General features: G+C 41.3%; 1 protein-coding gene across 1 annotated transcript; it reads left to right on the forward strand.

Annotated features, from left to right (window-relative positions):
* Window positions 1-41,574: 41,574 nt before the first annotated feature.
* On the forward strand, window positions 41,575-104,039 carry LOC124144027 (aminopeptidase NAALADL1-like). Its single transcript, XM_046513238.2, has 12 exons — window positions 41,575-42,035; window positions 84,021-84,330; window positions 89,516-89,638; window positions 93,944-94,061; window positions 94,412-94,549; window positions 96,526-96,618; window positions 97,217-97,419; window positions 98,269-98,400; window positions 99,614-99,793; window positions 100,510-100,726; window positions 102,151-102,313; window positions 102,945-104,039. The coding sequence occupies exons 1-12, from the start codon at window positions 41,680-41,682 to the stop codon at window positions 103,120-103,122; spliced, it is 2,211 nt and encodes a 736-aa protein (XP_046369194.2). The 5' UTR covers window positions 41,575-41,679; the 3' UTR covers window positions 103,123-104,039.
* Window positions 104,040-116,230: the final 12,191 nt, after the last annotated feature.

Consider the following 116,230-nt stretch of genomic DNA (forward strand, 5'->3'; position numbering starts at 1 on the left):
ATGTACGGTGTATGATGTACGGTGTACGGTGTATGATGTACGGTGTATGATGTACGGTGTACGGTGTATGATGTATGATTTACGGTGTATGATGTACGGTGTATGATGTATGATGTACGGTGTATGATGTACGGTGTATGATGTACGGTGTATGATGTACGATGTATGATGTACGGTGTATGATGTACGGTGTATGTTGACGGTGTATGATGTACGGTGTATGATGTACAGTGTATGATGTACGGTGTATGATGTACGGTGTATGATGTACGGTGTATGATGTACGGTGTATGATGTACGGTGTATGATGTACGGTGTACGGTGTATGATGTACGGTGTATGATGTACGGTGTATGATGTACGGTGTATGATGTACGGTGTATGATGTACGGTGTACGATGTACGGTGTACGATGTACGGTGTACGGTGTATGATGTACGGTGTATGATGTACGGTGTATGATGTACGGTGTATGATGTACGGTGTATGATGTACGGTGTACGATGTACGGTGTACGGTGTATGATGTACGGTGTATGATGTACGGTGTATGATGTACGGTGTATGATGTACGGTGTACGGTGTAGGATGTACGGTGTACGGTGTATGATGTACGGTGTATGATGTATGATGTACGGTGTATGATGTACGGTCTACGGTGTATGATGTACGGTGTATGATGTATGATGTACGGTGTATGATGTACGGTGTATGATGTACGGTGTACGGTGTATGATGTACAATGTACGGTGTATGATGTACGGTGTATGATGTACGGTGTATGATGTACGATGTATGATGTACGGTGTATGATGTACGGTGTATGATGTACGGTGTATGATGTACGGTGTACGGTGTATGATGTACGGTGTATGATGTATGATGTACGGTGTATGATGTATGATGTACGGTGTATGATGTACGGTGTACGGTGTATGATGTACGGTGTATGATGTACGATGTATGATGTACGGTGTATGATGTACGGTGTATGATGTACGGTGTATGATGTACGATGTATGATGTACGGTGTATGATGTACGGTGTATGATGTACGGTGTACGGTGTATGATGTACGGTGTATGATGTACGATGTATGATGTACGGTGTATGATGTACGGTGTATGATGTACGGTGTATGATGTACGATGTATGATGTACGGTGTATGATGTACGGTGTATGATGTACGGTGTATGATGTACGGTGTACGGTGTACGGTGTACGATGTACGGTGTATGATGTACGGTGTATGATGTACGGTGTATGATGTACGGTGTATGATGTACGGTGTACGGTGTATGATGTACGATGTATGATGTACGGTGTATGATGTACGGTGTACGGTGTATGATGTACGGTGTATGATGTACGATGTATGATGTACGGTGTATGATGTACGGTGTACGGTGTATGATGTACGGTGTATGATGTACGGTGTATGATGTACGGTGTATGATGTACGGTGTATGATGTATGATGTACGGTGTATGATGTACGGTGTATGATGTACGGTGTACGGTGTATGATGTACGGTGTATGATGTACGGTGTATGATGTACGGTGTACGGTGTATGATGTACGGTGTATGATGTACGATGTATGATTACGGTGTATGATGTACGGTGTACGGTGTATGATGTACGGTGTACGGTGTATGATGTACGGTGTATGATGTACGGTGTATGATGTACGGTGTATGATGTACGGTGTATGATGTACGGTGTATGATGTACGGTGTACGGTGTATGATGTACGGTGTATGATGTACGGTGTATGATGTACGGTGTAGGTGTACGGTGTATGATGTACGGTGTATGATGTACGGTGTATGATGTACGGTGTATGATGTACGGTGTATGATGTACGGTGTATGATGTACGGTGTATGATGTACGGTGTATGATGTACGGTGTACGGTGTACGGTGTACGGTGTATGATGTACGGTGTATGATGTACGGTGTATGATGTACGGTGTATGATGTACGGTGTATGATGTACGGTGTATGATGTACGGTGTATGATGTACGATGTATGATGTACGGTGTATGATGTACGGTGTACGGTGTATGATGTACGGTGTATGATGTACGATGTATGATGTACGGTGTATGATGTACGGTGTATGATGTACGGTGTATGATGTACGGTGTACGGTGTATGATGTACGGTGTATGATGTACGGTGTACGGTGTATGATGTACGGTGTATGATGTATGATGTACGGTGTATGATGTACGGTGTATGATGTACGGTGTACGGTGTATGATGTACGATGTATGATGTACGGTGTATGGTGTACGGTGTACGGTGTATGATGTACGGTGTATGATGTACGGTGTACGGTGTATGATGTACGGTGTATGATGTACGGTGTATGATGTACGGTGTACGGTGTAGGATGTACGGTGTATGATGTACGGTGTACGGTGTATGATGTACGGTGTATGATGTATGATGTACGGTGTATGATGTACGGTGTATGATGTACGGTGTATGATGTACGGTGTATGATGTACGGTGTATGATGTACGGTGTACGGTGTATGATGTACGGTGTATGATGTACGGTGTACGGTGTATGATGTACGGTGTATGATGTACGGTGTACGGTGTATGATGTACGATGTATGATGTACGGTGTACGATGTATGATGTACGGTGTATGATGTACGGTGTATGATGTACGGTGTATGATGTACGGTGTACGATGTACGATGTATGATGTACGGTGTATGATGTACGGTGTACGGTGTATGATGTACGATGTATGATGTACGGTGTACGGTGTATGATGTACGGTGTATGATGTACGGTGTATGATGTACGGTGTATGATGTACGCTGTATGATGTACGGTGTATGATGTACGGTGTATGATGTACGGTGTACGGTGTATGATGTACGGTGTACGGTGTATGATGTACGGTGTATGATGTACGGTGTACGGTGTATGATGTACGGTGTACGGTGTATGATGTACGGTGTATGATGTATGATGTACGGTGTATGATGTATGATGTACGGTGTACGATGTATGATGTACGGTGTATGATGTATGATGTACGGTGTATGATGTATGATGTACGGTGTACGGTGTATGATGTATGATGTACGGTGTATGATGTACGGTGTACAGTGTATGATGTACGGTGTATGATGTACGGTGTATGATGTATGATGTACGGTGTATGATGTACGGTGTATGATGTATGATGTACGGTGTATGATGTACGGTGTACGGTGTATGATGTACGGTGTACGGTGTATGATGTACGGTGTATGATGTACGGTGTACGGTGTATGATGTACGGTGTACGGTGTATGATGTACGGTGTATGATGTACGGTGTATGATGTATGATGTACGGTGTACGGTGTATGATGTACGGTGTATGATGTACGGTGTACGGTGTATGATGTACGGTGTACGGTGTACGGTGTATGATGTATGATGTACGGTGTATGATGTACGGTGTATGATGTACGGTGTACGGTGTATGATGTACGGTGTATGATGTACGATGTATGATTACGGTGTATGATGTACGGTGTACGGTGTATGATGTACGGTGTACGGTGTATGATGTACGATGTATGATGTACGGTGTATGATGTACGGTGTATGATGTACGGTGTATGATGTACGGTGTATGATGTACGGTGTACGGTGTATGATGTACGGTGTATGATGTACGGTGTATGATGTACGGTGTATGATGTACGGTGTATGATGTACTGTGTATGATGTACGGTGTACGGTGTATGATGTATGATGTACGGTGTATGATGTACGGTGTATGATGTACGGTGTACGGTGTACGGTGTATGATGTACGGTGTATGATGTATGATGTACGGTGTATGATGTACGATGTATGATGTACGGTGTATGATGTACGGTGTACGGTGTATGATGTACGATGTATGATGTACGGTGTATGATGAACGGTGTACGGTGTATGATGTACGATGTATGATGTACGGTGTATGATGTACGGTGTACGGTGTATGATGTACGGTGTATGATGTACGATGTATGATGTACGGTGTATGATGTACGGTGTATGATGTACGGTGTATGATGTACGGTGTACGGTGTATGATGTACGGTGTATGATGTACGGTGTACGGTGTATGATGTACGGTGTATGATGTATGATGTACGGTGTATGATGTACGGTGTATGATGTACGGTGTACGGTGTATGATGTACGATGTATGATGTACGGTGTATGATGTACGGTGTATGATGTACGGTGTATGATGTACGGTGTACGGTGTATGATGTATGATGTACGGTGTATGATGTACGGTGTATGATGTACGGTGTATGATGTATGATGTACGGTGTATGATTTACGATGTATGATGTACGGTGTATGATGTACGATGTATGATGTACGGTGTATGATGTACGGTGTACGGTGTATGATGTACGGTGTATGATGTACGGTGTACGGTGTATGATGTACGATGTACGGTGTATGATGTACGATGTATGATGTACGGTGTATGATGTACGGTGTATGATGTACGGTGTACGGTGTATGATGTACGGTGTATGATGTACGATGTATGATGTACGGTGTATGATGTACGGTGTATGATGTACGGTGTACGGTGTATGATGTACGGTGTACGGTGTATGATGTACGGTGTATGATGTACGGTGTACGGTGTATGATGTACGGTGTACGGTGTATGATGTACGGTGTATGATGTACGGTGTATGATGTATGATGTACGGTGTACGGTGTATGATGTACGGTGTATGATGTACGGTGTACGGTGTATGATGTACGGTGTACGGTGTACGGTGTATGATGTATGATGTACGGTGTATGATGTACGGTGTATGATGTACGGTGTACGGTGTATGATGTACGGTGTATGATGTACGATGTATGATTACGGTGTATGATGTACGGTGTACGGTGTATGATGTACGGTGTACGGTGTATGATGTACGATGTATGATGTACGGTGTATGATGTACGGTGTATGATGTACGGTGTATGATGTACGGTGTATGATGTACGGTGTACGGTGTATGATGTACGGTGTATGATGTACGGTGTATGATGTACGGTGTATGATGTACGGTGTATGATGTACTGTGTATGATGTACGGTGTACGGTGTATGATGTATGATGTACGGTGTATGATGTACGGTGTATGATGTACGGTGTACGGTGTACGGTGTATGATGTACGGTGTATGATGTATGATGTACGGTGTATGATGTACGATGTATGATGTACGGTGTATGATGTACGGTGTACGGTGTATGATGTACGATGTATGATGTACGGTGTATGATGAACGGTGTACGGTGTATGATGTACGATGTATGATGTACGGTGTATGATGTACGGTGTACGGTGTATGATGTACGGTGTATGATGTACGATGTATGATGTACGGTGTATGATGTACGGTGTATGATGTACGGTGTATGATGTACGGTGTACGGTGTATGATGTACGGTGTATGATGTACGGTGTACGGTGTATGATGTACGGTGTATGATGTATGATGTACGGTGTATGATGTACGGTGTATGATGTACGGTGTACGGTGTATGATGTACGATGTATGATGTACGGTGTATGATGTACGGTGTATGATGTACGGTGTATGATGTACGGTGTACGGTGTATGATGTATGATGTACGGTGTATGATGTACGGTGTATGATGTACGGTGTATGATGTATGATGTACGGTGTATGATTTACGATGTATGATGTACGGTGTATGATGTACGATGTATGATGTACGGTGTATGATGTACGGTGTACGGTGTATGATGTACGGTGTATGATGTACGGTGTACGGTGTATGATGTACGATGTACGGTGTATGATGTACGATGTATGATGTACGGTGTATGATGTACGGTGTATGATGTACGGTGTACGGTGTATGATGTACGGTGTATGATGTACGATGTATGATGTACGGTGTATGATGTACGGTGTATGATGTACGGTGTATGATGTACGGTGTACGGTGTATGATGTACGGTGTATGATGTACGGTGTATGATGTACGGTGTACGGTGTATGATGTACGGTGTATGATGTACGGTGTATGATGTACGGTGTACGGTGTACGATGTACGGTGTATGATGTACGGTGTACGGTGTATGATGTACGGTGTATGATGTATGATGTACGGTGTATGATGTACGGTGTATGATGTACGGTGTATGATGTACGGTGTATGATGTACGGTGTATGATGTACGGTGTATGATGTACGGTGTATGATGTACGGTGTACGGTGTATGATGTACGGTGTATGATGTACGGTGTACGGTGTATGATGTACGGTGTATGATGTACGGTGTACGGAGTATGATGTACGATGTATGATGTACGGTGTACGGTGTATGATGTACGGTGTATGATGTACGGTGTATGATGTACGGTGTATGATGTACGGTGTATGATGTACGGTGTACGGTGTACGGTGTATGATGTACGGTGTATGGTGTATGATGTACGATGTATGATGTACGGTGTACGGTGTATGATGTACGGTGTATGATGTACGGTGTATGATGTACGGTGTATGATGTACGGTGTATGATGTACGGTGTATGATGTACGGTGTACGGTGTACGATGTACGGTGTATGATGTACGGTGTATGATGTACGGTGTATGATGTACGGTGTACGGTGTATGATGTACGGTGTATGATGTACGGTGTATGATGTACGGTGTATGATGTACGATGTATGATGTACGGTGTATGATGTACGGTGTATGATGTACGGTGTATGATGTACGGTGTATGATGTACGGTGTACGGTGTATGATGTACGGTGTATGATGTACGGTGTATGATGTACGGTGTATGATGTACGGTGTATGATGTACGGTGTACGGTGTACGATGTACGGTGTACGATGTACGGTGTACGATGTACGGTGTATGATGTACGGTGTATGATGTACGGTGTATGATATACGGTGTATGATGTACGGTGTATGATGTACGGTGTACGGTGTATGATGTATGATGTACGGTGTATGATGTACGGTGTATGATGTATGATGTACGGTGTACGGTGTACGGTGTATGATGTATGATGTACGGTGTATGATGTACGGTGTACGGTGTATGATGTACGGTGTACGGTGTATGATGTATGATGTACGGTGTATGATGTACGGTGTATGATGTACGGTGTATGATGTACGGTGTATGATGTACGGTGTATGATGTACGGTGTATGATGTACGGTGTACGGTGTACGATGTATGATGTACGGTGTATGATGTACGGTGTATGATGTACGGTGTATGATGTACGGTGTATGATGTACGGTGTATGATGTACGATGTATGATGTACGGTGTATGATGTACGGTGTACGGAGTATGATGTACGGTGTACGGTGTATGATGTACGGTGTATGATGTACGGTGTATGATGTACGGTGTATGATGTACGGTGTATGATGTACGGTGTAGGTGTACGGTGTATGATGTACGGTGTATGATGTACGGTGTATGATGTACGGTGTATGATGTACGGTGTATGATGTACGGTGTATGATGTACGGTGTATGATGTACGGTGTATGATGTACGGTGTACGGTGTACGATGTACGGTGTACGGTGTACGATGTACGGTGTATGATGTACGGTGTATGATGTACGGTGTAGGTGTACGGTGTATGATGTACGGTGTATGATGTACGGTGTATGATGTACGGTGTATGATGTACGGTGTATGATGTACGGTGTATGATGTACGGTGTATGATGTACGGTGTACGGTGTACGATGTACGGTGTACGGTGTACGATGTACGGTGTATGATGTACGGTGTATGATGTACGGTGTAGGTGTACGGTGTATGATGTACGGTGTATGATGTACGGTGTATGATGTACGGTGTATGATGTACGGTGTATGATGTACGGTGTATGATGTACGGTGTATGATGTACGGTGTATGATGTACGGTGTACGGTGTACGGTGTACGGTGTATGATGTACGGTGTATGATGTACGGTGTATGATGTACGGTGTATGATGTACGGTGTATGATGTACGGTGTATGATGTACGGTGTATGATGTACGGTGTATGATGTACGGTGTATGATGTACGGTGTATGATGTACGGTGTACGGTGTACGGTGTACGGTGTATGATGTACGGTGTATGATGTACGGTGTATGATGTACGGTGTATGATGTACGGTGTATGATGTACGGTGTATGATGTACGGTGTATGATGTACGGTGTACGGTGTACGGTGTACGGTGTATGATGTACGGTGTATGATGTACGGTGTATGATGTACGGTGTATGATGTACGGTGTATGATGTACGGTGTATGATGTACGGTGTATGATGTACGGTGTATGATGTACGGTGTATGATGTACGGTGTACGGTGTACGGTGTACGGTGTATGATGTACGGTGTATGATGTACGGTGTATGATGTACGGTGTATGATGTACGGTGTATGATGTACGGTGTACGGTGTACGATGTATGATGTACGGTGTATGATGTACGGTGTATGATGTACGGTGTATGATGTACGGTGTATGATGTACGGTGTATGATGTACGATGTATGATGTACGGTGTATGATGTACGGTGTACGGAGTATGATGTACGGTGTACGGTGTATGATGTACGGTGTATGATGTACGGTGTATGATGTACGGTGTATGATGTACGGTGTATGATGTACGGTGTAGGTGTACGGTGTATGATGTACGGTGTATGATGTACGGTGTACGGTGTACGGTGTATGATGTACGGTGTATGATGTACGGTGTATGATGTACGGTGTATGATGTACGGTGTATGATGTACGGTGTACGGTGTACGATGTACGGTGTACGGTGTACGATGTACGGTGTATGATGTACGGTGTATGATGTACGGTGTAGGTGTACGGTGTATGATGTACGGTGTAGGTGTACGGTGTATGATGTACGGTGTATGATGTACGGTGTATGATGTACGGTGTATGATGTACGGTGTATGATGTACGGTGTATGATGTACGGTGTATGATGTACGGTGTACGGTGTACGATGTACGGTGTACGGTGTATGATGTACGGTGTATGATGTACGGTGTATGATGTACGGTGTAGGTGTACGGTGTATGATGTACGGTGTATGATGTACGGTGTATGATGTACGGTGTATGATGTACGGTGTATGATGTACGGTGTATGATGTACGGTGTACGGTGTACGGTGTACGGTGTATGATGTACGGTGTATGATGTACGGTGTATGATGTACGGTGTATGATGTACGGTGTATGATGTACGGTGTATGATGTACGGTGTATGATGTACGGTGTACGGTGTATGATGTACGGTGTACGATGTACGGTGTACGATGTACGGTGTATGATGTACGGTGTATGATGTACGGTGTATGATATACGGTGTATGATGTACGGTGTATGATGTACGGTGTACGGTGTATGATGTATGATGTACGGTGTATGATGTACGGTGTATGATGTATGATGTACGGTGTACGGTGTACGGTGTATGATGTATGATGTACGGTGTATGATGTACGGTGTATGATGTACGGTGTATGATGTACGGTGTATGATGTACGATGTATGATGTACGGTGTATGATGTACGATGTATGATGTACGGTGTACGGTGTACGGTGTATGATGTATGATGTACGGTGTATGATGTACGGTGTACGGTGTATGATGTACGGTGTACGGTGTATGATGTATGATGTACGGTGTATGATGTACGGTGTATGATGTACGGTGTATGATGTACGATGTATGATGTACGGTGTATGATGTACGATGTATGATGTACGGTGTATGATGTACGGTGTACGGTGTATGATGTACGGTGTATGATGTACGGTGTACGGTGTATGATGTACGGTGTATGATGTACGATGTATGATGTACGGTGTATGATGTACGGTGTATGATGTACGGTGTATGATGTACGGTGTACGGTGTATGATGTACGGTGTATGATGTACGGTGTATGATGTACGGTGTATGATGTACGGTGTACGGTGTATGATGTACGGTGTATGATGTACGGTGTACGGTGTATGATGTACGGTGTATGATGTATGATGTACGGTGTATGATGTACGGTGTATGATGTACGGTGTATGATGTACGGTGTATGATGTACGGTGTATGATGTACGGTGTATGATGTACGGTGTATGATGTACGGTGCACGGTGTATGATGTACGGTGTATGATGTACGGTGTACGGTGTATGATGTACAGTGTATGATGTACGGTGTACGGTGTATGATGTACGATGTATGATGTACGGTGTACGGTGTATGATGTACGGTGTATGATGTACGGTGTATGATGCACGGTGTATGATGTACGGTGTATGATGTACGGTGTATGATGTACGGTGTATGATGTACGGTGTACGGTGTATGATGTACGATGTATGATGTACGGTGTACGGTGTATGATGTACGGTGTATGATGTACGGTGTACGGTGTATGATGTACGGTGTACGGTGTATGATGTACGGTGTATGATGTATGATGTACGGTGTATGATGTATGATGTACGGTGTACGATGTATGATGTACGGTGTATGATGTATGATGTACGGTGTATGATGTATGATGTACGGTGTACGGTGTATGATGTATGATGTACGGTGTATGATGTATGATGTACGGTGTACGGTGTATGATGTACGGTGTACGGTGTACGGTGTATGATGTACGATGTATGATGTACGGTGTATGATGTACGGTGTATGATGTACGGTGTATGATGTATGATGTACGGTGTACGGTGTATGATGTACGGTGTATGATGTACGGTGTAAGGTGTATGATGTACGGTGTACGGTGTACGGTGTACGGTGTATGATGTACGGTGTACGGTGTATGATGTACGGTGTATGATGTACGGTGTACGGTGTATGATGTACGGTGTACGGTGTATGATGTACGGTGTATGATGTACGGTGTATGATGTACGGTGTATGATGTACGGTGTACGGTGTATGATGTACGGTGTATGATGTACGGTGTATGATGTACGGTGTATGATGTACGGTGTACGGTGTATGATGTACGGTGTATGATGTACGGTGTATGATGTACGGTGTATGATGTACGATGTATGATGTACGGTGTATGATGTACGGTGTATGATGTACGGTGTATGATGTACGGTGTATGATGTACGGTGTACGGTGTATGATGTACGGTGTATGATGTACGGTGTATGATGTACGGTGTACGGTGTATGATGTACGGTGTACGGTGTATGATGTACGGTGTATGATGTACGGTGTACGGTGTATGATGTACGGTGTATGATGTACGGTGTATGATGTACGGTGTATGATGTACGGTGTACGGTGTATGATGTACGGTGTATGATGTACGGTGTATGATGTACGGTGTATGATGTACGGTGTATGATGTACGGTGTATGATGTACGGTGTATGATGTACGGTGTATGGTGTATGATGTACGGTGTATGATGTACGGTGTATGATGTACGGTGTATGATGTACGGTGTACGGTGTATGATGTACGGTGTATGATGTACGGTGTATGATGTACGGTGTATGATGTACGATGTATGATGTACGGTGTATGATGTACGGTGTAAGATGTACGGTGTATGATGTACGGTGTATGATGTATGATGTACGGTGTATGATGTACGGTGTATGATGTACGGTGTACGGTGTATGATGTACGGTGTATGATGTATGATGTACGGTGTATGATGTACGGTGTACGGTGTATGATGTACGGTGTATGATGTACGGTGTATGATGTACGGTGTATGATGTACGGTGTACGATGTACGGTGTACGGTGTACGGTGTACGATGTACGGTGTACGATGTACGGTGTACGATGTACGGTGTATGATGTACGGTGTATGATGTACGGTGTATGATGTACGGTGTACGATGTACGGTGTACGATGTACGGTGTATGATGTACGGTGTATGATGTACGGTGTATGATGTACGGTGTATGATGTACGGTGTATGATGTACGGTGTATGCTATACGGTGTATGATGTACGGTGTATGATGTACGGTGTACGGTGTATGATGTATGATGTACGGTGTATGATGTACGGTGTATGATGTATGATGTACGGTGTACGGTGTACGGTGTATGATGTATGATGTACGGTGTATGATGTACGGTGTACGGTGTATGATGTACGGTGTACGGTGTATGATGTATGATGTACGGTGTATGATGTACGGTGTATGATGTACGGTGTATGATGTACGGTGTATGATGTACGGTGTACGATGAACGGTGTACGGTGTACGATGTACGGTGTACGATGTACGGTGTACGATGTACGGTGTATGATGTACGGTGTATGATGTACGGTGTATGATGTACGGTGTATGATGTACGGTGTATGATGTACGGTGTATGATGTACGGTGTATGATGTATGATGTACGGTGTATGATGTACTTTGTATGATGTATGATGTACGGTGTACGGTGTACGGTGTATGATGTATGATGTACGGTGTATGATGTACGGTGTACGGTGTATGATGTACGGTGTACGGTGTATGATGTATGATGTACGGTGTATGATGTACGGTGTATGATGTACGGTGTATGATGTACGGTGTATGATGTACGGTGTATGATGTACGGTGTATGATGTACGGTGTATGATGTACGGTGTATGATGTACGGTGTACGGTGTACGATGTATGATGTACGGTGTATGATGTACGGTGTATGATGTACGGTGTATGATGTACGGTGTATGATGTACGGTGTATGATGTACGGTGTATGATGTACGGTGTATGATGTACGGTGTATGCTATACGGTGTATGATGTACGGTGTATGATGTACGGTGTACGGTGTATGATGTATGATGTACGGTGTATGATGTACGGTGTATGATGTATGATGTACGGTGTACGGTGTACGGTGTATGATGTATGATGTACGGTGTATGATGTACGGTGTACGGTGTATGATGTACGGTGTACGGTGTATGATGTATGATGTACGGTGTATGATGTACGGTGTATGATGTACGGTGTATGATGTACGGTGTATGATGTACGGTGTACGATGAACGGTGTACGGTGTACGATGTACGGTGTACGATGTACGGTGTACGATGTACGGTGTATGATGTACGGTGTATGATGTACGGTGTATGATGTACGGTGTATGATGTACGGTGTATGATGTACGGTGTATGATGTATGATGTACGGTGTATGATGTACTTTGTATGATGTATGATGTACGGTGTACGGTGTACGGTGTATGATGTATGATGTACGGTGTATGATGTACGGTGTACGGTGTATGATGTACGGTGTACGGTGTATGATGTATGATGTACGGTGTATGATGTACGGTGTATGATGTACGGTGTATGATGTACGGTGTATGATGTACGGTGTATGATGTACGGTGTATGATGTACGGTGTATGATGTACGGTGTACGGTGTACGATGTATGATGTACGGTGTATGATGTACGGTGTATGATGTACGGTGTATGATGTACGGTGTATGATGTACGGTGTATGATGTACGGTGTATGATGTACGATGTATGATGTACGGTGTATGATGTACGGTGTACGGTGTATGATGTACGGTGTACGGTGTATGATGTACGGTGTATGATGTACGGTGTATGATGTACGGTGTATGATGTACGGTGTATGATGTACGGTGTACGGTGTATGATGTACGGTGTATGATGTACGGTGTATGATGTACGGTGTATGATGTACGGTGTATGATGTACGGTGTACGGTGTATGATGTATGATGTACGGTGTATGATGTACGGTGTATGATGTACGGTGTATGATGTATGATGTACGGTGTATGATGTACGATGTATGATGTACGGTGTATGATGTACGATGTATGATGTACGGTGTATGATGTACGGTGTACGGTGTATGATGTACGGTGTATGATGTACGGTGTACGGTGTATGATGTACGATGTACGGTGTATGATGTACGATGTATGATGTACGGTGTATGATGTACGGTGTATGATGTACGGTGTATGATGTACGGTGTACGGTGTATGATGTACGGTGTATGATGTACGATGTATGATGTACGGTGTATGATGTACGGTGTATGATGTACGGTGTATGATGTACGGTGTACGGTGTATGATGTACGGTGTATGATGTACGGTGTATGATGTACGGTGTACGGTGTATGATGTACGGTGTATGATGTACGGTGTACGGTGTATGATGTACGGTGTATGATGTATGATGTACGGTGTATGATGTACGGTGTATGATGTACGGTGTATGATGTACGGTGTATGATGTACGGTGTATGATGTACGGTGTATGATGTACGGTGTACGGTGTATGATGTACGGTGTATGATGTACGGTGTACGGTGTATGATGTACAGTGTATGATGTACGGTGTACGGTGTATGATGTACGATGTATGATGTACGGTGTACGGTGTATGATGTACGGTGTATGATGTACGGTGTATGATGTACGGTGTATGATGTACGGTGTATGATGTACGGTGTATGATGTACGGTGTATGATGTACGGTGTACGGTGTATGATGTACGATGTATGATGTACGGTGTACGGTGTATGATGTACGGTGTATGATGTACGGTGTACGGTGTATGATGTACGGTGTACGGTGTATGATGTACGGTGTATGATGTATGATGTACGGTGTATGATGTATGATGTACGGTGTACGATGTATGATGTACGGTGTATGATGTATGATGTACGGTGTATGATGTATGATGTACGGTGTACGGTGTATGATGTATGATGTACGGTGTATGATGTATGATGTACGGTGTATGATGTACGGTGTACGGTGTATGATGTACGGTGTATGATGTACGGTGTATGATGTATGATGTACGGTGTATGATGTACGGTGTATGATGTATGATGTACGGTGTATGATGTACGGTGTACGGTGTATGATGTATGATGTACGGTGTATGATGTACGGTGTACGGTGTATGATGTACGGTGTACGGTGTATGATGTACGGTGTATGATGTACGGTGTACGGTGTATGATGTACGGTGTACGGTGTATGATGTACGGTGTACGGTGTACGGTGTATGATGTACGATGTATGATGTACGGTGTATGATGTACGGTGTATGATGTACGGTGTATGATGTATGATGTACGGTGTACGGTGTATGATGTACGGTGTATGATGTACGGTGTACGGTGTATGATGTACGGTGTACGGTGTACGGTGTACGGTGTATGATGTACGGTGTACGGTGTATGATGTACGGTGTATGATGTACGGTGTACGGTGTATGATGTACGGTGTACGGTGTATGATGTACGGTGTATGATGTACGGTGTATGATGTACGGTGTATGATGTACAGTGTACGGTGTATGATGTACGGTGTATGATGTACGGTGTATGATGTACGATGTATGATGTACGGTGTATGGTGTATGATGTACGGTGTATGATGTACGGTGTATGATGTACGGTGTATGATGTACGATGTATGATGTACGGTGTATGATGTACGGTGTATGATGTACGGTGTATGATGTACGGTGTATGATGTACGGTGTACGGTGTATGATGTATGGTGTACGGTGTATGATGTATGATGTACGGTGTATGATGTATGATGTACGGTGTACGGTGTACGGTGTATGATGTACGGTGTATGATGTGTGATGTACGGTGTATGATGTACGGTGTATGATGTACGGTGTACGGTGTATGATGTATGATGTACGGTGTATGATGTACGGTGTATGATGTACGGTGTACGGTGTATGATGTATGATGTACGATGTATGATGTACGGTGTATGATGTACGGTGTATGATGTATGATGTACGGTGTACGGTGTACGGTGTATGATGTACGGTGTACGGTGTATGATGTATGATGTACGGTGTACGGTGTACGGTGTATGATGTACGGTGTATGATGTACGGTGTACGGTGTATGATGTACGGTGTATGGTGTATGATGTACGGTGTACGGTGTATGATGTACGGTGTATGATGTACGGTGTATGATGTATGATGTACGGTGTATGATGTACGGTGTATGATGTACGGTGTACGGTGTATGATGTACGGTGTATGATGTGTGATGTACGGTGTATGATGTACGGTGTATGATGTACGGTGTACGGTGTATGATGTACGGTGTACGGTGTATGATGTACGGTGTATGATGTACGGTGTACGGTGTATGATGTACGGTGTATGATGTACGGTGTACGGTGTATGATGTACGGTGTATGATGTATGATGTATGATGTACGGTGTATGATGTACGGTGTGCGGTGTATGATGTACGGTGTATGATGTACGGTGTACGGTGTATGATGTACGGTGTATGATGTACGGTGTACGGTGTATGATGTATGATGTACGGTGTATGATGTACGGTGTACGGTGTATGATGCACGGTGTATGGTGTATGATGTACGGTGTACGGTGTATGATGTACGGTGTATGATGTACGGTGTATGATGTATGATGTACGGTGTATGATGTACGGTGTATGATGTACGGTGTATGGTGTATGATGTACGGTGTACGGTGTATGATGTACGGTGTATGATGTACGGTGTATGATGTATGATGTACGGTGTACGGTGTACGGTGTATGATGTGTGATGTACGGTGTATGATGTACGGTGTATGATGTACGGTGTACGGTGTATGATGTACGGTGTACGGTGTATGATGTACGGTGTATGATGTACGGTGTACGGTGTATGATGTACGGTGTATGATGTACGGTGTACGGTGTATGATGTACGGTGTATGATGTACGGTGTATGATGTACGGTGTATGATGTACGGTGTATGATGTACGGTGTACGGTGTATGATGTACGGTGTATGATGTACGGTGTACGGTGTATGATGTACGGTGTATGATGTACGGTGTACGGTGTATGATGTATGATGTACGGTGTATGATGTACGGTGTACGGTGTATGATGTACGGTGTATGGTGTATGATGTACGGTGTACGGTGTATGATGTACGGTGTATGATGTACGGTGTATGATGTATGATGTATGATGTACGATGTATGATGTACGGTGTACGGTGTATGATGTACGGTGTATGATGTACGGTGTACGGTGTATGATGTACGGTGTATGATGTACGGTGTACGGTGTATGATGTATGATGTACGGTGTATGATGTACGGTGTACGGTGTATGATGTACGGTGTATGGTGTATGATGTACGGTGTACGGTGTATGATGTACGGTGTATGATGTACGGTGTATGATGTATGATGTACGGTGTATGATGTACGGTGTATGATGTACGGTGTATGATGTATGATGTACGGTGTATGATGTACGGTGTATGATGTACGGTGTACGGTGTATGATGTACGGTGTATGATGTACGGTGTACGGTGTATGATGTATGATGTACGGTGTATGATGTACGGTGTACGGTGTATGATGTACGGTGTATGGTGTATGATGTACGGTGTACGGTGTATGATGTACGGTGTATGATGTACGGTGTATGATGTACGGTGTATGATGTATGATGTACGGTGTATGATGTACGGTGTATGATGTACGGTGTATGATGTACGGTGTACGGTGTATGATGTACGGTGTATGATGTACGGTGTACGGTGTACGGTGTATGATGTACGGTGTATGATGTACGGTGTACGGTGTATGATGTACGGTGTATGGTGTATGATGTACGGTGTACGGTGTATGATGTACGGTGTATGATGTACGGTGTATGATGTATGATGTACGGTGTATGATGTACGGTGTACGGTGTATGATGTATGGTGTATGATGTATGATGTATGATGTACGGTGTATGATGTACGGTGTACGGTGTATGATGTACGGTGTATGATGTACGGTGTACGGTGTATGATGTACGGTGTATGATGTACGGTGTACGGTGTATGATGTACGGTGTATGATGTATGATGTACGGTGTATGATGTACGGTGTATGATGTATGATGTACGGTGTACGGTGTACGGTGTATGATGTATGATGTACGGTGTATGATGTACGGTGTACGGTGTATGATGTACGGTGTATGATGTATGATGTACGGTGTATGATGTACGGTGTATGATGTATGATGTACGGTGTATGATGTACGGTGTATGATGTACGGTGTACGGTGTATGATGTACGGTGTATGATATACGGTGTATGATGTACGGTGTATGATGTACGGTGTATGATGTACGATGTATGATGTACGGTGTATGATGTACGGTGTATGATGTACGGTGTACGGTGTATGATGTACGGTGTATGATGTACGGTGTATGATGTACGGTGTATGATGTATGATATACGGTGTATGATGTACGGTGTATGATGTACGGTGTATGATGTACGGTGTATGATGTACGGTGTATGATATACGGTGTATAATGTACGGTGTATGATGTACGGTGTATGATGTATGATATACGGTGTATGATGTACGGTGTATGATGTACGGTGTATGATGTACGGTGTATGATGTATGATATACGGTGTATGATGTACGGTGTATGATGTACGGTGTACGATGTACGATGTATGATATACGGTGTATGATGTACGGTGTATGATGTACGATGTATGATGTACGGTGTACGATGTACGGTGTACGGTGTATGATGTACGGTGTATGATGTACGGTGTGTGATGTATGATGTACGGTGTATGATGTACGGTGTATGATGTATGATGTACGGTGTATGATGTACGGTGTATGATGTACGGTGTACGGTGTATGATGTACGGTGTATGATGTACGGTGTATGATGTATGATGTATGATATACGGTGTATGATGTACGGTGTATGATGTACGGTGTATGATGTACGGTGTATGATGTACGGTGTACGATGTACGATGTACGATATACGGTGTATGATGTACGGTGTATGATGTATGATGTATGATATACGGTGTATGATGTACGGTGTACGATGTATGATGTACGGTGTATGATGTACGGTGTACGGTGTATGATGTACGATGTATGATGTACGGTGTATGATGTACGGTGTACGGTGTATGATATACGGTGTATGATATACGGTGTATGATGTACGGTGTATGATGTACGGTGTATGATGTACGGTGTATGATGTACGGTGTATGATGTACGGTGTATGATGTACGGTGTATGATGTACGGTGTATGATGTATGATGTACGGTGTATGATGTATGATGTACGGTGTATGATGTACGGTCTATGATGTACGGTGTATGATGTACGGTGTACGGTGTATGATATACGGTGTATGATGTACGGTGTATGATGTACGGTGTATGATGTACGGTGTATGATGTACGGTGTATGATGTACGGTGTATGATGTACGGTGTACGATGTATGATGTATGATGTATGATGTACGGTGTACGATGTACGGTGTACGGTGTATGATGTACGATGTACGGTGTATGATGTATGATGTATGATGTATGATATACGGTGTATGATGTATGATGTACGGTGTACGATGTACGATGTACGGTGTATGATGTACGGTGTATGATGTATGATGTACGGTGTATGATGTATGATGTACGGTGTATGATGTATGATGTACGGTGTATGATGTACGGTGTATGATGTATGATGTACGGTGTATGATGTACGGTGTATGATGTATGATGTACGGTGTATGATGTACGGTGTATGATGTACGGTGTATGATGTACGGTGTATGATGTACGATGTATGATGTACGATGTACGGTGTATGATGTACGGTGTATGATGTACGATGTATGATGTACGATGTACGGTGTATGATGTATGATGTATGATGTACGATGTATGATGTACGATGTATGATGTACGGTGTATGATGTACGGTGTATGATGTATGATTTACGGTGTATGATGTACGGTGTATGATGTACGGTGTATGATGTACGGTGTATGATGTACGATGTACGATGTACGATGTACGGTGTATGATGTACGGTGTATGATGTACGGTGTATGATGTACGGTGTATGATGTACGGTGTATGATGTACGATGTATGATGTACGATGTACGGTGTATGATGTACGGTGTATGATGTACGATGTATGATGTACGATGTACGGTGTATGATGTATGATGTATGATGTACGGTGTATGATGTATGATATACGGTGTATGATGTACGGTGTATGATGTACGGTGTATGATGTACGGTGTATGATGTATGATATACGGTGTATGATGTACGGTGTATGATGTACGGTGTACGATGTACGATGTATGATATACGGTGTATGATATACGGTGTATGATGTACGGTGTATGATGTACGGTGTATGATGTACGGTGTATGATGTACGGTGTATGATGTACGGTGTATGATGTACGGTGTATGATGTACGGTGTATGATGTACGGTGTATGATGTACGGTGTACGATGTATGATGTATGATGTATGATGTACGGTGTACGATGTACGGTGTACGGTGTATGATGTACGATGTACGGTGTATGATGTATGATGTATGATGTATGATATACGGTGTATGATGTATGATGTACGGTGTACGATGTACGATGTACGGTGTATGATGTACGGTGTATGATGTATGATGTACGGTGTATGATGTATGATGTACGGTGTATGATGTATGATGTACGGTGTATGATGTACGGTGTATGATGTATGATGTACGGTGTATGATGTACGGTGTATGATGTATGATGTACGGTGTATGATGTACGGTGTATGATGTACGGTGTATGATGTACGGTGTATGATGTACGATGTATGATGTACGATGTACGGTGTATGATGTACGGTGTATGATGTACGATGTATGATGTACGGTGTATGATGTATGATGTATGATGTACGATGTATGATGTACGATGTATGATGTACGGTGTATGATGTACGGTGTATGATGTATGATTTACGGTGTATGATGTACGGTGTATGATGTACGGTGTATGATGTACGGTGTATGATGTACGATGTACGATGTACGATGTACGGTGTATGATGTACGGTGTATGATGTACGGTGTATGATGTACGGTGTATGATGTACGATGTATGATGTACGATGTACGGTGTATGATGTACGGTGTATGATGTACGATGTATGATGTACGATGTACGGTGTATGATGTATGATGTATGATGTACGGTGTATGATGTATGATATACGGTGTATGATGTACGGTGTATGATGTACGGTGTATGATGTACGGTGTATGATGTATGATATACGGTGTATGATGTACGGTGTATGATGTACGGTGTACGATGTACGATGTATGATATACGGTGTATGATATACGGTGTATGATGTACGGTGTATGATGTACGGTGTATGATGTACGGTGTATGATGTACGGTGTATGATGTACGGTGTATGATGTATGATGTATGATGTATGATATACGGTGTATGATGTACGGTGTATGATGTACGGTGTATGATGTACGGTGTATGATGTACGGTGTACGATGTATGATGTATGATGTATGATGTACGGTGTACGATGTACGGTGTACGGTGTATGATGTACGATGTACGGTGTATGATGTATGATGTATGATGTATGATATACGGTGTATGATGTATGATGTACGGTGTACGATGTACGATGTACGGTGTATGATGTACGGTGTATGATGTATGATGTACGGTGTATGATGTATGATGTACGGTGTATGATGTATGATGTACGGTGTATGATGTACGGTGTATGATGTATGATGTACGGTGTATGATGTACGGTGTATGATGTACGGTGTATGATGTACGGTGTATGATGTACGATGTATGATGTACGATGTACGGTGTATGATGTACGGTGTATGATGTACGATGTATGATGTACGATGTACGGTGTATGATGTATGATGTATGATGTACGATGTATGATGTACGATGTATGATGTACGGTGTATGATGTACGGTGTATGATGTATGATTTACGGTGTATGATGTACGGTGTATGATGTACGGTGTATGATGTACGGTGTATGATGTACGATGTATGATGTACGATGTACGGTGTATGATGTACGGTGTATGATGTACGGTGTATGATGTACGGTGTATGATGTACGATGTATGATGTACGATGTACGGTGTATGATGTACGGTGTATGATGTACGATGTATGATGTACGATGTACGGTGTATGATGTATGATGTATGATGTACGATGTATGATGTACGATGTATGATGTACGGTGTATGATGTATGATATACGGTGTATGATGTACGGTGTATGATGTACGGTGTATGATGTACGGTGTATGATGTATGATATACGGTGTATGATGTACGGTGTATGATGTACGGTGTACGATGTACGATGTATGATATACGGTGTATGATGTACGGTGTATGATGTACGATGTATGATGTACGGTGTACGATGTACGGTGTACGGTGTATGATGTACGGTGTATGATGTACGGTGTGTGATGTATGATGTACGGTGTATGATGTACGGTGTATGATGTACGGTGTATGATGTACGGTGTACGGTGTATGATGTACGGTGTATGATGTACGGTGTATGATGTATGATGTATGATATACGGTGTATGATGTACGGTGTATGATGTACGGTGTATGATGTACGGTGTATGATGTACGGTGTACGATGTACGATGTATGATATACGGTGTATGATGTACGGTGTATGATGTATGATGTATGATATACGGTGTATGATGTACGGTGTACGATGTATGATGTACGGTGTATGATGTACGGTGTATGATGTACGGTGTACGGTGTATGATGTACGATGTATGATGTACGGTGTATGATGTACGGTGTACGGTGTATGATATACGGTGTATGATGTACGGTGTATGATGTACGGTGTATGATGTACGGTGTATGATGTACGGTGTATGATGTACGGTGTATGATGTATGATGTACGGTGTATGATGTATGATGTACGGTGTATGATGTACGGTGTATGATGTACGGTGTATGATGTACGGTGTACGGTGTATGATATACGGTGTATGATGTACGGTGTATGATGTACGGTGTATGATGTACGGTGTATGATGTACGGTGTATGATGTACGGTGTATGATGTACGGTGTATGATGTACGGTGTATGATGTATGATGTATGATATACGGTGTATGATGTACGGTGTATGATGTACGGTGTATGATGTACGGTGTATGATGTACGGTGTACGATGTATGATGTATGATGTACGGTGTACGATGTACGGTGTACGGTGTATGATGTACGATGTACGGTGTATGATGTATGATGTATGATGTATGATATACGGTGTATGATGTATGATGTACGGTGTACGATGTACGATGTACGGTGTATGATGTACGGTGTATGATGTATGATGTACGGTGTATGATGTATGATGTACGGTGTATGATGTATGATGTACGGTGTATGATGTACGGTGTATGATGTATGATGTACGGTGTATGATGTACGGTGTATGATGTATGATGTACGGTGTATGATGTACGGTGTATGATGTACGGTGTATGATGTACGATGTATGATGTACGATGTACGGTGTATGATGTACGGTGTATGATGTACGATGTATGATGTACGATGTACGGTGTATGATGTATGATGTACGATGTATGATGTACGATGTATGATGTACGGTGTATGATGTACGGTGTACGGTGTATGATGTACGATGTATGATGTACCGTGTATGATGTACGGTGTATGATGTACGGTGTACGATGTATGATGTACGATGTATGATGTACGGTGTACGATGTATGATGTATGATGTATGATGTATGATGTATGATGTATGATGTACGGTGTACGATGTATGATGTACGGTGTATGATGTACGGTGTATGATGTACGGTGTACGATGTATGATGTACGATGTATGATGTACGGTGTATGATGTACGGTGTACGGTGTATGATGTACGATGTACGGTGTACGGTGTACGGTGTATGATGTACGGTGTACGATGTATGATGTACGATGTATGATGTATGGTGTATGATGTACGGTGTACGGTGTATGATGTACGATGTATGATGTACGGTGTATGATGTATGATGTACGATGTATGATGTACGGTGTATGATGTACGGTGTACGGTGTATGATGTACGATGTATGATGTACGGTGCATAATCTTTATTTCCTCCATTAGTATCGGAGAGTTCAAACATGGAAATAAATTAATCAGTAAGTACATGCATGATAACAGATATGTATATAGTCAGGTCGAAGATAGAGAATAGACGTCAGCTGCCATGAGCTTATTTCTTTGCTGACTATGCTTATGAATTGAGCCCATGTATAGAGTCCAGGTAGACGTTGTTGTGGCGTCCGTGTAGACGTTGTTGTTGCGTTCATGTACGTGTGGTTGAGACGTCAATGTAGACGTTGTTGTTGCGTTCATGTACATGTGATTGAGACGTCCATGTAGACGTTGTTGTTGCGTTCATGTACATGTGATTTAGGCGTCTATGTAGACGTTGTTGTTGCGTTCATGTACATGTGGTTGAGACGTCCATGTAGACGTGGTTATGGTGTTCATGTACATGTGATTAAGGCGTCTATGTAGACGTTGTTGTTGCGTTCATGTACATGTGATTGAGGCGTCTATGTACACGTTGTTGTTGCGTTCATGTACATGTGATTGAGGCGTCTATGTAGACGTTGTTGTTGCGTTCATGTACATGTGATTGAGACGTCCATGTAGACGTGGTTGTTGCGTTCATGTACATGTGATTGAGACGTCCATGTAGACGTGGTTGTTGCGTTCATGTACATGTGATTGAGGCGTCTATGTAGACGTTGTTGTTGCGTTCATGTACATGTGATTGAGACGTCCATGTAGACGTGGTTGTTGCGTTCATGTACATGTGATTGAGGCGTCTATGTAGACGTTGTTGTTGCGTTCATGTACATGTGATTGAGACGTCCATGTAGACGTGGTTGTTGCGTTCATGTACATGTGATTGAGGCGTCTATGTAGACGTTGTTGTTGCGTTCATGTACATATGATTGAGGCGTCTATGTAGACGTTGTTGTTGCGTTCATGTACATGTGATTGAGACGTCCATGTAGACGTGGTTGTTGCGTTCATGTACATGTGATTGAGACGTCCATGTAGACGTGGTTGTTGCGTTCATGTACATGTGATTGAGACGTCCATGTAGACGTGGTTGTTGCGTTCATGTACATGTGATTTAGGCGTCCATGTAGACGTGGTTGTTGCGTTCATGTACATGTGATTGAGGCGTCTATGTCGACGTTGTTGTTGCGTTCATGTACATGTGATTGAGACGTCCATGTAGACGTGGTTGTTGCGTTCATGTACATGTGATTGAGGCGTCTATGTAGACGTTGTTGTTGCGTTCATGTACATGTGATTGAGACGTCCATGTAGACGTGGTTGTTGCGTTCATGTACATGTGATTGAGGCGTCTATGTAGACGTTGTTGTTGCGTTCATGTACATGTGATTGAGACGTCCATGTAGACGTGGTTGTTGCGTTCATGTACATGTGATTGAGACGTCCATGTAGACGTGGTTGTTGCGTTCATGTACATGTGATTGAGACGTCCATGTAGACGTGGTTGTTGCGTTCATGTACATGTGATTGAGGCGTCTATGTAGACGTTGTTGTTGCGTTCATGTACATGTGATTGAGACGTCCATGTAGACGTGGTTGTTGCGTTCATGTACATGTGATTGAGGCGTCCATGTAGACGTGGTTGTTGCGTTCATGTACATGTGATTGAGGCGTCTATGTCGACGTTGTTGTTGCGTTCATGTACATGTGATTGAGGCGTCTATGTAGACGTTGTTGTTGCGTTCATGTACATGTGATTGAGACGTCCATGTAGACGTGGTTGTTGCGTTCATGTACATGTGATTGAGGCGTCCATGTAGACGTGGTTGTTGCGTTCATGTACATGTGATTGAGGCGTCTATGTAGACGTTGTTGTTGCGTTCATGTACATGTGATTGAGGCGTCTATGTAGACGTTGTTGTTGCGTTCATGTACATGTGGTTGAGACGTCCATGTAGACGTTGTTGCGTTCATGTACATGTGATTGAGGCGTCTATGTAGACGTTGTTGTTGCGTTCATGTACATGTGATTGAGACGTCCATGTAGACGTGGTTGTTGCGTTCATGTACATGTGATTGAGACGTCCATGTAGACGTGGTTGTTGCGTTCATGTACATGTGATTGAGACGTCCATGTAGACGTGGTTGTTGCGTTCATGTACATGTGATTGAGGCTTCTATGTAGACGTTGTTGTTGCGTTCATGTACATGTGATTGAGACGTCCATGTAGACGTGGTTGTTGCGTTCATGTACATGTGATTGAGACGTCCATGTAGACGTGGTTGTTGCGTTCATGTACATGTGATTGAGACGTCCATGTAGACGTGGTTGTTGCGTTCATGTACATGTGATTGAGGCGTCTATGTAGACGTTGTTGTTGCGTTCATGTACATGTGATTGAGACGTCCATGTAGACGTGGTTGTTGCGTTCATGTACATGTGATTGAGGCGTCCATGTAGACGTGGTTGTTGCGTTCATGTACATGTGATTGAGGCGTCTATGTCGACGTTGTTGTTGCGTTCATGTACATGTGATTGAGGCGTCTATGTAGACGTTGTTGTTGCGTTCATGTACATGTGATTGAGACGTCCATGTAGACGTGGTTGTTGCGTTCATGTACATGTGATTGAGGCGTCCATGTAGACGTGGTTGTTGCGTTCATGTACATGTGATTGAGGCGTCTATGTAGACGTTGTTGTTGCGTTCATGTACATGTGATTGAGGCGTCTATGTAGACGTTGTTGTTGCGTTCATGTACATGTGGTTGAGACGTCCATGTAGACGTTGTTGCGTTCATGTACATGTGATTGAGGCGTCTATGTAGACGTTGTTGTTGCGTTCATGTACATGTGATTGAGACGTCCATGTAGACGTGGTTGTTGCGTTTATGTACATGTGATTGAGACGTCCATGTAGACGTGGTTGTTGCGTTTATGTACATGTGATTGAGGCGTCTATGTAGACGTTGTTGTTGCGTTCATGTACATGTGATTGAGACGGCCATGTAGACGTTGTTGTTGCGTTCATGTACATGTGATTGAGGCGTCTATGTAGACGTTGTTGTTGCGTTCATGTACATGTGATTGAGGCGCCTATGTAGACGTTGTTGTTGCGTTCATGTACATGTGATTGAGGCGTCTATGTAGACGTGGTTATGGTGTTCATGTACATGTGATTGAGGCGCCTATGTAGACGTTGTTGTTGCGTTCATGTACATGTGATTGAGGCGTCTATGGAGACGTCGTTGTTGCGTTCATGTACTTGTGATTGAGGCGTCTATGTAGACGTGGTTATGGCGTTCATGTACATGTGATTGAGGCGTCTATGTAGACGTTGTTGATGCGTTCATGTACATGTGATTGAGGCGTCTATGTAGACGTTGTTGTTGCGTTCATGTACATGTGATTGAGGCGTCTATGTAGACGTGGTTGTTGCGTTCATGTACATGTGGTTGAGACGTCCATGTAGACGTGGTTGTTGCGTTCATGTACATGTAGTTGAGACGTCCATGTAGACGTGGTTATGGCGGTCATGTACATGTGATTGAGACGTCCATGTAGACGTGGTTATGGCGTTCATGTACATGTGGTTGTGACGTCCATGTAGACGTGGTTATGGCGTTCATGTACATGTGGTTGTGACGTCCATGTAGACGTGGTTATGGCGTTCATGTACATGTGATTGAGACGTCCATGTAGACGTGGTTATGGCGTTCATGTACATGTGGTTGAGGCGTCTATGTAGACGTGGTTATGGCGTTCATGTACATGTGATTGAGACGTCCATGTAGACGTGGTTATGGCGTTCATGTACATGTGGTTGAGGCGTCTATGTAGACGTGGTTATGGCGTTCATGTACATGTGATTGAGGCGTCTATGTAGACGTTGTTGATGCGTTCATGTACATGTGATTGAGGCGTCTATGTAGACGTTGTTGTTGCGTTCATGTACATGTGATTGAGGCGTCTATGTAGACGTGGTTGTTGCGTTCATGTACATGTGGTTAAGACGTCCATGTAGACGTGGTTGTTGCGTTCATGTACATGTGGTTGAGACGTCCATGTAGACGTGGTTGTTGCGTTCATGTACATGTGATTGAGGCGTCTATGTAGACGTTGTTGTTGCGTTCATGTACATGTGATTGAGACGTCCATGTAGACGTGGTTGTTGCGTTTATGTACATGTTATTGAGACGTCCATGTAGACGTGGTTGTTGCGTTTATGTACATGTGATTGAGGCGTCTATGTAGACGTTGTTGTTGCGTTCATGTACATATGATTGAGACGGCCATGTAGACGTTGTTGTTGCGTTCATGTACATGTGATTGAGGCGTCTATGTAGACGTTGTTGTTGCGTTCATGTACATGTGGTTGAGACGTCCATGTAGACGGTGTTGTTGCGTTCATGTACATGTGATTGAGGCGTCTATGTAGACGTTGTTGCGTTCATGTACATGTGATTGAGGCGCCTATGTAGACGTTGTTGTTGCGTTCATGTACATGTGATTGAGGCGTCTATGGAGACGTCGTTGTTGCGTTCATGTACATGTGATTGAGGCGTCTATGTAGACGTGGTTATGGCGTTCATGTACATGTGATTGAGGCGTCTATGTAGACGTTGTTGTTGCGTTCATGTAAATGTGATTGAGGCGTCTATGTAGACGTGGTTGTTGCGTTCATGTACATGTGGTTGAGACGTCCATGTAGACGTGGTTGTTGCGTTCATGTACATGTAGTTGAGACGTCCATGTAGACGTGGTTATGGCGTTCATGTACATGTGATTGAGACGTCCATGTAGACGTGGTTATGGCGTTCATGTACATGTGGTTGAGGCGTCTATGTAGACGTGGTTATGGCGTTCATGTACATGTGATTGAGGCGTCTATGTAGACGTTGTTGCGTTCATGTACATGTGATTGAGGCGTCTATGTAGACGTTGTTGTTGCGTCTATGTAGACGTTGTTGTTGCGTTCATGTACATGTGGTTAAGACGTCCATGTAGACGTGGTTGTTGCGTTCATGTACATGTGGTTGAGACGTCCATGTAGACGTGGTTGTTGCGTTCATGTACATGTGGTTGAGACGTCCATGTAGACGTGGTTATGGCGTTCATGTACATGTGATTGAGACGTCCATGTAGACGTTGTTGATGCGTTCATGTACATGTGATTGAGGCGTCTATGTAGACGTTGTTGTTGCGTTCATGTACATGTGATTGAGGCGTCTATGTAGACGTGGTTGTTGCGTTCATGTACATGTGGTTGAGACGTCCATGTAGACGTGGTTGTTGCGTTCATGTACATGTAGTTGAGACGTCCATGTAGACGTGGTTATGGCGTTCATGTACATGTGATTGAGACGTCCATGTAGACGTGGTTATGGCGTTCATGTACATGTGGTTGAGGCGTCTATGTAGACGTGGTTATGGCGTTCATGTACATGTGATTGAGGCGTCTATGTAGACGTTGTTGCGTTCATGTACATGTGATTGAGGCGTCTATGTAGACGTTGTTGTTGCGTCTATGTAGACGTTGTTGTTGCGTTCATGTACATGTGGTTAAGACGTCCATGTAGACGTGGTTGTTGCGTTCATGTACATGTGGTTGAGACGTCCATGTAGACGTGGTTGTTGCGTTCATGTACATGTGGTTGAGACGTCCATGTAGACGTGGTTATGGCGTTCATGTACATGTGATTGAGACGTCCATGTAGACGTGGTTATGGCGTTCATGTACATGTGATTGAGACGTCCATGTAGACGTGGTTATGGCGTTCATGTACATGTGGTTGTGACGTCCGTGTAGACGTGGTTATGGCGTTCATGTACATGTGGTTGAGACGTCCATGTAGACGTGGTTATGGCGTTCATGTACATGTGATTGAGACGTCTATGTAGACGTGGTTGTTGCGTTCATGTACATGTGATTGAGACGTCCATGTAGACGTGGTTATGGCGTTCATGTACATGTGGTTGTGACGTCCATGTAGACGTGGTTGTTGCGTTCATGTACATGTGATTGAGACGTCCATGTAGACGTGGTTATGGCGTTCATGTACATGTGATTGAGACGTTCATGTAGACGTGGTTATGGCGTTCATGTACATGTGGTTGTGACGTCCATGTAGACGTGGTTATGGCGTTCATGTACATGTGATTGAGACGTCCATGTAGACGTGGTTATGGCGTTCATGTACATGTGGTTGAGGCGTCTATGTAGACGTGGTTATTGCGTTCATGTACATGTGATTGAGACGTCCATGTAGACGTGGTTATGGCGTTCATGTACATGTGGTTGAGGCGTCTATGTAGACGTGGTTATGGCGGTCATGTACATGTGATTGAGGCGTCCATGTAGACGTGGTTATGGCGTTCGTGTACATGTGGTTGAGACGTCCATGTAGACGTGGTTATGGCGTTCATGTACATGTGGTTGAGACGTCCATGTAGACGTGGTTATGGCGTTCATGTACATGTGGTTGTGACGTCCATGTAGACGTGGTTGTTGCGTTCATGTACATGTGGTTAAGACGTCCATGTAGACGTGGTTATGGCGGTCATGTACATGTGGTTAAGACGTCCATGTAGACGTGGTTGTTGCGTTCATGTACATGTGGTTGAAACGTCCATGTAGACGTGGTTATGGCGGTCATGTACATGTGGTTGAGACGTCCATGTAGACGTGGTTATGGCGTTCGTGTACATGTGGTTGAGACGTCCATGTAGACGTGGTTGTTGCGTCCATGTACATGTGGCCTCCATGTAGACTTTGTTTCGCCCCAATTATGTTTCTAGGTTTGTCAGCACCATACCCGTGCTCGTGGGTTTCACCAAAGTGGTAAACGTCTGAGACCTGCATCACTTCGGGCTTTCCTCCCACATTAAGCTGCCACGCCGTGATATAACTGGAATACTGTTAAAAGCGGCGTTAAACCCAACTCACTCACTCACACACTGGACCTGCTCAGAGGCTGATATTCGGCCCCAAGTCTACAGCAAATGTCAATAACAATTCCCCTGTTTCAGTTTACGTATAGGATAAAACACGACCGAGGGTTAATATGATATTTAAAAGCCGCATCCCGAGGGATAACAGCCCGAGGGGAAGTGTTTTATCTTACTTATAAACCGAGAAAAGAAACTTTAAACAACATTTATTGACATTTTTATGTTTCGAACATACTTTCCATGAACATTAGGAAACGGGCGTAAAATATCTGTTGCTGGCGTACGGATCTTTAAAAGGACATTCTAAAAAGCAGTGCGACTTATCAACGCCTCTCTAACCTAGTGATTCACTCACTGGGCTACAGATACGAAGGCTGCGTGTTCGATCCGCGGGAATATAAAGAAAACATTTGTCATTTGATTTTACATTTCATTACATGTTACAGTCTGAACGGAAGTTATATTAATAAAATACCCAGGACATTATATAAAATCCCTGGGATATTATAACATTATAGCAAATATAACTTGAATATCCTATCAGGTGACGTCATGAATTGGCTGTCGCATGTAGACTGGTTCCCGGTCGTTCCTGGAAAGCGGAGCAAGAGCAGCGACACCAAGCGGAGGACCCGGGAACCAGTCTATGTCGCATGTAACTCCGGTCAATCCGGTCAATAAATCGTACTCAAACGAACCCTAGTCTTAGTGTCAACGTAACGCAACACGGTGCCAGAGGTGTCTAACAGCGTTCTTGACACGGAACTTTGTGAGTGTGACGAGCGGGCGTCCAAATAGGTTGGACTTTTCCTGTGAATTCTAAACATTATTTCAAATTCAACCACCTGAGCAGTTTGACTTTCGTGGTGGTTTGGTGGTGGTTGGTTGTTTAACGCCGCACCCAGCAATATTCCAGCTATATGACGGCGGTCTGTAAAATTTATAATCGAGTCTGGACCAGACAACCCTATAGTAGGGACAGAGTTTTCTCCCTTACATCTTCACATCGCTTAAATAATGCCAGTTGTTGCCGGTTTCTATGGTAACTGAATTAACTTTCCCTTCTGGGTTATGATTTTTAAAGTTGTTTCTCGTGGCCTCCTGTTGTTTGTTTACAGTTTCTGACTGGCGAGCCTGTGTGATTGCTAAATCCAGGGCGAGTGTGGAATCTTAACTGCAGCTTGGTTGAAAGTTTAGTATCACGTAGTCCTACAACCATCCTGTCTCTGATCATCTCTTCTTTCAAATTCTAGTAATTGCAATGTTCAGCAAGTCCATAAAGTGCAGTGATAAAAGAATCAACTGATTCCCCTCATCTTGTTTGCGACTGATAAATTTGTCTCTTTCAAATATAACGTTCTGTTTCACAATGAAGAATCGATCAAACTTGCCCCAAACCGCATCATCATTTGACAAACGAAATTACGTAAGTATTTCCTCTGCTTCAGATCCCATCGTATACACAAGTGTATTAATCTGCAGTTTTTCATCATCTGCGCTTAGTTTTGAAGAAATACTGAATCTTTCAAACCGTTTTCTCCACTGTTCCCACTTTTCTGGGTTACGAAAGACCCGTGAAGATCCGGGGTAGAATAGGTCTTCAGCAACCCATGCTTGCCATAAAAGGAGACTATGCTTGTCGTAAGAGGCGACTAACGGGATCGGATGGTCAGGCTCTCTGACTTGGTTGATGCATGTCATCGTATCCCAATTGCGTGAACCGATGCTCATGATATCAGTCACTGGATTGCCTGGTCCAGACTCGATTATTTACTGACCGCTGTCATATAGCTGGAATATTGCTGAGTGCTGCGTTAAACAACAAAAAACAAACACTCACCCATTACTTAAATACAACAAAAACCTGTAATAAAACAATAAGTTATGTTCTTGCCGTGTCACCTCCTTATAAAATATGACTTACCATTGCCCAAAATCAAGCCACATTCGTGACCCATTCGTGACCAACTCGTGTTATTCCGGGACAAGCCGAATAGCAGGTTACGGAAAGGTGCGAGTGGTGACGAATTACTCGAGTCAGTTCATGGTGCACACGGGCTGAGTTTTAGGAATTTTACGCGCGCTTCATTGGATAAATCGTGCAAAAGGGAATTCCATTTATTCGAATAATTATTTAGGTTCTGATTTTGGAATGTTGTCAACTTTTGATGAAAGTTCTGAGATATTACTGAGGTACAATCGAGCATACTCTTTCTAAGAAGATTCCAAAGAGCGTCATGTTTGAAAATCAAATGGTTGCCCCCTAATCAGCGGAGGGAGTGTGTGTTTGCGTGCGTGCATTGGTTGGTACTGTTGTATATCCATACGCAGTCCACAGGAGTGGAGACACGAGTCTGCAGACGTTGGCTAATGAACTAACAAAAACTTGATTATCTACACAGCGAAGTTGTTAAATTGTGTGACGTATGAGACAAGAAAAGAGATTACAATTTTACGCTTGTTGCAAACGCTCAAAGGGAGGGAACTTTTGAAGGACTATGATATCCAATTTAGGCTCGGGATCTTATTTTTTGAGTGAGTGAGTTGGGTTAAACGCCGCTTTTAACAGTATTCCAGTTATATCACGGCGTGTCAGCTTAATGTGGGAGGAAAGCCCGAAGTGATGCAGGTCCCAGACGTTTACCACTTCGGTGAAACACACGAGAACGGGTATGGTGCTGACAAACCTAGAAACATAATCGGTCTTATTTTTTAAAATATATTTATTTATTCTTTTTTGTCCTTTAACGCGACCTCCTTTTAGAGTATACCATACGTTTATACATGTTGATATTTTTATAGGAATCGGGTATACTTGGTGAAACGTGCTACATCACGTTAAGTACTTATTGTAGATGTGTTTTGAACAACAATAATACGAGATACGTATGTCACGAGCGGGGTGGACGGGATTGTACGTGCTGAATGGACAGACCGATGGTCGACGAGTATACACGAACGTTCCGCTCGTACAACACCGAGGCTTATTTTCGGTGAAATATGTGTGTGACAATATCAGCTCTACTTTAGGACCTTCACTGGTGTCGGTCTGGTACAGGCGGCTTCACTAGGGCTCAATATGCGTCCAAACAGCTTGGGACTGGTCGGTTTTCCAACGTGTGTTACAATATGATACAGATATATGTGGATTGTGTTTTCGCTGCTTAGTTCCTTTTCACTTCTCTCTTGTGATATCTGATTGGTTCCAAGATTGACCCGTGAAGATCCGGGGTAGAATTGGTCTTCAGCAACCCATGCTTGCCGTAAAAGGCGCAATGCTTGTCGTAAAAGGCGACTAACGGGAGCGGGTGGTCAGGCTTGCTGACTTGGTTGAAACATGTCATAGATCCTAATTGCGTGGATCGATGCTCATGATATCAATCACTGGATTGTCTGGTCTAGACTCGATTATTTACAGACCGCCGTCATATAGCTGGAATATTGCTGAGTGCGGCATTAAACAACAAACAAACAAACGAACAGTTTGTAGACTGTAATAAGCAGTGTCTTAAGTGTAAAACGTACTGCTAACAGCTTCAGTAGAAGAGCCATTAGTGACGTCATTTGGTTATCACGTCATAGTAACAATGACAATAAACGTTTGCCATCAATAACAACTTCTGTAATATTATTACTTATGGTATCTTTAGTTGCCGTATACGAATATGAATTCTATTCTATAAGTCATCATTGTGCTCTATGACGTTGCTATGTATAAATAATTGACCTTCGTTGTGAGATGTTTTCTCTGTAACTTTTATTAATAAAGTCACGAACCTGGTTTCTGTAAAAATTAAAATCTTTGCACATTGAAATGAATGATATGCTCAACACATAAACTAAACATAAATCGTCGTATGAAGCCACCATTATAACTCAAAATGAGAATTATTACGTGACAATCAGATGACGTCATGAAAACATAAAACTCTATGACGTCATGTCCGTACAGACCGACCGATCCATTCGTGACCAACTCGTGTCATTCCGAGGTTACGGAAAGGGGCGAGTGGTGACGAATGCGACCCATCGACTTGAATGGTTACGGAAAGGGGCGAGTGGTGACGAATGCTTTTTGACGGTAAACGGCAACTGGACATTCAGCTACCTGGATTATATTACAAGAATTGCTGACACGACAATTTCTTGTGAAATTTAAAACATCAACGCTAGAAGAGAACTGGTCACGATTAAATGCCGAAACAGATTCCATTGGATGAGTGAGTAAGTTTGGTTTAACGCCGCTTTTAACAGTATTCCAGTTATATCACGGCGTGTCAGCTTAATGTGGGAGGAAAGCCCGAAGTGATGCAGGCCTCAGACGTTTACCACTTCGGTAAAACCCACGAGCACGGGTATGGTGCTGACAAACCTACAAACATTATCGGGGCGAACCGGGATTCGAACCCACAATCATAGGTTTCTGGCGTGTCCAAGGGACGCAACTTTGCACAGCGAATCGCGGCGCCTTAAGCGACTGGGCCACCCATGCCACCATTGGGTGGGAAAGGCAAAATAGCGGTAAAAAATATATGAATGGATCACTGAATATCAGTGATGACGGATATATACAATACTAAACGAGCTCCCGTGTAATATCAGAACTATTCACGAGTTCCATAAAATTGTTATTAGCCTACACGGGAGCTTAGTATTTTGTTTATTACTTGCCATTGATAACTGTTTTAGAATTTCACTCCGTGTGTAAATAGGCAGACACCTACATGACCCACAACATAATCCAATTGAGTTTAACAGAATAATACTTCAAACACGTCAAAAGCTGACACGTATTAATTAAATACCATACAAGGGCCTCCCCTAAGAATTCAGGCGTCCGTTTGACAAAGTTATCGTGGCGCTAAGGTAATCGCAACTCACATACTTTAACAGAAACTTACGACTGTCGTTGCGCTACAGTACGATCGCCAGAAACTTACGACTGCCGTTGCGCTACAGTACGATCGCCTTGTGGAACGGGGCCCTGAACCATACAATTTACAATCACGTCACAATACCCTATGACGTAATTTGAGGAATTTTGTTGCAAGTTCCACCGGCGAAACAATGCCATGGGACGTCAGCCTAGCAACATGGTTGCTGGGGTCATCGAGTGTGCATAAACTCCTCTCAGTGATCTATCATCTCCAAACGCACTGTCGTTGAATAAGCAAGGTGATGGAGAGGTTTCAATATTTGTTCGTGAAACTTGTTCCCGCAGTACACACAATGTGTAATACAGCTGTATGTTTATTAAACGGGTGATGTCTTCACGGCAAGTAATAAAAGCGTCTACGTCCTGGCGTGTGTGTTGCCTAACGTCTCACAGCAGTACTCCTGCCTTACGACGGCGGCATGTTGTTCTATGCCCAATCTCATTAAAATCAGATCTCAGTTCTCGCTGCCGCTAAACAAAGATCTGAGGACATCCCATTACGACGCGCGGGTCATGTCAGACCGACCTTTCGCAAACTCTGACCGACCAATGGAATGACTGACAAGAAGTCGACATTAGCCAATCAGGAGGCAGCTTTCTTGTGCTTTACGGCACTAATTTCAAATTGGCGACAACGCTTCGAAACATATTTTGACAAATTCTCGCTTAAAAATTTGAAACTGAACAAAAGAAAGTTCTAGAATGGCTAATATATGGTCTAAATTGTATAGATTCAGTCGTTAAGCCCGTAACTATCGTTCGGAATACCCCGTTTTAACGTTTTCGAGGCTGCATGATTAGAAATCACATTCCGACTGTCACTTTCATGATCTGGTAACCGACGCTCTGATTGGTCGGATGAAAGGCCGTTCAGACGTGACCCCTAATGGGATGTCCTGAGATCTTTGTTAAGCGGTAGCGAGAACTAAGATCTGATTTTAATTAGATTGTTTTACGACGCTATATGACGGCGGTCTGTAAATAATCGAGTCTGGACCAGACAGTCCAGTGATTAATATCATGAGCCGGATGTGACGTCAAATTGGGATCGATGACATGCTTCAACCAAGTCAGCGAGCCTGACCACCCGACCCCGTTAGCCGCCTCTTACAACAAGCATACTCGCCTTTTACGGCAAGCATGGGTTGTTGAAGATCTATTCTACCCCGGGTCTTCACGGGTAGATCCCTTAGCTCAGGTCTGTTGGTGACGAAGAAGGGAGGTAAGTTGACCTGGTGCTTATCCTCTCGTATCGGGGGCACGGGTGGCCCACTCGTCTAAGGCGCCGCGAATCGCTGTGCAGAGTTGCGTCCCTTGGTCACGCCAGAAACCTATGATTGTGGGTTCGAATCCCGGTTCGCCCCGATTATGTTTCTAGGTTTGTCAGCACCATACCCGTGCTCGTGGGTTTCACCGAAGTGGTAAACGTCTGAGACCTGCATCACTTCAGGCATTCCTCCCACATTAAGCTGACACGCCGTGATATAACTGGAATACTGTTAAAAGCGGCGTTAAACCCAACTCACTCACTCACTCACTCTATCCTCTCGTATCATTAACACACATGTGATGTATCTAGGTAAGTGACTTTATTCGAAATATGCCTCTCTTCGCCCAGCAGTGAAAGGGTACCCGTTAGGATGAGATGACTGTTAACCTTCTTGCGCCTCACAGACAGCCTCGGGAGTATACTCCCCATGGAGATGAGAATGAAATAGGATCACACTGATCCATGGGGTAATCACTTAGCGCTTTGAGCATGTTTCAGGCTATAGGGTTCGTAAGGGTAGCCTTGTGCTGCCTATCCTACCCTGGATCTTCACGGCAGCATGACCTGACAATCCTGTGATGAGCCAGATAAACCAGTGATACGACAGTGCATTTGCTGATTATGTTGAAGCTAAAAACAATGTTAATTCTGAATTACGTCTTCTGCGTACAGAAATTCTGCTTCTACATGTAAAGAGAAACATTTAAGAAATATGTTTGTTTAGTAAACACAGTTGCGTTGGCTCGTCAGCTAAGTTCCCGGTTTTGATTCGTGACGTGTATACATTGTGTGACCCCCCACCACCATGCTGTGGATGCATGGTGGTGTAAGGCGCCATTATTCAACGTGCAGAGTTTTGTCCCTCAAGTGTGCCAGGATCCGCGGACATGCATGGCTTCACTGAGGTGGGAAACGTGCGCACCTGTGCCATTCCTACAACGCTGAGTTCACACGCCGTGTTGTTCTTGTTACTGAGTGAGTGAGTGAGTGAGTTGGGTTTAACGCCGCTTTTAACAGTTCCAGTTATATCGCGGCGTGTCAGCTTAATGTGGGAGGAAAGCCCGAGTTGATGCAGGTCTCAGACGTTTACTACTTCGGTGAAACCCACGAGCACGGGTATGGTGCTGACAAACCTAGAAACATAATCGGGGCGAACCGGGATTCGAACCCACAATCATAGGTTTCTGGCGTGACCAAGGGACGCAACTCTGCAAAGCGAATGGCGGTGCTTAAGACGACTGGGCCACCCGTGCCCCCTCTTGTTACTGAGACACCGTTATAGTGTGTTAAAACCAACGCATTCACTCCCCTCTGCAGTCGACGGTTGATTAATTACCTGAACGACGAACCGCAAATGTAACAAAAGTTTTTTGGGTTGAGTCCCAGCGTCATCACTGTCCTCACTGCCAGAGTGAGGCACCTAATCGCCAGCACACAAAGTCTGCGATCTAACCCACTCAGTCACCGAGGCTTCCGCAAAATAGAAGTCCGACATCTAGTAGTCTAGATCACGTAGTTTGCATGCAAACAAACTATCACCTTATTCAATAAGGTATGAGACCCGTGATGATCCGGGGTAGAATATAGGCCTTCAGCAACCCATGCTTGTCGTATAAAAGGCGACTTACGGGATCGGGTGGTCAGGCTCGCTACTTGGTTGATGCATGTCATCGTATCCTAGTTGCGTGGATCGATGCTCATGATGTCAATCACTGGATTGTCTGGTCCAGACTCGATTATTTACAGACCGCAGTCATATAGCTGGAATATTGCTAAGTGTTGCGTTAAACAACAAACAAACAAACTTGGGTATATGAGCAGTAGTTTTGTTTGAAATTATCGATTGACCGTTGATTGATATATTCGGAAACATTGAGACTCCTGTGACAGAATCTGTATGTAGTATTTAGAAGAGAGCTACGTCAGGTCGCAAGGCTAGAATTACGTCAGGTCGCAAGGCTAGAATTACGTCAGGTCGCAAGGCTATATCGACTTTAAATACCTGACCGGATTTCATTTGCTTGCAATGTATGATTAATAAAAAGGTATTTTTGTTGAACACACCACTGCGACATTAAATAACTATGTCATCGTATCCCAATTGCGTGGATCGATGCTCATGATGTCAATCACTGGTTTATCTGGTCCAGACTCGATTATTTACAGACCGCCTTCAAATAGCTGTAATATTGCTGAGTACGGCGTTAAACAACAAACAAACAAACATTAAATCACTGCAACGAGAGAAAAAATAAAATCGGGGTGATCCGGGTAGAACATACCCGGTCAAGATATGTTGAGCCATACTGGATACCGTATTTCCTCTAAAAGACGATAATGTTTGCCAGGACCCTACCTATATCGTGAGCTTCCCCCGTGGTGATTACGCGTATAGTTGTTTGTTGTTTAATGCCGCAATATTCCAGCTATATGACGGCGGTCTGTAAATAATCGAGTCTGGACCACACAATCTAGTAATTGGCATCATGAGCATCGATCTACGCAATTGGGATACAATGACATGCATCAACCAAGTCAGCGAGCCTGACCACCCGATCCTGTTAGTCGCTTTTACGACAAGCATGGGTTGCTGAAGACCTATTCAAACCCGGATCTTCACGAGTGGAGTGAGTTAGTGAGTGTTGTACACCGCTGAATAAACAAAACTATAAATGCCACGTTAGTTAAAGTAAAGTTGTCTGCATGACCAACGACCAATGCATTCGGGACACGATGACATGCTCAGGCCATACATTGTAGTGTGAGTAAGTGAGGTTTAACGCCGCTTCAAACAGTATTCCAGTTACAGTTATATCTCGGCGTGTAAGTTTAATGTGGGAGGAAACCCCGAAGTGATGCAGGTCTCCAAGGCCGTAGTTAACTCTTTTTGACAGCGGGGGGGGGGGGGGGGGGGGGGGGCAAATATTTGTACATGTATCACTTGTTCCCAACTTGATTCAAATAAAACTGTTTTCTATATAAAAACAAATCTAGGGGGGCAACTGCCCTCCCTGCCCCCCGGCTGGCTACGGCACTGGTCTCAGACGTTTACCACTTTGTTGAAACCCACAAGGCGAACCGGGATTCGAACCCACAATCATAGGTTTCTGGCGTGCCCAAGGGACGCAACTCTGCAAAGCGACATGCGGCACTTATGATGACTGGGCCGTCCCATGGGGTGCCGGGGACCCATTATGTTTCTGAATCCCCCGGGGAGACAAGCATGGGGTGCAGGGGACTCATTATGTCCCTGAATCCCCCGGGGTGACAACCATGGGGTGCAGGGGGCCCATTCTGTCCCTGAATCCCCCGGGGTGACAAGCATGGGGTGCAGGGGGCCCATTCTGTCCCTGAATCCCCCGGGGTGACAAGCATGGGGTGCTGGGGGCCCATTATGTCCCTGAATCCCCCGGGGAGACAACCATTGGGTGCAGGGGACCCATTCTGTCCCTGAATCCCCCGGGGAGACAAGCATGGGGTGCTGGGGACCCATTCTGTCCCTGAATCCCCCGGGGAGACAACCATTGGGTGCAGGGGACCCATTCTGTCCCTGAATCCCCCGGGGAGACAAGCATCGGGGGCTGGGGACCCATTATGTCCCTGAATCCCCCGGGGAGACAAGCATGGGGTGCTGGGGACCCATTATGTCCCTGAATCCCCCGGGGAGACAAGCATGGGGTGCTGGGGACCCATTATGTCCCTGAATCCCCCGGGGTGACAAGCATGGGGTGCTGGGGACCCATTATGTCCCTGAATCCCCCGGGGAGACAAGCATGGGGTGCTGGGGACCCATTATGTCCCCTGAATCCCCGGGGAGACAAGCATGGGGTGCTGGGGGCCCATTCTGCCCCCGAATCGGAGATTAGGATAGGGTAGTCGGTAGACCTTAGCTCCAAAATCACAGACAACAATTTTAACGGTCTACTGCAGTTTTTAGTTAATTGCGATATCTATCTGCAGTGGTTGTCATATAAATTCCACTGAAACACGACACGGGGAAACGGTGACATCTCTATAACTTAATTTGAGTGACAATGTTCAATTTTTATACAGGTATACGACGGCCATTCGCTTGTCCATTTCCTCAACACAGTAATTCGCGTGGTATGAAATCACGATCACAGCACGTCCAATGTAAACTCGGCCAATAGCAAATTACCGGTAATCAGCTACAAATATGTACCACTTGTCGAGCAATATCATAGGACTTCATGACATAATATCCCCGTGAACTACTAGCTTAGCAACTTATGTCACTCAGTGAGTGAGCGCAAGCGCCTGGTGACAGACGACGGAAGTCAGTTGAATGACACCTGAACGCTCAGCTATCAGCGGCAGGTGGCTTTTATTAGCCGGGCATAACGCGCCCAAGGAAGAGTCCGCTCACAATACAGGTAGTAGGTGAACGCTCAACATGGCGACTCCCGATCGGTCTTACAGGCGATATCGCTCTTGGAACGCCGATATTGACGAGACGGGAAGCGATGCCTTATTAGATTACCCTTCGACAGAAAGTATTCCCTCCAAACGACCACGATGTGTCAGTCTTTGGACGTGTGTGTTGGCAGTTGTTACCGTCGTCATATTGTTTCTGTTGGGATTTTGCCTCGGCTATTATATCCGAGAGAGCCTCAGCGCTACACAGATTCAAACTTTCGATTGCGCTTCGTACCGCAAAGATAAGTTCAACGATTCAAAATTGGAGAGTGTTCATGAAAAGATTATGTATTTTATTGCCGAGGATCCAGGGCGAATAAGACAGTTCGTAAGGTAAGCATTTGATTTAATTTGGAAGATCACGCTAACAAAAGAAATTGTCATGATTTTGACAACGCTAAACGATCATTTTTGCATTGTGTCATAATTTTGCCTTACTTGCTTTTACATTGCAACACTTAGTTGAACTTCGTCTCATTGAAGTTGCTGATATTTCTAGAACTGCATTGTAGCGTGCTCCTGTCAACAATGTGCGTCCTCTTATCTCTGCGACATTCCGAATGATTCATCGTCGTATTATTCAAAAGGTTATTACATTGAACATTAGTTGTCAAAGCAATGGCATAGAAGATACGTGAAGATTTATAACTGCAAGATTGACATATTAAATTATTGTTGCAAGTTTCATAACAAGTTAATGTCTGTACATGTTTGAGAACATCATGTGACACTTCACCACCTAGTTGGTAAATTTAGCAAGTAAATTTAGCAATTCCTTTCTACTTCTGCGCAAAATGACAGTAGAAAACATGACCTAACCGGTAATGATTGTAACATCTTGATTCGCTTTGTCATATTTAGGTATTATTTCTCCGGTTACACAGACAGGGTTAGTTTCCCGTTTGAGCGTGCTCTTCCATGCATGTCTAAGTCTGTTTAATAGTTTAAACATAAATAAATAATTCAGTACCGATGTTGAAACTGCATGTACTATCCAGACAAATACCTCAGATAACTTGTAGAGCAGATGGCGATACTCGCATGTATGACTCATACAACTATAAAGGCTTTTAATTGAATCTTCCACGTTTCGATTCACTGAACCTTTTAACCCTGCTTTAAAATGAAGATTTTAAGATGACTGCCTACTTGATGAAAGTTCTGAATATGAAAGTGCTTTTATGTTTTGAAGGACAATTCATCCTTTATTGACAGGGAATGTTATTTTCCAAGGAAGATCTATAATGGCATAGACATGCATTCAATGGTTGCTTGAATTGGCAAATTACACATACATTGTTTGTCTCGTCTAGATATCGGAAAGGTTTTGTAAGAAAAAAATATATTCTGGAAGACTCAAGAAAATTTCTACTTTATATACACTCGGTTATCATTATACTTAAACACTTATCCATGACATAAGCTTAATGGCCCAAAAAAAGGTATGTCATATACAGTTTTTTATTTATTTTCTTTTGAGCATCGGTCCAGTCGTCTAAGGCTCTGCAATTCACAATTTGCTGTGGGTTTGAATCCCGGTTCGCCAGACAATATTTCTAGGTTTGTCATCACCATACCGTGCTTGTGGGTTTCACCGAAGTGGTAAACGTCTGAGACCTACATCACTTCGGGCTTTCCTCCCACATTAAGCTGACACGCCGTGATATAACTGGAATACTGTTAAAAGCGGCGTTAAACCCAACTCACTAAGTCACTTGTCCATATTTCAAATGAGTTTGGCTAAGTACCTGAAACAAATGTAGGTATTGTAGCCTGACAGTGACAGAATGTCCTACAGTGATGTATATTTGCAGAATTAAGCCGAGCTTAGCCTATGAAGACATCAATCATAGTTTGATGAAGTTGACCTGTCATGTCTGCGTGACGATCATTTCATACCAGATGATGTATTATCAGAATGTCGTCTGACAAAAAAAACCAGAAAAGAATTGTCTGCAAGACTGATGTCGTGTAGTTTCATAAATGACTAATTTGTCCCAAGGAAACGGTTTCATGTAGTCAGTGAGTTATTGGAAGATTTAGAGATATTTAACATTGCATTCAAAGCAATGATAGATGTGTGAAACTAAGCATTAAGTGTCTTCTTCCTTGTTGCCATCTTGATGAAGCAGTTTGTTCTAACTGTATAAACATGAATTGGAAAGTTCGGCTGACATTTGCTGCAGATTTGGGGCCAAATATTGCTTTTTGATCAGCCTAGATAAATCTCGGGAACACTCTCTTAGAAAAAAGTTTTATTTTTATTTTAGTGTCTTCCATCATTGTACACATACTCACCCACTTTTTACACTTGTGAAGTAAAAAAATGAAAATCTACCTTCCCAGTTTTTAGATGGTTAAAATAAGAAACAAATTTGTTTGCATTTCGATACTTGTAGGGCTTCACAAAGTGAATTTAGGGCTAAGACTGTTGTAAGTCTATATTGAACTTTACGTAGAAGAGTTAAAATTCAAACACTGTGTTTCCTTGTGACAAGAGCCCTCAGTGTAGAAGCAATATTTCAACATAGACCTGTGTGAGAGGTGGTTAATCCCGATTAGGTTCATATCCCATAGATCCAAGGATAATATGTGTCTTGCTTACGTAATCTGCTACAAGACCTATTTATTTTCTTTACCATGTGATCTGTCGTCATGTGAAGTATAAGCTAGTTGTGTTAGCATTATGTTAAACCCTATACTCTGTTCTGTAAGAAGCCTATTGTGGGATTACCAGCTGGCGCAGTCTCCAATATATAACATTTGTTTGTTGTTTAAAGCCGCACTCAGCAATATTCCAGCTATATGACGTCGGTCTGTACATAATCGATCCCGTGAGTCGCGTCTTAAGACTAACATAGTCGCCTTTTACGCCGAAATGGGTTGCTGAAGACCTGTTCTAACCCGGATCTTCACTGGTCCCAATATATAACAATTAATAACAATAATTATATAAATAATATAATAAGGATATAGTTTATTATAATGTCATGTATATATATAAATAAACATACATGTTGGACTTATTTTTCACACAGAGCCTTGCAGGGCCTTAAAGACATTCATTTGCAAAACTACTTTCAGTAACAAGATAAAGGTATATAAATACATTTGTATTTACATATATAACATTACATACCTATATACGTATATACCTTCGTACATAATGCAGTAACCCACATTACCATCTGTAATGATGAATAAGTAATATTTTAAAAAAGAAATTTCCAAAAGTTAATCAGATATTTCCAAAGGTTCATAATGCATTTGGAACACACCAGTGATGAGGAAAAATAAGCCTAAGATTTTATAAATTCTTTTTTAAATATTTTTTGGAAATAGACTAATGTAGGTTAGTCCCTGTTTTGTAAGGCGGGTGTTTTCTGGCGATGAAGGAAAAAACAGTATAAAAGTAAAAACTTTATCTTGGTCAGATGTGCTCAAGCTCAATTTGTATCTAAAGTGTAAAAGAAAATCTGCCTTTTTCATTTACTGAAGCCATACTTATCATGCTTATATATATGAGATCATGTCAGAGAGCCAAAAAGGTAATGCAAGATGTCAGCCATTTGAACATGTCTGATCATTTTCGTGCCAATATTTTGTAGGTTTCCAAAACATTAAAATCAACATTTTCAGTGGGCTGAAATTCTTCTTTGACCAAGAACGGCTTGTAATTCTATCTCATTTAAGATGTTATAATAGCTTGGTCATCTTTTAAAGTAAAAAATGACCATGATATATTTAAAAAAAATATATATAAAATGTATTGTCTCCACAATTTTGAAACATGTTGCCAATGGTTTAAGAATAAACCTATTTGGAATGAATATACTTGTCCTATAATTAATGCCCTGAAATTAGCTCCTGCTTCAATTGAACTGGGTGTCACTTCCTGGAAAGCGTGTAAAGTGTTTGTTCAGCAGTAATTGGATGATGACAAATGTCTATAGGTTATTCAGTCCATTGTTTGTTCAGGTTGTAATTAATAGCCAGCCATTGATCACATCATTAAAGTCTGCAGGACAATGACATCCGCTGAAAGCCTTTTAGTCAAGTGAAGGTAAATTAGTCCCGTTTGTTTTGCCTCGTTACTCTGATATGTGAATAAACAGTGATTAAGAGAAAAGATATAGAGGACAACTAATTTTCAAGTTGATGAGGGAAATGTTTTTGACGATGTATATTTCTTACCTTTTTTATTGGGATTTGGAGATAGTTTGATCTGTGACAAAGCTCTGAGAAAAACATTATGGAAATAGTTTTGGCGATGTTTTATGTTGAAACTGATATCGAATACTATTAGTACGACAACATCTCCCAACAAATGCCACGGTTAGTCCCCACCTGGGTGCTCCAAAATATTCTTATCAAATGCTAAGTAGCCTATTTACTTTTAGCTGTAGTAATTCTGGCAATTACATGTCCCTGAATAGCTGCAAGTCTGAAGATAGGCGTTAATCAATAATAACTCACTCATTCTATTACTATCTTTGTTAAAAGATTGGACAATATCGATCATATTCACACTGCTGCAGTTGTTATCAAAAAGGTTTTGCTTTGCACTTATTTTGTAAGTCTATCAATTCCTGTTTATCAGTCATCTTGTACCAAGTGGAAATAGATTTTGTTTTAAAAAAGAACAAAAAGAAACAGTGTTGTATGTTTTGCTCTTTAAACAAGGGTAGACTGCACTGAATCTTTTGCGCCAAGTCTCATGATGCAAATTATTTACATACCGTATTGGACATAAGAAGTACCCAGGGCGCTCTCAAAATTAGAAATAGGGGGCTCTTATTAGAATATTATTTTGATGAAAAACAGAATTGAAAAATTGTAAATTTCGTGGTTTATATGCTGACAGCCTGAAATGTTTATATATGACAGATATATTTTTCCAGAATTTAATTTCCCATGATTAAGGATGCATATAACACACATATTATACGAGAATAAATAAGTCTTGTGTACATTGATCAATTGGAAGGGGTGCTAATTGGGATTGTTCACTAGCCAATATATTAGCAAATATCGCCGAGGGTGCTTATTAGAGCGGGGCGCTTATTACGTCAAATAAGGTAACTGTCAGGGCAGAGAAATAACAAAGAGTCTTTAAATAACCGCTGCGTGTCTTTAACATGTGTATGTGAAGTGTATATTGACAAGATCTAGCATTGTTTTACATGTACTATGTATTGACAACTGCTTGACAAACTGTGCCATCAAAATATTTAACATTCTTGTGCAAAGTTCAGAGATAGTTTCCATACATACCACATAGCAACATATCTGAAATGCCCATTCCTTGACGATATATCCATAGACATGCTCTCACTAAGTTCATTTGTTTTACTTTTTTTAGAATCGGTAATACTGCTTTCTTTACAACTATTTTGATGTTTGACTAGGTAAGCTTCAGCTATCTGTTCCAAGGATGGTGTTGTCGAACAGAAATGCTTTGAACAAATTCAAATATGTTGTTGCAATTCTAGAATTAATCGGGGCGGTCGGGTAGCCTAGTGGTTAAAGCGTTTCGCTCATCACGCCGAAGACCCGGGTTCGATTCCCGACATGGGTACAATGTGTGAAGCCCATTTCTGGTGTCCCCCGCCGTGATATTGCTGGAATATTGCTAAAAGCGGCGTAAAACCATACTCACTCACTCACTCTAGAATTAATCCCATCTAAACTGTGTACAGTTATAAAATTATTATTCCATGGACTCTTTGAAACATGGGTGTCTAAGAGTGAAGGTAATTAACCCATGAACTTTTTTTATATAATATGATATACTGTATTCGACGAAATAAGCGCCCCGCTCTAATAAGCGCCCACAGCAATATTTGCTAATATATTGGCTAGTGAACAATCCCAATTAGCACCCCTTCCGATTGATCAATGTACACAAGACTTATTTGTTCGTGTATAATACGCACTCGTGTGTTATATGCACCTTAATTATTGGCAATTAAAATCTGGAAAATATATCTGTCGTGTAGGATACGCATATACTTTTCTTTTGTATCATTTCAGGCTGTCAGCATAAACTACGAAATGTATTATCTTTCAACTCTGTTTTTTTTTCTCACCAAAATTATATTCTAATAAGAGCCCCCTATTTCTAATTTTGAGAGCGCCCTGGGCGCTTATTACGTCGAAAACGGTACATGATATTTTTTAAGACAATGATAAGTTTTTAGGAAGATAGTTTCATAACTCTGATCGTGCTGCTTGTAAGTGTTTTCATTATGGAGTGTTCTCAAACTGACCTTCACCACAAGACAACCCTCGTGTTAGCATAAGCCACTCTCCTTGAGACAACTTCAAGTCGTCAAATATTTTCTAATTACAACAGTAAACATCAAGGCTTCCGTGGATGCTAAAGGCTTAATACTCGAGACCTCATTTTCCGAGCAAACTGTGCAAATTGTTTCATCTATCAGCTAAGGTATGATATTTGCCTCAACATACCAGATATGCCCCTTGCTCATCCGAAACCTGTACGAGATATCCGGTTATACCATCAGGTTTACACATCCTCGGGGTAGACAAATCGCGTTTTATTCTCTTTACCCCAGATCAAACAAAATTAGTCTGTGAGGCGGGATAGTGTTTATCCAAGCACAGACAACACACTTCAACCCCTTATCTTGATGGGTGAGTGTTTTGGCACAATAGACACGCAGAATTCCGTGGATTCGATGATGGCTTCATATTGTATTCACGGCAACAAATAAACTATGCTGGGTTTGATATTGTCTGTGTAAATTTGGTTTGAATGCCGATGAGCGAGGGCCTCTTCTCCAGCTGTTTGTTTCCTGGGGAGGGTAATTCTTCTATTTAAGAACTTCTTATTCCACAGACGAGAACTTGGAAAGAGAAAATCAGAAAGAATTTCAAATTTGAATTCATGTGGGTTCCTGCTAAGCCTGCTTAAAAGAAGGGTTTAACATAGCTACTTTTTTGTATTTTAAAGCCATATTTTTCTCTTACATGGATTTATCTAGACTGGCTCAGAGGCTGATATTCAGCCCTAAGACCGCAACAAATGTCATTAAAAATTATTCCCAAAATGGAATTAAAAGCTTTCCAATTAATGCTATGGTTTTATGGAAATAACCTGTATTTCACTTATAACAGGACGAATAAATAGGAAAAGTTTGTCATGCTTAGTTACCTATTCATTACAGTTACATACAATGTCATGTACATGATGTAGGCCTACCTCTGAAGTTAAGAAAATATAAACTTTAATAAAATCCTATTTTTTGATCAAAATAAAGATTTTTTTCCCCCCAATTTGTGTCAGGGTCTCCTAATTGAGAATCGTTTATAAATCCCTGACTTATAAAAGAAAATATTTGATATGACTATTCAATATCTTTAATTCAATGTAAAACAAAACATTGAATAATTACAAAAAGACCAGCAGACTGTATAGCTTGATACCGAGTGAGCGTAGAATATATCAATCTATTTAAATTTATTACATATTTCTGAATGATTTACAGTAAATTCTAAATAATCAGCCTCTCTGAAATGAAAAAATCCTGAAAAGTCTACAAATTCAAACTGTCATGGTGTTCCTGTTTCTAAACCACATAACCGTATTTAAGGATCGTTGTTATTGACACTCGAGACCCAAGTCAAAGTTAATTCTCGCTAGAGTAAGTCTTGCCCTAGTGTATATACTGAACAATATGGTTTGCTAAGTGTCTGAATACACAGATAAATAGCTTCATGTGGAGGTGACTGGCTTTCCTGGTGCTTTTGTTGTGTCTGACACGCGACATACGGGAACTACACTATGTCACAGTGTGCAGCAGGTAGCTTTTATCTTCCCGAGGCAAGAGAGTAAACTGACTTTAAAAGTCCAGTTTCCACCCTTGCCGAACTAGGCTGGAATTCCTGGGCTGGATCGTAGTGCCACCTGTGGCTATTACGAGTTATGACCCTTCTATGCCTCTCCTATGGACCAATCAAATTCCATCTCTCGAATCACTTGCGTTTGCTTCAAACAAAATGGTGGCACCCAGTCATAACGATCTGATCGATAATAAGGATCTATTTTATATCTATATAAAACAAGTCTTACATCGCGAAGTGCATCAAATCATGCGAGCACCTTGATTAAGAACATGAAAAGATTTAGTTAATATCTGTTGACAACGACTCAGCGTTGCACATGCTTTGCAAATCCTGCAATTGACTGAAATCTGCATGTCAGTTTACGAAACGGATTTCGATTTCGATGCAAGATTTTGATGGGACTATGCATAGACTCGTTAGTCCAGCCAAAATGTAACTCCATAATACCAGCCTAGTTTGGCAAGGTAGGAAACTGGACTTTTATAGTCAGTTAACTTCCTTGCCTCGGGAAGATAGGTAGCTATGTACATGGTTTATATGTATGGCTCAATAAAAAGACAACGTTTCTTTCGAGAAACGAGCCTGATCTGGCAAAATAGCTTCAACTGACTGTTTTATATACATTATTTATTAAATGTTTTCCAGGGCTTGATTTAGCTATATAAACTTGCACAAATGCAACCTATACCTACACACAACTTCAATCTTTGAACACTCTGTCCCTCTTAGCTTAATGTTCCATACAACACCACCAATCCTAGTGTTTTGTGTAATTTGTCATGCTTTTGACTGTAACTGTGTAGGTCACCAATTGAGCACTCAGAGTGGACCACCTCCGTGGTCTTGTGGTAGAGCGTCCGCCCAGGTTCGATCCCCGGTCATACAAAAGGACGTTAAAAGAAGGTACTTGTTGTTACCCTGTCTGGCGCTCGGCATTAAGGGGCTAAAACAAGGACTGGTTGGCTCGGAGTTTGTACACTGTGTCTGAGTGGGGTATTCATGTTAAACTGCGGCATGGTATCTCAGTGAGCTAGCACTATAAATCGGCATCAGTCCGGACTAGTACAAGCAGCCACACACACACATACACATGCATGCACGTCGCTGTATAAGTGCAATAATCTTTGACGTGACGTTAAACCCAATTTCACCTCACCTTACTCAGAGTGAGTGAGTCCTTACTATTCAGCTATTTCACAACAGCCCTGGTAAGACAAGACGTGACAGTCGATATGTGCAGAATTACTGCAGGTTTACAAACAACAGATTCAGAATTCAATATGCCCCAAGCGTTGAGAAATGTGACCAGTTGTGCCATTCCATGGTTTAATCAGCTGTACAACTACAGATCAGGGTTTAATCAGCTGTTCAATTACAGATCAGGGTTTAATCAGCTGTAAAATACCTGTCATGGTTTAATCAGCTGTAAAATACCTGTCATGGTTTAATCAGTTGTATAATACCAGGCATAGTTTAATCAGCTGTAAAATACCTGTCATGGTTTAATCAGCTGTAAAATACCTGTCATGGTTTAATCAGCTATACAATTATAGCTCAGGGTTTAATCAGCTGTAAAATACTGTTCATGGTTTAATCAGCTGTAAAATACTGTTCATGGTTTAATCAGCTGTAAAATACCAGTCATGGTTTAAACATTTATACAATACCTGTCATGGTTTAATCAACTGTACAATACCAGAAGTGGTTTAATCTGTTAACATGGCTACGGGTTAGACACAATTATATAATAATGACCCAAGTTTGAATGTGCGATAAATAAGTCAAAATGGTGCACATTAATTAAATCACAGCATATGGAGGACATGTTACCATGGCAACATCTGTAGTGTCATAGCATGATTTGAATTTTTATCTCTGCAAAGGTCAGCCACATGTCTTTGTTTGTTGAAATCGACTGAACCCAAGCTGTCAGCTGTCAATCACATCCATCAGTTTAAAAGTGTGTGAATTTCAACAGGGAAGGAAATGGTTCCAACAGCTGATGGTCAAAAGTGTCAAAAGTTCAGGTGTCACTTTCAAATAACAACATGTTTATTGTCCAAGGCAGAAGACCACCCATGTGTGTAAAAAAAACAATAAAATTTGGGATTTTTAAAGAGGACGGTGTCAACAGGTGCTAAAATCCACATTGATTCTCTTTTAGCATATTTATTTGTTTCGGATGTACTCGTACAGTGAATTTGGTGCATGTATAGCGTATTGATTTACACCAGTTTGTGGCATATATATTAGTTCACAATATATATTGCTTTAAATGACCTGTAAGCATGGTAAGCACTGAAAACATGTTTTCATTAAATTTGTACAAGGCCGCTTCAGTTTATTGATTTGCTAGGCCAACTTTTCAAGATACATCAGACAAATCCGACAAGACAGCTTTTATGATATTTAAAGTACATTATTATTAAAAGTTGTTGTTATAATGTTTCTCTGAAAAGAGTAGTATCACTTCCATAAAATGAAATATAGAACTAGAAATATTGTGTCAGTTTCATAAACTTCATTGTTCCTTTTGGTTCTGTGAGATTAATGCCGTGGTTCTGTGAGATTAATGCAGTGGTTCTGTGAGATTAATGCAGTGGTTCTGTGAGATTAATGCAGTAGTTGTGTGAGACTAATGCAGTGGTTCTGTGAGATTAATGCAGTGGTTCTTTGACTTTAATGCTGTGGTTCTATGACATTAATGCTGTGGTTCTATGACTTTAATGCAGTGGTTCTATGACTTTAATGCAGTGGTTCTATGACATTAATGCAGTGGTTCTATGACATTAATGCAGTGGTTCTTTGACTTTAATGCAGTGGTTCTATGACATTAATGCTGTGGTTCTATGACTTTAATGCAGTGGTCCTATGACTTTAATGCAGTGGTTCTATGACATTAATGCAGTGGTTCTATGACATTAATGCAGTGGTTCTATGACTTTAATGCAGTGGTTCTTTGACTTTAATGCAGTGGTTCTATGACTTTAATGCAGTGGTTCTATGACTTTAATGCAGTGGTTCTATGACTTTAATGCAGTTGTTCTTTGACTTTAATGCAGTGGTTCTATGACTTTAATGCAATGTTCTTTGACTTTAATGCAGTGGTTCTTTGACTTTAATGCAGTGGTTCGATGACTTAAATGCAGTGGTTCTATGACTTTAATGCAATGTTCTTTGACTTTAATGCAGTAGTTCTTTGACTTTAATGTAGTTGTTCTTTGACTTTAATGCAATGTTCTATGACTTTAATGCAGTAGTTCTTTGACTTTAATGCAGTGGTTCTATGACTTTAATGCAATGTTCTTTGACTTTAATGCAGTGGTTCTTGGACTTTAATGTAGTTGTTCTTTGAACATGTGGGGTATACAGTATAACAAAACTTCCTTTTTAATCAGTAACCAAAGTTTTTAAAACTTTTAAAACAATATGGCATTATTTTCCCACTTTACTGGCCATGGGCACTTAGTTTCATATCTTCGATAAATACTGGGCCAGTTTCTTGTCAAATTATGTTCAGCCCAATCAGTGTCAAGGTCAAGGTTACAGGGCCAGAGCTCCAGATAACTTTTTTAGCAATTGAGTTTTTACTCGAAGGTTTCTATTTTGATTGGGTTATTACATTTTTCATTGGGTAACCAATATTTTTCCACTCATCTTTTCATCACTTTATTGGGTTTTCCTAAAATGAATAAGCATTTTGAGATTTGAAAAAAATGAAAGAATGTTTTAGATGTATATAACGGCTCTAAATATAGGCTTGACTCGGAAAGTAAATTAGCTCGTAATTGTGTTTCGGAAATTAGCTCCGTTGTACACCTGCTGGAAAAGTTTCACTGGCTTTTTCGTGTGCTGTTTTTAAAACAATTAAGTTTTTCATTTAATGCATGCGTTTCTGTACGCAAGTTAATTGAAAGAAATTGGGTTTTGAATAGTTTTTTTGGGTATTTTACGCAAAGACGCAGCTTATCTGTAGCTCTGAAGGGCCAAGAAGTAGCTCTGAAATTCTTCTTGACTTTCAATAGTACTTGCTTTATTTTCGCATCCTACCTAGTTTATGAGTTGTCTAACACGAGGAACCAGCAGGGACCTGTCGCAGAATGGGAAAGGAGAGGCCATAAACAACTTCAAATATCACGTCATGGCCATTAAAACACCTGCACCCACTTAGCACTGGTCTGACATCTTCATAATGTGAAGGTCATCTCGGCCTGGAGGTCACTCCGTAGTATGCTGGTGAGCACGTCATAGTTTCCTTGTAGTTGATGTTCCGTGATTGTTTTCCATGTTGAGCCAGATTGTAGAGATTGGAGTCATATTTGTGTTTGCACAGAGACGTATTGGTTTCTGGGTATCATTTGGTTGTGTGGATTGGGTAACTTGCATGTTTGGTTGGACTTTGTATCAGGCCTCAAAGTAAACTTTTTTCACAAGACGCCACCTGGCTCCTTTTCATTTTTTTAAGGAGCCAAATAGAATTTCAAGGAGCCAAGGCTTAATACAGGGAGCCAAAAGTTACATTTGCCTTTGAATGAATTAATGAAATTGCTGCTTTGTTCTCTTTACCTTAGTGAAGATTAAAAAAAACACCCCAAAAGTTTGGTTCCGATTTATTTGCCGCCATTTTTCTGAAGGACGACCAACACACATACGACAGGCGACTAACTGCAACTAATGGATGAAGAACAAACTTGTAGGTCACAACATCACAGAATTATGATACCGAAATGATACCAAAATATAATTGATTGGTTTTTTTGCCAGAATAAACATCTTAAAATGTATTATTCACCATTTCTTATGCACAGTGGTAACAAAATATCATTTTTTTTCATTTCACCTGATTGTAAAACAGCCTGCATAAACATTTTTTGTCTGTCATTTTTCTTTTAATTTCAGGTCTTTTTTTGTCAGTCTCATAAACCAAGTAAATATATATATATAAGGCAAAACGAAGAAGGGAATACAGTCAGTGATACTCTTGATGTATTGACAATAAAACAATGTGAGGCAGTGTGTCGATGATGAAATCAAGCAATTTGTTCATTATAACCTGTCCTTTGTCCAACAGTTATCAGGTGTCAGATATTTGGAAATTGATAATCATGATAATGTTGACAAAATTCACTCATGTCCAGTCATCCAATATCAGTACTAAAGAATAGACGTTTGTTCATTTGCAAAGTCTTCTTATGTCAATACTCAGTATATTGCTTCAAAGCAGTTGTTTTTTCTACATCAAAACAGAGTTTGAAAGGCATTTGGTCCGAATCATCGTGCATCCTAAAACAAGATGCTATTAAACAAAAAGCAATATTGCACCAAAACCATCATTCCTTTCATCTAAGTGCGGATTGATTTCATATCACAAATATCAGATTTTCCCTTGGGATTGTGTAATGTACTTAATAAACTTCCAAGAAGTTTAAGGTTAATAGACAATACACAATCAAGTATTTGATGTCATCCTTGCTTTCATATTGTTCATTGATTTCAACATTGCTGGTTGTAGGAAACTAGTACATTGACATTGAATGGGTGCAAAAGCAGATTTCAAAATGGCAACCCTTCCCCATGATTAAGTCAGACATGAAGGGAATTTTTTTTTGTTTCATTGCTCGACTGTCTTTTCTGAGCGGTAATCATGATAAATCAAACCCAGTATTCGTATTACATGTGACATCATGGTTGCACATCACCCAATCTGACATGTAATCGGTGCACTTTTCGTAGCCACTCCATAGAGGCTTGTCAAGACTGTCGACTTACATCATTGATCAATTTCAGCGCTAATGCACAAAATCATGTTTTTTATCCCGATCATTTTCAAAGCTTATTTGTCGACTCTTTGATGCGTTAAATCTGTTGGTTATTAATATGACTAATCAGTTTGAGGGAGTATGGATTTTGTGATGAGATAATTTAGTTGTGCTGTGATGGAACGTTTCCTCCAGCGTTGCTTACATCACCGTAGGGTTATTACGGTGATTAGGATCCATTAGTTTTATGTCTCCAGGTTATTTTGTGTGGTTGGTGATGATATTTACCTGTAGGATAAGCGGTGGTGTGTATGATGGTTGTATTGGTTGGTTGGTTGGTTTGTTGTTTAACACCGCACGCAGCAATATTCCAGCTATATGATGGCGGTCTGTAAATAATCGAGTCTGGACCAGACAATCCAGTGATTAATATCATGAGCATTGATCCACGCAATTGGGATCGATGACATGCATCAACCAAGTCAGCGAGCCTGACCACCCGATCCCGTTAGTCACCTTTTACGACAAGCATAGTCGCCATTTACGGCAAGCATGGGTTGCTGAAGATGTATTCTACCCCGGATCTTCACGGGTCTGATGGTTGTATTGTGTTGTGTTTGAGGATGGTATTCAACATGATTTATTAATGGCATTTCAGGTTTTAATCTTTACCTGCCACAGGTCAGTATTAGGTCGCAGGATATGTCAGTGAAAATTTCCCAGTTCATGTAATATTGCTATAAGAAATAGGGCTGGGACAATACACCAACTGTGCGATCCGATACGTATCATGATACCTTGTTCACGAGTGAGTGAGTGAGTATGGTTTTACGCCGCTTTTAGCAATATTTCAGCAATATCACAGCGGGGGACACCAGAAATGGGCTTCACACATTGTACCCATTTCGGGAATCGACCCCGGGTCCTCGGCGTGACGAGGAAACGCTTTAACCACTAGGCTACCTGACCGCCCCTACCTTGTTCACGATCCGATACGTATCACGATACTTGCATGTGATCTTGTCTGTTGTGCCTAAGCCATCTTTTTCATAGACAAGTTAGTCAAATACCTGGCACAGTGACGATTTACAGTTGGCAGTGTCAAGTATGGTGCAATGCCTGAAAATATTTACTTTTTCACCACTAAATTTCACTACTAATTAGTGTTTGGTGTAAGAGCCATTAAAGTAAACATTTAAGGTATGTATGATTTTTATTTTGGCGACTGTGATCGATACTTGTGTCGGGAAGTTAAATATGCATCGATGTATCGTCCCATCACAAATAACTAACGTTATATGGCTTTGGAGAGGTGACATGACCAGTAGAAGAAAAAACTTAATGCTTTGTTTGACATTTCTGCACAGAATGAAATGTTGGAATACAATGTTATTTCTGAAAAGTTCCTATAGGAAAATGATTAAAAAAGAATTTCCTAATTTTGATTTAATTACAAACAAAATAATGTTTTTTTCCCCCAATTTTCCAACCAATCATAGAAAATCGGTAATGCATTATGAGGCCCACTATCAACTACCGTATTTTCTTGAGTATAGTGCGCACCCGTGTATAATGTGCACCCCCCTCTAGCGGGTTCAATATTTTGAAAAAAAAGAAATTTGAATATTATGCGCAGAAAAAAATTACACCGTACCCCTTCAGCGAAGTCCGGCAAACAAACGGGTGATGAGAAACTTCGTCAGTACAAATTTCGAATTGAGATAAAAAATCACCAGACATGTTTATTTACCGATTAAATAGTATTTATTGTTCTGCTAGGCATTGTTTTATATCCAGGGATTAAGATTACCTTGTGTATTGTCTCGTAAACTAAGCCGGAAACAGCAATCAGCTGTACACACGTTTTCTTGGAATCGACCGGTGATTCGGTCAAGACACGCCCAATGATATAACTTTATAGGATTTTTAATCCAAGGATCGGCAAAAATTGTATCTGAAATTATCAGGAATAATATATTCCATTATTTTCTTAATTATATGCAGCCTTTACTAAACATATTTAAAATAATAATAACCCTAAGCGAAGCAGCTGATCGCTATTCCTGGGTATTATTTTTTACATGGAACCAATCTGACCAGTCACCGTCAAGGCTCACGCGCACATGATCGCGTGATCGCGAGAATTTCATGTTGACATAGAATCGTCAAACAAAAACAAATATGACTTTTAACGAGTCAAAGTATGTCATTTATGATATATGTATCCATTCTCTGTCAACTAAAGTTCGTTTCAAGGTATCAATAGCGGTATTCGGACCGTGGTTGCTGTTAATAACGGTGAGTTGTGCGATCTTCCGATCTATCAACTATACAATATGAGGCCGACTATCAACTATACAATATGAGGCCCACTATCAACTATGCAATATGAAGCCTCCTATCAGCTATACAATATCAGGCCTCCTATCAGCTATATATTATGCCCGGCATGCTGATATATAATAAACTTTCAACACTGTTGGTGAGGTATTAATAACAGTGTGAGGAGCTTACACATGAAGCCGCTGTATGTATACGCTGTGTATACAGTAGTCCTGTATACGCTGTATTTACCATGGAGTACCAGCAGACAGGCAATAACGCCTAGCTGGATGAATACTGGCCACAATGCCAGCCATATATTTACTAAGCGGACTGTATTGTTAATGTACAGTATCACAAGAAGTGGGCTGATCTGGTAAGAAGCTTAACAGTAATTGAGGTATTATTTGCTGATATTTACAGACTGTGTTCAACTGTTGTACACTGGGGGAAGTAATACCTAGATGGTAGATACACACAGAACATGTACACGGGCTTAACCTTGTGCTTGATTTATGAGTTTTCCGTTTTTCCTCACATGGTTCTATGATTGTGGGTTCGAATCCCGGTTTGCCCCAATTATGTTTCTAGGTTTGTCAGCACCATACCCGTGCTCGTGGGTTTCACCGAAGTGGTAAACGTCTGAGACCTGCTTCACTTCGGTCTTTCCTCCCACATTAAGCTGACATGCCGTGATATAACTGGAATACTGTTAAAAGCGGCGTTAAACCCAACTCACTCACACACTCTGACATGGTTACATTTAAGAATTGGCTTCTATTTTTTGTGTTTGTGTAGATTTGTACTTGTTTGTACTTACATAAATGGAAATCATATTCACATCAATTCTTAAAAAAAAAAGAAAAAAAAAAGGGGCGGTTGGGTAGCCTAGTGGTTAATGCGTTTGTTCGTCACGCCGAAGAACCAGGTTCGATTCCCGACATGGGTACAATGTGTGAAGCCCAATTCTGGTGTCCCCCGCCTTGATATTGCTGGAATATTGCTAAAAACAGCATAAAACCATACTCACTCACTCACTCTTATGAAAAATTATGTCAACAATAACTTCAGAGAGTATTTATTTAATAATTTATCAGCCAAACAGGCAACAGTGAGTGAGTATGATTCCTCACGTAGGTACAATGTGTGAAGCCCATTTCTGGTGTCCCCGCTTTTAGCAATATACCAGCAATATCACGGCGGGGGACACCAGAAATGGGCTTTTCACATTGTACCGATGTCGGGAATTGAACCTGGGTTTTTCGGCATGATGAGCGAATGCTTTAACCACTTGGCTACCCAACCACCCTCAAACAGGTAACAGTAGTCTACTAGTAGGCATGGCCTTAGTTTTGTTTTGTTTTATGAAAAAGCCAAAAGAATTGCTTGGTTACCCAATCAAATGCCTGTATACTCAGCAGCAATTAGATGAAACATGAAACTTATAAATGTATTTTGATACAAACAGTGAATTAAGTAAAAGTATTGCATAGTGTTGTCATAGCGACTGATTTAAGACACCCATTGTCTGAAGAACATTTAATTGCAAAGGCTCATTACCCTGGAGCCATGACATCTTTATACCTTGAAACACTTAATTGCTGTTATTTATAAGATGCTAATCCTATTTGTTAATCCCCATTTTTGTGTACATCGACCGTCTGTCTAATCGACCGAGGATTAGCATCTTATAAATAACAGCAATTAAATGTTTCAAGGCATATAGACAATGGGTGTTGTAAATCAGTCGCTATGACAGTATTCGGAGTATCCTTCCTTCTGGCATATGTGAGTGAGTGAGTATGGTGTTACGCCACTTTTAGCAATATTCCAGCAATATCACGCCAGGAGACACCAAAAATGGGCTTCAGAAAATGTACCCATGTCGGGAAACAAACCCGGTTCTTCGGCGTGACGACGAACACTTTAACCACCAGGCTACCCAACCGCCTCTTTCTTTTTTCCTTTTTTACCCATGTCGGAAATCAAACCTAGATCTTCGGCATGACGAGCAAACGCTTAACCACTAGACTACGCCCTCTTTCTTGCATAAAAGGGGCAGTGAAGGTAGTCTAGTGCTGACAGAGATTGCCTGTCAAGTTGAAGGATTTGGGTTCAGTTTCCGATATTTGTACAATGTGTGAAGCCAATTTCTGGCGTCCCCCACCATTATCTTGAAGGAACATTGCTCTAAATGGCGTAAAAAACAACTTACACTTACATAGAGTATACAACTTATCCTGTTACTTACTTTTCCCATGTCTGAATTGAATTGTCTGACCTCAACGCATTGAGTGTGTGCAGGGGTCGTTATGAAGAATAACACCCCACCGAGACAATGCACATAACACTCTAGTGGTATACCAACATGTATTGACCCCGTAGGATAAGAACCCGCAAAGGTCAAGGACTTGCACATGTTCAAGTATAACCGATAAATCATCTCTTTCTGAAAACCTGATATTCTCGTTCCTATAAATACATAAGATAACTTTCATATCAAGTTTTCCTCGTTTCTCAAATTAAGCAGATCCCGTTGCCCTGAAGGGGTCTACATCATATACTACTCAAAAGAAGTTAAGGAACAACCCGCTTTTTCTCATATGACTATAGTTGATTGTCATGGCCATGGGTCGTATACTTCGTCCTTTGTAAAATGTGTAGGGGAAGTATTTAACATGTTTAATATATGCTGTGAAAATAACAGTGGTGAATCGGAAAGGCAATGAACTTTCTGCTTGAAGGCTCAATAAATTATTTTCTGAATAAAACTGAAACCATTCTCTGTGCTCCTGCCTGTAGACATTCTTCTCAAACAGAGTCCCCCTATTTTATGATCCCAAACATAAATATAAACGGTTTTATTCCTCTTTCATTCCTTTGTAAACAGATGTTAAAGTTAGTTGTCTGTCATGTAGTATCCTATATTGGTTACTTGCAATGACCTTTGTAGAAACCCAGGTTAGGGAATGTTTTCCGACGTGCTTCATTAACTGACTTTGGGGTCCGTGTTCGGGAGGAGACAATGTGTTGACATACTATTGTCCTCCCTTCAAAGGGTAGACTGCAGTTGGTTTCTTTGAAGTTGACCCCATCCCTAACAGAGGGGCTGCCACCAAAGGGCAGGTACATATCGCTCAGCATTTCAAGTAGTTTCATGCACATAAAGTAATTTTGGCATTTTAAGCAGTTGGGGTATTTTAACTGCTTTGTAAATTGAGCTGAGGTGAAATGGGGTTTAACGTCGCGTTCAAGATTATTGCACTTGTATAGCGGCGTGCATGCACGTGTGTGTCTGTGTGTGTGTCTGTGTGTGTGTGTCTGTGTGTGTGGCTGCTTGTACTAGTCTGGACTGATGCTGATTTATCATGTTTATAGTGCTAACCCACTGAGATACCATGCCGCAGTTTAACCTGAATACCCCACTAAGACACAGTATACTGACTCCGAGCCGACCAGTCCTTGTTTTAGCCCCTTAATGCCGAGCGCCAGACAGGGTAACAACAAGTACCATCTTTTAACGTCTTTTGGTATGATGCGGCCGGGGATCGAACCCCGGATCTTCCACTCTCCGGGCGGACGCTCTACCACGGGACCATGGAGGCGGTCCCTGAGGTGATGGAAATGACTTCTTGTTTAGTGTGTGTTGTAAAAGCTTGGGGAACTAGTCTGATATCTTTACTGGGATAGGAATGTTCAATTTCCTTTGATGTCGTTCATAAATATTTTGATTTTATCAGTGCGGTAAGTCAAACATGTCAATTCAGTGATTTCTCTGGACCTGCTCAAAGGCCCAATTCTGAAGTAACTGCCAGTAAAAATTTCAAAATTAGAATTATATATTTGCAAAGTTATGTTATTATGGTAATAATTATTGTTATTGCTTTGGCGAGATGATTTCATTTCACTGATAACAGGATCATTAAACAAGAAGGCTCTCATGTTTAGTTGTACACTGAATGAAATATGTAAATTCCCTTACATTTATGAAAATATGGACTGTTTATGACAATCTCCGATAATTTGAACAAATTAATGTTTTTCTGAAATGTATCTGCCAAGGGCACTTAGTTTGGAAAGCCAGAAAAATCCCAGGATTAACTTCTTTTGGTACTTGGAACTCTCCTGATGGTTTTTGTAGTGAATCTTATATTCATGTCTATACTTGAAACCATACAACATGGTTTTTTGTTTGTTTGTTGTTTAACGCCGCACTCAGCAATATTCCAGCTATATGACAGCGGTCTGTACAACATGGTATATAGCATATACTTCTGTTTAACTTTAAAATATCATTCGGGGAGGGGGCATGGGTGGCCGAGTCATTTAACGTGCTGCAATTTGCTGTGCTGAGTGACGTGTCTTGGGAATGTATGAAACGTATGACTGGGTTCGAATCCTGTTTCTAGGTTTGTCTGTGCAATACTCATGTGGGTAGATGTCTGAGGCCTGTATCACTTGAGGATTTCCTCCAACACCAAGCTGACATCTCACTCACTCACTCACTCACTCACTCACTCACTCACTCGATCAATCACTCGATCACTCGATCACTCACTCACTCGATCACTCACTCACTCACTCACTCACTCACTCACTCACTCACTCACTCACTCACTCACTCACTCACCCACCCACCCACCCACCCACCCTCACTCACTCACTCACTCACTCACTCACTCACTCACCCACCCACCCACCCACCCACCCACCCACCCACCCACTCACTCACTCACTCACTCACTCACTCACTCACTCACCCACCCACCCACCCACCCACCCACCCACCCACTCACTCACTCACTCACTCACTCACTCACTCACTCACTCACTCACTCACTCACTCACTCACTCACTCACCCACCCACCCACTCACTCACTCACTCACTCACTCACTCACCCACCCACCCACCCACCCACCCACCCACCCACTCACTCACTCACTCACTCACTCACTCACTCACTCACTCACTCACTCACTCACTCGTTTTATTTCACTTGTCTTGTATGTTATAGGCCCATTGATTGAATATAAAATATAACAGTGATAGAGACAATCTATTTGTGAGTAGATGCACGATGTGGCTTAGAATTGGTCTCCAGCAACCTCTGCTTGCACTAAGTGGTTAAATGGATTGGGATATCCGACTCTGTGATGTGGTTGACTGCGTGTCATTGTCGTGCACTGACAGCGTTGGATGATGCTCATGTCCAATTTGCGTGGATCGATGCTCATGATGTCATATAGCTGGAACATTGCCGAGTACAGCGTTAAACAACTTGAAATGGTAACTCTCTGGTACAGGTTTATTTTTTTCCAGGCCACCATCATACAGCTGGACTATTGCCGAAGGTGGCGCTTAGCAATAAACAAAAAATATGACATTGGAAGTGATAATATATTTTGTGAGTGTACAGGGGGATCCTTGTGCTTCTGTTGTAATTGCATCTTGGAACCCGGGATTGTGGGGTAGCCTAGTGGTTAAAGCGTTCGCTCGTCATGACGGAAACCCAGGTTCAATTCCCCCCATACGTACAATGTGTGAAGCCCATTTCTGGTGTCCCCCGCCGTGATGTTGATGGAACATTGCGAAAAGCGGCGTAAAACCATACTCACTCACTCTTGGAACCCTTAAACATTAACTTGTCCACATCAGGGTTACGATAAGGTGATAAGGAGTGCTTACTATTCACACTTCGGCTAGACTTTTTTTTATTTTGGTTCATGGATCTTTGGTCCCAAAATCAAAACTAATAAATCCAATTTCAAATGTTATGTTTTATATCCTCAAAATGTTAAGTAAGGTCGAAAAAAAACCACAATAAAAATTAAAGTTGGGCAGAAGGTTTAAAGATAAATTTCAAAACATTTCAATTTATAGTATTTTATACGTATATTGACAGCAGTAAATATGTTTTAGTTACATTTTTGAATATTTTCCTTTCTTCACATTTCAATTATGAGAGTTGGCAGGTTTGTAAAGCAAGATTCAAGAGGTCGGGGGAAAATTTCGAACCTATGATGTTGGCCAAATGACCTTTTTACCCATTCATTCCTTATTGCCTTGCTTGTGAGTCAGTTTCATTGTGGCTTATTAGACTAGCTTCTCGTGGTCACACTCTGAATATCAACAAAGCCGTATCACTTCACCATAGACCCGAGTGTCGTTCAGACCTACTTAGAATAAAAGATTGGTTTCCGTCTGTCAACACCTACCCTCAATACACCATCACCGAGATCAAGTGACGCTCTGGCACAACTCTGACCCACTTGGGTAATGATGTTGTAGAGATGTGTGTTTTCTGCTTTGTTGTCAGGACAATAGTATCTTTGAACATATCCACTTCCTTTGTATGTTGTAGCTTTGTTCAACTGGCATAACAGATTTAGGGCTTAACAATGAGTCATATATTTCACAATGGAATTACAAACATTTAAGTGATGACTTTTAAATGATGCCTTTCTTTTTAATCCTCAATTACCTTTGATGTGGAGGGTAGGTTGGGGGTAATTTGATGGGATAGTGTGTACTTTGTCAGATGCCCTGGGGCTGGAGTAATAATGTTTTCCTGGCAACTGATGCTGTAATGAGATGTCATTGTCAAGACATGTAGAGATTTATTTGTGGTGCAGGATTACAGGAGACTGTCTTCAATAACAGAAAGACAAGATGTAGTATGGCCATGTTTGTCATGCTTTTTGTCATGCTTTTCATGCTCTGACTTTCATGAGACACCCTCTGTTGTGGGAATGTGGGAAATCTGGTCCATGTTTAATGGAGCATTGATAAGTGACATCAGACACTTAAGACTTGAAAGCAGAAACTTTATTTGCCCAACATCTTGCTTAATATGTTGGGTCTCTATAGATTTTATCAGCACTTTGGTCTGATTGCAGCTTTCCGATTGGATAACATTGGATAACTTGGTATATTCTGGACCGTGGATAACTTGATATCTTTGTAATGGTCCTTAGGTCTCTTGGTTGGCAAGCTTATACTGTGTATACAGGTATACTGATTCACTTGAATATACAAAGATTATTCTCAGTGAATATTCCAAAATGCAAGATTATTCCTGGTGAATATTCTGAAAGGTAGGAAAATTCTAGGTGAATATTATGAGAGGCAAAAATATTCTAGGCGAATATTCTGGGTTTAACGCCACTTTTAACAGTATTCCAGTTATATCACGGCGTGTCAGCTTAATGTGGGAGGAAAGCCCGAAGTGATGCAGGTCTTAGATGTTTACCACTTCGGTGGAACCAATGAGCACGGGTATGGTGCTGACAAACCTAGAAACATAATCAGGGTGAATTGGGATTCGAACCCACAACCAAAGATTTTTGGTGTGCCCAAGGGACGCAACTCTGCACAGCGAATCACGGCACCTTAGACGACTGGGCCACCCGGGCCCTCCGGCAAGAGCTAGAAGAAGGGGGAGAATCCAATTTTAAGGACTAAAGTTAATAAACTGGGTATTTCATGTATTACCTGTCCTCAGTATCTGAAGAAAAAACTACAGATGATCATGAGGTCAGACTCAGTGAGTTGGATGACTGCACTTCAACATGTTCAAAGTGACCCGATGGTGGGGGCTTTGCTCCTATATCAGTCTCTGGGTTGTCTAGTCTTTACTCGATTATTATGAGGCTTTTTATAAATATCCCAGAATTACGAAACAGAGTGAGTGTGAGTGTGTATGGTTTTACGCCGCTTTTAGCAATATTCCAGCAATATCATGGCGGGGGACACCAGATATGGGCTTCACACATTGTACCCATGTCGGGAATCGAACCCAGGTCTTCGGCGTGACAAGCGAACGCTTTTACCACTAGGCTACCCGACCGCCCCTACGAAACAGGACACACTGTTATAATCTAAAAAATGTTTATGTCCATCATTCAGCTTTTGAGTTAGGAAACAACATTCCATCCCACACGTTTCTAAAGCTCTAGGAAATTGGAGTTTGAAATTTCCTGAACATGATATATCCAGCTTTATTTCTGTCTGACTTCTTGTTGCAGAAAATACTCTTGAAACTAAATCAGTTTTTTGTTTTAGTCGCAGCTCCAACTTGTGCTATTTCTTTATATATAGATATATTGCCAGTACATATTGTCATGGTTACGGTATTCTATATTTATTCAACAGTAACATATATATCACTTTATCATCTGTAACGAAATGACACTCTCTTCCTTTAGATGAGAGCTCATCTGAGAACCTTCATGTATATCATAGCCTTTATCCAACGAAGTGACAATAACAGGGAGATTGTCTGATATATCCCGTCTATTGTCAGTGTATATATCAGTGTTATACACCACTGGGCATAATGAGGCAGACTTCACAAAGCAAACAGACAGTGTGTGATACGATCTTGTCTGCCCCTAAAGTACATATCCTAAGATCAATACTATCTCAAACAGCTGTTTAGAGGTAATGAGGTGTTGACACCTTCAAAGGAGAAGTCACTATATGATGTTTATCACACAAGGAGCCCTGATCAGCGGATTTAAACAACAAATTCATGTTTCTATAGTAACACAATTACTATACTTCATGAATTTAGATTCACAGGTTATTTCAAAATTTAATTTTGAGTAAGTAACAACGTGTGGGGTCGGATCCCTGATTAATGTCTAATTTGCATACTCGTATATGCAAGGGGCCGACGTATGGTTCTCAGTAGGAAGTGACAACTTGGAGACGATGGCTTGCGGTATATACAGTTTTACTTTATACATGTAGATACAGAGCTCCAGATAAGCTGTGTATCTGCGTGAAATACGCATCAGAAATGCAGAAATACGCAGTAAAATATAATCCAAGCGTATCAAATACGCAACGAACATTACAGATACGCTACAAAACTAATATTTGTGTGTATCATCAAAATATTGTGAAGTAACCCTGCGTATTTGATTAGCAAATCAGCAACTTATTTGAAATTATAAACGGGCATTCCGTCAACCTTGCCAAACTCCACGATGACAGTCACATCATGATCATTTGCCATCACACTCTCGTGTGGAAGTATCGTGGTATTTTTTAGTCCTATAAAGCTCTCAAACCCACACGACACCAATTTGCAGGGACTGGATGAATAGAGTTTTTAAATATTTAACTTAAATACCCACATGTGTAAAAACTAGTGGGTAACAGAAATTTGAATACGCAGATAGAATTACTGATACCCAATGATTTTAAAATGCATGGGTAAAATACCCACAACACCAAAAGCTAATCTGGAGCTCTTTAGATAGATACATACAAAAGACACTATGTACCAGGTCAGCACATAGTGGTTGTGGTTGTTGTCTAGGTGCCCCGGAGCACCCAGCCTAACCCTAGCTAGGCTAAGGGTAAGACCTTTCTTTTTCTTCCTTCTTTCTGGGGGGCGGTCGGGTAGCCTAGTGGTTAAAGCGTTCGCTCGTCACGCCGAAGACCCGGGTTCGAATCCCGACATGGGTACAATGTGTGAAGCCCATTTCTAGTGTCCCCCGCCGTGATATTGCTGGAATATTGCTAAAAGCGGCGTAAAACCATACTCACTCACTCCTTCTTTCTGGACCAAGGCTTATATAGCCAAGGTCACCTGACATTTAGTAAGTAATAAATATAAATGTAAACAGTAAATCATCAGTGACATACTTGCACATCCTGTTCAGGATGGCAGACGGTCGATGTACACAAAAATGGGGATTAACAAATAGGATTAGCATCTTATAAATAACAGCAATTAAGTGTTTCAAGGCATATAGATGTCATGGCTCCAGGGTAATGAGCCTTTGCAATTAAATGTTCTTCAGACAATGGGTGTCGTAAATCAGTTTCTATGACATAAGTTTAAAATTAAGGATTTAGTGTAGAACCCGTTATACAGCAACCATGCAATATTATTTTATTTTTTTAAACAAAAATAGTTTTTCCCAGTTTGTCTGGCCGGGGCACGTAGTTTGGTATCCAAGATAGATCTCACTGTTCCATGTGTTCTATAGATGATTGTGTATTGTTAATTGAGCAGAAACAGTGTGTGTATGTTCGGAGTGTTATGTCGGAAGGTGACTTCAAGTTTATCAAGAGGGTTTAACTGAAGTTGCATTAGAAACATGCATGGATAGATGACTCCCTCTCGAGTAGATATTGTCTGGTGTTCAGAAATATACTATTAATACTTGATACATGACACAGCTACTGCATTTATATACATTTTTGTTTTGCTAAGGTACAAACATATTTTGTGCAATGCGATGTTGTCATGTGACACAATACAAGAAGTAAACGCATACTTGGTGCTGTGCCTTCTTCTTCTACAGGTTATCTTGTGTCTGAATCAAGAAATACCGGGAAACTTTGTGCAGTGCCCCCCCCCCCATGAGACAAATGCCAATCTTTGTCACTACTTCCTTTTTTGAGAAGTATTGCCTCACAAACTGTGTGAAGAAATGTTGCTATGTCATAAATAAATACAGGTGGCCAAGTGATCTAAGGTGCCGCGATTCATTGAGTTGCGTCCCTTGGGCACGCCAGAAACCTATGATTGTGGGTTCGAATCCCGGTTCGCCCCGATTATGTTTCTAGGTTTGTCAGCACCACACCCTGCTCGTGGGTTTCACCAAAGGGGTAAACGTCTGAGACCTGCATCACTTCGGGCTTTTAAATTTCCTCCCACATTAAACTGACACACTGGAAATAACTGGAATACTGTTAAAAGCGGCGTTAAACCCAACTCACTCACTCACTCACTCACTCACTCACTCACTCACTCACTCACTCACTCACTCACTCACTGTTGAATGTCAGCTTCTAAAATGAAGTTCAGTTCATATTCCATCCCCTCTAACTTGTTCCAAGTCACCACACTCATTCCCTCTTGAAAACAAGTTCATTTCCCCAATACCCGCCCTGGTCAATTTCACCATGCTCAATATGTGTTGAAAACCTCGAAATCACCGTTTCAAATCCTGACATGCTACATTACCCACAGGAATGTCTCAGACACAAACACCCTCCCAGCATTCACACCTTCTGACTGAGGAAGCACCATTCAATCTCACATAATTACATGGCACGTTGATCCCTGACATTCATCCTTTATTGGGCAAGATGAGTCAAAGTTCATCCAGAGAATGTCTGTGCCCTGAAGCTGCGTCTGCCTCAGGGCTTCTCCGAGGGAGTTTTCACGTCTGCTTCTGTTGAGGTGCTCAGTGTTCTTTGATGGAGGTTTGACGTCTGCTATGTGGACCTCGGGGCCCTAACAGGTGGTCTTTAATCATTGTGGTCAAGGGCTGTGTCCGGTATTAGGGGTCAGTATTGTCCAACTCAAGGGGGTCAGTGTAATGGGGGTGGTGGACTATCGAGATGTGACACTTGTGATTTACAGGAACAATTGTGTTGGGGTATTGTGGAGGGTGGCCATTTTGGATGTCAGGATGTTGATTGGATAAGAGTTTCAATTTGTTGAAGCTTGAGAAAGGATGTTTGGAGAGACCATTTATCTTGAATATTTGTCTTTATTTAATTAAATGTTGTCAAAAATAGATTCTTTCAATTGTATCTACTGATTAGATTTCTGTGTGTGTGGGGGGTAGCCATGTTAAAGTGTGCATGGTCTCGCGGTAGGCTAGCGCAATAAGACCTGGGCATAAGTCTGGACTAGTACGCCCACGCACACACACACACACTAATACACTGTGACACATGTGCATGCACGCCACTACACTATAAAAGTGCAATATTCTGGAACCCCATTTCACCTGACCTGGGTAGATTTCTTTCACTCTTTTCATTGGGATAATCCTGTCCTACCAGCACTGACTGTGACCTATTGCTAGGATATGAGGTCATATGAATCTTACTCAATATTGCAGGGAACTGAACAATATTCAGCTTCCTCTCAAGTTGAAATAAACTAACTTACACATTTCAGTAAGTTGTTTCATAACAGTAAGACAAGTTACAGTGGGTGGTGAACAGTATTTAATGCCCTAGTGTGATTCAGATGTGGAGGTGCTCCACTACGTATGGAGACAGGAAGATATACCAGCACATCTGTTTGAGGAGACAACTTGTTTTTATTTCCACGATCAAGCGGACGAATGTCACATTCTACTTTACTGCCTGCTGTATGCTCATATTTGGTTGAATCTTTGTGCTAAATGCGAAGACTTAGGGACTGGTCAGATGTTTCACCCATCCCCCCCCCACCCCCCCACCCCCCCACCCCCCCACCCCCCCACCCTACCCCAACACACACTACATGTAACAGGTTTTCAGGACAACCCCCACCCCCCCACCCCCCCATTACCAATCTAATGTTCTAATTTTGGGATTTTATTATTTGTCATGAAACTGATTGATATGTCAGTACCATGTTGGAGTTTTTACTATTTTCTGACCAAAATTCAAGTTTATACTATTTTCAGACCAAAATTCAAGTTTTTACTACTTTCTGACAAAAATTCTAGTTTTTACTATTTTTGGACCAAAATTCAAGTTTTTACTATTTTCAGACCAAAATTACTTCTGATTAACAATACTTGCACAAAAACAAAAAAATTCTGAATTCCTTCAACCTGTACCCCTTCTGACGCAAACCTCCCACCCCTGCCTCTCTATCACTAATCCTTTCTTATGACATCTTAAGCTGTTATCAGAATGTCAAATCTTAATGTATTCACAGGTCAAAGAACACGTATAATGAGGTCCAATGCAAAGGTCATTAAATATTTTGCACAGGTCAAAGGCCATGCGTAACCATTTTCCTTGAGGCAGTTCTTTGGCCGATAAAGAACTTGTTCACAGGAGATAAAAGATTGGTATCAGCTTTAATCTCTAGCCTTTGACTACTGATAGGTCTTCTGGAAATGTTTGTGTATATAAGCTAATTGAAGATCTTCAGATCTGTTTTTGTTAAAGATCTTCTGCAGGGCATAGCGTTGATGGTGTTGATCCTCAAGAACATCAAACTCTTTGATGGATTCTAATTAGTAGGTGCAGAGATAAGAAACTATTGACAGTATATATATTGCCATATTCATAGGATTAAGCACTTGGGGATTTAATTAGGATTAAAAATTATTTGCCCTTGGCAAATTCGAATGATTATTATTTTTTTTAAATTTGGGTATTTGTTAAAGTGCTTATTTTCTGAATTTCGGAGGTATTTTATTATTGTATTTTAACTTTGCATGCCATGCATTAATTTAAAACTAAGCATGGAAGTCTTTTCTTCTATATAGGTCCTGTTTTCAGTAGTTATCTGACCCGTGAAGATCCGGGGTAGAATAGGTCTTCAGCAACTCATGATTGCCGTAAGAGGCGACTATGCTTGTCGTAAAAGGCGACTAATGGAATCGGGTGGTCAGGCTCGCTGACTTGGTTGATGCATGTCATCGATCCCAATTGTGTGGATTGATGCTCATAATGTCAATCACTGAATTGTCTGGTCCAGACTTGATTATTTACACACAGCTGTCATATAGCTGGAATATTTCTGAGTGCAGCGTTAAAATCAAACCAACCAACCAGTAGTTATCTAGGATTTGAAACTAAGTGCCCTTGGCCAGTGAATTGGGAAACTATTTTGTTCAAAATTGGGATTGATCAAAGTTCCTATTTTCTTAATTTCAAAGATATTTTGGATTTGCACTGAATGCAATAATGCAAATTGTGCATTAAAGCCTCATTTTCTTCATTGGTCCTGTCATCAGTGATCTAAAAGTCTGCTGGACCAAGCCATCATATTGGTCACATGAATTAAGAACGTGTAGGGACATTGACTGCTGACATGTAACCAAATATCAGCCTCCGAGCAGGCCTAGAGTGAGTGAGTGAGTGAGTGAGTTGGGTTTAACACCGTTTTTAACAGTATTCCAGTTATATCACAGCGGTCAGCTTAATGTGGGAGGAAAGCCCAAGGAATGCATCTCTCAGACGTTTACCACTTCGGTGAAAGCCACGAGCACAGGTATGGTGCTGACAAACTAGAAACATAATCAGGGCGAACCGGGATTCGAACCCACAATCATAGGTTTCTGGCGTGCCCAAGGGACACAACTCAATGAATCCCAGCGCCTTGACGACTTGGCCACCTGTGCCCTGTGCAGGCCTAGAGAAACCCCGGACACAAATAAAACATTGCAAGTAACTTTTTACAAATGAACCGCTATCACCCACACTTGTTTTTGAGGTGTCAGGGAGCAAAAAGCAATCTAAAATATTTTTTAATGTTTCCGAAAATATATTTGAAATGGAGTATACCAAGCCCATGTGAAATTTCACTTATCTGCTCATACAATTCATAAACATATATTCATGTGATAAGGACATATTAGCTTGCTTGTAAGCATGTTATTTGACAGATGCAGGTCAGGATCGGACCAATTGATTGCGGCCCTATCTTTATGGTTTTATTACTGAGAGGGTGTGAGTGTTATAGTGGAGCAATGGAGCATCTACAGCCTTGTATTTCACTGTGTTGATGGCCCCGTGAGACAGGGGGGCTGTAAACATGTCAGGGTGAGGGTCGTGCTTGCCACTTACATGACCACTGCCTGGTTGCTGGGTCCATGTGGGATGTCAGTATTTGGGCAGTAGACGTTTGGCGCAATCCAGCCTTCAATATTCAAACTAGTCCTGTAGCCAGATCAAAAGTTTCTTAAAACCAACTTTTTTTCTTCTTTTTAAATTTTTTTTTTTATTCAATTCAGTATATGACATTACAGAGTAATACATGGAGTGGCACGCTTGTAGCATACTTGGTAGGTATAGGTTACCTATACAGCAGACAGCAGGTCAGCAAGTTTAAGTTCGCTACAGGTGTCCATCAAAGTTTACACATGGTGAAAACGGGCAAATATTTGCCATATTTATCAACTAAGTGTGAAGCTAATTCCTTACAAATTGGTTGTGTAAAAAAAAAAAAGATATTAAAGAAAAATTAAAAAATAAAATAAATAAAAAAAACAACTTGTCCTGCCAGGCAAGTGGATATTATTTTGTACTTGACCTGCAATATTTTCACTTGCCCTTTTAGATTATTTTTATATGTTCTCAATTATTATTACCATTTTCTGTAATTCTGTAATTAATTTTTTGTCAACTCTTTTTACTGATTTTGCATATTGTTGTGAGTAATTATTGGTCTGTCCTCACTCACTCACTCAGGCACTCAGGCACTCAGGCACTCACTCACTCACTCACTCACTCACTCACTCACTCACTCACTCACTCACTCACTCACTCACTCAGGATTAAAGACACAAAGTTACCAAGACCTACAGATAAGTGAAATATACACCCCACCTGAAGATATTATGTCGTGCTAGGCAATAAAAGTTATTTTTGCGCACATATCAAGTATCCAGCTTGGAACCAGAAAGGTCAAGGTGGAACAGGTTATTTAAACTCATGGGCTGATAATCCGAGCCCAGAAAGTTTACGAGTCTGGAACAGATGACGACCCTATTTGTTATTGGTTTCCCAGTTATTGGAATTCAACGTTTCACCTGCCCAGGAGATATCAAGACAACCCTTTCAACATGATTATTTCACGATTGAAGTGTTTATGGTCTGGGATGATAGATGGCATGTTTGTATGTCAGCTGCCATGGCGACAGTGGTAGGCGTGTTTAGCGTGATGAGTGAGTGAGCGAGTTGGGTTTAACGCCACTTTTAGCAGTATTCCAGTTATATCGCGGCGTGTCAGCTTAATGTGGGAGGAAAGCCCGAAGTGATGCAGGTCTTAGACGTTTACCATTTCGGTGAAACCAACGAGCACGGGTATGGTGCTGACAAACCTAGAAACATAATCGGGGTGAACCAGGATTCGAACCCTAAATCATAGGTTTCTGGCTTGTCATCCAGTTCCCACCCTTGCTGAATGAGGCTGGAATTACTGGGCTCGATCGTAGCACCACCAGTGCCTATTACAAGTTATGTCCCTTTATGTCCCTCCTATTTACCAATCAGATTCCATCTCTCATATCCCTTGCATTTGCTTCAAACAAAATGGTGGCGCCCAGTCAAGATGATCTGATTGGTAATTGACCGCCTCCGTGGTCTAGTGGTAGAGCGTCCGCCCGGAGTGCGGAAGGTCTGGGGTTCGATCCCCGACCGCGTCATATCAAAAGACGTTTAAAGATGGTACTTGTTGTTACCCTGTCTGGCGCTCGGCATTAAGGGGCTAAAACAAGGACTGTCGGCTCGGAGTCAGTATACTGTGTCTGAGTTGGGTATTCATGTTAAACTGCGGCATGGTATCTCAGTGAGCTAGCACTATAAATCGGCATCAGTCCGGGCTAGTACAAGCAGCCACACAAACACACACACGTACATGCACGTCGCTATATAAGTGCAATAATCTTTGACACGACGTTAAACCCTATTTCACCTCACCTCTGATTGGTAATCAAGATCTACATTGTGATAATACTAGTCTTACATCATGAAGAGCATGAAATCAAGTGAGCACCTTGATTAGAAACATGAAAAGATTTGGAAAAGATCTTTTGATGTCGAGTTGGCAGTGCACATATTTTTGCAAATCCTGCAATCGACAGAAATCTGCATGACAGTTTATGAACCGGATGTCGATTTTGATTGGCCTATGCATAGACGCGTTTGTCCAGCCAAAATATAACTCCATAATACCAGCCTAGTTTGGCAAGACTGGAAACTGGACTTTTAAAGTCAGTTAACTCCCTTGCCTCAGGAAGATGACGGTCACTCTATGCAAGTACCTCTCAGTCCCCTAACAGAAGGTCAAACCAGGATTTGGTTCACAAACTGTACTTATGTAGGGAATCAAAACTGGACCTTTGGCTTGATGAGCAAACACTTTAACCACTAGGCTACCCGACTGCCCCCCTTCCCTCTGTGCAAGTGCCTCTCAGCATATGACAGTCCCCCAACAGAAGGTCAAACCAGGATTTGGGTTCACAAATTGTACTGATGTAGGGAATCAAACCTGGACCTTTGGCTTGATTAGCAAACACTTTAACCACTAGGCTACCCTACAGCCCCTGTTTGGAGAAAATATTGATGTGTAGGACTAAAATGGATATTTTCATTCTCCACAGCTGTCGAGAATATTGACATTCATGTCACTCTGTGATATGGCCTCATTATGATGTCTTTCCCGGTTTTATTGATTCTGTTGTCAATTACCTGCAAACCTAATATTATAATGGATTATCAGAGGTTGATGTTACACCAGCCTCCAAACAAATAATGAAAATGAAAATGATAACATGTTCAAAATAATCATCTTAAATAAAACACGGAATTTGAATTACAGCGAACTATGTTTATAACGAACACGCTTATACGAACTGACGGATATAAAGGACTGCTTTTTGGACCCCTCCATTAGCTGTATATATGTGTATATGCTTATAACGAACTATGGTTATAACAAAACTAAAATTAGTGTTCCCTTTGAGTTTGTTATAACTGTAGTATTAACAAACGTTAAGCATGTTAATGCCAATTCACCAGTAAAACGAACCAAAGATGTCCTGGCCTATGAAGATATTTTTACTTTGAGTAAATGATGAACACCATCAAAGGTTGTCTAGATGATTATACAGTGAGTGAGTTGTGTCAGCTTAATGTGTGAGGAAAGCCCGAAGTGATGCAGGTCTCAGACATTTACCACTTCAGTGAAACCCACGAGCGTGGGTATGGTGCTGACAACCTAGAAACATAATCGGGGCGACCCGGGATTCGATCCAACAATCATAGGTTTCTGGCGTGCCCAAGGGACGCAACTCTGCACAGCGAATCGCGGCGCCTTAGACGACTGGGCCACCCGTGCTCTCTGATTATACAAGCTGTCTGCGACTTTAGTGACAAGTCTGAAGGCCGAATTTAGTAATCGTCTGTTTCAGCTGCTAATAGACCATGTAATAACACTGAAATCTTCTAAAAATGATGTTAAGAGCTGTGTTTGTGCTCGTTGTCTCAAATGTTTTCAGCACAGACAACAAGCTGGTACATTATCCATAAACCATCTTCCGGCCCAGCGACTCAACTCGACATGACAATGAAGACGATAAAACAGACTTGGGAGAGCATGGGATTATTATTATCACAATTTTATCAGACACCTACATGATGTATGCACGACTTAATTCATTTACCATGAGTTACAGACGAGAAGTACGAATAACGACACTGACGGCAACTTGGGGACAGGACAGCTACCACAAGGCACTGACAGGACATGTTGTTCAGATGAATAACGACATTCAAGGTTGTTCCACGACAGACGTTAAACCTAGAGGCCTTTATTAAAATCTATTCAGTTTTATCGAAGCTTGTCAAAAGCAGGCAGGCATATTTGACGTTCGATTCATGTCAGCCCGCCCATGGTCTGTTGAATGCTTTATGTGAACATTATCATTGCATGGTTGTTGGATGTAATTACACACTGTACGCTGGGTAGTCGGGAAATGGCTTTATAAACTTGAAAACCGTTCAACTTTCACTATGCTCAAGTCGCGTTAGAGTGTTACTTTTTCCTGATAATTGTAGTCTAGAGTCGTTTAGAAAAGGGACATCCTCGTGGAGTATCTTTATCTTCACAGATGGCTTAATTCTGTCAATACACAATGGTCGAATTCAGTTAAAATTTTGCTCTTTGTTCGTTTTCGTAAAGATTGTTATTTCAAAGTATGCAGCATGTGACATGCCAATGAACATTAATGGATTTCAAACATTTTTGATAAATACACGTTTGAAAAATATCATATGAAATCGTTTCATAATGTAAAGGGCGTTTTTTTGTTTAACGCTGCACTCAGCAATATTCCAGCTATATGATGGTGGTCTGTAAATAATCGAGTCTGGACCAGACAATCCAGTGATTAATATCATGAGCATTGATCCACGCAATTGGGATCGATGATGTGCATCAACCAAGTCAGCCATCGTGACCACCCGATCCTGTTAGTCGCCTCTTACGACAAGCCTAGTCGCATTTTACGGCAAGCATGGGTTGCTGAAGACTCATTCTTCCCCGGATCTTCACGGGTCTAATGTGAAAGGAAAGGGAAGTCAGATACATGTTAAGTCTTTGAAAGGAAGGCATTTAGAAGTGATACACATAAGGAAGAGTATTTATGGATGTCAACTTCTTTATTATGAAGAATTATGATAAAGAAGTTGACATCCATAAATTCTCACACTTTGATTAATATTAGGTGCGAAAATAAGTTATTAAGAAATTGCTGTGAAAACATTCATAAACATTAGCACTCATATTCATGACATAAACATATCAGCACTAACATTCATGATGTAAACATAGCACTATTCATGACATAATCATTCCCGTGTTAAGGAATCTATATGCCCAGGTAATTGGACAGGAGGTCAAGGGTCATACACAGGTTCAACACGACCCTTCACCTTTCCAGCAATCAAAACAATCGGTGTTTCATTGTCAATTGGAAATGAATCAGATAAAGTAACTCTCCAGTCGAATGGCTCCTCATGCGCCGGACTGGTTGAAGTATGCTGGCGCATGTGTCGGAGTATTTGTTTATTCGTCTGCGGTCCTGAATTCATTGGCTTATCAATACAGCAGCGTGTGAACTGACTGTTATGATGGTCTCGTGTGTGTATGCACGGTGTGAGTTTGTGACAATGTGGCCACCCAGTGCCGGATGTGATAGCTTGTCGAAGTGCTATTAGCATTGTTTCTTTTAGGACATGCCACATTTGGGAGGGTCAGTTTTGTAATGTTTGCTGACTGAACGACTGGCCCATGATTTCATCACTGTTGACAAGTTTATCGCCTGAGAAGAATATAAATGGCCAAATACTGTCTTTTTACAATTGATTTTTTAGAGGGATAAGAATTTGGGACTGATACAGAGCTCCAGATAAGCTTTTGGTGTTGTAGGTATTTTACCCATGCATTTTAAAATCATTGGGTATCAGTAATTCTGTCTGGGTATTCAAATTTCTGTTACCCACTAGTTTTTACACATGTGGGTATTTAAGTTAAATATTTAAAAACACTATTCATCTAGTCCCTGCAAACTGGTGTCGTGTGGGTTTGAGAGCATAATAGGACTAAAAAATACCACGATACTTCCACAAGAAAGTGTGATGGCAAATGATCGTGATGTAACTGTCATTGTGGAGTTTGGCAAGGTTGACGGAATGCCCGTTTATAATTTCAAAATAAGTTGCTGATTTGCTAATCGAATACGCAGGTTTACTTCACAATATTTTGATGATATGCACAAGTTTTATTTTTGTAGCGTATCTGTAATGTTCGTTGCGTATTTGATACGCTTGGATTTTATTTTACTTCGTATTTCTGCATTTCTGATGCATATTTTAAGCAGATATGCACCTTATCTGGAGCTCTGCTGATATATGTAAACATCATTTAAGTATTGTACGTTTGTTTTGTATCTGTGAGATGTTGAGAAAGGAATAGTTATTTGTTCCTTGCTCAGCAATATTCTGGTGTATTGCAGCAATATTGTAAATTAAGAAGCCTGTGTTGGACAAACCAGTGACTGATATTATGAGCAATGTCCGGGAGTACACTGACACACAAACAAGTCGGAGCCATTGAGTCGCCTCTTTCAACAAGCGTAGGTTGCCGGGGGACCTGTTCTAGCCCGAGAGGATCTGGTATACTAAACAAACACTGTATTTGTTTGTTTCTTTGTTTGTCTGATACTTAGTAATATTTCAACTATATGACGGCAGTCTGATAATAATCAAGTCTGGACCGGTCATCCCAGTGATGTTATGAGCAATGTCGGGGTACGAAGCATGTAGTGACAAATATTAAGAAATATTGAAAAATACTGAGGAATATTGAGAAACATGGAGAAATATTGAGACACTTGGAGAAACATGGAGAAATATTGAGAAAGAGGGAGAAATATGGAGAAATATACGCAGCAATATTCCAGCCATATGACGGCGGGCCCAGACTTGACTACCAACAGGCCACAGATATATTCTGTAATAGTGCTCACTCGCTGTGCTCATTCTATCAACCACTGGTTTGCCGGGCCCAGACTTGACTACCAACGGGCCCAGACTTGACTACCAACAGGTCACAGATATATTCTGTAATAGTGCTCACTCGCTGTGCTCATTCTATCAACCACTGGTTTGCCGGGCCAAGACTTGACTACCAACAGGTCACAGATATATTCTGTAATAGTGCTCACTCGCTGTGCTCATTCTATCAACCACTGGTTTGCCGGGCCCAGACTTGACTACCAACAGGTCACAGATATATTCTGTAATAGTGCTCACTCGCTGTGCTCATTCTATCAACCACTGGTTTGCTGGGCCCAGACTTGACAACCAACAGGCCAAAGATATAGTCTGTAATAGTGCTCACTCGCTGTGCTCATTCTATCAACCACTGGTTTGCCGGGCCCAGACTTGACTACCAACAGGTCACAGATATATTCTGTAATAGTGCTCACTCGCTGTGCTCATTCTATCAACCACTGGTTTGCCGGGCCCAGACTTGACAACCAACAGGTCACAGATATATTCTGTAATAGTGCTCACTCACTCACAAAACAACATTCACTCACGAATATAAAAAAATACAATTCCCATGTTGAGAGGTTCTTAAAGTAATGAAAATAAAACTTAAATGTTAATTGGTGACTAGAGATGGAGTATAAGTTTTCACAAGACCGAATTGCATTTCAAAATATATTTTTGGCCCAGCACATCCTGGCGGCATCTTAAAGTTGGTCCCTTCAGTCTGGTGCTGTTTGTTGCTGTCTCACCTGCCAAGTCCACCCACAGAGTGAAATGTCACATGAATTATGAAGAATTCATCCTGGCCGGAGACAATATACAGAGCCTCCTCATCTTATATAAATATTTGTGTCCTAGATGATTGATCAGGTCTTACTGTCTAGCTCACGGAGACGAACGTTGTCATGATTGATGTCAGAATGAGTCATTATAGTGCTGATGTCCTCAATGTTTTCAGGTTAAATTCTTAAACAAATGTTTTGATAGTAAGTGGTAGTGCCTAGTTTTTCCTTTTATATTTAGCTCTAATATCCAGTAATTAATATAAATGTGTGTTGAAAAAGGAGATGGCGCTAGTGTATCACTGTTATTGTGGTTTGCTGTCAATTCTCATTTCAGTAGCTGTCTTTCATCTTGACAAATCTAAATCATTTACCGTAATCGCTCCAAAAGTACAAAACTGGTTCAAACTTGCTTTCAATATGCATTGAACATCCTTTGCTCCCAACTCCTTTAATCACTATAGCCCAGGGGTACTCCGGGATAGAATTGGTCCCCAGCAACCTATGCCGGTCGTAAAAGGCGACCCAATGGATCGGGTTGTCATGCTTGGGGACTTGCGTGTCATCGTACCCAGATTGTGTGGATCGATGCTCATGATGTCAATCACTGGATTGTCTGGTCCAGACTCGATTATGTAGCCACCGTCATATTGTTGGAATATTGCTGAGTGTGGCATTAATAAATAATAATAATAATAATAAGTCCATTTATACTGCGCCAGATTCCATTCACCAAGTTAATGCTCATGGCGCTACATAGTTTTAGCAAGTAATGCTGATGAAAGGGGGAGTAGAGTTGATAGTGTTGTGTGAAAAGGTGTGTTTTCAGATGAGCCTTAAAGGATGAAAGCGATGGCGACAGCTTAAGATCAGATGGTAGTTTGTTCCATAGCGAAGGGAGCGGTCGTGTAGCCTAGTGGTTAAAGCGTTCGCTCGTCACGCCGAAGACCCGGGTTCGATTCCCGACATGGGTACAATGTGTGAAGCCCATTTCTTGTGTCCCCCGCCGTGATATTGCTGGAATATTGCTAAAAGCGAGGTAAAACCATACTCACTCACTCACTCACTCAATCCATAGCAAGGAAGCGCAGAACTGGAAAGATCTCTGACCAAAGGTTTTGAGACGGGTTTCTGGGACTTGTATCAGGTGGTTATTCTGAACAAGAAACAGCGAGCCCTTTAGAGTAATTACGGTAACCTACCGTTTAATTAGATTAGAAACCGGAGTGCTTCAGAGTCCAATCAGACCTAGTAAATATCTGTTTGGCGTACGCAAATGTCACACTGATTTAGATAACAATGATGTCATACATGACATATCCAACAACGAAAGACACACAGTGAAGTGAAATGGCATGGAGTAGGCCTGATCTACCAATAGCAATCCCGGAATGTTGTGTTCTTACAAATTTGGGAGTGTAAATATCGCGTGGAGAACTGGACAAGTTGAATAAACAGATACAGGTTGAATACGTTTGTAAACACAATTGACAGTAAAGATTTTAGACAAATATTGCACCTGTATGTAGAACCGCTCAACATGATCCCCCAGATGGTGAAGTTTAGCGCCTGGGTGAGACGAAATGTGCTCGGCATGTCAAACAAAGGCTTACGTCGGTGTGAGTCGCTAACATTTCAAAGAAGGGTGTAAAAATGACGTCAGAGGTCACGGTATATTTTGTGTCAATTTGACTTAGATGAAACATGATAGTGTTGATGAAATGTGTTGTAGCATTAATTCGTGGGGTGGTACTTGGAGTTGTGTATTGTTTGTGATTGTCATAGGATTAAATTCAGTTTATGTGAAGATGATCTGTGCTAAATATTAATGTGTGTGTGTATGCATGGTGATAATCTAAGGACAAAGTATGAAGGGTTTGTGTAATAAAGGGGCGATACATTGTAATACTGTTTCTTCAAGTTGGTTGGTTTGTTGTTTAATGCCGCACTCAGCAATATTCCAGCTATGTGACGGCGGTCTGTAAATAATCAAGTCTGGACCAGACAATCCAGTGAGTGACATCATGAGCATCGATCCACGCAATTGGGATCGATTACATGCATCAACCAAGTCAGCGAGCCTGACCACCCGATCCCGTTAGTCGCCTCTTACAGCAAGCATAGTCGCCTTTTACAGCAAGCATAGTCGCCTTTTACAGCAAGCATGGGTTGCTTCATGGATGACCTTGCTTGCGGCTAGTTTTTATCACTGGAAACTTATGGACTTATCATCATTCTCAGGGGGTGTCGTGTGTGTGTTAGTGTAAGCATGTGCGTGCATGTGCGTGCATGTGCATGTGAATGTGTGTGCATGCATGAATGTGTATGGGCATTTGCGTGCATGTGTGTGTGATTTAAAAAAAAGAAAGAAATTTCCTCCAGAGATTATTGAACAAATAATTGCCTGTGGTTTTTACAAGAAACATAATTGTTCGCTAGCATGCTTGATGTACTTCATAAATGTATTATGGAAATAAATAATAAATACTTGACTCCTCCATTTAACATTGAATGTCTTGAAGCTGCCATTGACACAATATTCTGTCTCTACAAAACATCTATCACGTATCCTTGGTATATTTATGTTAATATGAGGGTGCAGGCTATTCCAACCTGCAAACTATTCTCGAGAATTAGGACAGGATAGTGAAATTGAGCTTTTGACACTTTTATCCATATTTCCTAGCTTGTACAGAGTCCAATTCTTAATCGTACTGGCAAGAAATATAAATGTTGTTTATAACTCTTTTGATACCAATTTGTTACAGCTTCCTATTTCTAGTTGAAATCAAGTTGTCAAAAGATTTTTTCCATTTGTTGTTCATACACACAATATAAATAAAATGCCATACTTGTTAAGGACTGATATCCTGGGGGGTAGGGGGAGTGATGGGAGGGATTTTATTGGAGACAAGATATTTTTCAGCTACAGTGTATGCCCTGATAATGATTCAGCACCGTGTTCGAATACTATAAGCCTAAATAATTTTGTTCAATCATCTTGCAACAATGTATTTTTTTATTTTTTATTTTTTATTTTTTTTTACCAATAGTCTGAAGTTTGTTTACTCCCTCTCTCCCTCCCCCACCCCACCCCCGAATATCTAATCCGTTACATCCCTTTTTAATATAGACACTTTTAGTTATGTTTTCTATTTATTTACTTTTTAGTAAATCAACAAAGACATGTTACATAGTCAGACATAAATACCGTATTCGACGTAATAAGCGCCCCGCTCTAATAAGCGCCCACGGCAATATTTGCTAATATATTGGCTAGTGAACAATCCCAATTAGCACCCCTTCCGATTGATCAATGTACCGTATATCGCTGTGTATAAGGCGAGTTTTTCGTACCTAAAATAAGGGGGCTAAGAAGGGGGGTCGTCTTATACACGGAGTCGAAGATCTCACATTTTTTCCCACTAGCGATGTCAACCGGCGTCCGATAGCCAGCCCAGCATTTGACAATAAAACTTCGCATTTCGTCCTCAATAACTGTTCCAATAACTATTTCCATACATAAACATGATTTGTATCTCTTTTCCTTGAATAAAGTTTAATAATTTCTGCAAATAAAGTTGAAATGACCCTCGCCTCGATGCAGATTGACACGGTAAAACAATCAACATCCGCGAGTAGAGAGCCGGAAGTACCGGTAAGCATTTGCATATTGCACATGTGACCTAACATGTGATAACCGGTGAAGCTGAAATCAATTCCCGCTGTTTTTACAGTTGTATTAACAAGTGTTGGAGACGGTGTGTACAAGTGATTGTGGAATAAACACGCTGAATGTGAAGCAAACATAAGCCTAGTTAGTTACAACATAGTTAATTGGCGATTAAATTACTCACCATTGTCTCTTATATGTTATTACTTCATAAATGAATTTTATTTTACGGGCCCCAATTTGGTGTCGTACCGTGTAAACACAAAATGGCGACGTGTGCTGGAGTTACACACGCGACCTATCGTTGTAGAAAAAAAACAACGCAAGATAAACATATTTTTATTGCATATATAAGGTTTGTGTGCGCACTTGTGATGTGTGCGAAATACGCATCAGTCGGAAAGCGCACGTTAAATCTCCAAAGTAACTAACTAACTTCTGATGTCCGTGTGCGAAATACGCTACAGTCGGAAAGAGCACGTTAATCTTCTATATCAGTCAGACTTGTGATATGTTTCATTCCCGGTCGCCTTATACACGGAGTATAGGATTTTGGGTTGATTTTTAAGGCGTGTACAGGGGGGTCGTCTTATACGTGGGGTCGCCTTATACACAGCGATATACGGTACACAAGACTTATTTATTCGTGTATAATACTCACTCGTGTGTTATATGCACCCTTAATTATGAGCAATTAAATTCTGGAAAATATATCTGTTGTGTATAATACGCACAGACTTTTCTTTTGCATCATTTCAGGCTGTCGGCATAAACCACGCAATTTACCACGTGTTTACAATCTTTCAACTCATTAATTCATTAATGATGATAAATAATGGATGATTAATGATAACATATGTTTCCGTTCACAGAGACTTCGGCAGCAACGACCCCATCTCCCACAGCCCGCTGGAGAAGAAGTTAGAACAGATGATAGAGGAAGAGTTTGAGGAGTACAATTTTGACGATGTGGACGTGCAGGAGTACAACATCATCACCACGTACCCCGACCCCAAGAAACCCAACCTTCTGCAACTGTTTGACAGCCAGGGGAAAGTAAAAGATAGTGTTTCCTTGAAGAACTCTCCTGTTGTTGAAGATAGAAACACGGAAAATTCCAGTGGGAGTGCGCCTTACGTGAGGTTTCCATTTGTGTCAAACACGCTGGGAGGAAGTGCTAAGGTAAAATGTTTTTGCAGTTTGTTTAGTGCTGTGGGGTTACATCCCCATATATACGTGTCAAGATGGTGTGTATGAAGTCGGGGATCGCCCAAGGATAAGAGAGAGTGAGTGAGTGAGTTTGGTTTTTTGCCGCTTTTAGCAATATTCCAGCAATATCATGGCCGGGGACACCAGAAATGGGCTTCACACATTGTACCTATGTCGGGATTTGAACCTGGGTCTTCGGCGTGACGAGCGAACGCTTTAACCATTAGGCTACCCGACCGCCCCGATAAGAGAGAGAGTGCTTGGCGTGGTATTACAATACAAAATCGGAGATCTTCCCTGAAAGTGCACCAGATATTGTTGTATGTTTTTCCTTTTGTCTGTGAATTTTTCATTTTGTAACTGACAGATATTTTGTCCAAATGCTCAACTACTTCATATAAGGCCACTGGGGTGGTCGGGTAGCCTAGCGGTTAAAGCGTTTGCTCGTCACACTGAAGACCCAGGTTCGATTCCCGACATGGGTGCAATGTGTGAAGCCCATTTCTGGCGTCCCCCGCCATGATATTGGTCGAATATTGCTAAAAGCGGCGTAAAACCAAACTCACTCACTCACTATAAGGCCGCTGATGGATTTGTCTTCCAGCAGCGACGGGGGTTCTGTCCATTATAAATCATCAATCACTGATCTGTCTGGTCCAGATGTGATTATTAACAGGCAGTCATCAAATAGATATTGCTGAGTCAACGTTAATAAACAAACATCAACTGCAAAAAAGTACTTTAAATGATTAACACACACACCAAGCTCATCCTGACATCACTTGAGAGATAATATACATCAATGGAATTTTTGTTGTCATTTTGAATCGTTAAAATTATTTCCATTTTGTCATTATTATTGTATGATTTCATTTACATAATCTGAAACCAGGAGAATGGCATTTATAGTTTGTGTCAGGTTTCACCCATCTTCCTGAGTGAAAAGGGAGTTAACTGATGTAAAAGTCCAGTTTCCACCCTTGCCGAACAAGGCTGGAATTTCTGAGCTCGATCGTAGCGCCACCTGTGGCTATTATGGATTATGTCCCTCCTATGTCCCTCCTAGTCAGATTCCACTTCATATCACTTGCATATTTTTCAAACAAAATGGCGGCGCCCAGTGAAGACGATCTGATGGATAATCAAAATCTATATTGTGATAAATGGATAAATCGCAAAGTGCATGAAATCACCTGAAAGTCCCCAGGTTGGTTTGTTGTTTAACGCCGCACTCAGCAATATTCCAGCTATATGACGGCGGTCTGTAAATAATCGAGTCTGGACCAGACAATCCAGTGATTGACATCATGAGCATCGATCCATGCAATTGGGATCGATGACATGCATCAACCAAGTCAGCGAGCCTGACCACCTGATCCCGTTAGTCGCCTTTTACGACAAGCATAGTCGGCTTTTACGGCAAGCATGGGTTGCTGAAGACCTATTCTACCCCGGATCTTCACGGGGGACCAGCATGTGTTGCTGAAGACCTGTTCTACCCCGGATCTTCACGGGTCGAAAGTCCCCAGGACTCGCAGACTGAAAGACTTGCGTGATTCTGTGTGTTTATCATGTTTATCATGTAGAGGCCAATTCTTGTTACACACTTCTCTGATGAGTCTGTTTTTAGGAGGTCATATTACAACTTCAATTTCGTTCAACACGAATCTCTTCAAACAGAACAGGGTAGTAAATGTCATGTTTCATGTCCCGTTTAACAAAAATTAGAAATAGAAAATATTCCAGAAGTTGAAATCATTCTATATGGTCATAAAACTAGCATGACCTGTTCATGTCTTTGAAATGTCTCTGAGCTTAATTGAAAACAAATTATGTTTACTTTCTGAAATGAAATTGAATAAATTTGCATAATTGCATATCCTACTGAAAACAATCAATTTAAGTCTGTTGACAAGGCACAACATGAAGAATAAAGCCATGCAATAACCTGTGCAGCGCTGGTGAGATTAAACCCTTTTGTGATGAATCCCAGCTATATCTGCCCAGAAAAGAGGCTTAAAGGCAGGAATGTGTAATTTCTTGTTTCTTGGACTGTCTATCCTATATTTTGTAAAAGAACATAATATAGAAATCAAAATGCTATTTTAAAATTTCTATCATCTTGTTTTTTGTATTTATGTTATAACTTTATTTGAAGAGTTCTAATAGGAAATAAATCTCTAATCGGCCTAAACAAATTTATATATTTGTTTTGCTTCCTGTCGTGTATTAACCAAGCTATGTTTGTAAAACACTGAAACACATTGGTGTGCCTAAAGGGATTTCATCTGAGATACAGATCATGAACTCACAGAAGTGGCCTCATCTCTGGGGCTCATAGTAATAATAGTCATAATCGACTGTCTAAGCACAAGCGAAACTCGGAAAGAAGTGAAAAACTGTAACTGCTGTGTCCAATGTTATTGAATGCATTCTGTTTACATTTGAAATGATCCGTAAAAATTTGAATTAATCAGTATCTTGCACAAAGTCCCGCACAGGCATGAAAAGGACTTGAATTTTCAGCCTGGCCCAAAGGAGACCTTAGTTTTGAATCTGCTTTGAAACAGGCCTTAACATTTGAAAATGTTTTGAAAGGACATGAATGTGGTGACCATGGTTAAAGTAAATTACAATAATTTGTTTCTCTAAAACTTGTGGGGGCACGGATGGCCCAGTCGTCTAAGGCGCCGTGATTCGCTGTGCAGAGTTGTGTCCCTTGGGCATGCCAGAAACCTATGATTGTGGGTTCGAATCCCGGTTCGCCCCGATTTTGTTTCTAGCTTTGTCAGCACCATACTCGTGCTCGTGGGTTTCACCGAAGTGGTAAACGTCTGAGACCTGCATCACTTCGGGCTTTCCTCCCAAATTAAGCTGACACGCCGTGATATAACTGGAATACTGTTAAAAGCGGTGTTAAACCCAACTCACTCACTCACTCTAAAACTTGAAATGATTACAGTCATAATTTCATTAAAACATTATATTGAAACACTGGTGTATGGTCTTAAAAATGTTTGTGTGAAGCCCATTTCTTGTGTCCCCCGCCATGATATTGCGAGAATATTGCTAAAAGCCGCGTAAAACCATACTCACTTAGCTTACATTATTTCAAACAGTTCCAATTGTAACATTTCCTCAATAGTGCTGTTTGAAAGTCTGCTTAGCTTTTAGGGGGAACGGTATATCTGGGATTTGAAAAAACCCATAAGTTTGTTCCAGAAATGCTGAAACAGAAATAGTTGGCTTCTGGTTTGACTAAAACAAATAAAATTGTTACCTATGTGATCTAAATTGCCTGAAAAGAAACAAAAATGCACACCAAATATGTGCAATCACACATACACATGCACATGCACATGCACATGCACAAAAACACACTCTGTCCTATTATTAATGGATAGTCCCTTGGGCAACACAATATTTTGTGATTTCTTGCAAAAATCAATATTTTGTAGGTGAGAGTATTGTGTGTCCTTCAAGGAGAAGTCTTGTGAAAGCTGTGATGACATTCACTTATTGCCGATGATTGTGAGCTAAGAGACGTAGAGAATTGTTTGTATAGTGATCTGATTGAAATATAACCTATTTCAAATTATTAGGAAGAAAGTATTAAGTTTCAGAGCCGATAATGAACTTCAGAAATATGATACATTAAAATCATCTTAACAAATTCCATGGAATTGTCTGCTACTGAAAACGATGAACAATTATTGTTTCCGGACTGACTTCCAGGAATGTTGAAATAGGTCTACAGGTTGCCTTGGTTACCATGGCCTTGGGCACCAACTTCCTGCTAAATGCCACGGTATGGATTGTGCAATGAGTTATATTTACTTGAGTGATGTTGTTTGAAAATCATAGCATCTGATGCCTACATTTGTGCATTCATATTAGTCTGTCATACAGACCCTGAAACAAATATATCCAATACAGCCCATGCAAGTCTATAATGTTTGGCAAGTCTAGATTACTGCAGTGTCAGGTATCTGAAAATGAAGAAAGTCTCTGGGCTCCTTTTTATTATATTTTATAACTATAATTTAACAACTGTTTTTTTCTGTAAAATATGTTCATTAAAGAGACTAGATGTTAGTCTACATTGATATCTGTACATTGATATCTGTTTAGGAGGACAAGGGTGGCCTAGTGGATAAACTGTCTTGGAAGGTCTGGGTTTGAATCCCGACACTGCACACAGAACTGATCTGATCAGAATCAGAAAACATAAGTGTTCTCAAATATGCTGTGTCATGAGTGTCCCTGTCTCCAAATATGATGCAATTTGCTGCACAGAGTTGCGTCCCTTTGTCATGACAGGAACCTACGACCATGGGTTTGAATCCCGTGTATGCCCTGATAATGATTCAGCACCGTGTTTGATGCTTTCACCAATGTGATGAGCATCTAAGATATGCATCCATCCAGAAATTAGAAAGCAACATAATCGTCTCCTCATGTCAACAATAAATGTGTGTGTTTAAGCACTGACCCAAGTGTCTCCGCCCCTGAGATTATCAAATTGTCGGACCCTAGTACAGTGTTGAAAGAAGGCGAATAACCGTTTGCGATAACTATTTCTAAAGCCCAAAGTATCTGTAACATTTCTGTAACAATGGCCCAGTGTTCTGAAAGCACCATTATTTTCAGTGCAGAGTCACTTCCCTTAGTTGTTACAGGATCTACAGAGTGTAGTTGGTATGAACAGGTGGTTAATCTTTACTGGGAGTTACCCCTTACATGAAGCTGAAATATTTCTGTTTGGGAATAGATACTACAGAAATGTAACCCAGGTAATTTCTTTTTTCATAAATGTATCCTAGTGTGGCAATATTAATGGCGGTGAAGTATTTGGGGGTTTCAAGGTTAACACAATTGCAGCATATTGCACACGTGACCGAGTTAAGCCAAACTCAAGCTGGTTTAATGCATTGTGAAAACAGACAGGGATGTTTATGTTCCTAATACAATACATTTGTGTATACAGAAAGGTACCTGGGGTACGGTTCTGTGGTTTCTTTGCCGACAATGACCCCGAGATAATAATAGAAAATGTTTTAAAGAAGTGTTCAACCAAATATACTCTGTCACAGTTTTAGCTGAACAGCTTTGACAATTTGCATGTATGCGAGTTCTTTACCAACATTATTTGTTTCAGGGTGGCGTGTTCTACGGACATTATGGCCGCCTGTCTGACTTGTTGACCTTCAAAGGTCAAGGTATCAACATCACAGGTCAAGTTTTGCTCCTTCGATTAGGCGTAACATCAGTTGCAGAAAAGGTAAAAATAAGTTGTGTAGAAAACAGTTTATCTAAAATATGTTGTGTTGAAAATGGTATATGTAAAATAAGTTGTGTAGTAGGGTTGGGACGAGTCCAAATTTTCTACCCGGGTACCCACACCCCTATTACCCGACCCTACCCGTGTACCCGCTGTTGGTGCAAGAGATAGGTACAAAATGTCCGATTGGGAATAGTTTGACAGAAGCCCTGGCAGAGTGTATTTAGATACAAGTAGAAAACAATGTGGTCATGCATACACTGAAGTTTTTTGTCATGAAACAGTTTATCACGTGACTAACCACAGGTCCGGGTAGTCCTGTGGGTACCCGAGTCCTACTCAGTACCCACCCGACCCGAGTACCCGAGTTACCTGTCCCAGCCCTGTTTTTCATGCTACATGTAATTTTCCCTACATAATATCTTGATCAAAAACCAATAAAAACTCTTGATCAAAGGTTATTCTTACTCAAACACAACAATTTGCATTGTATGTTTTAATTTTAAAAAAATCATATGCGCTGCTCCAGAGTCAATTACTGAGCTCAGATTCCAAGTGTTTGTTGTAAGTCAATCTCACAGCCGTGTCCTAATTGGAAGAGACAAGAGTCCCTTTAAGGAACAGATATCTCTTTCATACATCCCTCTTTAGTCCTGTCAGGCCTGACCGTCTACCAATTAGCTGTGGTGTGTAAATCTCGGTGATAGACACCTATCAACCGCCTGTTTTATGTAAAGCATGTAAATAGACCAGTGATTATCGTTGTAATCAGACAGCGACACAGAGAGGTTACACGCTGTGTCCCGCCTTAATGCCTTGGCTTCCCGACTTGCGCTCCTGGACTGCAATAGGTCCTTTGTTAGATGCTCCAGGTCTGCAATAGCTCCTTTGTTAAACGCTACAGGATGGCAATAGGTCCTTTGTCACAGGCTACAAGACAGGTAGGCTGGATGCTGAGGGTCATTACGTAGGAGCGAGGAGGTTTTATGGAGCGCTGACCCAGTTCGTTTCAAGTATAGTGAACATATGATATACACACACTGGCAAACAGTCAGGTCGAAAACCATTAACATGATCTGTCGGGCCGGCTAAAAAAAGTCCTGTAATCATGTGACTGAATGGAAGCACTTGAATGAAGATAACATGTCAAAACATGTTTTGTTTGAAGAAATAAATAACCAGTTTGATATTAAAAATGTAGAGGTTATCTGATGTCTTGAACTTTTTGGTCTTATAAGTTATATGATGTAGTTTATTTACCAATAAAATTTGTGACAAATTTATTCTGGATTTTTTGAGTCGGTGTTTATAAATAAACAATTTTCATGCAGGTTAAGTGTCTTTACAGGTCAATAACAGATGATTTTGGTTTTTCTTTGACATACATAAACAATCCTATTGGTATAAAACAAAAATAAAATTGTTTTTAAACATTTGACAGATTGCTTGATTGTATTGTGTTGGTGGTCGTAGAGGTTTGTCACAAGGGATAAAACGGGATTTGAGTGAACTCAGCATTGCAGCCCACTCTGGTATTTTAATTCATTACTGTATTCAACATAATAAGCGCCCACAGCAATATTTGCTAATATATTGGCTAGTGAACAATCCCAATTAGCACCCCTTCCGATTGATGAATGTACACAAGACTTATTTATTTGTGTATAATACGTGTGTTATATGCATCCTTGATTATGGGAAATTGAATTCTGGAAAAATATATCTGTTGTTTGTAAACATTTCAGGCTGTCAGCATAAACCACAAAATTTACGATCTTTTAAATCTGTTGTTTTTCACTAAAATAATATTCTAATAAGAGCCCCCCATTTCTAATTTTTAGAGCACCCTGGGCGCTTATTATGTTGAATACGGTATATTACTGATGAACTTGAAGCGTCAGAAAAGTGATTACTAGATATATCAGGAGGCACTAAAATAATACTCTAATAAGAGCCCCTCTATTTCTAATTTTGAGAGCGCCCTGGGCACTTATTATGTCGAATACGGTATATCACTGATGAATTTGAAGCGGCAGAAAAGTGACTACTAGATAATTATGTGTGTTATGGGTATCATAACTGTGATTAAGGAATCCACTTGTTACTCTAAAGGCGTGGGTTTGATGGCAAAGAACGGCGTTAAACCGAACTCACTGACTCAATATTCCTGAACTGAAGTCACTGAAGTACATTGTAAGAAGTAGGCTGGTAGCTGTGATCAGGGAGATTGGACTGGCTGTGTTATCTTTGAGTGTGTGGAGGTGACAACAGCCGTGTTGTGGCTGGATTGTAGACTTGTACATCGAGGGAGAAGGCATTGATAACTTCAGGGTGGCGTTGTTTAAACAGGCTTGGAGCTACGACTGTTGTAAGTCTATGTTAAAGTATGGGGGTTACGATCACCTTAGTGCTACGACTGTCGGAAGTCTAGGTTAAGGTATGGAGTTACGATCACCTCAACACTAAGAATATTGTAAGTCTACGTGTAGGTATGGGAGTTACGATCAACTTAGCTCTGCGACTGTTTTAAGTCTATGTTAAGGTATGGGAGTTACGATCACCTTAGTGCTACGACTGTCGGAAGTCTAGGTTAAGGTATGGAGTTACGATCACCTCAGCACTAAGAATATTGTAAGTCTACGTGTAGGTATGGGAGTTACGATCAACTTAGCTCTGCGACTGTTTTAGGTCTATGTTAAGGTATGGGAGTTACGATCACCTTAGTGCTACGACTGTCGGAAGTCTAGGTTAAGGTATGGAGTTACGATCACCTCAGCACTAAGAATATCATAAGTCTATGTTAAGGTATGCGAGTTATGATCAACATAGCACTACGACTGTCGTAAGTCTATGTTATGTTATGGGAGTTACGATCACCTCAGGACTAAGAATATCATAAGTCTATGCTAAGGTATGGGAGTTACGATCAACTTAGCACTACAACTGTCGTAAGTCTATGTTATGTTATGGGAGTTACGATCTCCTTAGCACTAAGAATATCGTAAGTCTACGTTGCTCTGTACAAGGGCACCCTGGTGTGTCCTGCCCTGCACAATGGAGAGTTGTTTCTGTTAATATTGACACTGAGAAATCATTTTTTACAAGAGATGTTTTTTATGTTTTGTTTGTGGTCATTGGTGAAAAAAGATCATTATAAATAAATGCATCAATTAGATATATATTAGGGGCAGTCGGGTAGCCTAGTCGGGTAGCCTTGTGGTTGAAGGGTTAGCTATTATTGAATTCTAATCAAGATATAGAAGATAACTATGTAATATGGCTTTGTGCTTCATTGATCTTGTTTATCACTTGCATGTATTTATTTAGATTTAACATTAATTATAACATTGTTCTGTTTGTCCCATAATAGTTCCCTGTGAACAATATACAAAAAAATACAGGAGTCGATGACGAGATCTTGTGGATCAGGCAGATCGTCTCCCCTAACCTTTTAAATCTGGATCTGCACATTTTGTCATAAATATTGTGTTTGTCATCGTACGTCAGTGACATGGATCACAGCTCATGCATTCTGTCCTGATTCGGATGGTCCAGATTTAATCAGTGTGTAAAATAATTTTTCCTCCCAACTAGCCAAGTGGGCTGGAGATTACTGTATTCAACGTAATAAGTGCCCCGCTCTAATAAGCGCCCACAGCGATATTTTCCAATATATTGGCTAGTGAACAATCCCAATTAGCACCCATCCGACTGATCAATGTACACAATTTGTGTACATTTATTCGTGTATAATACGCACTCGTGTGTTACATGCACCCTTAATTACGGGCAATTAAATTCTGGAAAAATAAATCTGTCGTGTATAATACGCACAGACTTTTCATTTGTATCATTTCAGGCTGACAGCAGAAACCATAAAATTTACAATCTTTCACCAAAATTATATTCTAATAAGATCCCCCTATTTCTAATTTCGAGAGCGCCCTGGGCGCTTATTACGTTGAATACGGTAAATGTAATTTTACAGTTTCAGGCATACCTTTGTAACTACTTGCTCGAGTAAACAATCATCATCATTTTCTCAGATTTATTTCACTCCATGTCTTTAACATTTTTGGTTTTATGATCACAAAGGTAGCTATTGTTCACAGGTAAACATGTCACATATCGCTGTTGAATTTAACCTTGTCAGTGTGGCAATGAATGCATTTTTTGACTGTTAGTAGGTAGGAATAAATTTACCCATCTGGACAGATATGTTACGAGACAGTGGTCAGGCAGCTATTTCGGACTCTGTATTGGTCACTCACTGTAATATTGACCAATCATGTTTTGTTCTTCCAGCTCCAGGTGGCCCAAGATGCTGGGGTGGCTGGGGTGCTGCTGTACTGGGACCCCCTGGACAAGGAATTGGCAGCCCCACATAATGCTTCCTTCATCCCCTATGCTTCAGCAGGATGTGGTGAGACAAACTTTTGATCATTTTATGTGACCACAAGTGACAGTTCACTATCGATTTCTTGAATTAATTTAAATTCATTGTCTTGTACAATAACCTCTACTCCTATTTAAGGAGTGACACTAGTGGCCCCCTTGTGAACACCGAGCTATTGGGTTCAAATCCCAGATCTGTGTTACCATTCTGTGTCTGTATCATGACTGTGCCATGGTTTTCACCAAAGTGTAGTTCTAAGGTGAGACATTAGTGGCCCTCCTGATTTGGACTTGTGAACTTTTGAACTGGTCCCTAAGCTATAATAAACTAACTCCAGTCCAATGTTGTTTAAAAGTAATGTTTTTACGATGTTCCAGATCGGTCCAGCTTGTTCACCGTACCCACCCAGACAATCTCAACCAACATGGCCGCCAAGTTTCTGAGAGAGCTGCGAGGAGCTTCAGTGCCTACGACATGGAAGGGAGGATTCAATACCACGTACAGATATGGAGCAGGTAAATAATCCAAGGTGTACACACTGGGACACTGTACGAAAGACCATGCGACATACAGTATTATCTTTTTAGGCTTTCACATTTTTTTGCTTTCTTTACGGACCCTCTGACCTCATAAATAGAAAATTCGGAAACAAATAAATAAGACTGACAAGGTTTTTTTTATACCATCGATCCTAAAGTTCACTTTGAAAATAAGGATTTTTATTTGACGAAAACTGAAATTTTGTCATGTTAATGTTAAACACTATCATCTGTCAGACAAGTTCATGGAACAGAAATGTCGTCAGATTTTAGATTTCTAATATTTATATCCCGTGTCAGCAGGCATCTCATTATCAGCTACTTGAAAGAAATTGGTCTATGATAAATTTTAAATATGTATGTGAATTATTAAATGCTTGTTTTAAAATTTGGTGTGATGCTATTATCAACTGACATTATTGAAGGCTCTGTCCAGGAGGTTAAAGTACCCTAAAATTATTGTGTGACACGTAATTCCTATCATAATCGATGTAACTATCATCAACCAGTGTTATAAGCCAACTCATTGCTGAGTATTTTTTAATATTGGCTAGTATTATGCACAACCACCAGTGGCTAAAGTGATGACGTAAATCCTGCTGGGGTATCATGCAGGAAGCCGAGGTACTGTCAGTCCCCATGGTCCCCAGCGAGGTGGCCTAGCTTTGGTTACTGGTGGCCTATAGCCCTTGTTTTAAAACTGTATATATAATATTGTTATGCTCATTATGTTTCATAAATTGTTTTTAAATTTAGTATGCTCAAATATGTTTCATAAATTGTTTTTAAAAATAACTTTGCATAAATGACTCACTTGTGAATATATTAACTTAGTCTCGTCACTATTTGGCTGAAATAATACCGATGCAACATTAAATTTCAACTCACTCACTCACTAATATTTATAAGGATCCACACTAGGCCTTTTTATTATATGACCTACCAAATCAAATAAAACTTTAAGATGATTAAAAAATCCTGTACGATGCACCATCTTTTTTTTGACCAACCGACTGAAATTTTTACCATCAGAATCTGTAAATATCTGGGCCCACTTGCACAAAATGATCTTAGTGCTAAGACTATTGTAAGCCTATGCTAAAGTATGGGAACTACGATCATCTTAGCGCTAAGATCGCTTTGTGCAAGTGGGCCCTGGCCTTAGTAACAGATTGAATTGGTTTCTATTATCTCTTCACACATGAAATTGGTAGTAGGATAATAAATCTCTCTCGACGCCAATTTGCACAACCCTGCAGGGATTCTCGGTTAATCTCCAGTTCTTGATCCAACTGACTGTGGTCGGCCTGTAATATTGCAGACTGTGTACAGTATAAAAGAACACTCACTTTTTCCAATAAAAGAAATTTCTATATTTCTTACTTGTCTTACTTGTACCTCATTGAAATCCACCTGTAAACCTTTCTTGTAGCCTATGTCAATATTGTGTACATATCTTTTACAAGTAGGCTCACTGTTTGACATTGAATTATGACATTTTCAAACTGCTGTTTTCGTAACTCTTTCTGTGGCGGGGGCAGAGTCGTCTAAGGCGCCGCGATTCATTGAGTTGTGTCCCTTGGGCACGCCAGAAACCTATGATTGTGGGTTCGAATCCCGGTTCGCCCCGATTATGTTTCTAGCTTTGTCAGCACCATACCTGTGCTCGTGGGTTTCACCGAAGTTGTAAACGTCTGACACCTGCATCACTTCGGGCTTTCCTCCCACATTAAGCTGACACACCTGATGTAACTAGAATACTGTTAAAAGCGGCGTTTAACCCAACTCACTCACTTTCTGTGTCAATTACTGTGTTTGCCTTAGTCTAGGGTTATCTCCCTTTAACTGAATGTAAATAATTATGAACCAACTATTTTTCAGCTTTCATTTTGATGATGCAATTTCTTCATACTTTTTCCCAGTATTTAATAACTACTGTTTATTTTTTACAGGCAACTTTACAGTGAAGATTACAACATTTAACAAGAGGAAAGAAGTGTTTATAAGGAATGTTGTCGGCAAACTTAGTGGATATTCAGAGCCTGGTAAGTCTTGAAAAACAACTCAAATGATCTTATACAACTCTCTTCTGTATTTTATGAACCAAAATATTTGTATTTTTAAAATGATATGATGCCATTATTTGAGCTTTGTCACAATTTGAGTCACTTTTCCAGGGAAAAAAGAAAAAGAAAAAAAAAGACCCTTGAAGATTCCGCGGTAGAATAGGTCTTCAGCAACCCATACTTGCCATAAAAGCCGACTATGCTTGTCGTAAAAGGCGACTAACGGGATCAGGTGGTCAGGCTCTCTGACTTGGTTGATGCATGTCATCGATCCCAATTGCGTGGATCGATGCTCGTGATATTAATCACTGGATTGTCTGGTCCAGACTCGATTATTTACAGACCGCCGTCATATAGCTGGAATATTGCTGAGTGCGGCATTAAACAACAAACCAACCAACCCACCAACCAGGAAAAAAAATGAATGATTTGTAAGTAGGCCAGGATTGGATTACTCTGGTCAACATTAATAATAAAGTTAATTGTTATATATTATTGTGATGTTTGTCAACACTGAAAATAATAATGAATAATGAATGAATATAACAATGTATTCATTAATGCTCACTCTCACTAGACAACTACGTGATTGTTGGAGCTCCCCGATCCTCCTTCCCAGGATCCTCTACTGATGCTCTCGTCTCCACGGCCCTGCTGCGGCAGATCGCGTGGAGCTTACAATACAAGAAGACCGACCAATGGAAACCAAGGCGTGGGATAAAGCTCATATCGTGGGGAGGGTCGGAATTCTCTAATGCTGGGATGAGAGAGTACATCAAGGTAGGATCAAGACTTTATCATGTTCCAGTCATATCTGTATTAAATATTTGTTCCCTAGCAACCTATGCTTGTTGTCCGCGTTGACCTTGTGAATTGGGTGGTCTGGATCAGCGACATGGTTCATTGCAGTTCATCGAACTGTGATGGTGTGGATTGATGCTCATTGTATCAATCACTGGTTATTATTTACAGGAAGTCATATGCTGGAATACTGCTTAGTGCGGCAATTAACAACAAACTTCACTCACTCACTTTCTGTTAGTAAATGTCATCACTTCGGGTTTTCCTCCAACATTGGAACGCTGTTATATAACTTGAATACTGTTCAAAGTGGCGTTAAACTGAACTCTCTTACTTATTTTACAGTAGGGGTTGTGACTCACTCACTCACTCACTCACTCACTCACTCACTCACTTACTGGCATACATGCAGGGGATATGGTCATCACTCACTCACTCACCCACCCAAACACCCACTCACTCACTCCTTCACTCACTCACTCACTGGCATATATGCAGGGGATATGTCATCACTCACTCACTCACTCACCCACCAAAACACCCACTCACTCACTCCTTCACTCACTCCTTCACTCCTTCACTCACTCACTCACTCACCCACCCACCCACCCACCCACCCACTCACTCACTTACTGGCATATATGCAGGGGTATAGACATCATCTGGTCTATCTGTTAAGCATAACTTGAAAACTGAGAAAGATAATTAACCAGGGGCTGAAGTGGTGCCTTTTGCTATTGTTGGGGCCGGGGGATTTGTCATCTTCTGATGACTCTTGTCTACAAGTGCTTTAAAGACACCTGAAGGATTCTGATGTTTTTGTTCCAGGCCAATGTGCACCTCCTTAGCAGGAGAGCTGTTGCCTATTTCGATCTAAGTGAACTCGCCACGGGGAACAAGACCATCATCGCCACAGTCACGCCAGCGTTGAGGAAGTTGCTCAACACCGCCGCTCACAGGGTAGGTCACACATCTCCCTTTGTTCCCCTCAGCTATTCCAGGACTGACTGGTTCTAGGCAACTGATCTTGTGCTCAAAGTCCAGAGCCCACTTGCATAAAGCGATCTTAGCGCTAAGATGATTGTAACTCCCATATTTTAACATAGGCTTACGATAGTCTTAGCACAAAGCTAAGATGATCGTAACTCCCATATTTTAATATAGGGTTACGATAGTCTTAGCACAAAGCTAAGATGATCGTAACTCCCATATTTTAACATAGGCTTATGATAGTCTTAGCACTAAGATGGCTTTGTGCATGTGGGCCCAGGTTAACTCTGATTAATAAGTCGGTCGGTACTCTTTTAATGTCTGCTGAATTTGAGTTGGTTGGATTTCCATAAATCAGTTTGTAGCTCCAGCTAACTACTCTTTTGCATCCGAAGGATAAACAGATGCTACATACAACATTTCATGTACAATCAATTAAAACTTCCAGCCTCCAGTCAGTTAAAGGGAGACAATCCAGCTCATGACTGCAGTCTTGTGAAGATTCTATGTTAGAATTGGGTGGTCAGGCTCGCTGACTTGGTTGATGCTTGTCATCGTGTCCCAATTGTGTAGATCGATGCTCATGATGTCAATCACTTGATTGTCTGATCCAGATTCAAATATTTACAATCCGGTGTCATATTGCTGAGTGCAGTGTTTAACAACAAATCATTTTTTATTTTATTTTTTATTTTCCCTTTTTATTCATCTCAGCAAGTACAGCATTTATATATACATGTCATGTCAATACAATTGTGGTACATGGTTTTCATAAAATGTACATCTTTCCAACAAACAAATCATGACTGCAACACCCATCACTCCGACATTTTCTGTTTAAAACAGAACGACTGAAGTGAAAAAATGTCAATTTGACGGAATTATTTTCAGTTGTAGTCATTTACTTATTTCTTCATGGGTTGGGGGCGGTCGGGTAGCCTAGTGGTTAAAGCGTTCGCACGTCACGCCGAAGACCCGGGTTTGATTCCCGACATGGGTACAATGTGTGAAGCCCATTTCTGGTGTCCCCCGCCGTGATATTGCTGGAATATTGCTAAAAGCGACGTAAAACCAAACTCACTCACTCACTCTTCATGGGTTGTCATTCCTGTGTACTGTGGGAAATAAATATCTGTTCAATGGAATTGCCTTCAATTTTCAATATACTTTTTTTTCTCCACAGGTTCCCAATCCCTTGAATCCAGAGACCATGATCCTTGAGGACTGGGACAGAAAGTCCGCTGAAAGCCCCTCACACTGGTCTCCGTTCAAACTGTACACACAGGATGCCACACGCCACCCCTTCCTTCATCTCGTGGGGGTCCCCGAGCTTCACCTCCAGTTTGTGGGAAGGAGCAGCGAGGTGAGCGTACTACTCAACGTTTGGTAGGGATACAGAGAGTCTCACCCAAGTGTGTTTTCATATCCAATATTAGGTGAAGGTGAAATTGGGTTAACGTCGCATCCAAGATTATTGCACTTATAAAGCGACGTGTGTGTGTGTGGTTGCTTGTACTAGTCCGGACTGATGCCGATTTATAGTGCTAGCTCACTGAGATACCATGGCGCAGTTTAGTATGAATACCCCACCCAGACACAGTATACTGACTCCGAGCCGACCAGTCCTTGTTTTAGCCCCTTAATGCCGAGCGCCAGACAGGGCAACAACAAGTACCAGTTTTTAACGTCTTTTGGAATGACGCGGCCGGGGATCGAACCCCAGACCTTCAGCTCTCCGGGCGGATGCTCTACCACTGGACCACGGAGTCGGTCATATCCAATATTAACACTAGTTGATAAAGGATTACAACCTCTTAGGCTTGTCGAGAAGTTTAACTTTTATCCTCAAGAGTTGGGTAGTTTATGTCCATGACACATGGGTGAAATTCTGTTTATCATGCAAACTCATTCCATAAACCTATTATTTACATAGCCGTGCAATGTATAAAATTCCCCCCATTTTCATTTAGACAATAACAATGTGCAAGAACAAACCTAATTCTAGAAGTTTAGTTAAAACCTACCTCCCTCTTTCCCTCCTTCCTTCCTTCCCTCACTCACTCACTCAATTGTTTTCAGACTCCTGGAAACATAGATGACATGAGAGAGCTTGATAGTCGCCACCACTTCAAATACCACATTGCCGTGAGCCGTGTTGTCACCATGGCGATGCTGAGGCTTGTTGACGACTACGTGCTGCCATACTCCATCAACGACTACGCACAGACTCTACACGTGGCAGTGTGGCAGACATCCGAGGCAATCAAGGAATGTTCCGATGAATTTAGAGATCTAGGTAATTTATTCACTCTAAAAAGCTGATCAAGAATCGGTTACAAATGCATTATTAAGTAGATCTATCTTTGGAATTAAAGATGCCTTGTCTGCTAGAGTCATCTGTAGGTTATTTATCATCAGCAGTCAGGTGTGGCAAGGACTAACCCAGGGCTTGTAGTGAGTGAGTTGGGTGTCACACCGCTTTTAACAGTATTTCAGTTATGTCGCGGCGTGTAAGCTTTATGTTGGAGGAAAGCCCTAAGTGATGCAGGTCTTAGACATTTACCACTTCGGTGAAACCCACGAGCACGGGTATGGTGCTGATTAACCAAGAAACATAATCAGGGTGAACCGGGATTCGAACCCACAATCATAGGTTTCTGGCCCAAGGGACGCAACTCTGCACAGCGAATCGCGGCACCTTAGACGACTAGGCCACCCGTGCCTGCCCCCCCAAGGGCTTGTAAATGGAATGCACTCTAGTGACTTATATACCACCATCTCTGCTCAGGTCCACGTGATGATATATGCTACTCAAAAGAAGTTGAGGGTCACAGAATCTATTGATATTTTGTTAAAATACAAAATTATAGTATCGTGGCAATTGCTGAGCCGGAAGATGCTTGAAGATGGTAATTGGCAAGGAGTCATTCAATCATAAATTGCAGAGTCTTGCATCATTTTAGGACATCCTCTCTCAGTAAGTTGAAGGGGCGGTAGGGTAGCCCTGTGGTTAAAGCGTTCCCTCGTCATGTCTCGTCAGAATTATAGTATTGTGGCAATTGCTGAGCCATACGATTCTGGCAGATGCTGGACGACGCTCACTGGCAGTCATTCAGTCATACATGTCCTCATCTCCTCATCCCTCAGTCAGCTGACGGGCCATCCTCGCTCAGTAAGCTGATGGGGCGGGAGGGTAGCCTAGTGGTTAAAGCGTTGGCTCATCACACCGAAGGCCCAGATTCGATTCCCTACATGGAGACCCGTGAAGACTCCGGTTTGAATAGGTCTTCAGCAACCCATGCTTGCCGTAAAAGGTGACTATGCTTGTCGTAAGAGGCGACTAACCGGATCGGGTGGTCAGGCTCGCTGACTTGGTTGATGCGTGTCATCAATCCCAATTGCATGGATTGATGCTCATGATATCAATTACTGGATTGTCTGGTCCAGACTCGATTATTTTACAGACAGCCGTCATATAGCTGGAATATTTCTGAGTGCAGCGTTAAACAACCAACCAACCAACCAACCCTACATGGGTATAATGTGTGAAGCCAATTTCTGGTGTCCCCCACCGTGATATTGCTGGAATATTGCTAAAAGCGGCCGAATACCATACTCACTCACTCAGTAAGCTGACAAGCCGTGATTAACTGGAATACTGTTCAAATGGGCGTTAAACCCACCTCACTCACTCACTGAATAATTCGTTCATACTTCCAGCACCTGAGCTGACCGTCACAGACCTTCTGACAGAGACAACCACAGCGTTCGAGGACCTCATCCAGATCTACCGCAAAAACCAGGACATCCTCGGGGTGAAATCAGTCAACGAAGTTAAGATGTTGTTTGAGCGAATATTTGTAACCGATTACTCAGGAAAACGGTAAGAAAGACCACGTAGACAGGTGTTTTCAACACAGCAATAATAATCCTTCAATATCATTGTTACTGGGACAATTTTTATTTTATTTTTGTGTTTCTCTTTGCTTGATCATTTTTTGTTTCTGTCCACTCCAAGTAAAGTTATTCTCTCCAAATTTTATTTTTGTGAGTTAAAGTAGAATCCTGAATAGAATCTTATGTGTATGTTTGTCTTCTGTGTGAACAACAAATTGAAATTGCCCTTATGGAAAAAAAGACAAGTGAATTGAAACGTATATGTTTATTATATTTTTTTCACATTTATTTCAATAGTCGTTTTATCAATTGGGGGATGGCTGGCCCAGTCGTGTAAGGCACTGCAATTAGCTGTGCAGAGTTGCCTCCCTTGGGCAAGCCAGAAACCTATGATTTTGGGTTCAAATCCTGGTTCGCCATGGTTATGTTTCTAGGTTTGTCAGCATCATACCCGTGCCCGTGGGTTTCACCGAAGTGGTAAAGGTCTGAGACCTGCATCACTTCAGGCTTTTCTCCCACATTAAGCTGACACGCCGTGATATACGCAAATCCTGTTAAAAGTGGCATAAACCCAACTCATTCACTCAGTGATATAATTTGTTTATTTCTGATTTCAGGTTTTCAACCCATCACGTCTTGTATCCAGCTCTTCACGACGACAGCAGTATTGAACATGCTCAAGAATTATGTCGAGTTGCCAAGGAGACTAATAAGTGGGATAAAGTGGATAAATTTCAACAAAAACTCTACAGGGTCTTACACGAAGCCCTCAGAAGTTTGCGAATGAATGAGTGAAAGTATTTCATCTGCATGTCGCGCATGCATGGGATAGTGCAATTACCTCCCTTGGCAGGAGCTCTTCTGCAATGAAGTTACTATTATCAGTCAATATCTGATCAGAGAAGAAGCTGTCAAGCAGACGATCTGATTGGAAGGAGTTATTTATATACCGGTAACCAGACCAGTGAACGTATTTGCACGTGATATGTGGATACTGTTGGTATGAACGTGGTATTCTTCAACAAGGATTATTTACCCAGAAATATTCATGATGGAATGATGGAATATTAAGATGACAATCAGTTTTACAATGTCTCAAGGAGGACTCCATCTTGTACTGTTTACCCAACAGCTGATAATAACTTACTGCGACAAGACTTGCAAGGAATCTCTCATTTAATCTCATTCTTGGACCTGGAAAGGAAGACTGCACCCTGGACGGATATTGGATCTGTATTGTTGAATGACAAAAGTGCGAATCTGTTAGTGCGCATATTTTCATGGTTATCCTATAGAGAGAATAGAATGCCTACTCAGCCATGGTTAAATGAATGGTTATTTAGATTAGGGGAAAGACCTTCGTGTGCCTCTTTGTGAAGGAGTATCATGGCCCGTTCAAACCCTGTGGAGTTGGGTTCAAACCCAGACTAAGAGCGAACACATGAACCTTTGGGATACTCCCTCTGGCCTGCTAAAAGTGACTGGTCACAACTGTAATTGACAGGACACAGTTTTCCTGTATTTTTTTAATGTCTTCTGTCTCATGTGACACCGTGTTTATCGACTCCATGTGTATATATTCATGTGAAGAAGGTGCTAATCCCTCGGGGTCCACACATGTCAAAACAATTTTGACGGAGTGTTCATCTTCACATTTTGAACTACATGCCATAATTGTGTTGTACAAATGATTATTACATCCTTCAGTCTGTTGTCCTTTCATGTCCGTCATTTACCCCGCTTAGCTTCCTGCTGTTTCACAATACAGACAAAGGCACTGACCTCACCCTAACTAGATCCCAGACTAACCAGATTCCACCCTTACCCCACCCTAACCAGATCACGTCCCTACCAGATCCCAGACTAGCCAGACCCCACCCTTACCCGACCCTAACCAGATCGCGTCCCTACCAGATCCCAGACTAGCCAGACCCCACCCTAACCCCACCCTAACCAGATCGCGTCCCTAGCAGATCCCAGGCTAACCAGACCCCACCCTAACCAGATCGCATCCCTACCAGATCCCAGACTAACCAGATTCCACCCTTACCCCACCCTAACTAGAACATGTCCAACCAGATCCCAGACTAACCAGACACCGCCCTCACCCCACCCTAACCAGATCCTAAACTAACCAGACCACACCCAGCCCAAATCTTGATCTCAACACTTACCGTGACTCTAACCTAACCATTATCTCAAACCTCACTGTGATCCCTGACCCTGACCTTGGACCCTAACCATATCCACTTTGATGTTTTTGACACCGACCTTGCAGTGACATGGGCTCCAACCTCCAGCCATAACACCAACCACAACCACAACCACAACCACAACCACAACCACAACCAAATCAAATCAAATCCCGAGCAATATCCTACCATCCAAATCATGCATCTCCTTGCCCCATAATTCTGTCAATACTGAAAATGCTACATTTATTTTGAAAACCTTGTATTGAGATGAGAGTACTATTTTCCTGTAGTAGACTCCATGGTTCTAATGGTTCACCACTGAGCCTTAATGGGATGGTTCTTAGCCTGGGGGATAATTTTGAAGCTTATTAATCTGCTTCCTCCTCTTATCATCCTGACTGCCTCCGTGGTCTGGTGGTAGACATCTGCCCAGAGAGAAGGTCTGGGGGTTTGATCCCCTGCCACGTCATTTTTGTTACCCTTCCTGGTGCTCGGTATTAAGGGGCTAAAACAAGGACTGGTCAGCTCCGAGTCAGTATACTGTGTCTGAGTGGTGTATTCTTGTTAAACTGCAGTATGGTATCTCAGTGGGTTAGCACTTTAAGTCGGCATCAGTCTGGACTAGTACAAGCAGCCACACACACACATTCGCACAGAGCCAACCACACACACATTCACACACATATGCATGCACGTTGCTATATAAGTGCAATGATCTTGAATGCGATGTTAAACCCTATTTCTCCTCACCTTATCATCCAATAGTGGGACTATACTCTACCAAACTGGCTGATTAAGAAGTTTAAACCCCACTTTGTCTTTTGACTAAGTTTCTGATGTATGTACGGATACAGTAAATATACTACACATGCCATGACAGATTAGAGTTGTATGAAATAATCAGATGGTCCCTCTGAGTAATATATGATCACCCTTGTTACAAAATGAAAATGTCTGAATTTCACACATGACAAAACAATCTGGGCTGAAAACATGACCTAAGTGTTGGCTTGACAGGGGATATTTATATCCAGAGGATAAACACTCATCCACTTGTTGCTTTGGTTGCTGGTGGGACATAATGTTTTCCAATTATTACACAACATTCTTACATTTGTACATATGTAAATCTCTAAGTTAATACCTCCAGGTATTTGTGATGTAATATGACCTCTATGTGACCTTCTGCTATGCCTGTAGTATGTTGTGTAGTGAAAGCTTACAAAGACCTGTCCTGTGCGGATTTGGGTCACAATGGTTCACTAGGTCTTCAGCAACCCGTGCTTGCTGTAAGAGTCGACTATGCTTGTCGTAAGAGGCGACTATCGGAATCGGGTGGTCAGGCTCGCTGATATTGTTAATGCACGTCATCGATCCCAATTGCGTGGATCGCTGCTCATGATGTCAATTACTGGATTGTCTGGTCCAGACTCGATTATTTACAGACCGCCGTCATATAGCTGGAATATTGCTGAGTCCGGTGTTAAACAACAAACAAACAAAATTACACAACATTCTTACATATGTACATATATTAATCTCTAAGTTAATACCTCCAGGTATTTGTGATGTAATATGACCTCTATGTGACCTGCTATGCCTGTAGTATGATGTGTAGTGAAAGCTTTCAAAGACCTCTCCTGTGCGGATTTGGGTCACAATAGACAGTACTTATGCTTATCAACGAAAGTGGGGATTGGTTGTCAAACTGCTCTATGTGACTGATTGCTTATTGGACATCCTATGCTTGTTGTTAGAGGCGACTAATGGGATCGGGTGGTCAGACTTGTCGACTTGGTTGATGCATATCATCGTATCCTAATGCTCATGATGTCAATCACAGGATTGTCTGGTCCAGCTTTGATTATTTACAGACCACTGTCATATAGCTAGAATATTGCTGAGTACAGAGTTAAAACTAAAAAACAAACAAACAAACAAACAAACAAATATCATCGACTATCAACAACTGGATTTCCTGGTCATAAAGCAACAAACCAACGAAGGACACAGATCAGTCAGATCTAAACTGTTTCACTCTGTGTACGCTGGAGTGGAGTCAAAGGAGTAGCCTGTTACTCATATTTAGGGACCAAGCTGGCTCCTTGTTTCATTAGGGGTGGTCGGGTAGCCTAGTGGTCAAAGCGTTCGCTTGTCATGCCGAAGACCCGGCTTTGATTCCCGACTTGGGTACAATGTGTGAAGCCCATTTCTGATGTCCCCCCACCTGGATATTGCTGGAATATTGCTAAAAGCGACGTAAAACCATACTCAATCCTTGTTTAATAAATGATCATACCCTTATGAAAAGAGCAATCCTCTTAGCTTATGCACTATGCGATCATGTTGCTACGACTGTCACTAATCTATGTTAAAGTATGCGAGTAATGATCATCTTAGCGCTCCGATGCCCTGTGGAACATGGCACAGATTATAGTATGCTCAGCTCAAACACTTTTAGTTGTCACGAGTTTTAGAATTAACCTGATGCTGTAGAAATCAAACGAAGCAATTTACAAGTGACAATATACACCTTCCATACACATTGATGACAAAGAAATGAGAACTGAAATATTGAGTATAAACCTAAGTATTTTCTTAGTGCGAGTCGATGTTTGTGACAGAAGAGCATCCATTAAATATATGCCAACAATATACACACATTGCCAGGGTTCTCCAACATAGATGGCGGGTTTAATAAATAATCTACCAACCTGCTCTGTTTTGACAAAAGTAAACTTACGTATGAATTGACCACACATAATCAGCTGAGTTCAAATCCCAAATTTGCGTTGATTTACTTTGTTTGTTTTCAGCACCAATCACATCTAGGACCTTGCTATAAGTAAAATGCTGTTCAGAGCGGTGTTGTTTAACACTGTGCTTGGCAATATTCTAGCTATAACAGGGTGGTCTGTAAATAAGACCATGACAGTGTACGAGACAATGACACGAGATTCCTTCACAACACAGCAAACGGGCACAATTGAATACGTTTCAGCCTATTCAGATATTTGAGCTTTTCTGGAAAAATACGAATATATGTGTATGCAGGTATTGATACTAAAACGTCACTTCAATTGTAATGAAGCAGCTGTTTATCTTGAGAAGAAACTTGTCTTTGATTGACGTTATTTGTTTATCAGAAATGTACATGATATCTTGAATGTGGTTACTAGATGTTTATTTGTCTAATGATTGTACAGTCATGTGCGCTGAAGCTGTATAACATACTGCTTGCCCATTGCATCATTGTTTTGTACCGAAGGTATTCATCAGATCACTTTATAAAAGATGCACAAACTGACCTTGTCTGTGTTGTTTATGAAAGGTGTTCATCCAAAAACATTCAAGTACAAATTGTCTCAGGTCGTCATCAGATCCAACAGACACACCAAACCACTGATGGTGTTTTGTGCAGGAAGTCATCAGATCAGGTAAAAGATGAACCAACATCACTGACTGTTTTGTAAAGGTGTCAGTCATCAGATCACGTAAAAGATGAACCAACATCACTGACTGTGCTTTGTAAAGGTGCCAGTCATCAGATCACGTAAAATATGAACCAACATCACTGACTGTGTTTTGTAAAGGTGCCAGTCATCAGATCACGTAAAAGATGAACCAACATCACTGACTGTGTTTTGTAAAGGTGTCAGTCATCAGATCATGTAAAAGATGAACCAACATCACTGACTGTGCTTTGTAAAGGTGCCAGTCATCAGATCACGTAAAAGATGAACCAACACCACTGACTGTGTTTTGTAAAGGTGTCAGTCATCAGATCACGTAAAAGATGAACCAACATCACTGACTGTGCTTTGTAAAGGTGCCAGTCATCAGATCACGTAAAAGATGAACCAACACCACTGACTGTGCTTTGTAAAGGTGCCAGTCATCAGATCACGTAAAAGATGAACCAACATCACTGACTGTGTTTTGTACAGGTGCCAGTCATCAGATCACGTAAAAGATGAACCAACATCACTGACTGTGTTTTGTACAGGTGTCAGTCATCAGATCACGTAAAAGATGAACCAACATCACTGACTGTGCTTTGTAAAGGTGTCAGTCATCAGATCACGTAAAAGATGAAGCAACATCACTGACTGTGTTTTGTAAAGGTGCCAGTCATCAGATCACGTAAAAGATGAACCAACATCACTGACTGTGCTTTGTAAAGGTGTCAGTCATCAGATCACGTAAAAGATGAAGCAACATCACTGACTGTGCTTTGTAAAGGTGCCAGTCATCAGATCATGTAAAAGATGAACCAACATCGCTGACTTTGCTTTGTAAAGGTGCCAGTCATCAGATCACGTAAAAGATGAACCAACACCATTGACTGTTTTGTAAAGGTGTCAGTCATCAGATCACGTAAAAGATGAACCAACATCACTGACTGTTTTGTAAAGGTTTCAGTCATCAGATCACGTAAAAGATGAACCAACATCACTGACTGTTTTGTATAGGTGCCAGTCATCAGATCACGTAAAAGATGAACCAACATCACTGACTGTGTTTTGTAAAGGTGTCAGTCATCAGATCATGTAAAATATGAACCAACATCACTGACTGTTTTGTAAAGGTGCCAGTCATCAGATCACGTAAAAGATGAACCAACATCACTGACTGTGTTTTGTAAAGGTGTCAGTCATCAGATCACGTAAAAGATGAACCAACACCACTGACTGTGCTTTGTAAAGGTGCCAGTCATCAGATCACGTAAAAGATGAACCAACATCACTGACTGTGTTTTGTAAAGGTGCCAGGCATCAGATCACGTAAAAGATGAACCAACATCGCTGACTTTGTTTTGTAAAGGTGCCAGTCATCAGATCACGTAAAAGATGAACCAACACCACTGACTGTGCTTTGTAAAGGTGCCAGTCATCAGATCACGTAAAAGATGAACCAACATCACTGACTGTGTTTTGTAAAGGTGTCAGTCATCAGATCATGTAAAAGATGAACCAACATCACTGACTGTGTTTTGTAAAGGTGTCAGTCATCAGATCACGTAAACGATGAACCAACATCGCTGACTGTGTTTTGTAAAGGTGTCAGTCATCAGATCACGTAAAATATGAACCAACATCACTGACTGTTTTGTACAGGTGTCAGTCATCAGATCACGTAAAAGATGAACCAACACCACTGACTGTGTTTTGTAAAGTTGCCAGTCATCAGATCATGTAAAAGATGAACCAACATCACTGACTGTGTTTTGTAAAGGTGTCAGTCATCAGATCACGTAAAAGATGAACCAACATCACTGACTGTGTTTTGTAAAGGTGTCAGTCATCAGATCACGTAAAAGATGAACCAACATCACTGACTGTGTTTTGTAAAGGTGTCAGTCATCAGATCACGTAAAAGATGAACCAACATCACTGACTGTTTTGTACAGGTGTCAGTCATCAGATCACGTAAAAGATGAACCAACACCACTGACTGTGTTTTGTAAAGTTGCCAGTCATCAGATCATGTAAAAGATGAACCAACATCACTGACTGTTTTGTACAGGTGTCAGTCATCAGATCACGTAAAAGATGAACCAACACCACTGACTGTGTTTTGTAAAGTTGCCAGTCATCAGATCATGTAAAAGATGAACCAACATCACTGACTGTGCTTTGTAAAGGTGCCAGTCATCAGATCACGTAAAAGATGAACCAACATCACTGACTGTTTTGTAAAGGTTTCAGTCATCAGATCACGTAAAAGATGAACCAACATCACTGACTGTTTTGTAAAGGTGCCCGTCATCAGATCACGTAAAAGATGAACCAACATCACTGACTGTGTTTTGTAAAGGTGTCAGTCATCAGATCATGTAAAATATGAACCAACATCACTGACTGTTTTGTAAAGGTGCCAGTCATCAGATCACGTAAAAGATGAACCAACATCACTGACTGTGTTTTGTAAAGGTGTCAGTCATCAGATCACGTAAAAGATGAACCAACACCACTGACTGTGCTTTGTAAAGGTGCCAGTCATCAGATCACGTAAAAGATGAACCAACATCACTGACTGTGTTTTGTAAAGGTGCCAGGCATCAGATCACGTAAAAGATGAACCAACATCGCTGACTTTGTTTTGTAAAGGTGCCAGTCATCAGATCACGTAAAAGATGAACCAACACCACTGACTGTGCTTTGTAAAGGTGCCAGTCATCAGATCACGTAAAAGATGAACCAACATCACTGACTGTGTTTTGTAAAGGTGTCAGTCATCAGATCATGTAAAAGATGAACCAACATCACTGACTGTGTTTTGTAAAGGTGTCAGTCATCAGATCACGTAAACGATGAACCAACATCGCTGACTGTGTTTTGTAAAGGTGTCAGTCATCAGATCACGTAAAAGATGAACCAACATCACTGACTGTTTTGTACAGGTGTCAGTCATCAGATCACGTAAAAGATGAACCAACACCACTGACTGTGTTTTGTAAAGTTGCCAGTCATCAGATCATGTAAAAGATGAACCAACATCACTGACTGTGTTTTGTAAAGGTGTCAGTCATCAGATCACGTAAAAGATGAACCAACATCACTGACTGTGTTTTGTAAAGGTGTCAGTCATCAGATCACGTAAAAGATGAACCAACATCACTGACTGTGTTTTGTAAAGGTGTCAGTCATCAGATCACGTAAAAGATGAACCAACATCACTGACTGTTTTGTACAGGTGTCAGTCATCAGATCACGTAAAAGATGAACCAACACCACTGACTGTGTTTTGTAAAGTTGCCAGTCATCAGATCATGTAAAAGATGAACCAACATCACTGACTGTTTTGTACAGGTGTCAGTCATCAGATCACGTAAAAGATGAACCAACACCACTGACTGTGTTTTGTAAAGTTGCCAGTCATCAGATCATGTAAAAGATGAACCAACATCACTGACTGTGTTTTGTAAAGGTGCCAGTCATCAGATCACGTAAAAGATGAACCAACATCGCTGACTGTGTTTTGTAAAGGTGTCAGTCATCAGATCACGTAAAAGATGAACCAACATCACTGACTGTGTTTTGTAAAGGTGCCAGTCATCAGATCACGTAAAAGATGAAGCAACATCACTGACTGTGTTTTGTAAAGGTGCCAGTCATCAGATCACGTAAAAGATGAACCAACATCACTGACTGTGTTTTGTAAAGGTGTCAGTCATCAGATCACGTAAAAGATGAACCAACACCACTGACTGTGTTTTGTAAAGGTGTCAGTCATCAGATCACGTAAAAGATGAACCAACATCACTGACTGTGCTTTGTAAAGGTGTCAGTCATCAGATCACGTAAAAGATGAACCAACATCACTGACTGTGCTTTGTAAAGGTGTCAGTCATCAGATCACGTAAAAGATGAACCAACATCACTGACTGTGCTTTGTAAAGGTGTCAGTCATCAGATCACGTAAAAGATGAAGCAACATCACTGACTGTGCTTTGTAAAGGTGTCAGTCATCAGATCACTTTATAAAAGATGCACAAACTGACCTTGTCTGTGTTGTTTATGAAAGGTGTTCATCCAAAAACGTTCAAGTACAAATTGTCTCAGGTCGTCATCAGATCCAACAGACACACCAAACCACTGATGGTGTTTTGTGCAGGAAGTCATCAGATCACGTAAAAGATGAACCAACACCATTGACTGTTTTGTAAAGGTGTCAGTCATCAGATCACGTAAAAGATGAACCAACATCACTGACTGTGCTTTGTAAAGGTGCCAGTCATTAGATCACGTAAAAGATGAACCAACATCACTGACTGTGTTTTGTAAAGGTGTCAGTCATCAGATCACGTAAAATATGAACCAACATCACTGACTGTGCTTTGTAAAGGTGTCATTCATCAGAGCACGTAAAAGATGAACCAACATCACTGACTGTGTTTTGTAAAGGTGTCAGTCATCAGATCACGTAAACGATGAACCAACATCGCTGACTGTGTTTTGTAAAGGTGTCAGTCATCAGATCACGTAAAAGATGAACCAACATCACTGACTGTGCTTTGTAAAGGTGCCAGTCATTAGATCATGTAAAAGATGAACCAACATCACTGACTGTGTTTTGTAAAGGTGTCAGTCATCAGATCACGTAAAAGATGAACCAACATCACTGACTGTGCTTTGTAAAGGTGTCAGTCATCAGATCACGTAAAAGATGAACCAACATCACTGACCTCTGTTTTGTAAAAGTGTCAGTCATCAGATCACGTAAAAGATGAACCAACATCACTGACTGTTTTGTAAAGGTGTCAGTCATCAGATCATGTAAAAGATGAACCAACGTCGCTGACTGTGCTTTGTAAAGGTGTCAGTCATCAGATCACGTAAAAGATGAACCAACATCACTGACTGTGTTTTGTAAAGGTGTCAGTCATCAGATCATGTAAAAGATGAACCAACGTCGCTGACTGTGTTTTGTAAAGGTGTCAGTCATCAGATCACGTAAAAGATGAACCAACATCACTGACTGTGTTTTGTAAAGGTGTCAGTCATCAGATCACGTAAAAGATGAACCAACATCACTGACTGTGTTTTGTAAAGGTGTCAGTCATCAGATCATGTAAAAGATGAACCAACATCACTGACTGTTTTGTAAAGGTGTCAGTCATCAGATCATGTAAAAGATGAACCAACATCGCTGACTGTGCTTTGTAAAGGTGTCAGTCATCAGATCACGTAAAAGATGAACCAACATCACTGACTGTGTTTTGTAAAGGTGTCAGTCATCAGATCACGTAAAAGATGAACCAACATCACTGACTGTGTTTTGTAAAGGTGTCAGTCATCAGATCACGTAAAAGATGAACCAACATCACTGACTGTGCTTTGTAAAGGTGTCAGTCATCAGATCACGTAAAAGATGAACCAACATCACTGACTGTGTTTTGTAAAAGTGTCAGTCATCAGATCACGTAAAAGATGAACCAACATCACTGACTGTGTTTTGTAAAGGTGTCAGTCATCAGATCACGTAAAAGATGAACCAACATCACTGACTGTTTTGTAAAGGTGTCAGTCATCAGATCACATAAAAGATGAACCAACGTCGCTGACTGTGCTTTGTAAAGGTGTCAGTCATCAGATCACGTAAAAGATGAACCAACATCACTGACTGTGTTTTGTAAAGGTGTCAGTCATCAGATCACGTAAAAGATGAACCAACATCACTGACTGTGTTTTGTAAAGGTGTCAGTCATCAGATCACGTAAAAGATGAACCAACATCACTGACTGTGTTTTGTAAAGGTGTCAGTCATCAGATCACGTAAAAGATGAACCAACATCACTGACTGTGCTTTGTAAAGGTGTCAGTCATCAGATCACGTAAAAGATGAACCAACATCACTGACTGTGCTTTGTAAAGGTGCCAGTCATCAGATCACGTAAAAGATGAACCAACATCACTGACTGTGTTTTGTAAAGGTGTCAGTCATCAGATCATGTAAAAGATGAACCAACATCACTGACTGTTTTGTAAAGGTGCCAGTCATCAGATCACGTAAAATATGAACCAACATCACTGACTGTTTTGTAAAGGTGTCAGTCATCAGATCACGTAAAAGATGAACCAACATCACTGACTGTTTTGTAAAGGTGTCAGTCATCAGATCACGTAAAAGATGAACCAACATCACTGACTGTGCTTTGTAAAGGTGTCAGTCATCAGATCACGTAAAAGATGAACGAACATCACTGACTGTGTTTTGTAAAAGTGTCAGTCATCAGATCACGTAAAAGATGAACCAACATCACTGACTGTGTTTTGTAAAGGTGTCAGTCATCAGATCACGTAAAAGATGAACCAACATCACTGACTGTTTTGTAAAGGTGTCAGTCATCAGATCATGTAAAAGATGAACCATCGTCGCTGACTGTGCTTTGTAAAGGTGTCAGTCATCAGATCACGTAAAAGATGAACCAACATCACTGACTGTGTTTTGTAAAGGTGTCAGTCATCAGATCACGTAAAAGATGAACCAACATCACTGACTGTGTTTTGTAAAGGTGTCAGTCATCAGATCACGTAAAAGATGAACCAACATCACTGACTGTGTTTTGTAAAGGTGTCAGTCATCAGATCATGTAAAAGATGAACCAACATCACTGACTGTTTTGTAAAGGTGCCAGTCATCAGATCACGTAAAATATGAACCAACATCACTGACTGTTTTGTAAAGGTGTCAGTCATCAGATCACGTAAAAGATGAACCAACATCACTGACTGTTTTGTAAAGGTGTCAGTCATCAGATCACGTAAAAGATGAACCAACATCACTGACTGTGTTTTGTAAAAGTGTCAGTCATCAGATCACGTAAAAGATGAACCAACATCACTGACTGTGTTTTGTAAAGGTGTCAGTCATCAGATCACGTAAAAGATGAACCAACATCACTGACTGTTTTGTAAAGGTGTCAGTCATCAGATCACATAAAAGATGAACCAACGTCGCTGACTGTGCTTTGTAAAGGTGTCAGTCATCAGATCACGTAAAAGATGAACCAACATCACTGACTGTGTTTTGTAAAGGTGTCAGTCATCAGATCACGTAAAAGATGAACCAACATCACTGACTGTGTTTTGTAAAGGTGTCAGTCATCAGATCACGTAAAAGATGAACCAACATCACTGACTGTGTTTTGTAAAGGTGTCAGTCATCAGATCACGTAAAAGATGAACCAACATCACTGACTGTGCTTTGTAAAGGTGTCAGTCATCAGATCACGTAAAAGATGAACCAACATCAATGACTGTGCTTTGTAAAGGTGCCAGTCATCAGATCACGTAAAAGATGAACCAACATCACTGACTGTGTTTTGTAAAGGTGTCAGTCATCAGATCATGTAAAAGATGAACCAACATCACTGACTGTTTTGTAAAGGTGCCAGTCATCAGATCACGTAAAATATGAACCAACATCACTGACTGTTTTGTAAAGGTGTCAGTCATCAGATCACGTAAAAGATGAACCAACATCACTGACTGTTTTGTAAAGGTGTCAGTCATCAGATCACGTAAAAGATGAACCAACATCACTGACTGTGCTTTGTAAAGGTGTCAGTCATCAGATCACGTAAAAGATGAACGAACATCACTGACTGTGTTTTGTAAAAGTGTCAGTCATCAGATCACGTAAAAGATGAACCAACATCACTGACTCTGTTTTGTAAAGGTGTCAGTCATCAGATCACGTAAAAGATGAACCAACATCACTGACTGTTTTGTAAAGGTGTCAGTCATCAGATCATGTAAAAGATGAACCATCGTCGCTGACTGTGCTTTGTAAAGGTGTCAGTCATCAGATCACGTAAAAGATGAACCAACATCACTGACTGTGTTTTGTAAAGGTGTCAGTCATCAGATCACGTAAAAGATGAACCAACATCACTGACTGTGTTTTGTAAAGGTGTCAGTCATCAGATCACGTAAAAGATGAACCAACATCACTGACTGTGCTTTGTAAAGGTGTCAGTCATCAGATCACTTTATAAAAGATGCACAAACTGACCTTGTCTGTGTTGTTTATGAAAGGTGTTCATCCAAAAACATTCAAGTACAAATTGTCTCAGGTCGTCATCAGATCCAACAGACACACCAAACCACTGATGGTGTTTTGTGCAGGAAGTCATCAGATCACGTAAAAGATGAACCAACACCATTGACTGTTTTGTAAAGGTGTCAGTCATCAGATCACGT

Source organism: Haliotis rufescens, unplaced genomic scaffold (genome assembly GCF_023055435.1).
Source record: "Haliotis rufescens isolate VD_foot unplaced genomic scaffold, xgHalRufe1.0.p SCAF_110, whole genome shotgun sequence".
NCBI classification, from domain to species: Eukaryota; Metazoa; Mollusca; class Gastropoda; order Lepetellida; family Haliotidae; genus Haliotis; species Haliotis rufescens.

Bases quoted from the DNA above. Each gene is read 5' to 3' on its own strand.
- LOC124144027 (XM_046513238.2), top strand. From the start codon at position 41,680: ATGGCGACTCCCGATCGGTCTTACAGGCGATATCGCTCTTGGAACGCC. The intron at 96,619-97,216 runs GTAAGTCTTGAA...CACTCTCACTAG, and splicing joins TAGTGGATATTCAGAGCCTG to ACAACTACGTGATTGTTGGA. The intron at 97,420-98,268 runs GTAGGATCAAGA...TTTTTGTTCCAG, and splicing joins GGATGAGAGAGTACATCAAG to GCCAATGTGCACCTCCTTAG.